The sequence below is a fragment of the Hyalella azteca genome, unplaced genomic scaffold (genome assembly GCF_000764305.2).
Source record: "Hyalella azteca isolate HAZT.00-mixed unplaced genomic scaffold, Hazt_2.0.2 contig2705, whole genome shotgun sequence".
NCBI classification, from domain to species: Eukaryota; Metazoa; Arthropoda; class Malacostraca; order Amphipoda; family Hyalellidae; genus Hyalella; species Hyalella azteca.
In genome coordinates, this window is record NW_025932970.1 from 81,395 (window position 1) to 203,768 (window position 122,374).

The window sequence follows — 122,374 nt, forward strand, 5'->3', positions numbered from 1 at the left end:
GTCTTTCTGTACAAACGCTGGACTCTACCAACCAAGTCTAAACCTTAATTTTTGATTATATCTTTAATATTCGTTGACATTTCAACATTATTAGATTTCGGGAAAGTATTTGTCGTTGGAAGTATCGAATTCCTTGTATTTAGTTAACACACCCGTGTTTTAAGCACGATCTAACTAATCTTAAAAATTTTCTTCGAGCATCAGTCGCACTTTCATACCTTTTAAATGTGTAGTCACTCGAGAAAATTATCTTCAATAAAGCAGATCGGCCAATAATAATACCAGCGTTGTCTCTTAATTAACTACCGTAGGCACGATGTCAGCGCTCGCTAGCGACCTCGCGGTTGTCGGCTCTGCCTTTCACTCGCCAGAACGCTTGTCTGTCCATTCATTTTCCCCAGCCTGGCTACTGCAACCCGTGGCCTGCTTACCATTTCCTCGATTCCCCTGAGACTGTCACCTGCTCTTGTCTATTTCTGCGCGATGTTTGTTTTTGAACTAATGATTCAGGATAGTACGAAACTTTATCTAATGAAAGTTTAGTATTCCTTCAAAGCCTGTTAATTTGTGAAAAAAACTAGAGATGTGAGTTAATTATTGTATTCAATCTGCTCTATGCGTTATGAGCGAAAGTATCGTGCTACATTCTTGATTTCAAAGCTCATAAATTTTAGGAAAGACTTGCATTATAATCTTCACAAAACAGTATTTTTGTCGTACATCAGTATTGGTTGGAGACACGAAAATGAGTAATATAGTCGTAAATGTGCATCAGCAGAACGCAGTACACTGCGTGTGTTAAGGTCTACATGCACATGTGTACGTGTGCATGTGTCTACATGTACATTATAATGTACACGCAGCACAGGTGTCAGGCGTGTCACACTCACAGCTGTTGTTGCTGCCAGACGAGTCTTGGTAATGTTTCAGACTATATTTTTGCTTTTCATGGACTTGAAGTCTTTATTAGTACCTACAGCTTTATATGATTTTTTTTCTGTCGATTATATTTTAATTTTTTTCACAAGTGTTTCGGTTTTGAATTATGTGTCACCTGTACCTGTTCTCTTTAAAATTTAATTCTCATTGATGTGATATGTTACATTTCAGAACTTTATTCCAAGTGATGGGATCTAGTCACTCGTACAGTATCTTGTGGTAGAGTCGAATAAACAATCTTCTAATTTCATTTGACTTTGTCAGAACTGAATATATTTAATAAAAATCCTAAAAACTTTTTTTAATATCTTTAGTCACAAAAAGAAACATCATTCGAAGAAAGTTCATAAGTCTACTTGAACTTCCATAAACAAGCCCGGGATAAATTAAATTGAAGTATAAGAAGGCGCATTGATTATCTTCGTTCTTAGTCATGCCTGTGAATGCAGTGTCTGCAGCTGCAGCTTCTACTGTAGCCCCCATCGTCCGACGCTCCACTCCTGCTGTGAGTATGAAAAATATATCGTGTTATACAAATATCGTGAACAAGATATCGTGTTATATAAATATCGTGAAAAATATCGTGTTTTATAAATATCGTGAAAAATATATCGTGTTATATAAATATCATGAACAATATATCGTGTTATCTTGCCACCCCTGGTGGAGTTTGGTCTCCCAGTCGTATATATTTGTAAGTTTGTAACTGTTGCTTTTTTTACCGCTTGCACTCTAAGGCATTGATTTGCTGGATCATGCGTTTATATAGATAGAAAATTGGAATAGGGAAGGATAGTGAATAGAGGACATTAAGTTTTTTATACAAAAATGTAAACGGGGATGCCGTGATACCATGGGTTCCGATTTTAACTTGGTGGGGTAGAATTCGAAAATTGACCCTAAAACATATATATCTATCACAAACTCAGTCATTTTTATCATCATCGTCGAGTTTCTCCGCAGTGTCATAATGTCATCAAGACCATATTATCCTGAGGGCTAAATCGTTTGCATCCTACCATCATATTCTTCTTTACAGTCATCATTATAAAGTCCCTCTTTTATCACCATCGCCTCTGCATCATCACAAAAGCAATCATTTTGACGTCCATCATAACAACCAATTAATGGTAGACAAATTATAATCCTTATCTTTAGTCTTTAATTAAAATCTACACGTCTCTATACGATATTATCTTGGACGAATGTTCGCTTCTTACATCGTCTTAAAGTAAATACATCCGAGAATATAAAGGACGGTTCAAAGTGTATTCGAAACGTTCCATAGGACAGATTATTACTTAGGAAACATTCAGACAATGAGAAGTAAATTAGCATCACTACGAAATAGTGTACAAATAATTAGTTGTGGCCCTGTTGTCGTAAATATAGTTTTTCGTACGTCATATAGCGACCTAATTGACTCGCCCTTGAAAGAGGTGAATATTATACCGGACGTTCTTCGCGGAATTGCGCGCCTGCAACATATATATACACCGTCGTCATCACTGCCATTTTCATCATCATAACACCACAATCATCACCGCCATCATCGTCAATGTCGTCACCACTTGTCACATCCTCCCGCCACCACAGCTTGCGGTGCTAGGTTTCTCCGGCCTTGACCGTGAGTTTGGCTTCATGTGTCTGAAGCCATGGCATGCAGCTGATGCTCAGCGACATCAAATGAAAGATGTTTGTTGAAAAAAGTGTTTTTTTTTGTATTACTATTTAGCATTATAATTTGCACTGTGAAAAACCCTACGTTTATTGTCGAAAACTTGTGACTCGGATGTTTTTTCATTTCGATGCTATGACACGTTGTTCTCTTTCTTAGCCAAGAGTAATGAAAAAGAGACGAGGTTGTAAACCAGAATTTGATTCTCATGAATCCAAGAATTCCCTGGTGTACCGCAAGTCAAGAGGCAATATTGAACGAAGTCGTGCACTTCGAATAATTCTAATTCAAATAAATGGCGATATAAATTGTAGAATTTCTTTGTTCTGTACATAAGTATTTCAAATAACCTAATTCAATGATTTTTTTGGGATGCATCATGATTATATATATATATCATATATATTAACAAAAGTGATAATCCGATTAACGAATCGTGCTTGTATTATAGTATTATACATAGAGCATGTGCAGTTGAATCCAGGTTTGAGAGCTTCATTAATCTAGTTTCAATGCTTATTTCTTGAACTAATTAAGCAATAGTTAATGAATAAATTAAGGGTTGACACAATTTCTCATCAGCAAAATAACAGCTTATACGTACTGAATCTGTGTGCACTATACATTAATATATTAAGACACACTTATATACACTGCCTTGTGCAAGAGGTAACCCAAATCGACGAACTACTTCTTTTCATCCTAACTTTTGAATAGTTTGTCGTCCTAGTGATCAATTTTTCATCTTATTGACCAATTTGGCGTCTTATTGATCAGTTTGCTGTCGTCGTATCTGTCAATTTGTTGTCCTATTTACCAGTTTGTCTTCAAATTGATCAGCCTGTTGTTCTCCTCAGCACTGTCAGACAATGCGAAGGACGCCTTTGCTAAGCGTGACTGTGCATCTTTTCACGGTTCATGTTTGGTCATTCTCTCATGAATGCATAATGCGGCAGGCTATTCTCAGCTCTCCTATCGATCCCTGCCTTTTTTTTTTTTTTTTTTGCTGTGAAAAAACACAAAGCCCCTCTTGTTGATTTTTTCTGGTTTGAATGTTTCAGTTTTGTTTTATTATTTTGAATTTTTTTTACAAATCTATTTCGCGATAGTTGTTTTCGTAAATATAAATTTTCATGGGGCCGCAAAAATATATACAACGCAAAACATAAATTTCCATGTGGCTGTAAGAATATATAGAACACAAAACATAAATTTTCATGTGGTCGTATACGCTAAACATGAATTTAACCCTAAACATGAATACGTAAACAACGCTAAACATAAATTTTCGTGTGGCCGTAAAAGCATATCATCTCATTCACACCTTCGTCCTAAATATTGATCTGTCGCTTGAGTGTTACAAGCCTGTGAAGAGACCACGAGCTCTCATTCTGCTCTGTTCTAACCTTTCTTTCTTTGCATTTCCTTTGAAAGTTTTGAAATTTCATATAAGATAGGATTTTGGTTTTCATTTTTGTTAATTCATTGCGTTACATGAAGTATTGCTTTAAATTTATATCGTTATCTGTAAAAAGTTGTTAAACATGCTACTTAATATATTGAATAATACTAATAACAATATTTTTATTGTCGTGTGAGTAGCGAATTCATATATGTTAGGCTCCTACGACGATTTCTTTAGTAATTTTTTGGAATTCAAACAACTTTTCAAATTTTGTTCATATATCAACTTGTATATCTGGTAATAGTATGTTAGGTTTCACGCTCTGCTTAAAAAATCGTTTCTCGTTGTTTTAGAACTGTCATCTTTCCAGATTTTTTGAAAAATTTTCATTAAAATTGAATTTTATCCGAGTTATTGGAATAGTTAATGATGAAAAATAAGACATTCAAGTATTTACTGAACCGAGAACTATAGTTAGCTAAGGTTACGTGTAGGAGCATATAGCTATACTATCATATACACAGGAATTTAAATGCAAAGACGATACCACACAAATTCACCATATCTTTAGAAGAGAAAACGTATCATATACACATATTTTTTCTTGGGTCATGTACTCGTGTTCTCTTGCTTCCACTTGAGGGAGTGAGACGTATCCTGTCGACTCCTCTCGAACCTAATGGGCTTACGCTAGTAAATTATGTGCAATATTGTTGAGCATAGTAACATTTAACGTCTAAAGTTGTTTGTTTCATTCTAAACCGTTAGCTAGTGTGGTGATTGACGTTAATGTAAAAGGTCATCAGCATTTCAGCGTGAGATCCATGCTCGTTAGCATTCGATGGACATGAGAAAATTTGAAATTATTTTCAAGCTATTGTTTATTCATTTGTCTCAAAACTGTAACTATAAACGTCACAATCCTTCGGTCCACTTAGAAGTAACTGAGGGTTTCAAATAAGGTTAACGAGCAAGCCTGTGCTCATCGCCAGAAAACTAATTACTGCGAATCACTTTAGTTTTTTTTCCTGCTGTTGGCTTTTTTTCTTCATCGCGAAGAGAAGATAATTTTACTAGCACGTGATCAATACATAAAGTGTTTCACAAAGTACAGGCATATTAGGTACTAAAGCCTTCAAGTTTCAAGGCTAATGATGTCCAAGCAGAATGTATAAGTACAATATGAGCGAGAATATATGAAATGTTGAAGTTGTCGCTTGACCAAGTTCCATAAATAAACCGAATCAATTCATGTAAGGTGAAAAACGTGGTTTTGTGCGGTCGTATCACAGTCTGCCCCAGAATTTTCATCACGCAACAGTGAATTATCCAGAAGAGAAGGATATATCGGGCAGTGTTATCAGAAGCGTGGCAGATTGCCTTTTGTATTGAAAAAATATGACGAGCAATATTGAGCACTGCAGTTTCATTTAGATTGTAAGACGAGCATTTTAATAATACCTAGACACTAGCAATATTAAATTGTTCTGATGCACACTTTGATCAGGACCTACCTTCCGTATAATTATTAGAAGCTTTCATACGAAAAAAGCTGATGTTGATTGCTCCGTATATCTGCACGCTAGGTGTTGAATTACTCTTGATTCTTCTTTTCCTGTCCTTGGCATAGTACGTCTAATGTCTCCACATGAAGCTACGCGTAGAAGATTATAACACTTGAATATCATAACTTACTGATAACTGAAGGTAATCGCACTATTATTCACTGAATGGCGGTATTTAGTTTAAAATATTAATCCACAACTGATGGACCAAAATTATTTACACGTACCCAATTTATCGCAGCTTAAATAACTTTAACTGTTATTATGACTGCATTTTCATTCTGCTCTTCGTTCGAATTGTTAGGAAAGATTATCTGGAAGACTATATTGTTAAAAATGTTTGTACCTCAGCGCATTCATATCAGCGTTTTGTCATATTACGTGCTTCGATGTTCAGCGTAATTGACGTTATCTATTTACATTCGTGGTTAGACAAAGTCCCGCTCTTCATAGGCGTTCATTACTGATGCTCGATTATTGAAACGATGGTGAATACCGTGTATTTATATAGGGTTTAATTTCACTGCTCATGAGTTTGACTGTGCAGTTAGAAGATTGGTTGAGAAATTACGTAATTTACGTCAGAATACTCCCGAATCTTTCAAATATCTCCAACCTAACGCCGTTATTTCGAAATATGATAGGTGGAACGGAGAGTTTTTGAGACGAAACTAGACGTTGATATTTAACCGCTAGCCTGACCCGGCGTGCTCGGCACCGGCTGATTAAAGACGTGCTACGAAGACGCAGCTCTGTTGTGTCTGGCCCGGTTAAGGTTCTAGAACAATGTTAGCGAATTATACAAAGACCGAGCGCTCTGTGTAGATCGTAAGTTCTGTGTACATTGTAAGCTCTGTGAACATCGTAAGCTATGCGGAGATCGTAAGTTCTATAAAAATCACAAGATCTATTATATCATGATATATATGAAGATCTAAGTTATATGCAGATTCTATATTCAAGGTGATCTATGTTCAATATGATGATCAAAGTTCCATGATGATCGTATGTTTATGGAGACTTTATTTTTAAGTTCCATGGTGGATATAAGTCCCATAATATGATCGTAAACTCTAGTAATCGACGTTTCACTTTAAAAATCGCTATGCATGGTTGCAGGTGCAAGAACTGTTCCGTCACGGCACTCTGTACCAACCGTCGCCACCGTCAGTAGTGGCTGAGCACCTCAGGAGTCATCCTTCGGCCCCTAAGAGCGCCGCGGCATCGCGGTTCAGCGGTTACTACAAACCGGACGGGGTCTCGGTACCGGCGTCCGGTATAGTCACCAACCCGTCCGGCCGGCAGCCCCTCACAGACATGCACTCAACTGATAAGTATGTCACGTGAAAAATATAAATTTTCGTGATTTAAGCTGAGCACTTTGTATAATAAATAATATAATTAGAAAAAATTAATGATGTCGAAAGACTAATCCAACTCTAATTAACTTCTGTATTTTGTTAATTAGATCTGCGCAGGAGAGGCGTTTCTCTTAATCAGGCAACTGCGCAAGCTTGCATGAAAGTATTTTTGACTCATTGCATTTCTTTGTCCTATAGTGTAGCTATCTGCGAATGAAGAGTTTAAAAAAAGTAGTTGTAGATTGATTCAAAATCTTGATAATGATTTCTTAATCATTATCACGATTTAAATGTAATAATGTGGCCGTAAATGTAATAAGAATGAGCATGCCCATTCCACTCGTCTGACTCGACCTAATCCGTCTGAACACTGATATTTTGTTCTAAAAATGGCATTTAATTAGACTAATATGAAATATAAAACACCCCAGCACACTGATGCATTTACTGCAAATGGAGTCTATCGTGCACAATTCTCTAATTAATCGTATTCGGTTTCGTAAATCTAGTAACAAACAGGAATAATTTCTGAAATTTAAGTTTTTCTAATCAACTTCCCACTGAAGTAGAAAGAAATATCAGCAACGCAGACATTGCCTTCAGCAACTCAAATTAGTGAAATTAATTTATTGCGGTGTAAATTAAAACTTCTAATTTTTTACATAGTTATGTAGTTATTATCAGTGGTGTTTAAGGTACGGCAGTTGTACAGTAATGTATTCGTGTCAATGTTTTGCTTGCTTATCCCACCTAATCTGGATCAGTTATGTTGCTTTTTAATTCTTCCCTTTTATATCACGTGCTTTGCACATGGCCGAATAGAGCGCGGTCCTCGACACTTAATCTCACTGCGGTCAACCAGAAAGTGATACGGTGCACATTTTTCAGGATTGGATTTCTCGCGACCCGTTCATATAATTTTCATTTTTGTTGTGACTTTTCTTATCACAATTGATAAACGAGTGAAATATCGGAGAAATGGTTTCCTACTGTTCAAATTGGCTTATTATTTTTAAAATGATATCCCTACCAATCTACCAATATATAGAATACTTGTATACCTGATCTTTATTTTTTAAAGCAGTTCAAATGTCACTAGTTTTCGAATTATCGAAACTCATCGTGAATTTGAAACTCATCATGAAGATTGTTTGCGTAGCTGTAGTCCATTCATTTTCCGATGTTATTTACTTGATTAAAATTACATATGTTACTATCACCAGTAAACTTAAATAAATCTGAATATTTTTTCCTAAACTTGACTGAAAATTTCTTACATGTTCAGCATGGAAGAGGAGATCGCTCGTCGCAACCGCCGGCTCACCATCTTGTTCACGTGGTTAGGGGCTAAAGAAAAATACGCTAATAAATACATAGACTTGTGGACGCGCCGGGGCAACGCTGTACTGCACGTCACTTGCTCTATCAAGGATATGCTCATGCCCAAGACTGGTGCTGAGGTGAGTTAATTCCTTATTACTACTTACTAGTGTTATTCGTGCGTCGCTTTGTTAAAATCGGTAATTTAGTTAGCCAATCGTCATTCGTATGATGCTTTTAAAGAAGCATTGATTGTGTTGTCACAAATGTAATTTTACTTAGAAGCAGAACTCAATTTTTGTCACCAACCAAACTCTATGCTATTTTGGCATATGGTAATAACAATCTAAATGGGGTTCCGTAAATTTTATTGGTACCCCAAAAGAATTTTTCGCTATTTTCTAACTACAAATATATTGCAAAAATGTTACTTAGAGAAATAGAACGAGAAATACGTTGACTTTAAGCTAAGCAATAACGATTCATTGCATCCAACGCTCCAGAAAGTTATTTTACATTTGTTTGCAAATGATTTCAGGGTGAAGAATTTTTGCTCGTCAGTACTGATGAGATATTTGTTATATTATATATGAGCAGAATAATATATTGTTTTGTTATCGCTGTTAGATGCTCTTAGCCACAACGGAGATCAGAAATGACCAATTTGCAACCTTTGCTATCGAAGTCTTGTAGCCCGATATTCTAACTAATTCACTTTAAACTGATATTCTAACGAATAATTAACAAGGCAACAGTGAGTAAAGCTGGGATTATTGGCAGGTGACAGCAGCTCGCGTCAAGGAGCACATTTGTTCGCTGGGTGAGAGGAGCAGGGTTGTGGTGCACGGTCTCAGTGTGGGGGGATACATCACCCAACACGTCCTCAAAGACAACGATGTCGGCGTCACCAGCAAACTCTCGCATCAAATCTACGACTCCTTTAGTAAGTGCTTTGTGTTATTGTTACTATATCATGAATAAGAATTGACTGCAAATCATCTTGAAATGTCTGAAAATTTTTCATCAGTGACATCTTGTGAGAATAAATCGTCCGTGAGATTCGCGATCAAAGTTCCAAAAATTTACGCGCTGTTGTTCTGCCAGCTATATTCTGAGGAATTCAATCATGAATATAGGCAGAAATAGTCTGCGTTGCGATGTTTACATTCATTTTAAAAAATAATGTGACGCTAGTAAAGTCTTTCATGTACCTTTCGTTTACAGCAAACGTAGAGGGTTTACCTCAGGGTGTGGAGAACGCTGTACCTCCGCGCTTCAGCCAAATTGCCAAGAAGATAGGGCAGTGAGTATTGTACATTTTTATTCTATTGCCCTTTTGCTATTTTCCTTTCAGTGTACTTCGATATTGGAACTGATTAAGATGAGTTTCAAAAAACGGCACCAGCATCTTACCACTGTAACTTTTTTCTAATTCTTGGATCAACTCTGTCCACATTTGATCACTAAATTGGCCCTTGATCAACTTAAATATTTTGAATTTATGTTGCGTTTTTTATCGTTACCGCAAGTTGGGTACAGTGGAACTAAATTTCTTGTAAATCCTTAGTATATTGCGATTTGAAGTGATATTCAATGTCCAGACTCTACCAGCGCTACGCCGATATGAGCAGCTTCAACGAGTCGAGGAACTTCATTCTACAGGGCGAGGCGAACACTCCAGTCTTCTTCATGCACAGGTATTTGCTGGTGAACTAGTTTTGGTTTATTATTATTTTCTTAAAGCAGCAAGCAAATTCTGTCATATTAACATGAACATTCATAAATTGAATGTGGTTCACCGTCAATCATGGTATTTTAATTTGAAAATCAGTTCCAATGATGCGATGCTGGCCCAACAAGTTGCAATAACTTTGCAACTGCCAACGCAATGCTGGCCCCAATGAGCAATGGCTTTCCAACGGTCACGATTTTTGTATTTGATTACCCAGACGGATCCCTTTTCTGAGAGCCTTAACTGTATGTGTCCATTTGATAAACAATGCCTTGCTAACGGTCATGATATTTACATAGGTAACAATACCATCACTCATACGCCATCGCTTATCAATGCCGTGCCTATGGTTATGATATCCGAATTTTAATACCGTTAACTTAATGAAAAATAAATACCGTTTCCATTGACGCGCGCGGTCATAGCATGCCAGCGTCGTTGATTGCCTGGTCGACCGTGAGGCTCACATCATTATATTAGCAATATCTTGCCAACGGTGATGGTTTTTGCATTGTAATATCATTTGTAATGACTGCGTTGTTGACAGTTTGGCGGACCGAGTGGCTCAGTACGAAGTGACGCAGCCGTTGATCGCGGCGCTGCAGGCCAAGACGTCCGTGGACGTGTTCCTTGTGCCGGCAGAGGAACAGATTCCCCACGTGGCCCTCCTGAGGTGCATGGGGCCGCCTGCCTACATGGAGCTTATCGAAACTTTTCTGCGTGAGTTGATGCATGCGTTGAAAATTCATTTTATTCTAGATTTTTATTAGGAAATTTCACAGTTTTTTATATAAGTAAAGTTATACAGTGGGGGGAAATAAATATTCGTACACTTGAAAAATCGTATTTTAATGTATGTAAGTACACAAACTTAACAGGAAAAGTGATTTAAATTATGTATAGAGACGCATAGTATTAAATACTATGCGTCTCTATACATAATTTAAATCACTTTTCCTGTTAAGTTTGTGTACTTACATACATTAAAATACGATTTTTCAAGTGTACGAATATTTATTTCCCCCCACTGTATATTGACCATGATATACGAGTACATTGACAGTTTCTTAATAATCTCGTATGGCTTGGGTTTTTACATTTGATTTCATTAAGACAACAATAGCACTTTGTCTCGAATTTTTAATTTTTGTGCGAATCAGCCAGTTAACTGTAATCTTTCTTAATTGAACAAATGCTTAGCAAAATTAGTTATAATAAGCTTTTCTTTAGATCTGCAGATGTAGAGACTGCGTAAGCTGTTACAATCACCATTAATTATTTCCCTTCTTTTTCCAGACCACCACCCGGACCCTGTCTACTGAAGATTTTGTCTGATCTAAGAGTCTAAGTCGTATTCGTTTTGTCTGTTAATTATTGTTCAAAGTATAAGAAATTATTTAGTGTAATATTATTTTAGATGATGTGTCTACAGTCTACATTGTAGCCAGCACCCTTTGTCACCCATCGGTCGTAGAGGTAGAGAATTGGAGTCGCAGAGATGTTGCTAGAGTGCGCGCAGCGAGAGATCTTGGCTTTTGTGTTAGGGTTTCTGAGCTAAATTACAATTTAGTTGCGGGACTGTCAAAAACTACTTTAGTCATGAACTCTCGCTTAAATTAAAATTTAATTGCGGGACAGTCGAAAAGTACTTTAGTCATGAATTCTCGCTTGAATTGAAATTTAATTGCGGGACAGTCGAAAACTACTTTAGTGATGAATTCTCGCTTGAATTAAAATTCAATTGCCGCCGGACAGTATAAAAATACTTTAGTGATGAATTCTCGCTTGAAAACAAAACGACCTTAAGTCGAATGAGAAAGTCGTCAAGACATGATTAAATTTGCATATTTTGACTGACGACTGATATTATTTTACGTATAATTCATATGAGAATCGTGTTATGTTGATTATCGTAATACGTTTCAAGTAGATCCGAACGAGACTGTATGAAGGTAAAAGGTTTGTTAAAGACTTGTCGTCATCGAGTGGCGGATGGCTTTATTTGGGTGACCGGATGACGATACAAGATCAAGTTTTTCATGATCTTGACGAGTGATCTAGTTTCTTGAGGGTCTATACTCTATGATGTAACTCCAATTATGGACGAAGTTACTGCACGACTCCTGGTTACAACTTGAGTCTATGCAGACGATTGGATAAAATTATAATTTTTAATTCTTGTTAATTTCTTTGGTGCGTTTATAAAATGTATTATTTGCAATGAAATTACTGTGAAGTCTGCAAGTGGAATTATTTGCTAGAGATTGTTTATGTGTCACAGGTACTCGGATATTCATGGCATTTATGGAGTGCGGTCTAAATTCCAGCGTTTCTTTATACTTCTTCCGTATGACCATTGCCACCATTGTTCCTTCAGTTGTTTTCAACGGCTCATATTAACAATGGACGTTGTGTTTGCATAAATGAATGGCAGAGTAGACATGTATGCGCGCATCAGGCCAAATCTTCTGGCGCTTTGTGGACCAGCGAGTGATACCGTGCGTGACTGTCGACATAGCTGGCTGATCTCACAATAATACTATTTTCTTGGAAATATTAAAGCTACTGCGAAATCTTATTTCCTGTGACTTGACTCACCAACTGATGTTCGAGCATTGCTAACATTTTCCAATTCCCAACGTATATTACTTCAAAATTGCTTCAAATACTATAGGTTTACGTATTTTTCGCGATTTTAGTTTACCGTTATATATGGCCTACATTCAACTGCCTTGAATTTCAAATTGCGCACAACGGATCATTCTACGTCGGCAATATGTACATTACTCGTGAAATTCGTGCGGGATAATCACAGCGTGATGAATCAGTAACTTAACGTTTCTAACGCCTCGATTATTCCTACTGCTTTGTTTTAAAGCGTACGACGTGAAGTGATAGGAAGTGTATCAATTTAGATTAGACTAAACATGAAGGGCTGTTTTCTCAGATCATAAAATACGTGTCTTATTTTCCATTATATAGACAAATAAATGTAGTTGATCAGAAGTTTTTTTCCGTTATCCGCTGTGCTAAGATATATACACAACTAAGAATATTAAAAGCCTTGTAATGAATAATAACCCCTGTAAAAAATCTGAACTGCTTCAAGAAACTAGTTTATAAATTCCCATGTAATGAAGAAGGTTGTAGACTTTTTCAAAATATGAACTACATTGTTCTTACAAGCACGACCTTAAGCCGCCGACTCGCATGCAATTTACAATCTGGAGGACCTAAGAACCACATGCGGGAGGCTCACAATGAGACCATCACCCGAGTGTCATTGGAGGCCTGCACCAGCATAGTTATGCGGTGCCCTGACCTATTGAGACTGGCGATAGCTGAGGCTCTCATTATCAACAGCGAGTGTCTAGCTTTCAACCTCTGAACTACACGATTCGTCAGGATGCTGAAATTATTTTCAATGTAATTTTAAGCTTGGATTCCAAATTGTATCCACAAAATCTCTGATTTGTACTACTGTCATTTCCATAGTTTAATGTCAAATGTTGCAAAATCTTCACATGCTCGATAATGAAACTTATGTATTCGAAACTTCGCATTCCATTAAAATGTCATTTGGTAACCTACTTTTTGATCTCCCGACCCTAGCAAGAAATTTTGTTCGACTCGTTGAAAAAATTAATAGTTTATTAATGAAGACTATGCTCAGGCCTTTAATAAATCTCGCATAAATGTGTACGCCTTCGTCGGCCAATCTTTACACAAGTTGACTTTCTTCGTCCTGATGGAAATGGCTGACATTGCGGAACTGGCACGTGAAGTTTAATACGTTTAATTCACATTGAAGTTATTTTATACAGTAGTTCGGGTATCACATAGCTATAACCGCACGACGCAAGCGACAGATGGGGTGGATCTGGCGGACGCTCAGAACGAGAGAAGCGGAACCAATGATCACACTCTTCAGAGCCCTTGTAATACCTATCCTTGAATACTGCTGCCAGCTCTGGAGCCAGTTCAATTGCGGCAATTGGAAGGAATCCAACGAACCTTCACTTCCCGGATCAGAGGGATGGAGAAGTTGAACTACTGTGAGAGGTTGAAGCGACTGGGTCTGTACTCACTGCAGAGGAGACGGGGGAGGTATGTCATTCTGTACACATGAAAAATGATAACCGGAATGGCACAAAACTTCGAGAGCGAGACCTTCAGGATTGAGGCATATCATAACGAGAGAAATGGGAGACTGTGCAAGATCCCCCCACTATACGCTACAGATCTGCGGTCAGATTTCAATCCCTGCGGGAAGGATCACTTCCCGTGGCATGGCCAAGGCTGTTGAACGTCCTACCAAAGGATTAAGAGAGGGGGAGTTCACCTTGGAGACCTTCAAGAGACAACTGTACGTGTTCCTGGGCACAATCCTTGGTCGACCTCCGCTGCAACACTACCAGCGGCGAGAAGCAAGCAACAGCATCGTGCATCAGGTGGCCCAAATGAGGGATGCGCGATAGTCAGAGGTTGCGATCCATCGTGGCCTGGGACTGCTACGTCCGAAACAAATGCTAAGGATAAGTTAATGAGATCGAAATAACCAATTGCGTCTCCGTTAATTTTTCTGTGCGACTAATTTTCACTGCAATCCAAGAGGAGCAAAACTGCTATTCAATCTTCCTCCTGCCGTTCTCCTCAATCCTGAGAAATAAAGTCGACCATCATAACGCAACATATATAATAATTATTAAAAAGATAGCGATGTCGGAGAATGTGATAATTTATTTACAACATATTGCCGATTACAATGAATCTGGGTACATATATTCAATGAAGATAATATGATAAACAGATTTTCAGAGGCTTATTATTCAAATTTGACAAATTTATAAGAACAAAACTTAGTTACTACTTGATAACTGACAACCAAAGAAAATGGCTAGTGGATATACCTGGATTGCTAATAATTACCTGGATGAAAGCCGGCGTGCCTCTGCCGTACATGCGAAGGTCTTGCACCAGCAAACATGCTTCCGTTTACTCTTGTGATCGCTGCGACCGGTAATTATTATATATACTATGTTACATCGATAACTTCTTTGTTTATATTCCATCCGGGACGTCGAGGATGAGCGGTGAAAATATGGTATAGCAGCGATGAAAATTACTTCATTGACTTTGTTTTCTCAATTACGTAATTTTCGATCAGAGTAATTAAAACCTAAATTAGGGATAAAACCTTAAAACACGACAAAGCTACAGGCATGGAAATTACTGCCAGCAGGTAACTAAATTTTGATCACTAATATTTTGAACGGATTTGGTCTGCTGTTTGGCTCAAACGCTGCTACGTCGTTTTTTAGTTTATTGTAGCTAGGAAGCGTGCAAAAAAAAATAATTTCTGACGTGAGCAGCTAAGACAGGCTCCCCGTCGCTGGTCTAGGAGGCGTAAACTTGTTTGGGCGAATGAAGTGAAAATGAATTAGAGAATCGTTAATAATTCAGTGTATAAACACATATATAGATACTAGCAAAAATTTCTCGAAGTCACGTGATCATTTAACGCGACCTGACCACGTATACAAAAACCTATACAATATAAATTATTTAAAAAAAAGTAACACTGTTCAGACTAAAGGTCAAGTCAGAGCACACTTTCAAGATCTCGACAACTATTTAAGGGGCAGGCGCCGAACGGAAGCCGGCCGGAAAAATAGTATCTTAGGAGGCAGGAAAAGTTGAAGATGTGAAGCAACAATATCACCATCGTTATTCCACGATGAACTATTTTTAATGACAAGTAACCAATTGACTACTCGTAATGAACAAAATATAGAATGCAGTATTTGGCTAGACTATATGAATGGCAATGTTTGAGTAAAGGAATCACAGCTCTTAAGGTATCAGGACATCACAGAATCTGTATGAAAGTGAACAAAAATACTCAAGAGTTATAATCTGATCTAACAACACTGTAAAACGTTAACTTCAGATTATCTCTATATGAAACCACAGAACATTTTCTTCCCACAGGCAACAAAAAACAATAAAGGCATAAAGGAATATTGTATCTACCACACGTACATTAAAAATTTGCTCAGGCCCCGGACATGTAAGATAATGCGCATAAAATAAGTTACGAGGAACGGACATCGCAAATCAAGATGTTGCCATCAAGATGCGCTCTAGAATCCAAAGCCTCGAGTAAAATACATCCGACTGAGACATTATGACCTTATATTTCCAAGTACTGAAATGTAAAATTTCAGACTGATTTCATTTATATCACGCTGTCCATCGATGGGTAAATGCAGTGCTTGATATTGCACTTTCATAAAGCAGCCAGAAAATTATGAATCAAACTGTGTAAGGTAAAGAGATTGTTAAATTAAAAAATGCATTGGCAATGTTCATTGAATTTACTTCAACACAATACACCATTTACTGGCTTATATAAATGATTGTTATTATCCTCTTCCCTTCCATTATTTCTTCAGTCACAACTTGTACCCTTAGACTGGTAAAAACCTTCATTATATATAGGAATGCTATAGTATTAGCTAACATAGTATTACAATAAACGAAAAAAGTAATCACAATTTTAGTTTAAAAATTACATCATGCCTGTTAGTGAGCACAGTACCTCTGATTGCTTTATAATTGTGGAATAAAACAAACTTCTCAACATTAGCTTGTGTTCAGGATGAACACTTCTCAGAATACTAGCATGAACACTCATAAAAGGACTGCAACAATAAGTAAGATTGAAGCGGACAGCTCAAATTCTGAACTTGACCAGTTAGTGGTGCTAACTTTCGACTTATAAATGAAACAGTGATTTTGTAAGAGATTAAATTCAGTTACTCATTTAACTCAACGTGAAGTTGTAAATAACTTATTGTTAATGCACCTGTGGCGATTATCGAGTTAAAAATGTAATAAAAAGCCAAGAAAACCGTTTGAGTTTCACGATGATTTAACGTTTGTTATAGGCGTGACACGATTTACAATAAAAGATCAAAGAGTTTGTATGCAAAAAATAAATGTTAGTAAAATCCGTGACATAGTTTGTACTAGATGAATATAAAAATTAAATAGCTTCACACCAACTTACTAACCCTAAACCGACAAAGTGGAATTTTCAGTTTTCAAGATGATGCGTCTTTCATTATCTTGAAAATAATTGTCAGCCGAGCAGACAATTTGGTTAGCCAGTGTGAATTTTAGAGGTCGATCTTGCAGTAAAATATTTTCTCTCTATGATCAAATCAAGTTTTAATTATAAGAGTTGGGACTTTTTTAGCGCGTTCGAAACCGCAACAAGCTGTGAATGTTCTGCTATCTTAAGAATCGGCGACAGACCTACGGCCTACTAAACGCTGAAACCGTTATTATATTATATATATATATAGTCTTATAGTTGCGACTGTCCATGCTCATGGCAGCAGCCCTCAGTTCAGTAGATACCATTACTTATACCGATACTTTCCATACTCTTCTTTGCCATATAATGTTATATTGTCATATTATGTTAAATATCATATTGACATTATGTAATCTATGCATTTGTTTTCTTCCATGTCTCTGTCTAGCGTTTTTTCTGAGTTCAACCTTTCAATAGAAGGTTTTCCGTTCTTCTAACGAACCATTTTGATGGCGTTCAATCTTGGAAATATCATTTAAAGGATGCATGTATTTCAATAACAATAAGCGTCAAACATGTCAAACTTCCTCATGCGAAGATGGTCTGTCCTCAAGCGAGTGCCAATCACGTAATTACAAATGAATAATACTCATGCCGCCCCCCGATACCAACACCAATAAAAATAATTCTAATAATAACTATATTTACAATAATTCCAACTTAATCGGAAGTACACATCAGTAATATCACGAACTGGATGAAACTGAAATCAGTCAGAAAGTAATTTAGACAGAAGTATAGTTGAAAATTATTCTGCAGGTGAAATATAGCTGTGCTCGTATACATCAGTAATATCGCGAACTGGATGAAACTGAAATCAGTCAGTAATTTACATGAAAGTAAATCAGTCAGAAAGTAATTTAGACGTCAGAAAGTAATTTAGACAGAAGTATAGTTAAAAATTGTCCTGCAGGTGAAATATAGCTGTGCTCGGGGCTACCGCCTACAAGGGGCTGTAGAGACCACGTGCACGCAGGCGGGCGTATGGAGCTCTTCTGCCCCGCGCTGTGAACGCATCCAGTGTGAACCTCCCAACCCTCCTCCCAACGGCTACATTGTTCCCTCACCACAAGGTAAGCAAATATCGTTAAACAAAATCAAATTTACTAAAAATAAATATAACTCAATTTGTTTCTCATTTTTAAATGAAACAAGTGACGTTATTCTAAACTTGCTGCAAGCGCCAACATTGTCATCTAAAGTCCCTGCGTAATGTCCGCGCCGAGGGTATCAGCCAGGACTCGTCTGCGGGAGCGCACTTCGTCCCAGTCGACGTAGCAACCGTCGACGTGCCTGTGAACGTCGTCAGAGTCTGGGAAGCCCATACGTCCATGCGTCACGCGCAGGTTGTCCAAAGTCAGCACCGTGCCTGCAAACGTTTGTTCCAATACATTATCCTTTCCTCTGTGGCATAAAATATTCTTATAGACCAAAAGCTTCTTCTTTAAATTTCTAACAAAAGCTGAATTTGATTCGTGAAATTTGTCATACAAAGTGTGAAACACACTAGGCTAAAAATTCCTGACAAGGCGTCAGAGGTGCAAGTGTCTTCGCATATTAAAATACCAAATAAGAATGCGTTTAACGGACACAAGTTTAATAAACCCCGACTGACCAGGAGGCATCTTGAAGGTCCTACAGAAGCGGGGGTCGTAGAGGAGATCATGGAAGGCCTTGAGAGCAGCATACCAGGCGTGTACGTCCTCCACAGGGCAGGCGCTGAAGTAGGAGTCGCGCTGCGGCTGACTGAAGTTGATACGCCAGATGGTCTCGCCATCAGACTCCAAGCTGAGGAAAAAGATTCCACACATCAATGCAAGCAGAAAATATAGTACCGATTAAATGTACGTCTTTTCAGTGATTCTTGTCAGTGTGTCAAAATCATGCCTAAAGACCAGCGTTATTTATAACAACTAGGATATTTTAATGATTCTAAACATACATCATTCTTTAGGGCAAAGAACAAAAATCGATTTTCTGTATCATTAATAAATTTATGCATAAGGACGTCAGGTACGTTTATTTCTCGTTGCTACCGTTCTAATAATGTATACTGACCATTAACGAATTAGGTCGTAAGTCAATAGGAAACAGGTCTTCTTTGTTTCTAATTTCGCCCACTAATTACTGAATTCACTAATCAATCTTCAAACCATAAGGTTTAAATCAAGACTTCATTTCAGTCAAAACTGACCAGATGACGGGCATTTTCAGTGCCTTGAAGTACTGCCTGCCGTCTTCGTTGGCGTGGTCGACCCAGTCTACCGGCACTGACGACAACAGACGGAAGTGCTGCGGATGTTCTTCCCTCAACGTGTGCGCGACTTCTAGCGCATCGCTCACTTGTGATTCACCACCAACGCCTTCGTGCTGCCGTACGAAGTGTATGAACTGAACCTGGGGTAGAAATAATGATTATGTCGTAAAATTTGAAGGAACTAACGATAGTTTTTCACTAAATTCTACGCAAATTCCAATATAGGTCTCTATTTTATAGAAGTAAAGTAAAATACAAATTAAAGAACGACCTCAGAAAATAAATCCCAGGATATTTTTAACAAAATCACAGGAAGTGTCGGGTTTTCTACGTTTAATTAATATATTACGTAAACAAATTTGAAGGCAGGGTTATGGTGTTGCAAACTTAACTTGTGATTAAATAGCAAACGAAAAAGGAAGACACCAAGCCAAGGCTCAAAGAGTCAAGTTCAATTGAACATGAGAGTAAGAATTAGCAAGTTTTAAGAACATATTGATAATATGTGACAAAATCAACGTTGTGTTTCAACGGGATTTTTAATTGTGTTACTCACCCCGGGTTTATAGAAGTAATAAGGAAGGTCGAGATGAAGTGCCAGAGTTTTGTTGGAATAAGCCACGTTGCTGGGATCAGGCTTTACGATAACTGAGAAGTCTTCCCTGTAAACACGATAAGACGAGAGAACTAAAAAAATTTGAATTTGAGGAGGCCAAAGAATTTAAGGAAGAAACACTAAAAGCATGTCAACTCAAATTAATATTTTTGGTATAAATGAAATTGATCGTCGATTTCTTTCTTGCATGAGTTTTGAACTTGTTTTTTATTGTCAAAAGGCGAAACCACATTAGCAAATGTTATGAACGAAAACTGTGATGAAAATATAGATATTGTAAGTGTTGCTTTGATATTTCAAAGTATTTGCGTCCAATTCTAACCAGTTACGCAAGAAATTCCATCTACTTTAATTTTGATGTATTCATTGCCTGGATGAAACATCTTTACAACTAAATCTGAAAAAAAATTCCCGCATTTGGGGGATTTATTTTCTATTTCAAAAAATTGTCTAATACTGAAAAAATAAGTGGCTTACTAAAGCTGCAGCTCCTAAACTTCCATGTACTCTAGTGTAAAACTATTTTCACATAAATACGTTTTAAGGAAGTATATAATTGTATTCGTTTCAAGCGGCATAACAAAGAAACACAGTCAATATTGATAATTTATTTTGAACACCATCCATTCAGTTAAATTCAAGTACTAAACTTTAGGCTAAGAAATGTGATAATGATTACTGATAATGACTTGTAACCTACGACTATTTAGTAAAATTTAATTATTAAACTTTGTGCTGAACTCCCTCACCCATAGTGTGTCCTTTTGACGAATGCGACGCGTTCAGCCAGCTCCCTGATCCGCCCCTGCTGCTGGGGGGCGCTCTTCATCACCACCAGCCCGTAGGTCTCCAGCAGCAGCAGCCACTGCAGCAGCGATGCGTCGCTCTGCATTACCTCTTCCCAGTTCGCTTCCGGCAGCTGCGGTGGCCAAAACTTGCGCGGTATTCTGTGCAAACCAAAGCATGTTTATAATATAAAGTTTCATAACAGTGAACTATTCCAAAACAGTGAACTATTCACACAGTGAATAGTTCACGGTGAACTATTCACGGGCCAAAAGATAATTCTAGCAAACAAACTTGATTCAGATTGGTTGATAAATAATCTCTGGAACGAACATCGTACGGGAAAACCGTCGTGATGTAATTCCCAGAACCCGAACGCACAAGGTACACACCTGCATTTCAATTGCATGCCAGTAAATGTAGAGAAAATTAATTATAAAAACCAGCAAAAATATTCCGAAACAATTTTCAACTAACACAGAAAAAACTATCCACTTCCAAAACACTACATTAACGGCGATCCAAACCATCTGAATATTAAAATCAGCATTTATATAAATAACGCGATCTATTCTATATACAGGATCCTTAAAAAAACTCCCTGATTTCAATAAGCTTTTGCAAAATCATACGACACCTACAGAAAAATTATTTTTATTTGTGAATAGCTTATTTGATGCCATTTTATATCACATAGTACACTTTACTTGGTTTTGAAAATTATTTTCGATAAATGATGTCCCTCATTGTTAAGACATTCACGAAGTCTTTCACTGAAGTTGCCCATAGTGGCCGACATGAGAGTGTTCCTGATGCGAAAACGATTAGACTGTGGGTGTCCAACTTTAAAGAAACAGGGTCAGCACTAAAAGGCAGGAAGTGGCAGCCACGTCAAGCCATTCCAAGGGAAGTTACACGAAGAACTATGGCAACTTCAGGGAAAAACTACGTGAATGTCTTAACAAAGGGGGACATCATTTATCGAACATAATTTTCAAAACCAAGTAAAGTGTACTAAGTGATGTAAAATGGCATCAAATAAGCTATTCACAAATAAAAATAATTTTTCTGTATGAGTCGTATGATTTTTGCAAAAGCCTATTGAAATCCGGGAGTTTTTTTTTGAAGGACCCTGTACTATCAGTCGGTCCAAACTATTGGAAAATTAAAGTCAGCATTTTTATAAATAACGAGATCTATTATATATACTATCAGTTGGTCCAAACCATGTGAAAATTAAAGTCAGCATTTTTATAAATAACGCGATCTATTATATATATTATCAGTTGGTCCAAACCATGTGAAAATTAAATTCAGCATTTTTATAAATAATGCTATTCATTATACGGTATATATTATTAGTCGGTAAACCAAATGAAAATTAAATTCAGAATTTTTATAAATAACGCGATTTATTACATATACTATCAGTCGGTCTAAACCACATGAAAATTAAATTAAGCATTTTTATAAATAACGCGATCTATTATATATACTATCAGTCGATCCATATCACTGGTAAACTAAATACAGAATTTTAATAAATAACGCGATCTATTATATATATATTATCAGCCGGTGACGCAGAACGCCTCACTTGTGCACCAGATCGCGCGCGCGCCGCTGCTCCGCCTGGAAAGCTCTCACGTGCAGCCACGGCGCCTCGTGGCGGGAACTGTGTCCGTCTGTCCAGTGTATCGAGAGCGTGAACCCGTCCTCTGTTAACTAGGGTTAAACAAAACTAATTAACTGTTAAATATTGATACATATTTAACTGAAAATAAAAAATGGGGAAGCATGCATGAAATGGATATTCAGGTCACGAATATTGACGTTCTTTCATTCGAGGTTTAGAGGAAAGCTTGAGCATGATAAAATCCTACACGTGTTCCAAGACACTGCTCCTGAGACAAGCTATAAAAAATGATACCGAGAGATGGAGATATTTGATAATAAAATCTTCATGAAACCAACATATCAAGAAAAATTAAAGATGGCTAACGGGATGCATCGGTAACAAGTAATTTCTGTCTAAATACAAATTACGGAAACAACAACTACTAGTTTTTGTGGGCCTTTATAATAATTTAATAATACTAATAATAGCGGTCTCAGCGTTCAGTAGGCCGGTCGCCGATTCTTAACATCGCAGAACATTCACAGCATTTTGCAGTCTCTAACACGCAACTCACTGCTACAATTCTGCTATGCTTAACAGCCCGGCCTCCTTGCCGATTCTGACCAGAAACTGGCGCACAGAGCTGGGATCGAACCCGCGCCTCTCTGCGCCAATCTTGGTACTCTGAACTTGAATCACTGGGCCACCCTGCCATAATCCGATGAACTGACGATGAATAATTTAAAATCCGATGAACTTTAACATGTCTCAGCAAGCGACCACCAAATTATAAGAAAAGTATTCTCCAGAAGTCATTAATAAAAATTCGTATAGTTCATTATTAAAGTGATTAACGATCACCTCGAAACTTTTGGGTGCAACATTGAGGTCAAGATCTTGAAGAAAGGACGTTCTGCTAAGAGACACGGGGTGGAAGCACTGGTCGCACTGGCAGTTGTCCCGCAACCACAGCCAGGGGTAGATGCTGCGTCCTCCTTCTGCCCACTCCACCTGAGTTGGTTTGTTTACTTGCAATTTAGCTAATTTGCCTAAAGATTGATATTTTATTTAAGTTTCATGAAGCTATCAATGCATGACTGTGTCGTTAGATTCCTAGTAAAACTGCTCGAAAGTGATGTGATAACAGTAGCGAAATGTATGAAATTTTTAAAACAAAATGTTTAGTACTTTTTATTTGATTTTTTAGCTTAAATGCTTTTTTTTATTTTCATTATTTTTTATGAATGATGGGACGTCCGATGAATGATTTTAGTTATTAATAAACGATGATTTATATGAATTTTAATAATGGAAGACCCCTTTCTGACCTCTAGCATCTTTTGCTCGGGAAGGCTGGAGACGCGTGCAAGTTTCACTTCGTGGGAGAACTTAGCCCGAAGATCGGAGCATCGTCGTACGGGCGTCGTGACGTGGTGACTTATTAAAGAGCAACACGTCACATGTTCCGACGCTGCGGCACTGAGACGTGTGAGGGGGTGAGGCTCCGACGTGACACTACTGAGACGAACTACTGGCAGGACGTGGCTGGCTAACCTTGAAAAGGAACGTTATATAAATAATTTTAGAATTATATACAATTGAACACTCGCAATAAAGTATGATCAATATTTTTAAAAATGATTAAGTACGAATAAATGAGATCTAGGACAAGAAGGACGAACTTACACTAATACTTGATTAAATTTGAGAGCAAGCGCAAATAAAGATAATTGAAAAAAAATTTAATATAGAATTCATAAAAGCACTTGAATACTGCATTTCATTTTGAAAATTCGGTTGCAGAAGGTTGAAACTCACCTTGGATGATGAAGTGGAACGATGGGCAGATGTTGTGCTTGCGTGAGCGCACTGCGCAGATGAACAGCGATGCGGTGCATGACTAACAACTATCAATATCTCCGTTTCAAGATGCGATATGGAATCCTTCATAAATTTGTGAGATAATCGGATTCAATTAACAAAAAGACCACAAAATTTAGGAAAGGATCATTAAAAAATTGAAATAATTAAGTGCAGAGATTTAAGTAATTGCTGAATGATAATATTTTTACGAACAACTGAAAACTTTAAATGAAAAGTGTTATCGTTCATTTTTCGATCGCGTGTGAAGTGAATTCAGTGACCAAAAAAGACTTCACGACCGGATGGTGACAGACTATACACACTGATAGGCGCTCAGATCGCAATTTGATTATTATTCATATTCAGTTAATACTTTCAACAACTATGCCAACCTAATCGCTTTCAAGTCCTAAGAATTGTGGCAGGCAAAGTAAGCCTCTCAGACTAGTAGTAGGTACTAGTCGTACAAAAAAATGACTGTTTCACTTATTAATGAGTTAATAGCTGAAATAGCTGAAGTTCCATGGTAAGTGATTAGCATTAAATAACACTTCAAGAGTATCAGAAAAATGTTTCGTCGAAAGACAACTTTAAAACCTAAAATCTTCCATCTATACAATAGGCCTACATTGTATACAAATTTGATGAGATCAAAATCGAAGTGTCCGAGACCTAGAAATCTTTCAAAGGTCGTTCCATGGCAATTCAATGAACAAAATGAAGTTTGGCTTTAACTCGATAGGTACTGTTGCTGTGAAAATACAATTTTTATTGCTTGCAGTAGTCTTTGAGATTGCCTTCTCTTATCTTCCTTGTTATCTATGCAAGAAGTAATGCAGATTTGACGATCAAAAGCACATACAACCTCACTCATTCATCGGTAAACGTCCACTGGACGGCCTGGACCCACGGTGACCCACTGCTGACTTATCGTAGACGCTTGATTCGTCATCAACTATCGCGGCTACGCTGCTGGTGGATTATTTTGAATGCGATCGAAAGATATTAAAACTATCGTTTCAACTCAAATTCATTACTTCCAGGTGTCTTTTTTTATCCTTATATTCTAGAATGAATTCACATGTCATCTCATTAGTTCGAATCTTTCAGCGAAATGGACTATTCGCATGCGGGAAATTATTGATATATCTCCAAAATCTCCAGTTCCAAATATCCTTTTTCCAGCTTACTCAAGTGTGGATTGAGCGCCTTAAATACAAAAACGTTTGCTCGAGTGTAAAAAAGTTACTATAAAAAACCTCCTGAGAACTAATTAATTGATGGAAATGAAATTATATTGCGCTTTAACAAATGAACAAATGAAAAAAAGTAAATGTCCGGAGATGTGAGGCGGCTGACGGTAAAGATGCGCTGGAAGTTTGTGAGGTCCGAAGTCCAGTAAAACCTGTTCTAGAGCTCGACTTCTCGTGCCTAAAATAATCTTCTATGTACGTCCTTATATACTTGCTCTAACTGCGCATCATAATTATTGATAATGAAATTATGTATAATAAATATTTCGCACCAGTCTTAGCACGTTGTTTAGACCGTATTTGATAAATGTTTATGATTTTATGATCACAATTATTACAATGCATGTGAATTAAAATTTAACAATGTTAGTAGTTTCATGGTAGAGATAAATGCGAGGTATTCAGACTGGAATTTGTATAATGCTTGTTATAAAGAAAAATAATTTTATTTATAATAAGCATAAGATAATTTTTTCATACAGTACCTATGCAATTCAAGATTTTGATTCGATGCCTTCAGGCTTATAATTTGAATATTAGGTAATTTAATCATAAAGGATATGAATATTCAGATATTGAGAATTCGATATCGGTGAAATGTATGTTAAATATTTGAAATTACTTCACCCAGTTGAAGTTAGTGCTCTTATGACGTGCAATCCCTTCATGCGTCCAAATTACTTATTTTTTGGGTGTTAGCGACATTAGATCAAACGCGCACCTATTTGGAAGAGTAATTTGTTGGTACGAATATATTGGACAGGACCATCGGAAGAAAATTATAGCCTTAGCTGTGTCAGAATAGAATAGAAGTGTCGGCACTGAAGAATGACCTGTTGCCGATTCTTGAACTTTCCGTGACTGTTATGATTATTCGTAAAAAGTGTAATCATGAATGTCATTCATAGACCTTACTTGATCTGCAAGCGTTAGAAATGATGGCAACTCTAAAATGCGTCATTATTATTCGGGTTACACCTCTTATTTTATTGTGTATATAATTCATCTTGAGTCTTCAGTGTAATGTTCCAATTGTCAATAGCCATTAATTTTGTGTTGAGAATATTACGGGCACTCAGTCATGACTCTGCAGTAAAATAGATCTAAATAACTCGTTTTCCATTTCTAATTTGATTTTTGTAGTTTTAAATTACAACGCAAGCACATATTCTGTCGCATACATACATATGAAAATTTTAATTTAATTAATAAGAACTTGTAGAAAAAATCTACAATTAGATGGGGTAGATTTGACGTGATTTTACAACAGCGAGCATATTCCTTTGAGCTTAGGCAGTTCATTCAAGCTTTAATTCTATCACATTGCATTTGGATTTATTGAGGAAACTGAAACAGAATTGTACTCTTTTCTTTTCTAAGGAAAACTTTTACTGGAATGAGCTTTGTCACAACAATGAACACAGGACGTTATATATATTTATATATAATTATAGATACAGAAGATGGTGGTGTTTTAAAGGAGATGCAATTTCACCGTACAAAGATGGGGAAGTTTATAGATGCATGGCTCAAGTTAGGAACACAACAAAAATCTGGGATGACCGAAACATTTAGTCTTCGTAAAACAAGAATATTAAAAATTATCATCAATTTAACATGAGGACCACATTCATGCATATACAACATGCAAAATTCATTTAGGAAACATGCTCCACACTTTGTAATTTAGTGTCACAGCATATTTAAATAGCTTGAATCCGAATGAAAAACTATCCATGACCTCGGTTGAATATATCAGTAGTTAAGTTGATCTAAACGCTTCATAAACGTGACGGATTCTTCTACTTAAACAGATGTACAATTTGAAAGTATAAAAACTAGGAGCTAAACTTAAAACAAATATTCATAGATGGCAATAGCTTAGTTCTTAATGCGATAACTATCGTAACACAAACTCCAGATTTAGTCGAAAGTGTGAAACATCTTAACTCATTATATGATTGTCAATATCGTGAACATGTCACCGCATGGTTGGGGTTCTTAGACCGGCGTAAAAAAATTATTAACTGTTCAATAGTTTTATACGATAAAGCCTCAATTCGTCTAAAACGAAACTAAAAATAATATATCAGTGGGTTTGCTGTGCGTTTGTATGGAAGCTCGAACATCAACAATATCATCACGAAAACATGTTGATTGATGGCTGTGTTTAGGGAATGACATTTGATAATCTTCACAATAAACATAATGTAGTATAATTATAAAGAGAGAAATGCATAAGGAGCAAAGCGCACGGAATTCAAATACATAGAGTTTTCATGCATGTTCTGAACACACCTATGTATAAATATATAATGCAGTTATACACAATAGAGATCAGGTTTACATTTACGTATAGAACATTAAAAAGTAGTCAACAGGTCAAACAATGTACATTGATCTACAAATCTTTACATAAGAACACGCTAGAAATGGAATAATTCTGCAACACACACACACATAAATTCACACAAGATATACAATAATCTACACTTTGCCTAAAAACAAACTATGGGTTAATTTGGTTCAGGATAATCAAGTTTCTAAGTCGGACGAAAATATTTTCCTTTATTGGGTAGACTCTGCCTCGTCGCAGCGTCAACCCCATTGTCAAATTGATAGTGTTTAACCTTAATCAAACATAGGGACCCTCTTTCAAACTTCTAAATAGCTAGCAATTTTACCAAAATTCATTAATCAGTGTTAGGTATAGAAATAGATGTGCATTATGAGAGAAGGAGAGAAATGAATTTACTTGAAATGCTTAAAAATGCATTAGGTTTCAGTATACACCATCGTACTCATTTAATTGTATTTTTAATGAGAAGTATGCCACAAATTAAAGATGCATAATGCATACTAGATAGCTCGTGAATCGTTCGTCATCAAAGAAAATTTCACCGCTGTTGAATTGATCAGAAAGCTAATCAAAGATTGGCAAGAATCTTTCCCGAATGGCATGAGCTGTAATGCTATATATCGGCAGTGCAGATTATTAGGTTACGAAACCGAATTTATGCACACCGTTGCCGACAATACTTTTAATTAATTAAGTACAAAACTTCCTATTCTGTTACAATGGCGTTCCCTAGCGCGCTTTTGCAGAACTTCCACAATAAAATTATATCTTAGCTAAACTGAAAGTTTTTGCATTTAAGTAGCCGATCTTATAACAAAAAGTTTGATTCAAGTTTATGTGTGAATAATGATCGCAAATTATCACGTAAGTAGGAGCAAAAGTTATAGGCAACTATCAAATAACTAACGAGTAAGTAAATCAAGCACAAATATTTTGCCTTGAGTATTGACCATCGTTTGAAAATAAATAAATCGACAAAATAACGTTCATTTTTTATGAGGGCATTCTTTCTCTAATGAACATTAGTCACCTGACTAAAATAACTCACTGAGTAGGTTCATGCACATTTTATTAATAAATTGAAAGTTTAGTACACCAATGGGAATGTTCAAGGGTTCATCAGAGCTAGGAAGGTTATCGATCATACACATCGAAAATTCTAAGCAAAGAACACATGGTCATAAATACATGGATGTATAAACAGCTACAACATCGCTTATCTATGTGTACGTATCGTAGATTCTTAGAACATCAACGTTAGGAAAAACATTAAATAAATCTGTCCAGGTAATAAGAATAATTTTTATTGTATAAGAATGAAGATGGCATCAAAAGCTTAAATTACACACAAATTATCTCAATAGGGCGAAAGAATATCTCCTCATCTAATAAGAAGCATAAGTAGGTGACATTTGTCGGCTCATTCTACACAGCTTTGACTCTATGACACATCTCAGTGTACAAGCCTCTAAATTCTCATGGTTAGTCACCGTACAAGTATATAGTTGAACAATCTACAAAACAATTCTAACTACTCGGAAGATTAGGCCATTCATAGTAAGCGTAAGGACAATCCTCAAGTTTATTCCTGCAGCATGTAAAAGAAATTATCATCTTGAAAATACGTCACTTGAAACCGACTCTGTGATGCCATCAATTCACATTTCCGAGACCCGCAGCGATCACAATAAAATCTCTAAAAACTTGCTCAGGTCTGTGACTTTGAACAGATTCATTCGCAAATTTATCAATACAGGATTTTTAGAAAACTGAAAATATCTTCATTGATATCGCTTCAGACTCATGAACGAAACTTCTCTACGCTGCGATATATAACATCTCTATACACTAGAGTGATTTTTAGACTGTCAGCATTCTTACCAGAAAGAGAATTTTTGAACACGAAGAATACTTTCAGACTAAAGAAAAAAAGCTCGGCTTTAAGCATCGTAATTAGATTTTCGGATGACCAAATTTTATGGAAAGAGTTCGAATTTGGAATTATAAGTCAGACGAGACCTTTTTGCCGATTTTTAGCATCAATCGAGAGTTTAATGCAAAAAAGGCTTACTTATCAAGCATATTTTGCCGCTTGTCATAGCGACGGCATTCAAAAATTCCAGAATCAAACGTGGTAATGCAAATCCGATTCACATCAAGACCAACCAGCACGGAAATTTTCATGCTTGCATGGTAACCATGGTAATCGACAAGTTTTAATTACATTAATAGATACAGGCAACACTGAGCTAACTATACGCTAAATTCAAAGCCATGTAAGAAAGGATCAGATAATTTTTTTTATGTAGCAAAGTTAGTCCGAAGTACAGCGAAAATTTACGAAGGTTTGATATATGACTAATTTTCGGTGTTGAACACCAAGCACCGCAAAGTTCATAAAGCAGAATTTTTTACTTGCAGTCATCATTTTTTTTTGTGCAAGTTTTCTTTAATTTAAACTGGAAATTGATGCGGATGAAGATTACATAATCCGATTATATAAATCCGGGCGTTACAAATTTAACATCACTATTTTCACCAGTTAGCAATTGGGTTCATTTTACTTAATCGTATCAGAATAGAGATAAACATAATTGTGAGCGATATTTCACCTCGTTCAATAACATTTACTAATACTTCATTTGAAAATCAAGCTAGCAATAACGACTCAATGCATTATTTTAAGAAAATTATTGAGTACTTCGCAGCATTCAACACACTAATAAGAACGCATCGAATGACTTGTCAAGTTTTTTCCTAAGTTAACAGGAATTTGCAATTAACTTTCCGTACTCTTATTGAAATGAAACCTTTAAGATGCTGCCTCACATGAGCTACATCAGATCAGACGTACATCAGTTGTTTATGAAGTCGCAACGTACAGCGGTGTTCTGTTTAAAATGTTTGGCAAATGTTCACATCAACTAAAGAATTATTTAAAAACAGTTGAACTCATCAGTAATTTGGCATTAAGATGACACTTCTTAGTTAAAAAAACTTATAATTTCCACTTAACGATTTATTTTTTTCCTGGTCTGCAGAAATTCATTCATGGAATGAATAATTTTAAAATAAATTCTCCAAAGGCGAAACTATAATTCTGCCATAAACAAAAATTTCATTTGTTGAAACTGTGCGTTGATAGCAGACACAATCAACGATCGTTCTTTTGGTAGACCTGTCGTCCTAATAAACCTACACCGTCAGCACCACCATGCAATATTTAATGTAGAAATAATGCATTAGTTTTAATTTTCTAAAAAATATTCTTAAGGTATTTATTACACTGGTACTTTTTTAGGAAGACGAAGCTTTGGTATCTCAAGAGCACCGCAATAACTAACGCAATTGTGAAGAATGAGTCTCAAAGTAGAGCAAAAATATGAGAATAAATTTAAGAAAAGAACAAGATTTAATTTTTTATATAAGATTTAATCGCTCGTGACTATGTTTCAAATATCGGTGAAAAGAAGGTCCAAACATGAAACAAATATTGTGCACAAATAAGAATATGGTCAAATGGATGAAAAATTCTGAATGAAGTATTTTTAAAGCTAATTTAAACAGCAAAACAAGTGACAGGTTAACTTCTCATGCGTACTCCAGTAAATATCCATTCAAATTTAAAGAAAAATAATTTTAGAGAGATAATAATTCATCTCTGCTAAGAGATTGAGCTCATTTGCCATTATAAAACGAAAAACTGCAATGATTTAGAGCTAAGACGGCAGTTCAGCACGAATACAAGTTCAGCACAATTTAATATAACAACTTGAATGTAATAGAACTATCAGTCTATCAGTGACATTTATTATAGTACAGTAACGACTAAAATAGTTTAAAAGATTTCCTTACAACTTCGGAAACGTTTTTTCAACAGGTTGTGAAATTGATTATCTTCCTGAATAAATTTTTACTCAAAAGAGTATATATTAGGGGAGAACTTTTGTTTTAGTTAAGACAGTGAAATTTTTCAACTATTCTCGTTAGTGGAGAGGAGAAAGATGAAATTGATTTTCCTAGGGACATGAATGTAAATTAAGTTATGATCGTAAATGGAGAGGGAAAGATGATATGATTAATGCTAAGAAATTGTAAATTAAGTTATGATCGTAAATGGCACGGGAAAGATGAAACATGATAAGAGTAATGCAGGAAAGTTGAGAATAAAGTTATGAAAAAGGTTCTGATTTACTTTTAATGGCAATGATGGCAGCACCTTTCCGCCGTACAAAAATATTGTACTCAGTTTCGATTAACAAGAAAGTCATACGCGCGATGATTATTATTTGCAATAAAATAGGATGTTTTGGTGTTTAAAAGTTCATAGAATTAAACTCTGAACATAACAACGTATAAATTGCATATAATTACTACAAATTATCAGACACACGCACACAAAAATATACAAGCTCAGAGGCGTTGCTCAAGATGACAACCAACGTTTGCGTAACGTAACATTTGTACATTCAAATCATACGTTAAGTTGGATTCACGACGAACTTGAATGAAGAAAGATTTTCATTTGGTACGAGGAACCAAACAGTCTTTGTCCAAGAAGACAGTTTGTAGTTTTATAATTTTTAAACTTATATAATCTGAATAATCAGCTCATCATAATCATTTAATCACTGACTCATTGAAAGTCTTCGGTTTTTATTATGTTTATTGTACCTTATTCTCAATGGGATTTTTTTCTGTGATTAGATTCAATTAGATTGCTCTTTAGAAAACTCTTTATGAATTCGTGTTTACAAATTAAAACTAAAAATATTAACTTCGTTAGATAAAAACGACAATAGTTGAAGCCAATTACAGCATCAAGAACATTAGGTTAACTTTGTTAACACTCATTGTAAATATCTACGTGATCGAGGTGTTCGTAACCGAATTGACCGAGCAGGGAAACATACAGTTTTAAATAATACATGAAGTAAATGAACAAGATTGATAACAACATCAATGATAGTTATAACAATACAACAATCAAGGCGATGTTACTGAATATCATCAGTTATCAAGAAAAGCTTTAAGGATATAAAATTCGGTTAACGAATATAAAAAATTCACGCATTAAAGCGGCAACAATTAAAAATATAAAAACTTGGTGAAATATTTTTTAATTCGACTATTGAGCTTAAATCAGAACACATTAGTAAGAAACCTCTGTGATGTGTTAGTAAGAAACCTCTCACAAAGGACAAAATAATTAGCATTGGTCTGTTCCCTTCAAATATGATCAAATCGTTAAGATATAATGAAGCCAGTCTTATGTCTTATTCTATGTTATATAATTTGGAACAAAATACAAGGTCACCTTATATAGAGTACACCTCAAAACGGCGCACGGCTTTGACACAAAACTACTACTCAGGTGTGATCGATCATTCATGTTCAATAGATTCAACCCAAGTTGTAGCATATTTACCAAGTTTTTAGGGACTATAATGAACCTGATACTGGGAAGAGAGCCTCAATAAACGGCGGTATTCGACGCCTCTTTACGGTCACCGAAAAATTTTTGTCGGAAAAATTGGGAGAATATTTATGTAATTTTGTTAGCCAAAAATACGAGGACTTCGGAAAAATCGCCGTGCCTTCTGAGACAAATTATAATTAATAATCACAATTTGGTACAGAAGCAACTAGAAGCCGAAGGAAATAATCCCTGAGAGCGTTTGCAAAACAAGAAGAGTTTACGATGTGCTCAAATAATATTACATAATAATGTGTTTTGAATTCCATAAAACATGACAATAATGTATGCCTTCAAAATTATTTAAACAATTACGTTGGTCGAATCATATATCTGATCTGAACAATCGCATCAGTTCGAATGAGATAGAAAAAATTGCAATAGAATTGAATTTTGCTGAAGTAAAATTTCACCAATTATGAGATAGACACCATATGTGATGTATATATATGAAAGAGAGGCAACCACTATTAAAATGTAAACAATGTAAGGCTAGAGTATGGTGAGACGATGCACAGAAGCTGAGAGATGCACGCAGTTTACCAAGCCACCGCGTTTCTGCAACCAAACCAAACCACACGTCAGAAAAAAAAATTTTGGTCAATATAAAATATTTTACAAGGAAAGAGGAAAATTTTTGGTTAAAACACCGATTAAATCAGGTACTTTTGGAACTTTTGGAATCCATTTATCAATAATTTTTCAAAACACACACAACTTAGAAAATCCATCATGATGACAAGCAAAGAAGATATTTCAGAGCCACACTGAAAAAGCCGACTGCAAATTTTAATTTTGAAGCAAAAATATAGCATGAAAAAGTTGAAGAAGTTATGTATCTACTCAACCAAATGAATACTTTATTTCAGCATCATCATGAAATTAATCATGAGAAAATATGGAGAAATTACTTCTAAGTTATTATTCGTAATTGTCATGGATAGCTCAATTTTAGAATGGAAAAGCAAACGCTAATAATATTCACCAAGAATAGTATAAAGAAATTACTCTATTGGCAATTTATGCACCAATTTTTACCCTTCATGAATTCTCTTTCAAGAGTTAACATAATGTTTAAGTTGTGACTGAATATGTGAATTTAAGAACAAAGGATCAAGACCAGCGTTACGCAGTCTTTTTTATAGTGGAGTAGAACTTGAGGTTCTGCATAGTGGTAGCCTAGCATCAACTAATTAACATTAGCCGCTAATATGCGGTATTAGTTGCTCTTTAAATCACTTGATGCGCTTATTGTAAGTGGATTAATCAAGTGTACTGTTAGAAAGAAATACGTCACTGGGACCAGGAGAGCTGACACAGGCGACAGATGAATAACATTATCGCGTGTTTAACAGCAAATATTTTTGTGAAGTAAAAAAAACTAAAAATTGTCCATCGCCCTCAAAGAGCTCGTGTAGCACAGAGTAGACCTTCGCTTAATTTCACCTTTACTGATCTTGGCTCAGACAAATTAGGTCAATAAATATTTTTTCCTCAATTTTTAATTCTCAAAAAAGGGTTGCAAGAGTAACTTATCTAAAGTGAGAGCCCAGATAAAAACTAGAATTTAATATGCTTTAGTTAATGAAATGATGAAGCTAGAATTTTAAATTCAGGCGTTGAGCCCACGTGATATTTGTGCCAATTTTTGCGGACCGCAAAACCGTATAACAACGCGTACGCTTTAAATGCGTTGCGCGTATGAATGGTGTGCTACATAAATGGCAAATAATGAGCACGCGAATATTTTTCTTTATCTATCCAGCTACAAGGAAAAATGGAAGAAGGGCATGCACATGAATATTCAGCTGTATTAGTCTATTAGCTGACATACTCTCAAGGCACATCTGACATCAGACAAATAATTGTTCGCTGGCATACGCATCAGCAATGACAAAACTGAATTTAAAGAAAGTAGAGAAACTTGTAAAGATTTGGTGATGTCAATAATAATACACTGAGATCATCATGAAAATATTAAAAATAGAAGGATGAACAAATGTGATATCCCTACAAGAGATATGAGCTCCAGGAAATCATCATAAAATTAATTGGTTTATCCCTCATGATTTTAATATATAACATGAATAAATGAAGCTAGATAGAAACGAGTATCAAAATAACAAACAAATTTTAATGAAATCCGTCATGAACAATAACTATGGAAGATATTACCTTCCAATGTAACCAATTATAAAAAACATGATGATATATAAAAGAAGCGAAACAATTTGGTTATATATAAAAAATTTGAAAAACAAGCGTTTAAATCCCATGTACGAAAGAAACCAGAAAACAAAACCACAAGTTATTAATATAATACGATTACCTCTTTTCAAATATAACCAATTACATTTCAAGTCTAAAAAAAACACTAAATTTACTGTAACTAATTATTTATTAAATTTAACCAACTTTTTATGAGAAAGAATGAATAATACCCGAAGCGTAGGTGTTACAAAACCGCACACAAATATACCGAGATAAAAAATAAAGACAGGGAGCGAAATAAGTGAGACCCGGAGCAAAATGTTACGTACATAAATACGGCAAATAAAATTCACGGTGAACAAGGTACGGAAAAAATTAAAGCGTATGAATTTTGAAAAGGAATTATAAGAATCTGATCATATCTAATTATAGATAAATGCAAAACGAGCATCTCAAGCTTTGACAGAAGACAAGACAAGGATTGATGTCAAACAGACGATTTGGCTACATGTATACAATAAGGATTCATTATACTCGTATATATTCACCGTGTACGCGGGAAAGCTTGCGTTCCGCAGGAGTTGGTAACATGGGCAGGCAGGAAGAAGTGGGACCGGGTTAGGGCATTGCGAAAAATAAATCGTTTCAAGGATCGTTACAAAAAAAAAATTGTTACGCAAATTTCCGAAAATTTAAATAATTAGTCTAAACTCAAAAGTAAGATTGTCCTAGTTGCCAGAAAAGACAGATATTCGTTGTAAATACGAAACAAAAATATAGAAGGTTGAAAAATCAGAATTCACATAATGTTGGCCACGGGCCATTAAAACTGATACGAAACTGAAAACGAATGCTAAGATACGATAAGAAGTGTAACAACGGTTCGACTTCTTCCAGACGAGTCTCGTAAAATTCGTATAATATAGAAAAATCAGTCAAAAATTATAAGGATGCAGTCACAAAAAAATATTAGTATAAAATTTATACAATAAAAATGAAGAAGTAATAAATATAAGACAAGCAAATAGATAAATTTCCGTGAGCTAATGAAACAGAGCTAAGAAACAGCGTGATACAGATATTTGAGTGGTCAATATTTAAAATTAGCGAGGAATTCGTAACTGCAGGATTAAGGACAATTAGTGAGCAATAGAACAACTTGCTTGCATAGAACAGACTGTGCATAACAAGAGGAGGAGTAACCTTTGCTGAGGGTGAGAGTAGCGGGTGTGTGCAGATTTTTTGGGATCGGCAGTGCAGAGGGGGAAGTGAATTCCAGAGAGGGTGAGAGTAGCGGGTGTGTGCAGATTACGGGAGATCGGCAGTGTAGAGGGAGAAGTGACCTCCAGAGAGGGTGAGAGGAGTGTAGCGGGTGTGTGGAGATTGAAAGGTTGTAACTATATACTGGAGGAGAGTAACCTTTGAAGAAGGTCAGTTCATAGAGTGTGCAGAGTGAGAAGAAGCAGCAGTGCAGAGTGTGCGCAGAGATGGTGCACTGTAGATACCAGGGCACAACAACAGCAGAGGTGTGGTTCGCTATGCCATTTTTACGCTAAGGAACGTCGACGCTGCACAAAAGTACGTATCACAGCGAACATCGCTACGTGACTGGCCCAGTTCTTCTTCACACATTCTAAGTCATGTTAGGTAAAAAACCATGTTACAAGAGGTCTAGAATGTAAACTAGCCAACGACAAATTAGCGTAAGGTCATTATTAGTCAAGTTAAAATAGTCCCGAAAGTTGAAAAGGTAAAAATAAAACTAAATAGTCAGGCAGAGCAAATAGATGCGCCGAGGTACAAATGAACTAACGCTTGAATTAAAATAAACGACGCGTAATTTTTTGCTGGATTATTGGAATTAATGCACGCAAGAGCAAAAAATTATATCCCGTTATCTTACAAAAGTCGCACAATTTTTAAAAAAGGACAAAAGGCTTCATTCAGAAGTTTCATCAACAGCACTCATCAAAGAGCCTTCACCAAGAGAGAATTGCACAAAAATTATAAGAAAAACTTTTCGCTCAAGAGCGTTGTTTATCCAATATATAGAGAATTTGTAATTTATTTCAATTGAAGTTTCGATCCGTTGAGATAAATTTTCAGTCACTTCATGTTGAGATAAATTTCCAGTCGCGTCATATTAATGACATGAGCATTGAGCAGCTTCATTGAACAACATTCGTAGTGTGTCCCGTAACATAGATACACATACAAGGTAAATCTAAATCACGAGAACTGAAGACATTCTCTAAAATTGTTAACGAAAAATATTAGTGGGCGGGAATGTACGAAGGCTTCCTTTAATGCAGCCATAACAACATGAAAGTCTTTAAAAACACTCACGTGGAGCTATACACAGGTACTTTAAAACTATAACAAAGGCTTCTACAGACAACATATGGAAAGTTTAATATTGAATCTGAGGTTGTAGATATTTCTGCGACTAATATGCTAAAAAAAATTCCGGTTTCTGAACAATTTTCACCATACTACCGCGTTGACATGTATTCTTGGGGTATTTAAGGGAACGAGTAATGGATAAGTTTTCCATGAATATAAATTTAAAGTACGAATTGATTGTAGGTATTCGAGTGCTGCGATTAGATTTTTCTATAATTTTGCAGAACCAGTTTTTTTTGTTCTTCTAGCATCTAGCTTATGTCAGGTGGAAGAAACTGTCTATCTGGCGGAACAATTTTAAAGTCACTAGACGACTTTCTATCTGGAATATCAATACCATTTTTATACGGTAGACTTCATATATTTTCCATCAAGTATGAAATAAACAAGTAAAGTTATGCGTCGCAAGCCTTTAAAATTTCGAAACATATACCCACTTCGAGCGGGTTCAACATTTTCACTTCATTGCCCATTGGGGGAAAGAAATTGCATATTCACAACTTTGACACGATAATTCCAACTTCAATCCAAATTACTTGACGATACGATAATTTCAACTTGAATTCACCATTATCGCCACCAAAATACTTTCAACTTCAATTTTAATTTTTAACAAGAAATTCCTATTTCTTGTCTGCACGACAATTAGAAATTTTAATTACATTTTCAGCAAAAAAAAAAGCAACATATAATTTATTTCTTTGCATCGTAACTTAAAATTCAACTCACATTTTTTGCTGTTATAACAGTTCGAGCTTCAATTCACATTTTTAACAACAAATTAACATTTCATGCTGGCATGAAAATCTCACCTTCAATTCATATTTCTTTCGCGCGCGTCAGTTAATACTTTATATCACATTTTGCAAGGGCACGGTAATACATAATTTAAATTATGTGGCTTTGAAAAAAATGTCCATAAAACGAAAACAATTAAAAATATGACAAAAATGATTGAAGGAAATTCAATTCTAATTTATAAATTCAATACGCGGAAAAATACTGATAAAAATCGTAATTGATTGCTAAGTTGTCCCTTTTTGCTAAGATTAATTGATTCGATTTGAATATATTCTTAAGATTTTGCGTTGTTAAAGAGTGATAATCTTTAGCGTAAGTATTTACATTTTTATAATCATTTTTAATGAAGAAATAAACATGTTGCTTAAAAAGTAATTGACGTTTAACATCAGTCACGATGAGATATGACGACACATTAATTTATAAGAGTGCGAGAAAAAATAAGTTTGGTAAACATTACTTAATTCGAATTAAATGATTTAAATCCGACTTAAGAAAATGATGAATTTGCAAACTGAACAGATGAATTGAATGCACCTTAAAATGAGTCACAAAATAACTATAATTAAGGAAGCAAACTGAATGGGTAAGGTCATGTGACATTTATAAATACTCTTTAAAAAAATTATTTGCGATAAAAATACACGCCTAACTTTGAATTCGTATCAATTATCTGATACAAATATTTAAAGTTAAAAAGTTTAATGTTGGATGAAGTTCAACCATGAACAACAAAAGTTTTCGCTTGACTGGACAAAATTTAAGAGTTATCATCATCACAGAACGACGTTTAAATCACTATGAAAAAGGCGTCAATTTCCTTTTTACGGACTGTAAAGTTTTCTTGGGGCTGCTGCTGGGCTTATACGTACAGTTTGCGACGTCCTCGCTCAGAGAATAGCTCTCGACCGAGCTCAGTTTCTCGTCATACTCTTCCTGGATCGCGCGTCGTGCCTATGGGAGTGAAGGGAAGAGCCTATATAGAAATCTGAGTTTATACAGAAAATAGAGCCTATACAGAAAATAGAGCCTATACAGAAAACAGAGCCTATACAGAAAACAGAGCTTATACAGAAAACAGGGCCTATACAGAAAACATAGCTTATACAGAAAATAGGGCTTATACAGAAAATAGGGCTTACACAGAAAACAGGGCCTATACAGAAAATAGAGCCTGTACAGAAAACAGAGCCTATACAGAAAACAGAGCCTATACAGAAAACAGAGCCTATACAGAAAACAGAGCTTATACAGAAAACAGGGCCTATAGAGAAAACATAGCTTATACAGAAAATAGGGCTTATACAGAAAATAGGGCTTATACAGAAACAGGGCCTATACAGAAAGCAGGGCTTACACAGAAAACAGGGCCTATGCAGAAAACAGGGCTTACACAGAAAACAGGGCCTATACAGAAAACAGGGCTTATGCAGAAAACAGGGCCTATACATAAAACAGAGCCTGCACAGAAAACAGGGCCTATATAAAAAACAGGGCCTATACAGAAAATAGAGCCTATACAGGAAACAGAGCCTATACAGAAAACAGATCCTATACAGGAAGCCGAGTTTATACAGAAAATAGAGCCTATACAGAAAACAGAGCCTATACAGGAAACAGAGCCTATACAGAAAACAGAGCCTATACAGAAAACAGATCCTATACAGGAAGCCGAGTTTATACAGAAAATAGAGCCTATACAGAAAACAGAGCCTATACAGGAAACAGAGCCTATACAGAAAACAGAGCCTATACAGAAAACAGATCCTATACAGAAAACAGAGCCTATACAGAAAATATAGCCTAATATAAGCCTATGAGAGTAACAGTAAACAGAGACTGTCAAACTCAAACGGAACACACGATGTTTATTTACGGTATGAATGATTTTGAAGTTGCAATACACTTAAAAATGTAATAGAGATTACAGAGTTCTTAAATGGGAATTGAGGTAACCGCTTTAACTAGATACATATTTCAAACATAAAATAAACAGCTTTGATAATTAGCTTTCCGGTATCTAATGTTATCACTAATCAAATATTACCATTATCAATTGTTTATCCCACAATAATTAATAATTAACTAACATATCAGCAGTGAAAAAACCCTGCTCACTATTTGACAAGATAACCGTGAGATACTAATGAGTGACTACCTCATTAACCAATTACCATTAAGATGAGTAACACCACACATGAAATGTCTCACCTTCTCTCTCTCCTCCTCAAACTTTCTCCTGACTTCTTCTTGCTTCTTCTCGAGCTGTTCTCTCTTCTTCTCGTAAATCTCCGTGAGACGCTGCCGCTCCTGAGTGCCTCTGTCTACCAGAGCCTTGCGCATCTCGCGCTTCATTCTGTTCATCAACATCATCGTAACATTGCTATTACTTAGACATGTTACTTATTTACTACTATATCTTATTATCTTTATAGCGCTCTTATTAAATTATTATTATCAACATCGTCGTAACATTGCTATTACTTCGACAGGTTACTTATTTACTATTATACCTCATTATCTTTCTAGCGCTCCTATAACTATGAATTATCTTCAGATTTCCCATCAAACATCGCGATTACAAACATTGCTTTTACTTCAACTTATTACGCGTTTCCAAAAATTACTTATAATATATTTAACCCTGTTATTAATATCAAATCAGAACCTATTTATCGCACCTCTCGAGCTCGAGCTTGTCGGTGGTGTGCTTGGTAAGAACCTTCCTCTCCTCCCTGAGGTACTCCTCCTGCCTCTTCTTGAGGTCCTCGACGCCGCGGTCGTGTAAGTTCTGAAGGTTCTTGAGCTGTGCGGCCTGCGACAGCTTCAACAGCTTCTCCAGCACCATGTACAGCTGTCATACAGTCGGGAAAACTGTCAGCATGGTCGGCATCATGAGAAAACTGTTAGCACGGCCAGCATCATGTTCCGTAGTGTATTTATATTACAACAATTGTATTACAAAGTAAGTTCAATTTGGTCTGAAGTGTGCGCTCATTGCTACAGTGCAACATTGCAATTGACCAGAATTCTGATTAATTATTAGTCATTTTAATCACTAGCAATTAATTAGTCATTTACCTATTGTTTCAGAGTAACAATGCAACGCTACAATCAAAACGTATTTGCTGTTCCGTTCCGCAGTGACAGCTTAATGTGACAATTAACCTTCAATTTGCATACAAGATTCATTTATTTACAGGAATTCAATTCACGTCTTACAATTTTCCGGCAGACTATCACATGACAATTGCACTTAAGATTAATCTTAATTAATATATTTAATTAATGCTGGAGCAGACAGACCGACTCGTGGTGTTTCTCCTGCAGTTTGCGCTCAAGTTCGAGCTGCTGGCGCAGCAGAGCGTGCAGGGCGGCCTGGTAGCTCTGCGTCACCTCGTGCAGGCGGTGTTGGTGCTCACTGCTTAGCCGCGTCGGGGGACTGCTCTCGTCTCTACGGGTAATGAGAAATGCTATGAACCCTTTAGTGTCGTCTCTACGGTTAATGAGAAGGACGCTTAACGCTTTAGTGTCGTCTTTACGGTTAATAATAAGGACGCTTAACGCTTTAGTGTCGTCTCTACGGGTAATGAGAAGGACTCTTAACGCTTTAGTGTCGTCTTTACGGTTAATAAGGACGCTTAACTCTTTAGTGTCGTCTCTACGGGTAATGAGAAGGACGCTTAACGCTTTAGTGTCGTCTTTTCGGTTAATAAGAAGAGCTCTTAACCCATTAGTGTCGTCTCTACGGCTAATAAGAACTCCTAACCCTTTGGTGTCGTCTCTACGGCTAATAAGAAGAACTCTTAACCCTATAGTGTCGTCTCTACGGTTAATGAGAAGGACGCTTAACGCTTTAGTGTTTGCTGTTAATGTATCAAGCTCATTCGTCAAATGGACAAATATTTTGCCGTTGGTTCCAGGCTATGCTATGACCAAGTGGACGTATAAGTCGCCTCGCAAACTTTAATGTGGCGTTTCGCGCTCGCAATAAAATTAGTCGTTGGGGTAATTACTTAATTTCGCGCTGCAAAATCAGCAGGGGAGTAAGATTTTTAGACGTCAATAATTGCAGTGGTCAAAATAAAAATGATAATTTTTTTCTATTTCGTTGGAGATAAATTTTAAGTGAGTCGTTATAAATTACTAAATGCTAATTACATCGAATAAATATCCATCACATAAACTGAACAAGTAAGTAACAAGGCTAGAAATTCGCAAATTAGGAGTAATCACGATTGCTATATATACTTGCAATGTTACCTACTTGCTTAGCACTCAAGTACTTACATGCTTTTAGTCGATGACATTTTCTTCTCTAGCTTCGAATGTTGCTTCACGAGTTCTTTTTTCTTCTTATCAACGCCGCTAGCCAGTCCTTGTCTCTCTTTCTTGTGTTTCTTATGAATTTCTGAGAGCTCCTTGTCAGTCTTGAGCTTCTTCTCTCTGAAGGTCTTATGAGTACTCAACTTCTCGATGTCCTCGGCCTCTATGACGACAGACTCGAGCGCCGAGCCCGGGAACTCAAGAGAGGATTTTTCTTCACTGCATTTAGTGGTTAATGTGGACTTGTGCGAAACCGAGTTTTGTCTTCGTGGAAGTCCACCACAATCAGGACCTAGACTTGCCGGGATTCCTCCCGGAGCTACTAAAACGTCACCGTTACTACCACCAACGTCAACACCAATACCACTTTTTTCTCCACTTACGTCGCCCGCCGTCACGCCACCACCGCTCGTCACACCAGATGCTTCTCTAAAGCTCGTCACGACGGGTGTGTTTGGTGCACAATTGGCCTCATCGTCGAAATCGTCGTCTTGGAAGACAGAGAGTTGCTGGGCACGCTTCTCGAGCTCGCTCTGATACTTAATAGGGTTCACGAGAGCCTCAGCGAAGTCGCTAAGACCATCGGGCACATAGTCCCGTACTTTAATATACACGAAGAGGGAAGGAAGACCTAGAGGCTGACCAGCCTCATTGCGCAGCACGATGTGCCTGTAGCCTGGTCTTAGGCCCACCAAAGACAAAACCCTGTGACCTAGGAGAGGCTTGCTGCCGGTATCTTCGTACGCTGCGATGCGCAGGGTAGCCAACTCCGGCAAAACGACCTACACGCGTTAAACAAGAGAACGATTGTTGATTACGCTATGAAAACTGAATCGAGAATGCACCTAAAACTGACCATTAGTTGTAGGAACATCCTATATTTAAATCGTAAAGTTACCTGTGGTCCACATATGCGATGCATTCAAGTTCGATCTAACTGTAGACCAAAATGCTTTATCTACGCTTTTTATGTCACTATATTTTTTAAGAAACGATCCTAAATTGCAGTTATTCGATGATCCAGAAATGATCGTGAGCGATTGATCTTGGATCTCCTCCTCCAACACGACGATAGTTAAAAAGGTCCAGGTGGCCATGTTAACAATTTTGCAACGTAGGTATTGGTAGGTAACTATTATAATGACGATCAATTCAATATTGTTTTAGGATTACACATTCAACTACAATCTCTCTTAAAAGACTACGAAAGAATCTTCACCTCACCTTTTTGAAGACGAAGGAATCTTCACCTCACCTTTTTGAAGACGAAGGAATCTTCACCTCGCCTTTTTGAAGACGAAGGAATCTTCACCTCACCTTTTTGAAGACGAAAGAACCTTCACCTCACCTTTTTGAAGACGCAGGAATCTTCACCTCGCCTTTTTGAAGACGAAGAAATCTTCACCTCACCTTTTTGAAGACGAAGGAATCTTCATCTCACCTTTTTAAAGACGAAGGGGTCTTCGTCCCACACAGGGTTGATGCAGTTGTTGGGGACGGTCTTGGTCTTGAAGCGTTTACGGACAGTGTCGGCAGGCAGGCCGTACATCTCAACTTCAACGTAACAGCTCGACCGCTTGTCGCTCAGAAACTGACCCGATATAACCTGCCCAGCGTCCGTTATACATCACAATAATTATATCTTTATTCGACCATTGATCTTGAAGGCTATGTCGATCACGTGTTATGTTATATATTATCCAGACTGTAATAGGTAACTAGAGAAAAAATAAGATGAATATTTCAATTCGAACATCCATTATCTGTTTCCAATGTAGGTATGGATTTTGATTACAGCTGATAAGTGTTTGATTTCGTTAAGCCAGGTAAATTGTTCCCATTTATTCTTAAATAACGGTAATTAGAAGACTGCCAGGTCTTTCATTACCTAGCACTAGAGCAGAGCACAACAAAGCAGCACAAATAGCGGTGTAAAATAATGACTGAATTGCCACCTATAGGAGTCGAGTGATGGGCATGTTTCACAAATAATTGCTGCTCAGCAATCTAAGAAAACGATCTGAGCAAACAAATTAATAAGGATGTGTTAAGCAGGTGCATGAATGAAACAGAAACCGTTCATATCTATTGTTGAAATTCCCTGGTGGAAATCATTCCATAATTCATTGAGATGCTGTACAAACCTTGACAGAAACGGTCCCCGCTATGATGCCGTCTACGGTGCTTTCGGCGAAAGGATCAAATCGTCGGTCAGGACGAATCATGAAGTCAGGTTTTAAGAGATAACCCGACCTGTTGTTGAACTCGAACAGTCCGATGTTAAGTTGCATAGATAAATCTGGGGAATAAACAAACACCACCGGTTTAGAACGGTAATCCAAAATGGTGTTCAAGTCAAAAAGAGAAATTACGGACGGGTTAATTGTCAAGTAGAAATTGGTAATGCTGTAAAAGCGTTTTATAATACTGATGCTCTTATCTATCAGAGTTTGATAGTTACGAATAACCAACTGATAACATCGCCGTTCCTAACTTTACCCCACCCTTAACTAATATCACATTCCTTATCATCGTAAAACTGAAATATTTATTAATATAAGTATTTACGTATTACGTAATAAGAATGTAGGTGTTAAATAAGTAAATATCAATGAGAACTCCGAGGAAATGGCTGTAAGTGATGGCTGTAAGTACGTAAATGACTGTAAGTAATGACTGTAAGTAAGTAAATGACTGTAAGTAATGGCTGTAAGTAAGTAAATGGCGGTAAGTAATGGCTCTAAGAAAGTAAATGGCTGTAAGTAAGCAAATGGCTCTAAATAATGGCTGTAAGTAAGTAATGGCTCTAACTCCCGCTCTAAGTAATGGCTGTAAGTAAGTAAATGGCTGTAAGTAATGGTTGTAAGTAAGTATATAGCTGTAAGTAACTACGTATTAAATAAGTAAATACGGAAGAGAACTGACCGAGAGTCTGGTAGTTGAGAGCGACCAGTTGGCACCCCGCGTTCCAGAACTGATGAGGCAGGAAGTTCGAGGAGTCTACGCGAGTGCCTCTGGGATACACGCGCGCCAACTGCCGCTTGTTGTAGTTAACGAACTCTACGGGGTTCTCCTTCAGCAGGTTCAGGGTCTGGGTCTCCACGAACGAAGACATCTCGTAACTTCGGTTACGCTCTGAAAATTGGGGCTTTTTCACTGGGTGTCACTAGAACAATGACCGATGTAAACTCTGGAAATAGTGACTTTCAGTGGGTGGCACTAGAATAATGACCGATGTAAACTCTGGAAATAGTGACTTTCAGTGGGTAAATAGTGACTTTCAGTGGGTGGCACTAGAATAATGACCGATGTAAACTCTGGAAATAGTGACTTTCAGTGGGTGGCACTAGAATAATGACCGATCTAAACTCTGGAAATGGCGACTTTTCAGTGGGTGACACTAGAACAATGACCGATGTAAACTCTGGAAATAGTGACTTTCAGTGGGTGGCACTAGAACAATGACCGATCTAAACTCGAGAAATGGTGACCTCATCACTGGGTGACACTAGAACAATGATCGATCTAAACTTTGGAAATGATGACTTTTTCTGTAGGTTAGCATCACTCGTTCTATTAAATAGAACAGTGATATTATTAAACAAATTGGTTCGATTGATGATATTCCGATTAAACTAACATTAGCGTTATTAAGATAGCAAAATAATAATAATAAAGCATGACTCACTCTCGGCCACCTCAAAGGAGTGGAAGTGCACAGGTTGGATGTAGTTCACGAGCTCGGATATCTCAGCGCCCGCCTCCACCTCCTCGCTCGCCGTGTCCTGAGATCAAGTGAATTACATATATTCTTACAGAGCATTATAATTCGCAATAAATAAAATAATTAGTAACTAAGATACTACTCTTACTCTCAGAATTATGAATCACGAGGACTCACTCGGCTGGCTTATATATTTACTGCCGTTAAAAAGCTTGCATTTTGTTTCAATGCTAATTTTACAACTTATCCTATAGAAAAATAACAATAATTTCAGTTCTATTTTGTTTTGTGATGAATGACAACATCGTGTTGTGGTGAACGGGAGCCATCATCGCCACCAGCACTGAAGATATCATCGTCCCCATCATCGGCATGGCCTCACCTTGGTCTGCGCGCGTCTGTCCTCAGGGGAGGCGCCAGGCTCGTCGTCATCGTCGCTGCTGGAGCTCTCCAGCGCCTCCGCCTCCACTGCTCAGAGACACGTCGTTGTAACGGGGACGTGTGACGTGTGTGACGTGTGTTGCGTGTACGTGTGGCGAGCGGGGACGTGTGGTGTGTGTGTGGCGTGTGTTGCGTATGGGTGGCGTGTGTGACGTGTGTGGGGCGAGCGGGGACGTGTGTGACGTGTGTTGCGTGTGTGGCGGGTGAGAAAGTTAGCTCGGTGACATTTAGATATGATACACTTACATGCAGAATAAGACAAACACTTCAATAAACCAGAATTCTTAACATTTCTAAAGCATGTAATAAATTAAGGAAAAAGTAATAATGTAACGCTAGGCTATGTGCAGAGGTACGGGTATGCGGGGGCTGAATAAATTTCATCATTGCAAGATTTTATTATTATAGTCATTCATCATGAATTGATACAATATTATTGTGATGATGTTGTAGCAATTATATTTATAAAATATTAACCCATATTAACCTACAAGATTTATAATGATGAAATGATATGGTGAATGATGAAATGTTTCCCATGATCAGGAGTCACGTATCATGCTTGTGTACGGGAAGGTATATAATAGTTGTTGTGAACGCAACATTTGCTTTAGAATAGTAGTTTAATTCCGTGGTCTTGCTGAACATTTTCTCTCATTAGTCACCTGTCGGCTGCGCAGTACAGACCAAACTTTATTCAGGAACGAATTTTGGTGAGCTTAGTTCTCTTGTTTGAATATTTCTTTGCCGTTTAGAAAGCCTTGGTTATTTACTGTAATGTTTAATATTTGCGAATATTGTTTATATATTCAATGACCTTTTGTTTGTTTTAGTTTGAATTTTTGTATTTGTACTGGTTTATTTCCAGAAACCGTGTCATCTGGGATTATGAAGAAAAAGAAAGAAACCTGATGCACGCGTATTCAATTAATCCTGCCTTAGATAAAAGTTGCGCTGAAAAGCACTAAATAGTCCGCAACAATAGTGATGGTGATATTGTGCAATGCTGGCCACTAACATGCGTTGCCACTAATGGGATACAGAATTCGAATCTCATTTGTTTGTATTTACAGTATTTGAATTTAAAGTGATAGAAGTGCAAGTATATTTACAGTTTTAGCTTGTACAGTATTTCAAATTTACAGCGCTTCATAAGATCCAATTACAACTCACATAGCAAGGGAAATAAATTGAAAATAACGACAACGCAAATAACGAAATTGAAAATAACGACAACACTACAATTAAGGTTGATACATTCAAGAACCGACATTTGTTGCGGTCGGTATAAACCATTCATTTTCTAAAAATTATGCAGCTGATCCTCAAATGAAATGTGACTCGAAACATCATATAATTTAGTTTTTGCACTAATTTAATACATGCACTGTCTCCATGCGTGATTCTACTTTACTGAGAATTCTGTTTTAAGACTCCACTTTATTACAATTATTATCGTTATTTACATATACTCTATAGCCGTGCAAACTTCATCTCTTATGACGCTTAATTTAAAGTGCTTTCTCAATCTACATTGCCACGGCATTTTCTAAGCCATATTTATTTTTGACAGGGTTTTATTTAAGGAACATAACTTTGTCTATTATAACGATGCATTAAATATGTCTCCCCATTGTATCGAGCAAATTAATTTAAATTATCTGCATTTAAAACGCTCCTTAATTAAATAAACCTTAATAATATGTCGCTACTTCAGTACATACAACTAACTAATAAATATTTATCTGATTACGCTTTAGTACATGTGGCGTCTCTATTTATCTTATTAGACACACTACATTCATCCATGATGAAATTTTTTAGCCTATGCCAAATTTTTTAGCAAAAAAAACACAATTTCGCAGTAAGCCAATGAATTACTTCAACATAGTTTTGCCTACTCTTCAGGATAATTTAAAACATACCTCAATAATCAATATGTCTGATTTTTATCTTTCTATTATTTTTTCTCGTTTCGATTACTTCATGAAAAAGTAATGACTTAAAACACGAGTTAAGAAATGTAATTAAAGTTCACCAACGCTCCTCAGAGAGAAACTTTGTAAACTTAACGTCAAAATTTTCAATAATCCACACAGAAATCTCTGACCTAAAAACAATTTATAGCGCATTTTCTCGTTTATGGATAAAAATGCGCTATTTATAGTTATATTTTTTTCATTTTCTCTGCAACTAAACCATATTTTTTTCATGGCACTGAAAATTCCTCAATTCCTCAGTAAGTATTTATTCCATCTCTTTTTCGCTTAAATTAGAGCTGATAGATAAAACCCATAATTTATGCCCAAATATAAAAGGAAGCTGCTAAGAAAGCACCGACACTTTACACAGTCACTATTTATGTTACGAATCAAAAAGTTTACTACACTAGCACACAAAAGACTTCCTCCGTAACTACTACGTAATTCAAGTCTCACCCAAAGTCCTGACATTGAGATGTGGAAAGGCTGGAGATCGGAGGACAATATAGTATATCAGTCAAGTATATTCTTAACGTTCAAGTACATCTGCACATTGAAGTACAATCCGAACATTCGTGCACACTCTAAACATATTCCTGACACATCGCAGGGAACATGACGACTGCCGTCCATTAGTGCAGGAATGGAAATGATCAGTGAGAAAGACAATTTAGTGATAAAAATTCCACCTATAATATAATTTCAGCTATATTTCAGTTATATGTAATTATGTATATGAATATGTATCTGAAAAAATATATAACTGAAATTATACAATAATTTCAGTTATAAACATATATATTTGAGATACGAGTTTCTCAATAAAATGTGAATTGTAAAAATGATAGGAAAGCTGGTAAATGTTTTCTTGTGTTGTAAGTTTGGGAAAGCGAAGCAAGCAAGACAGAATTGCTTAGGTTTAGCGGAGTTTGTGAGATGCAGAAAATTTCGAAAAATTTACGAAAATGCAGATAGGAAAAAATTTAGCTCCAGTCATCTTGACAGTTTGTTTCTTAAAAATATAAATAATGACAAAGAAATTTTGCTTACAAAATCAGCAGCAGCATTACAGCTCTTAAAAAAACAACTCCAGACAAAGAGTAGCTCTCTAATGAACAGGAATAGAAATGACAAACCAAATCCAATACTGAAATAAAAACATGCTATGTAAATAATATAGATTATATAAATTAACTCAAAGAAATACAAGGACAAAAAGACAGCATTCAGATAGAATTACGAACAAAAGAAGAAAATGAAATAAAAGAATATCGAGCCTGAATTTCAAGCGGAGGCTTCAGTTGAAGTCACTCCTGAGCAAATATTTATTTGGAAGAGAAGATGGCGAAAACATACGCCTTTTTTCTATCACAAAAAAATCTAACATTCACGAAAGATTTCACAATTTGTTCGGCTCAGCGTATAAATATGTCAGCAAGAGCAAGGTGAGTGTCAGGATTCTTAAGGAGCTCAATTTTTTTTACGTTTATCGGCCACCATATTCACTCTTTGATGTAATAACTAAATGATTTGATCCCAAAAACATAGCGTGAAATAGAAAATCTTATCAGCACGGCTACATTATCTTTCCCTAGCAAATATATTTACATAGTATATCGCCTTCCCTATTGATATTTACTAACCAAAAATCGCCAAACTAATTGATGCAATAAGCCTGTAACGCACATATAGTTTAATTACTGGTCAAAGACACTAGGGTTAAGCCCCGCCCTCACCACTAGGGTTAAGCCCCGCCCTCACCACTAGGATTAAGCTCCGCCCTCATCATTAGGGGCAAAGCCCAGTCAAGTCCCGCCCTCACCACTAAGGTTAAGCCCCGCCCTCACCACTAGAGTTAACCTCCGCCCTCACACTAAGGTTAAGCCCCGCCCTTACCACTAATGTAAAGCCCCGCCCTCACCAGTAAGGTTTAGCCCCACCCTTACCACTAAGGTTAAGCCCCGCCCTCACCACTAGGGTTAAGCCCCGCCCTCACCACTAGGGTTAAGCCCCGCCCTTACCACTAAGGTCAGCCCCACCCTCACCACTAGGATTAAGCCCCGCCCTCACCACTAGGGTCGTCGTGGTCGCCCTCAGAGCTGTCACGCGACGTTGCCTTCTGCAGGGGCGGACGCGGTGCCTCGCCGTTGCCAGGGGCGCTGCGAGCTGGGGTGCCCCCGGCAGATGTAGCGTCGCCGCTATCGCTCTACGTAACGACATCGCGTTATATTCCAGTACGTTACAGAGGTCATTACATGTTACAACAGACATGAATTTACAACGAATTATTGTTAACAGTTAACAGAGAATTTGCCCTTAAAGTGAAAAACTGAAATAACCCCGCATTATTTCAGTTATGAAACCCAGGCTCGGGTCGCGTGTGGCTCTACAAAGAAATTCGTAATAATATTTATGATTCTGCAGAGAACAGAAACCATTTGGTATGCTTGGATAGTCCATTGTTGGTTGACTGTTGAACATTGCGATATTTCAAACAACAGTCAATATTGAATTGATTTGAATATCATTTGAGGATACGTGGAACATTGTAAATCTATAAAAAATGTAGAGTCTAATTTAAAGCTGATTTTCGTAAAAAACATGGCTGTACGTTAACCATTGTTTGGCATAGGATATAAAATATGAAAGAGGAAATTAAAAAATCATAATTGTTCATTAAAGCTAAATGTAAGTTAGTGTTACCGTCGAACAATTTTGGCAAACAATGTTAGGCATTGGTGAATGTTGTGAATATAAAACATTCAATATTGTTTGCATGATTCTACATTATCAGAAAAAGATACATGTGTTATGATGTACAGTATATTTCACGTACAGGGTCAGGCAACTTATCAGTATTACAGTTGTACTCTGTTCACTGTACAGAATATATCACGTACATAACACTGTACACATATATATGTATAATATATATAATATATATATAAAACACTGTACACAGTACAATTGTATACTGTAACATCTCACGTACAGCACAAGGCAAGTTATCAGTATTACAGTTGTACACTGTACAGTATATCTCACGTACAGGGTACAGCTCGACATGGAACTGCGTCTCGCCCACACCGACGCCGACGCCGATGGCAGCACCGATGCCGGCGCCCACGTTACCGCCGCCCCTGGCGTCCTTCTTCTTGTGGGTGCGATGCTTCTTCTTGTTCTTGATGAGGATCTTGCGCTTGAGGTGACATGGTGGGGGCAGGTGTGTTCCGGGGGACAGCTGCATGCGGGGCGATAATGGGTCAATAACGGGGGAATAATGGGTGAATGATGGGTGGATAATGGGTGAGTAATGGGTGGATGATGGGTGAGTAATGGGTGAATGATGAGTGAATAATGGGTGAATGATGGGTGAATGATGAGTGAGTAATGGATGAATGATGGGTGGATGATGGGTGAGTAATGGGTGAATGATGGGTGGATGATGGGTGGATGAATGATGGGTGGATGATGGGTGGATGATGGGTGAGTAATGGGTGAATGATGGGTGGATGATGGGTGGATGAATGATGGGTGGATGATGGGTGGATGATGGGTGAGTAATGGGTGAATGATGGGTGAATGATGGGTGAGTAATGGGTGAATGATGGTGGATGATGGGTGAATGATGGGTGAATGATGGTGGATGATGGGTTAATAACGGGTGGATGATGGGTGGATGATGGGTGAATGATGGGTGAATGATGGTGGATGATGGGTGAATAATGGGTGACTGATGGTGGATGATGGTGGATGATGGTGGATGATGGGTGAATAATGTGAATAATGGGTGAATGACGGATGAATAACAGGAGAATAACGGATGAATAGAGATCAAAAGCTTCCTGTTTTGACTATCAAAATGAAGAAAAAAAAGCTTCAGAAATAGAGCTCAAAGGGTTCAACCGCAGACGACACCAGGTTCTTGCAGACGAGAGTATCGCAAATCAAGATAAGGTAATTTATATTACTTCAAGATTTGGAAATAAATCATTAGTTTAACTAAGACTAACTGCATCGAATGAAAAGACAAATTACTGCATAATAATCGTATACAATTTCAAAACTTGATTTCATTAGTTTGAACATAATTAGACGTAAATAGAATTAATCCATCATGCATTATCGGCCGCCTGTTCTCCCAAAGATGAAATTCAACGAGACCTTCAAGGTGATAGGATTATAGGAACTAAGGTGGCTCCCATCCCCAATTTTGGGATTGAACGGCATCAATCGACCACTTATGTGATGGTCAGAAAGCTAAACTAGTGCAGTTTGCTGATGAACAACGTCTTAGTCAACAGGAGCACATGTCGAATAGGTGATAAAATATACTTGACTTGTTCTTCACGAAAAATGAAGAAATGGTTGCTTAAGCCCGGGTTGAATAAAAGTGGTGCATTTGGACTTTGCGAAGGCTTCCGGTAAAATTGGCCATGACTCTTTCTTCGAAAAATTAGAACTACTGAGGATCGGAGGATATTTATTGGCATGGATCCACAACTTTCAAACCGACAGACTACAGTTAAGGTGTCGTTGCTAAAGCGAACCGACTGAGAATAGTGGAGTAACACAGGCAACGGTGCTTAGTAAGATTCTCTTTCTCCTCCACATTGCCGATATGGACATTGAAGTTAGCTACGCCGCGTCATTGTTATCTAGACATAAAGGTACTGACAACGATTTTGGAATAAGCGGAGAGGTAGCAAGAAGACTCGTCTGTAATATATGACTGGATCCAAGGCTAGTCTGACTGGAGCCAATACTGGTCTGCAATATATGACCGAACCCAAGTGAAAAAAACATGTAATTTATCGGTAGGACGGTAGGAGGTTCTGAGATATAGAGCTAACAGAGTGAAGATGAGTACTATAGTCAAGTTAAGTGATCACATAGCCTCAATACTGCGTAAAGCAAGCGACGGATTGGGTAAGCGCGACGGCGAACCTTCATTTCTACGATTAGCGGGATGGAGTAGCTGAACTACTATGGTAGGCTGGAGCGCCTGAGTCTGTACTCACTGCAGAGGAGGCGAGAATGGTATGTCTTTCTGCGCATATTATAAAATATAACCGGACTGGCCCTTACTTCGAAAGTGAGACTTTCATGATTGACATACCATACCATGTCATGAGGCATACCATAACGAAAGAAGGGGGAGGAGGTGAATACCCCTACCCACCCACCGGGTACGCCTCTAGTGGCCCTACCCACCCACCGGGTACGCCTCTAGTGGCCCTACCCACCCACCGGGTACGCCTCTAGTGGCCCTACCCACCCACCGGGTACGCCTCTAGGGGCCCTACACACCCACCGGGTACGCCTCTAGGGGCCCTACCCACCCACCGGGTACGCCTCTAGGGGCCCTACCCACCCACCGGGTACGCCTCTAGGGGCCCTACCCACCCACCGGGTACGCCTCTAAGGGCGTGTCGAGCAGCATGTCGCCGAAGAAGTCCCTGCAGTACTGCGCGATCTTGGCCTGCTGCCGCGGGTTGCAGTGGTTCTCGAACGACAAGATGACAGGCCAGTCCGACGTCTTGAAGGCAGATTCCGCTATGGCTTCCAGCACTTCCTGCAAACAGTGATGAACAATTAATATTTAAACAATAATATTTCGATGCTGAGATGAAGATAGATTCATAGCGTAATTGCGTGTGAACCTCTAGGATAGGTTATGTAGACTAGAATCTGAAAGATTTGGGACAATTCGCCAAAACTTTTTGACAGACTCTGATGTCTGACAGACTGATGTCTTTTTGACAGACTCTGTTATGGTGTTTAATTCCCACATGAACATCTTGTGAACTTGTGATTAAATGAAGATGTAAGTGATCGGGAATGCAGATAATTGTAATGAGGATGATCACTAAATGTATGAAATTGAAATTAATGGGAGACAGGCCAATAAGCATGTACAGTTCTTCTTGCACAAGCAACATGCACCGTGGCCCAAACCAAACGCAAGTACTACATATCTTGGCACTTATCTCAAGATAATCACATACTTCAGAAATAGACCCAAGTTTCACGTATCTCGGTATTTATTTGGCACGAGCACCACGTACCTTAGCACTTATCTCAGGCACAAGCATCACGTACCTTAGCACTTATCTCAGGCACCAGCACCACGTACCTTAGCACTTATCTCAGGCACGAGCGTATAGCCGTGCACCACAATAGGCTCGTCTATCCTGCCGTTCCAGAAGTCGAGTTCGACGCAGCGGCAGCCTGCTAGCAGACACTGCCTGTACATCTCCACTGACGACCTGCCAGTCAGCTGGTGACCTGCAATGACAGGTGCTCTTAACCTTCAGTCATCGAATAAGATCTGCATAAGCGATCTGCCAGTCAGCTGGTGACCTGCAATGACAGGTGCTCTTAACCTTCAGTCATCGAATAAGATCTGCATATACGACCTGATAGCCATGTCAGGTACCTATGAGGTAGGCTATGTGAGGTTGAATAAAGTAGGTAATAAGAAACATGTATTATGCGTAGAAGTTAAGAATGTTAAGAATGCGGATAGAAGCGATGTAGCCAGTGTGTAAGACGTGGTTGTTTCGAGACCGTGGGAACGAATTAGTTTACATCGAGCGTTGGCGAGCTCAGCGCGAGGGAAATTACAGTCTAGGAATGCGGCGTCACTTCGAGGGATAGGTTTACAGTGTGGGCGAGACCAGCGTATATAAGAAACCTAAAATTGGCGCCAAGGGTTGGCGCGAAACGTCGAGTCATTCATATCACCGCGTTCCCGATATAAAAACTTCAAAAAATTATCAAGCATCGGCCACGACTTCGCCATAGATGCACGGTCAACATCATTGCTACGGCTGTGCCTTAACCGTGAGACAACGTGATGGACAACATGACATCCAACGATATAAACGCCGTCATCAGAAGATTCAAGTTTTCGAGCTCTGAGCAAGAATAATCATCGGTACGGTCATCAGCACCGTACGGTCACAGTTCTCATCAGAAGAAACGATACGGTCACAACCATCAACCGCAGTAAACCTAAAAGAAACCTACGGCCAGACTGACCGTGAGACATCTAGTCTGTCAGCGAGACACGACGGTTAGGAAGAAAAGTTACGCGGCTACAGCTGAGGTACGGCCATTCGGAATACGGCTGCAAACGTGCGCGCAAGTTACGGTCGTTAACAACTGTCGTCTACTCAAGGGAACTGCAACGGATTAAGGTTTCCTGGTAAAAAGAGTGATTTTAGTGATGTAAACTGATAGGTTCTCAATTTTTATTGTATCACTTTATATTTTTTATGTTCTAAAGATTTTTTTGTTAACGCAGGATGTTAACTTGAATTTCGCAATTTAATATAAAATGTAGCAGTGCTACATTACAACTTTTTCTCTGTACTATTTTTGCCGTAACCTATTCATACGAGGACCTATATTCACGTGCTTGTAAGCCACTTCGGACCAATCTGACGAAATTAAAGCGATTGCCGATATTAAAAGTATAATAATAGAAAAGTCCCAAAACTACTTAACATAAAAGCTTTATTTCGTAATCAAGGTACCTATGAGGTAGACCATGTGAGGTACCTATGAGGTAGGTGTTATGTGAGGTACCTATGAGGTAGGCCATGTGAGGTACCTATGAGGCAGGCCATGTGAGGTACCTATGAGGTAGGCCATGTGAGGTACCTATGAGGTAGGTGTTATGTGAGGAGTTGATGAAGTAATGAGAGAGCGGCTTGTCCATGTCGTGGCAGAGGTCGAGCTTGTCCCTGGCGATGATGATGTTGTCGTCGCTCAGGATGTAGTTCAGGAAGCCCTCGCAGCTCAGCACATCTGAAAAATAAGAAATTTTTTAAAAATAAAAAATACAAAATTCAATTAAAGGAATTACAGTAATATTGCACAGGCGTCAGCGCAGATAAAACCATAAAAACTTGAATTCGGCCACTGTAAAGAGCTCGACTATCGAATGATTCAGAAAACAGTGAGAACTACACAGAGAAAGTTCATTAAACTAAACATAAACATAAAAGCTCTGAATTTTGCACAGGGGAGCTTAGCACACCGCACGGTAATCCCAGTATTATGCACAGTGACGCCCAGTACATCGCGCAGTAAATCCCATTTTTATGTGCAGTGGCGTCCAGTACATCGCGCAGTAATCCCAGTATTGAGCGCAGTGGCGCCCAGTACATCGCGCAGTAAACCCCATTTTTATGCACAGCGGCGCCCAGTACATCGCGCAGTAATCCCAGTATTATGCGCAGTGGCGTCCAGAACATCGCGCAGTAATCCCAGTATTGAGCGCAGTGGCGCCCAGTACATCGCGCAGTAAATCCCATTTTTATGCACAGCGGCGCCCAGTACATCGCGCAGTAATCCCAGTATTAGGCGCAGTAAGCCTGAACCCAAACGAGTTATCGAGTAGCGCCGGCAGTTGCGTTGCTCTCTTCAGTTGTGCGCTTCTCTTTAGCTTTGCTTCCCACCAGACATCTGACGCAGATGCAACGTTTGTTCGTTAAATCAAAGGATAATTCAACGTTTATTTGTTAAATAATGGTTACTTAAACCAAATTAAATTTTGTTTCAACGCCATGTGCCTTGTGCATGGGTTTAAGTGGCGTCAGCACCTGCAGTAGCAACGGCTGCTGCTCCAGCAAAGGCGTAACATGTCCGTAGATTTGTAGGGACTGAAGGAACATTGAATTGCGGTGACCTGGGTAGCCACAGTGCGCAAATAGAACAGCTCCACTTTTGGCAAGAGGAGATAAAACCTACATTTATTGCGGCATCCTTTTAACTCGGCGCCATAACGTGGAAACTTTCACAGGAAATGAGCCGAAATAAGGACTGTGAAATCGAGCAGACATAAAAAGAAATTGGGGTTCCCGTAGAGATGAGAGCAAATTCGGTCGTAAAATTGTCCAAACGATAAATAAATAGAAGATTATAGAGGATACGAGTGTTAAAGGCACTTCAATATAGCGTAAACGGACAATGAATTGTACGAATGCAAGAATGTTAAAGTCATTACACGAAAAATCCCATTAATGAAGTAGCCAAAGTTCTGTACAATTAAATCATGAAAAATCTCATTACATCAACATAATTCCCTTACAAATAAACTAAAAATAAAAATAACAAATAAAATACTGCACAACTAAATTATTGCAAAGCTAATTTCTATCAAACTTCAAGCAATCTTTGTCCTAAAACAAATGTTCACAGCTTCAATTCAGCACTAATAAATCATAGCAAAGTTCACTCCTGGCAATGTTCTCCTTAAAACAAATGTTCACAGCTTCAATTCAGAACAAATAAATAATAGCAAAGTTCACTCCTGGCAATATTCTCCTTAAAACAAATGTTCACAGATTCAATTCAGAACAAATAAATAATAGCAAAGCTCACTCCTGGCAATGTTCTCCCTAAAACAAATGTTCACAGCTTCAATTCAGCACTAATAAATCATAGTAAAGCTCACATTTATCAAACTCTCAGCATAGTTCTCCTTAAAACAAATGTTTATACAGCTTCAATTCAGCACTAATAAAAGATAATAAAGCTCACTCCTGGCGATGTTCTCCTTGGCAGGCTCGTACTGCAGGATGACCTGACGGGCCCGCGCCGCGTCGGCGTAGGGGTAGAGGATCTCGTTGAGGCGAGGGTCGCGCTGGTAGTCGTTCAGGAACGCTACGAGCTCCTTAGCCTCCATGGCCTTAGCGGGCTTACGGTGACTCTGGCTTGTACTGAATATCAGTGAATACAAGAGAAATTAGTATTATTACGGTGGCTCTGGCTTGTGCTGAATATGAGTGAATACAAGAGAAATTGGTATTATTACGGTGACTCTGGCTTGTACTGAATATCAGTGAATACAAGAGAAATTAGTATTATTACGGTGGCTCTGACTTGTGCTGANGTATAAGAGACAGGCTCTGGCTTGTGCTGAATATGAGTGAATACAAGAGAAATTGGTATTATTACGGTGACTCTGGCTTGTGCTGAATATGAGTGAATACAAGAAAAATTGGTATTATTACGGTGACTCTGGCTTGTGCTGAATATGAGTGAATACAAGAAAAAAAGGGTACGAGTTTGAGTGAATCCGAGAGAAAAATTGGTATTAGTTATGAAAAAACTGAATTACCACTATTAAGGAAGTGATAACGGAAAATTACTTGTTGATTTGTAAAATATGATTAATTATTGCTGCATGTTGGCAATGGGGATAATAACAGTAATACAATCATATGGAAGGAACAAGACATGAAAAATAATGAAAATGAACTAATTGCAAAAGATGCTTTATGAGATTTGATTGGAGAAAATTTAAAATGGAGTGGCGTATTGCTTTATAATCCGCAATTTACACTATAAAAATTTTTTGCTCTGGAAGTGAAAAAGGATTCAGTGAGTTCAAAATTATACTTAGTTTTGGAAATCGAAAACTTTATTACTCTTGTTGCGTTCGGCCAACAATTTCAACAACAACAAATTTTCTAAAATGCAGAGCCACAAGCAAATTAAAGCCAGTAAGAATAAAAATATTTCAATATAAGACGATATAAATATCTAAATAAGAGCGAGGCTTCTAGCATCTTTACTTACAGTTGACAGAAAATTTTTTCAACTTCGACACGCGACGTGAGTTTCCTGTAGAACTCGAGGAACACTTCGAACGTAAACTGGCTCACGTCCACCGACTTGTTCTGGCAGCAACAAGAAAAAGTTTTGTTAAGAAAATGAATTCTAAACATTTTATTGGTGATCACCGATATCACTGGGAATTAATTGCAGTCACTGAGATTTGAGGATACTTTAAACGTATTTCCTGCGATGATATTAGCTAAAATAATAAACTAAAGTAATGATAATTGTATAAGAACCTTTAAAACCTTAGTTTTAAGAAGGAATCTCATCTAACGTCAGGATTTAAATTTTAAATAAGGAAGCATTCATTTAAATTTTTTTTTCTAAATTTTAAGACAAGAACACATCATACAAGCCATACATCCAACACAGACATCATACAAGACATCCAACACAAACATCATACAAGACATCGAACACAGACATAATACAACAGATCCAACACAGACATCATACAACAGATCCAACACACACATCATACAAGACACAGAACACAACTCGCCAGTCCCGCGTTTTAGAACATGCATTTAATATCAAGAGGCACGTTCTGTGAGGTGAGGTGCTGTCCTATGCAGCGCTAACTTCTGTTGCAGGACAACTTAATAGCATTGAAATGAATTCATGGTAAACTTTATCCACGTCTATGCTGCTGCAGCCCAACTTCTTATCGTTGGAAATACACTCAAGGTAAACTTAATCCTTACCTTTACTGCTGCATACCAACTGGATAGCAATGAAAATACACTCAATATAATCTTTATCAACATCAATTCAGCTCCAGGACAACTTGATAACGATGGATATACACCTGTCTGTCTTTCATATCAATCGTGGGTGTTATGATGTAGCGTAGTGGACAAACTGTGGATGTTTCATGATTGTGCGCTATTATTGTTCGTATTACGGTTATGCTGGGGTTAAATCGTGACAAACCTTGCCGGTGGGGAGACCTGACTGTTCCAGCGCGTGTTCCACTCTCTTCTTGTCGTCTGCATGGCGAGCGAACACTCGCACGATACTGAATACAGAAACACATAAATTATAATTATCCCATTCACACATCATACACACATCATACAAGTCCGTTGAGAAAGACACAGCACAGCTGAAAATTGAAAATTGGTAAAATTTAGGTGCATCATCTACATTAAAAATGTTGGTTATATGATGTCATTAAAAGCTAAATAGTAAGTTTCTTTAGATTGAGTGGTGACAAGAGCGTGACTGATGTTCAGAGCCATGAAAAGGCCGGTTGCGTCTATTATCTGTTTAAGTTAAAACCTGGATTGTTTTCACTCAGTGTAGGACCAGCGAGATATGAACGGCTGGCCAGTAATTACGGAACTTTTCGCTAACTTGACTGCGCAGCTCTGAACAAACGCGTGACCAGCGTCCCAAAGGCGAGGATTTTGGCAGCGCTTTGCACAAAAAATGCAATCCTTCGAAATACAGAAGTGAAAAATTATCTCTGATATTATAGCTGGGAACGGCGGAGTCAAAATTGAATCAAAATTATCAAATTAAAGTTTATTCAAGCAATACGAAAGTGATGAGTCAGAAAAAAATGGATCATAGATCATCGCTTGTGGAGCGCTGGATCAACTGTAAAACTTAAAATCTACTGTTAATGATAATATCAAAATTCTCTAATAACATAAGAGGGGAAAACTTCAAGATTAAGAGTTCCAAATCAGCTAAAAATAATAAATAAATAAATTCTAAGAGTATCGCAAGAACACAAAACACAAACTAACGTCAATGCCACTTCAGTCGCCACTCATCAGAAACTGAACATACCTATAGCCACTCGTCAATAAAAACCACATAATACTGGTCAGAACCATGATTTGTAGGGTTCCATAACCACATGATGACTACAAAGCTGTTTTAGTCACGCTAGAAAGATGCACTTCAGTTTTGTTTAGAAAATATTTTTTTATATTTGAGACTGGCGAATTGATCGAGTGCTGCTGGCGAGGTTAACGACATTAACTGCAGCTGAAATTAATCACATATTATTGACTATAGGAAGTAATGACGAGCGAGATAAGTGTTATACCAACGTAACAATATACTAACTTTTTAACAGGGATCATGCCGTTCTTGTCCTTGCTTATGACGAGTTTGGTGTGTGCCTTGCGTAGGTTGTTAGCGGGGGACGAGTTCAGCGCCAGCAGATTGTAGGCCATCGACATGATCGCATCCGCCCACAGCTGCCGGATAAACGGTACATACTTGAATATATAACTCAGTACTCACTGCAGTGAGTGACAGAGAGCGCGTTTTCTCGTCGACGAAAACGTGAGGTCACGGACGGACAGACAGACGGACGGACAGACGGACGGACAGACGGACGGACAGACGGACGGACAGACGGACGGACAGACGGATAATTAAGGCGAGCACAATAGTGAATTTTTTCATAAATGAGAAAATGCGCTAAAAATATAACTCAGTACTCACTGCAGTGAGTGACAGAGAGCGCGTTTTCTCGTCGACGAAAACGTGAAGTCAAGGACGGACAGACAGACGGACGGACGGACGGACAGACGGACATGGCGAGCAACATAGTAAATTTTTTCATAAATGAGAAAATGCGCTAAAAACGGGGTCGCTGATAAACGGTACACACTTTACGGGGTCGCTGATTTTAATTGGGGAATTGGTGAGAAAACTTAGTAATTTTTAATTTCAATTGAGAAATTAAGACTTTTTACTTTGAGAAAATTTGTTACTTTTTTAGTTGAGAAAATTTGCTACTTTTTCAATTGGTAAAGTTGGTTACTAATTTTTTTTAATTGAGAAAGTTGTTTGCATTCCAAATTTTAATAGAGAGATCAGTATAATTTTCAATATCAATTGGGGAATAAGTTATTTTCTCAATTGAGAAAAGTGGTTACTTAGTTTTTAATTGAAGATTTCGTTACTTTTCTTATTCAAATGAGAAATTGGTTTGAATTTTTTATTTCAATTGAAAAATTTAAGTTAACCTTGAATTTCAATTGATGCTTCAGGCTATTTATTTATTGAAATTGAAAAAAATATGTTACTTCTTCACTTATATTGAGAATTAAGTTATTATTACTTTACACGAAGATACAAAAAAACTATATTTTGATAGTGCAGAATCATTTGAGAATATTTTTCTGAAACAGAGAAGCCGCGTAAAAATTGTCCCAGCGTTGCAGACGAAAGCTAAATAATATAATGTAGAATTCTTGACACAAATATCAAGAAAATTTATACACTTACAAACCCAGCAGGATAATTATCATATTTATCATAATAATTATCTGCACGAAAACAAACTTCAATCCAGCGAATTTGATAAGAAACGCAATTCCGGCTCAGACTTAATTCAAGGAAGCATGCAATGCAATATGAACAAAGATATGAAAGATATGAATATGTTCCACAACATTGGCTTCGCGTACTTCAATCACGTTCAACCCAATTATAAAGAAAAAAGTTCAATCACCATGCAATGCTCGAAAAGTTCCTGTTAAAGCTTACCCACTTAGCCACAGAAGCTTTTTAAACACGAAAGTATTAATAACTGAAAATGCTTGGCAGCACAAACCAAACTATTCAAAGGAAAGGTAAAATCGACGCGCAATTAATGTTTCATTTCCGCTTTCTCAAAAGCACGTAATTCTCTCTTAAGAAAAATTGCCATCTTGCTCAATGAGACGAGGACGCCGCAAAGTCATGTAAAAACTATTCTTCTTCCAAGAAAAACCCTCAGGCTTGCCACACTGCTGCTAGGGCACTGCATAGTTCTCTAAAAACCCTTTCGCTGCTGCTATATATACAGGATGCTGCATGGTTCTATAAAAAAACCCATTCCCTTCCAAGAAAAAAACCACCGGTTTGCCACGCTGCTGTCAGAACGCCGCATGATATTTTCCAGAAATATTTCCCTTGCAAGCCAGAACCCGCTGGACAGCCGCCCCTTAAGGCAGAGGCATCACACAGCCCCGACAACGGGGAGGCAAATGCAATGAAGTTAATGAAGGCTGCGACTTGCATCCCCAAAATAGCGCAGATTGCAGCGGCTCTCGCGGTCTGTATGGAGAAGCTTTGTTCTCTGGGGACGCGGCTAGCCTCATACCGGCGTAATATCACTTCTTAAGGGCGATATTGCGCGCTGTGTCAAGAATTACATGTCATGGCAGTAGCCATCTTTACGGAGTAGTTCTTAACGCGCATCTAACGGAGCTAATGTGTTGACGAGCCCTGAACTGTGCGCAGAGGGAGGAAAAAACAGAAATAATACAAGAAAGCTAATAAATATATCCATAACGTTGTAATTACTATATGCATATAACAGAGTTCTGTCGGGAGTACACTATTTTTTTGTATAGCATGGGACACCCAAGAGACCAGTTATCTGCCGCCCCGCGTGTTGTTTTTAGAAAACCCCAAGCCAAATGAAGCTTAACGGTTCTGTTATTATGCGTGCTTCTTCTATTCATCTTTTTGTTTTATGTTACTCAGATGCATTTCAATTGCATTTACCACGACCCACAGATATTTTCTGTTTTTGCATGGTAGTTTTGTTTCGTATCTTGAGTAACATCATATAACAGGTCCATTTCTTATTATCAAGTAGTATACTAAGTAATATACTCATCATTAAGTAATTAGAGATGTTTTGAGTTATTAGCAAAAATTAAAGAGTATGCCTGCCAGGCATATTTGAGCAGGATAATACAAAAAATACATGAAAATATTTCACACAAAACGAATATACTAACATGAAATCATAGACCTTCGTTTTACAGGACCTGGTTTTGGTATGCAAGTGTACAGAATTGTTTGTGTGCTAAAAGTTTAACTTAGTAGATGTCAGAGAAACATTTGATATCATAATTAAATATCTAATTATTCAAAACTCATGAACTAAGCCAAACAAGGAAAAAGAATTACCTACAAATTTACTTCAGAATTGCCGTACTACTCTCAGCAAATTCTGCGAACACGCGCCGGTTTTAATGCTCAATGCGCTGTTTTTGGCATACAAAGTCATGTCATGAAAACGTTAAAAATTTCATTTCATTTCTGATATTTTTGGTATAGGTTGGCCCTTATAATTTGTTTTTGCGTGAAAATATCGCCTCGTTAGAAGGAAACCATTGACGCTAGCTAACGAGGGAGCTATGTCCGACCATTAAATAAAACAACATAAAATAAATTACATAACCTTCCCATTTTGGGAGGCTCGACCATAACCTGGTGTCGGTATTGAACAGCTATGTTGGACTGACATAACCGTTCAATGTTGAAAGTTTTATCAAAATACATTCGTTAATAACGATAAATCTTGAGGAATTGGTATAAATTACATAAATAGTCACGCAATTGACTCAAATGAATGTTTTACATGTAAAGTTTAATCTCGCAATTAATATTCACATTAAGCATAAACTTGTTGAACTACGACAACCGAATTTTGAGTCAGTGATTTCGTTCCATGTGATCTATAATGAACAAATAAAAAACCAAATAACACAGAAATGTGCTCTAATTTTCCAAGAAGTGTTCCATGCTCGATTTTATGTATGCTGAAAATAGTTCCAGCTATGTTTACTATTCTATACGTCCATCCTGGAGTGTTACCTATTCCGAATGTATTTGAGCCTTGTTTAAATTCAGCGGAGCGATCCAACCCCCTGAAAGCGGAGCGTCATTTTTAGACAAGCTATTAAGACCAGCGCGACTTTCCGTTAAAGAATCGGTATAGCTTTAGAATATGAAGCCACGCTTCCAAAATAACTGCTTTCCCAGTATCCGAATTCCAGTTTTTCTGTTACTTGTTTCCAAATTATTGTTTTTTCTTACGCCTAAGCATCGAGTTCTCACAGTCTATGAACGTTGAATAGAGAGGACGATACTAAGTTATAGCGTTCATTATCGGGCTAATTAAAACGCCTTCAATACGGCCAGCCAGGCGTTCCAGTTTTAAATCATAGATGAAAATTGAGTGGCCAGCTAAAAGCCAGTCGCTGCTGGTTATTTATTATTTTTTTGAATAGCGCTAGAAATCGAGCAATCAAGCAAACTTTGAAAAAATGAGTCGAGATGAAAAGTCTGAAATGAGGTCCGGTAGTATATGCTTGTTGATAACCAAATTTTATTCATCCAATACCAACACACTAATTTCACTAATAATTTTTGATAGGATTGGAAGTCAACTAGCGGCCATGTCACTCACACATCGGTATTGTGATGATTTCTGGCACAAAGGAAGAAATGAGGTCCAATCGTTCGGCGATATCGATTGACGAAATGCAAATTCTTGCCCGACATAAAAGGCGTAGGAAAACATGATCGAAAGTGCCTGAACAGTTAGATCTTGCCCTTATTGAAATGTTATAGAAGCAATTTAATTAAGTGAGCAAGCGAGCTTAGTTTAGGACAGTGGTTCCCAAAGTGGGCGATATCGCCCCCTAGGGGCGGTGGAAAGATTTTGGGGGGCGGTGAGGAAGAAGAGGGCGGTAGGGGGGCGATAGGGGGCAGTATTCCGAAGTCAATGTCAGAAGTTCGAACGTTTGTTTGACGATTTGTACACAACACGTGCAGCACATCATGACTCCCAGCGATGGTTTTTTTTTAACCCAGATCTGTTATTTAACCTCTCCTGGGTTTACGTCTAGGACAAATTAACGGCCGGACTCGCGGCCGGACTCGCGGCCGGTCTCACGGCAAATTTCCAAATTCAATGATCAAGGAATATCTCTCAAATTAATGAACTTAACTAGATGAAACTTGGTACACGTATTTATTAGGACCTAACGATAATGTTTTGCTCGTGAAAATTGTTTGAATTTTGCCATCGTTTGTATTTGCCATAGTTATATGGCAATACGGGCCGAAATTCACAGTGATCAAGCAATTTCTTCCAAACTACTGAACAGATTCGAACTACTGAACAGATTTACAGTTCTATAACTACCAAACGGTGATGTTTAGCTCGCGAAAATTCTTTCGATTGTGCCTGCGTTCGCGAGTTTTTTTTTATTTCACCTTCATTCGTGATTTAAACAGCAATAAGTGCTACAATTCGCAGTAATCAAGAAATTTTTTTCAACTATTGAACAGATTTGAACGAAACTTAGTAATTAAATACCTAACCTAAGCAACGGCGATGTTTACAATTTTTTCGTTTTGCCTTCGTTTGCGAGTTATACGGCTATACGTATACGGCTCTTGGTTAAACCGGCCGGTAGAAAAGCTGGTCGTTCCTACTATATCTGTATAACTCGCGAACGAAAGCAAAATAGAAAAATTGTCACGAGCTAAACATCACCGTTGGGAGGTTATGTATTTATATACAGAGTTTCGTTGAAATCTGTTCTGTAGTTTAGAAGAAATTTCTTGATCGCCGCGAATTTAAGTGACAAATTACCCGGCGATACGGGCCGAATATACGGAAGTGTAAAATCAAGAATGACGGTGACATGAAAAAAAAAAATTTTTCAAACGAAAGTAAAATCGAAAAAAAATTATAAGCTTAAGAATCACCGTTTGGTAGTTAGGAATGTTTATTCTAAATTTCGTTCAAATCTGTTCAATAGTTTGGAAGAAATTCTTTGATTTAGGCCTGTTTCGCAATGTACGCGTAACTCACGAATGAATGAGAAATTTAAAAAAATTACGAGCTAAACATCACCATTAGGTTATGATGAATACGTGTTCCAAGTTTCATAGACCTGCGTTAATTAGTTTGGGATATATTACTTGATAATTGAATTTGGAGATTGGTCGTGAGACCGGCCACGAGTCCGGCCGTAAATTCGCCCGCGACGTCCTAGGTTTCTAGAGCCGAAACAGTTAAAACAGCTGAAAAACATATTGGTTCACTAAACGGGGTTCTATTTGTGAAATACACATTTGTGTTAAACCTTTATCTTTTAAAATTGCAGCGAACTAAATTTCAAGAAAGAGGCGTATATGTCTGTGGGGGGCGCTAGAAATTCACTAGGGAGCCAAAGGGGGGCGCCAGCCTGAAAAAGTTTGGGAACCACTGGTTTAGGAGGATGTCACTAATTAGTTAACTCACACATGAATTTTTGTAAATTTATCGTTGTAAAAATACGAGATATGATTGTTACTATCAAATGAATGACTATCACCCTCCTCTGAGAATGTATTCAGAATAAAAAGCAATAAAATGTGTACCTGAGAGCATTTTTTTGCAGGGGCTGGACGTTTACAGTAAAATACACTGAACGGTTCAGACATTCTACGTTGTCTGTAACAAACTAATTCGATGAAAATAGTATAAATAATTCACAAGAGCTACAATTTCAACGCTGAATGAAACGATACAGAAAACGCGCTGCATGGAAGTCGATTAATTCAAAGGACTGCGGCAGTTCAGATCTTGTATAACTTAACTTCGTCTTCAAACAATAAAAAGGTAGAAACTTAACAAAAAAAAGTCCGACTGAAAATGCACTAAGCTAAACTAGCCTTGACAGTGTCAGGTTTCTGCCCCACGAAGTTGTAGAAGGAAAGATCAACGAAGCTGTTGCCGTACACGACGCACAGAGACTTGCTCTCCAGAGACGTTAGGTTGCCGAAGCAAGCTTGCACTCGCGAGTCCTGATCAAAGACATCATTTGTTAAATGTTATATATAATTGCAAGTTAGAGTAAATATAAAAATTGATGATATCATTTGTTAAATGTAATATATAATTGCAAGTTAGAGTAAATATAAAAATTGATGATATCATTTGTTAAATGTAATATATAATTGCAAGTTGGAGTAAATATCAAACTTAACGCTACATCATTTGTTAAATGTTATATCTAATTTCATGGTAGAGTAAATATCAAATTTGATGCTATATCATTTGTTAAATGTAATATATAATTGCAAGTTAGAGTAAATATCAAATTTGATGCTATATCACTTGTTAAATGTTATATATAATTGCAAGTTAGAGCAAACATCAAACATGAAGCTACATAATTTTTTAAATCTTATATATAATTCCAAGTTAGTGTAAATATCAAACATGAAGATACATCACTAATTAAATAGAACATTGCATAAGTAAGAGATAGTTGGGAGATAATAAGGCAAGCCTTACGTTATGGACACTGTTATAGTAGAATATCATATAAATAGGACATTATTAAGAGCAATGTAGGCATTCTGAAATCATAGGTCTCGCTAAATGTAAGCCAAAATTAATTTTATATATAATAAATGTTTTAAGATGCAGGGTTGCGAGCGCCTACAATTTAATTGAATTGAAATAATTAAAACGTTACTTGATGCTTTAGTTTTGCACGGCTCGTACAAAACACATTTTTTTAATTCAAGTTTTACGATAGCTGTAAAACTTTCTGATACCTGGCTAACGAAACTATATTTTTTCAGATTGGTGCCACACCGATTTACATAGAAACTGGCGAGGTAAATGCAGTTAAAAATAACTGGCGACTTTATCGTCATTGATGTCTGAGTATAAATATTCAATTTTTACTTGTAAAGGAAACATACAGTTATAATAGCAACACTAAAGTTAATTGTAATACATTAACAATAATCATTTAATTATTTATTAATATTAGTTATTATTATATTATTATTTAATTATTATTATACTAATTATATTATTTATTAATATTAATTATTTATAATTTAAATTCATTAATTAATAAATAATTTGCATTGTTGATGTAATAAATAGGAAGATACCTTAGGCACGCGGGCGTATCTGCCTGTACGTGTATCTCTGATACACATGATGTCAAGAATCTCCGTCTCCTGCAACGAAGAGATGAACATTCATTAGTCTAGTCTTAGGTGCAAATAAATACAACAAATTCAATCACATTAATACGTGACAAAGACATTTAATGTTCAATTTAAGAATAGATAATCAAACTAATTGAAATTCAGCGAGAGGGATCCAACATAATAAAAGTGGAGCGTCAGTTTTAGACAAGCTTATAAGACCAGCGTGACTTTCTGTTACGAAATCGGCATAGCTTTAGATTATGAAGCCACAAATAAATATAACTCAGTACTCAATGCAGTGAGTGACAGAGAGCGCATTTTCTCGTCGACGAAAAAGTGAAGTCACGGACGGACAGACGGACGGACGGACGGACGGACGGACATGGCGAGCACAATAGTGCATTTTTTCCATAAATGCGCTAAAAATGTTCTTCCAGTATTCGAATTCCGGGTTTTTTGTTTTTGATTCATTGTTTCTTAACGCCTCAGGACCGAGTTCACGAAAGCAAGTGTCCATGAACGTGAAATGGAGAGAACGATACTAAGTTAGTTTGAACAAACTCTTTTGATATAACCACGTCTTACTAAATACAGAGGAAAACGTCTTTCTATTGACAATACAAGTAAATCAATAAAATTAAATTTCGAATCCCTGAAAAAAAACCCTAAACCCGGCAATAGCGAATGCACGTTAATAAATACACGGTATTTACAACTAACATTTAAGTACCACTCAAACTGAAATAATTTCATAGAGACTACCCACATCAAGATTTCAAGATTTATTTTTATTTATATATTATCCAAAACAGGCTTGAACGAAAAAGTCCTTGAATACTTTGCATAATCCAACAATTTCGACGCGGATAACAAAAATTCCGACACATAAATGTCATTTTTTACTGGGATGCTGCTGAGTGCCTCACAGACAAGAAACGGACGGCGCGACACAATTTTGAACTAAAAACACTTCTGATGCGATAACAGGAACGCGTTAAATCCATATCAAAACTAAAATATGTTAGAGCTTGCATTATTCGGTAATATGTAACAGTTGCGTAATCACAGTATTTAAGTTGTAATTAGTTAAAGTAGGGAAGAATAACTAGCAGGTTTCCTGGAATACCTTACAGTGCCAGAGATAAGAACCAAGATGGAGTTGAAAATGGATCCAGGAATGCACAAGTGCCCAAGTTTCAGCAATATTAAGCAGAACAAATAAGTGATTTATTCTAACTTATATATCACGCTTAGAAGTTAGCTTCCGTCAAAGCACAACAATTACAAAAAGAGTTTCGATATATTGACTTACGCGAAAGTTTACACCACGACAAAATATATTTTTCAGTAAAGATTAATAGATTTAATGATTTACTGAATTTTATTCTGATACAGATGTATATTCCATACAGATGACACACACATTACCAGCATACGATAGTTGATGGGGTTAGAGGTATGTTAAATATAAAATATAACTAAAAACAATTACATCTGGGTAATATCTTGTCTCATATAATAAAAATACCAATTTATCACTAATATAAATTTGTTCCCCATGAAGAACAATAATTGCACAGTAGCAGGTTGAGATATACTGTAAAAGGTACCAGACCAATATTGTTCTATACAATATGCAAATTATTTGCATTATAAATTTAAAATGTTAAATCTGGAATTTCCACTGAATATCACAGTTTCACTTTCATCGATACTAAATCTCCATTCACAAAATTTTGCATTCGTCTTGAATATTTCAGCATACAGCATCAATTTGCTAGGGCAGCAAGCGTGGCTGTTTCTTCTTTAAATTGAACAACTCTTTAAAAAATTGATCATAGATAATGTAACAGAAATAGTAGAACAATTATTCTTTTTTTTCAAACTTGGATATTCGCTGAATGGTTGCAGTATAATGCTCCTGACGACGACACGCGCGCGTCTGGATTACTGCTGCTAAATTGACGTCCGGTGTCACTTCCTGAGCGACAATTCCTGTCATGAATACGACGTCGGATTTCCAAAAAATGTTCGATGATGACGACAGGAGTCTAAGCAGTCAATTCTTCAAATAGAGTGGATTTTTTTAATGGTAACATGCCGGTTCCAGATATTTTCACTTTGATTCCACAATCCACAAAATTGTTTCCAACATAAACGAAAATTATTTCGATATCAAAAATATTCAGACTACGTTAAAAATGCTGGGACTTCTCCCAGGCATAAAATAAGCAAGACTCAAATGAAATTAATCATTCCCTTGCATAAGTTTTAATGCTGAAGCTCACGTCAATATGTTACCTAGGAAGATCTATCGGCCGACAACATATATTCAGTTTTCTATATAAAGGAAAACGCGTTGAAAAAGAGCACAGCTAATAGAAGAACCAATTATCCGGATGACATGAAGCAATAACAAACCCAGGTTTGAGAAATGACAAATTAGCAGCGCAACCAGAGCGTAGCTACTGATCAAATAAATACATGATACAGTCACAACACATTTATACAAGGACAAGTAGTATAACAACAACAACATTAAATAGAGAGGGGGCGATAAAGAGAGCAAGTTGAAAATAGAGAGCAATTAAGAGAGCAAATAAAAAAATGAGAGCAATTAAATGAGCAAATTGAAAAAAATATAACCCAGTACTCACTGCAGTGAGTGACAGAGAGCGCATTTTCTCGTCGACGAAAACGTGAAGTCACGTTCGGACAGACAGACAGACGGACAGACGGACGGACGGACATGGCGAGCACAATAGGGAATTTTTTCAATAAATGAGATAAATAAAATAAAATATTTTACAAGTATTAAACCTATTTTATACAGCATGCCAAAACATTGCTGAAGTCACAATTTTGTTCGACCGAAGCACAAAGTGCCTCGAAATTCCATCCAACACGATATTTACATTGAATAAAATGACAATAATCTTCAATGAATTGAAAGTTCTTACAATACATATTAAAATAGATGCTAGGTAAACCTTGTGTCACTTTCATCAAGGCTATACAGAACTTTACAATGTCACATTTTATGTTTCCTTCGTTCTTAGCTATGAAAAATTTGTCGCTCTGAAGTGACCTACAATCGAACTTCATTTTCATAAAATTCAAGCCGAATTTGTAACAATTAATATTTTTCTTGCTTCACACAAATTTTCTTTTGACAAATTAGTTAATTTCAATTTTATATCCGTACTTATATGCAATTAAATTTATCAATGTCTAGAGAATTTAATAAAAAAAATTATCATTAATTAATGAAAAATATTAAAAAGGCATGAAAAATGTATGACTGAGTACGAACAGCAGAGGAAAATGTTTGATTGAGGATGAAAGAAGCAGCAGAGAAGTAAAAGAAGGTAGAGTAGGTATATGCCTCCCTGTCCTAAGGAATAGGCCTCCCTGTCCTAAAAAATAGGCCTACCTGTCCTAAGAAATAGGCCTCCCTGTCCTAAGGGATAGGCCTCCCTGTCCTAAAAAATAGGCCTACCTGTCCTAAGAAATAGGCCTCCCTGTCCTAAGGGATAGGCCTCCCTGTCCTAAAAAATAGGCCTACCTGTCCTAAGAAATAGGCCTCCCTGTCCTAAGGGATAGGCCTCCCTGCCCTGTCCTAAATATTAAGCGTACCTGAGACTCAGAGTCGTGGTTCCAGTAGAGGAAGTAGCCGTGGGGATCGATCTTCAGAGTAACTGTGCACGTGCCGTCCTGATGGAACAGAAAAAACAGAACTTTAATTTTTAAAATTTAAAAAAATTATATAAAAAAACATGAAGTTCGTTCACTTGCATAGTTTCATACATCTAAAAGCGCCAAAAACGCATCATAGCGCTTTCATACAGCTGATACGCAAAGCAGAAAGCAATAGAATTATCATTGAATAGTTTCACAACACTCAACCTTCGTATGCTACTCCTATTTCGCCAACATGGTTTGATCGATGTATTTAAACACTACTAAATTCATTACGGCGCTGCATTCTAATAACCTCGCAGGGAGGCCACATGTATTGCGTAAACTGCAATTAAACGATGGAAATAATTGCCTACAAGCTCTCCATATTTTTTATTTACTCACACAAATAAGCGACATATTAAATAGTATACCTATACAAAAAATATGTTGCAGGTTCGAGTCTAGAAAAAAAGAGCCACGACCACAAAATTTCCCGTCGGTGGCATATCGAAAGACGCTCAGGATGAAGTATCGTATTCTGAGGCGCAAAAGAAAGAAGCTTCGTATTGCAAAGCGCGACTCAATATCCGAGGTGCCGACCTCAGATGAAGCGACCCAAAGAAACGCTTTATCGAGAAAAGATGGAGATGACCAGCGAGGTCTATGAGCCCAGGCATCTCAGGACTAGTCTTGCATATTCATTGAGCTGTGAGGCCAGCAACTGAACTCACTGACGGTTTTTTAATTGAATTTTCATCGCTCAAGTGGACGGAACCTTTCTCGTAGTCAAAGATTAAATTTGATTGTGGTTTGATCTGGTCGTCATTCACTTGTTTGATGGCTGTTATTGACTTATTGTGTAATATTAGACAATTAGAGTATCAGGATTAAACGATTTGTCAATAAAAACATATTTAGGTGAAAGGACGAGTGTACAATATGCATGCTGATCATAAGTATGTGTTTAAGTTAACAATAGAGATGAAGCACAGTGCTGCGTTTAAATAGAAAAACAGTACTGAACATAAACAGTAGAGACATAAAACAGTACTGAACTGAAGAGCTTAGTGGGCAAGAATATTGCTTAAAACACAAGGATGAGGACAATATATTACGACGGGATTATAATTCTACAACAGTATTTAACGTATCTATTTCGACAGGTCACGTATTTTAAATGACACGACTAATTTTAGCAATATTGCCATGGCCCAGATAAATGACAATGTGTCGAAAAAAACATACGAGGCCATTCTAGGCAGGCACCATGATAAGTGGCAGTTCTTAACAGCCGCCCACTGTGCAAAGTTTGAGCAGGTCTGAAGAGGCTCCGGCGATGAGATGTCGTCAAACAGAGACCACGCTCGGCCAAAATGAGCGCTGGCTTTGCTACCCCAACAAAATTTAGAGTCGCCTCAGCTTCTGGTAATCCAAATCAGAAGCTGCCGCGACTGTAAATTTTCACTGGGTACCTTTGGCAAATTCTTTAGCAGACCGGGGGCCCTTGGCCGGGCTGGAGAGGCTGGCGAGCAAGCTTGAGATCAACGGATAGAGCGAGGTCAGCAGGATAGAGCGAGGTTAGCGGGATAGAGCGAGGTTAGCAGGATAGAGCGAGGTCAGCAGGATAGAGCGAGGTTAGCAGGATAGAGCGAGGTCAGCAGGATAGAGCGAGGTCAGCAGGATAGAGCGAGGTTAGCAGGATAGAGCGAGATCAGCGGATAGAGCGAGGTTAGCAGATAGAGCGAGGTCAGCGGATAGAGCGAGATCAGTAGGATAGAGCGAGGTGACAGACATAGTGTGCAGCTCTAAATCAGGAGAAACTAAAAGTAACAGCTGAAGTGATAACAGTAGCACGAATTAAAAGCGACGTGATGTGAAAAAGATCGAAAAGTTTCGCGATGTGAAAAGTTTCAAAATCCAAAATGAAATTTGCAGGGAACAAAGATAATTCAAAGTATTAAAAGGAGTGATAAGGGCGTCATAGAAACAAATACCTATCACGTGAACTAATGTAGATGATGTGATTGTTTATGATGATCTAAATAAAACGTAACTGGCGTTCTCTTTATTCTTGTAAACAGCCTAGTTTTAAAGGTTTATTGATGAATACCTTGAATTAATAAAATCAATTGAAAGTGAGAAAAGTGAGATGTGGCTCACACGAAACAATATGTATTGGAAAAAAATTTTTAGGCATTACGAACGATGTTCTCTACACTAGCGTTAGATGAACGCGGCGCAGCGTAAAAATTTCCTTTGAGGGATACGACGTCTACGTAGAGCGAGGGTCGTCTACGTAGAGCGAGGGTCGTCTACGTAGAGCGAGGGTCGTCTACGTAGAGCGAGGGTCGTCTACGTAGAGCGAGGGCCGTCTACGTAGAGCAAAGGCCGTCTACGTAGAGCAAGGGTCGTCTACGTAGAGAGAGGGCTGTCTACTTAGAGTGAGGGCCGTCTACGTAGAGCGAGGGCTGTCTACTTGGAGTGAGGGCCGTCTACGTAGAGCGAGGGCCGTCTACGTAGAGCGAGGGCTGTCTACTTGGAGTGAGGGCTGTCTACGTAGAGCGAGGGCCGTCTACGTAGAGCGAGGGTCGTCTACGTAGAGTGACGGCCGTCTACGTAGAGCAAGGGTCGTCTACGTAGAGAGAGGGCTGTCTACTTAGAATGAGGGCTGTCTACTTAGAGCGAGGGTCGTCTACGTAGAGCGAAGGCCGTCTACGTAGAGCGAGGGCCGTCTACGTAGAGCGAAGGCCATCTACGTAGAGCGAGGGCCGTCTACGTAGAGCGAGGGCCGTCTACATAGAGCGAGAGCCGTTTGCATAGAGCAAGGGCTGTCTACATAGAGCGAGGGCCGTTTGCGTAGAGCAAGGGCCGTCTACGTAGAGCGAGGGCCGTCTGCGTAGAGCGAGGACCGTCTACATAGAGCGACGGCCGTCTACGTAGAGCGAGGGCTGTCTTCTTAGAGCGAAGGCCGTCTACGTAGAGCGAGGGCTGTCTACGTAGAGCGAGGACCGTCTACGTAGATCTACTTGGAGTGAGGGCTGTCTACGTAGAGCGAGGGCTGTCTACTTGGAGTGAGGGCTGTCTACGTAGAGCGAGGGCTGTCTACGTAGAGCGAGGGCCGTCTACGTAGAGCGAGGGACGTCTACGTAGAGCGAGGGCCGTTTACGTAGAGCGAGGGTCGTCTACGTAGAGTGAGGGCCGTCTACGTAGAGCGAGGGCTGTCTACGTAGAGCGAGGGCTGTCTACGTAGAGCGAGGGCCGTCTACGTAGAGCGAGGGCCGTCTACGTGGAGCGAGGGCCGTCTACGTGGAGCGAGGGCCGTCTACGTAGAGCGAGGGCCGTCTACGTAGAGCGAGGGCCGTCTACGTAGAACGAGGGCCGTCTACATAGAGTGAGGGCCGTCCACGTAGAGTTAGGGCTGTCTACGTAGAGCAAAGGCCGTCTACGTAGAGTGAGGGCTGTCTACGTAGAGCGAGGGCCAACTGCTTGCGTAAACAACAGGTATTGGCGTGAATGTGTTGTTCAGAAGACCTCATATAAGGGGAGCTATAGCAGGCATGTATGCGTGGGTAACGTTCACTAGCCGTGACTGATCTGTGAGACACATTGAGAAGAAACAAGACGTTCAATAATATAAAATCCACAGTAAATATAGTCAAATTAATGGCACTAAACAACGAGTTTTGTTCAGCGGTGAATAATGTCGGTGCAAACAGAAGCAGAAGTATACAAGGATCCAGCTGGGATAAAAATCAAATGCAAACAATGCAAGGACATTCCGGAATATGAGCACCAACAGCTTAGCAGCTATAACTGTTATTGTTGTCTCGCAGCCATTTTCTAAATGTGTCTCACAGAATACAGTTGTGAGACACATTTATAAGTGGCAAGACGAGACTACAGGTATGACTGCAAGCTATGGCCACAATAAGGAAACAAGGGTCTTTGCCTCTGGGAGACTACATTGAACAATGCAGCTGCCATGTACACTTTTTTGGAGGGAAGACATGAATGAAAAGTTATCGCAAAAATTCGGTACAATAAAATTTTCTTTATGCCGTTCGTTAGCCCGTGACTCCAGATAACCAAGTCATTGCTTTTCCTAAGTTAATATTGAACATGAATATTATTAATTTTCAAACCTCACATGTGCTATTCATCCAGATAAATAATTGATTATAATTGGCAAAGGATGGAGAGGTATTTCATGTACATGATAAGGCGATCATGGATCTGTAGAGAAATAAAAGGTATAATAAATGCCTAGAGTGAAACCGACGTTGAATGTATATAAGACAAATGCGTGCAGTTTCACACCATATTAATGGACATACCCGAACTCTGGTACCTTTCTTTTATAAACAAAAGGAGAAATATGAGGATGTAGTCAGAAAATAGAGCACATGTGTCCTCGTATGTCATGTCATGTTGAATGCACTTGTAGCCAGAAGTTGCACCTGCACAATAAATTTGAAACTTACGACCATCGTGCAATAAAACATTGTGAGAGAATCTACCTCCATCACAGGACACGTGCAGGCTTGCGATTAGAGTAACATTTATCACCGACTTTACGACAATGACAAATTTTACGTCTGTCACTGGCCTGGAAAAAATTGCGGCACATCATTGTGATAGTCATTAAAGTTATGGTCGTCGTAAAGTTCCGGACATGTGTCGAACTTTTACTGCCCGTCTGACTTACGGTGCCCGTCTGACTTACGGTACCCGTCTGACTTATGGTAGGTACCCGTCTGACTTATGGTGCCCGTCTGACTTACGGCGCCCGTCTGACTTACGGTGCCCGTCTGACTTACGGTGCTTGTCTGACTTACGGTGCCCGTCTGACTTACGGTGCCCGTCTGACTTACGGTGCCCGTCTGACTTACGGTGCCCGTCTGACTTACGGTGCTCGTCTGACTTACGGTGCTCGTCTGACTTACGGTGCTCGTCTGACTTACGGTGCTCGTCTGACTTATGGTGCCCGTCTGACTTACGGTACTCGTCTGACTTACGGCGCCCGTCTGACTTACGGTACCCGTCTAAGTCACGGCGCCCGCCTCCCTACGCCGCAGCAGCGCCCGCTACTTACTTTGATTGCCAGGGAGGCTATACTGGGCAGACTCTAACTTATGTTCTTTGCTTCACTCGAATTACAAGCGGCTTCTTAATAGCTATCGATACAAATCATTAGCTGTTCTGCAGGAAACTTTTGACGCATTACTTTCAGTTTCATAAAGCTCTTGGGCAAGAAGTTCGTAAACGTACTAACTATAATCATAAATTTGTCGTCGTCAGGTGCGTATTTTTCTTATCTAAAAACAATTGTCTCACTCTTTTTGAAATTGTGACAAAGTTCAAGAACTTAGATTGTCATAGTGTAGTCTTAAAAAAATAATAACAATGTTGTCACTCACGCCTCACTTTAAATTATCTCGATTTAAATTCAAGACGAAGGTTCCTGGATTTTTTAAACGCCGTAAATCACCAGACGAACGTTGCCCGTAGGTTTAATTTAAATTCCTCACTATTCTTTCACCATGAAAGCGAAATTCTCCAACTCTGGATTTTTCCTTGCTTGCTTGAAAGGAGAATTATCCGACAAAAAGACAAGAAAACTTTCCAAACTTTTGCTTTAATTAATTTGCGCACAATGGATTTGGCAGCGTTGTCTTTGGAAGAAATTAACGTGCACAGACTAAGGCACTTTGTAGGTTTGTTACTCATGAAGAAATGCATTGTCATTCATAAGAAAAATATTCCCCTGTACCTGAAAAGCTCGCCGCACTCGGACAGTCTAAGTTAGAATATAATTTTTCTTGGAAACTGTTCACTAACGATGGGATTGGAACCTTCACTCGTGAGAATACTTATAGGAACTTTCGGCGAGCGCTAGTCGGAGCTGCAACTTTGTAAAGGGATGTAAAATCTTCGCTAATTTCCCGTAGTATCGAATTAAAAGCTTTCAAAGAAGACTCCAAGTGTGGCTTTTTAAGAGGCTGGTAACATAACTGAAAGTTTTATCCTCGAGAATGATATTGATGTCGATCAATTGGATTTTTATAATATTGGTCTCGCGAGTTTGAACGTAATTGAAAAATGTTTTATATGATAAAAAATCATTTGAGTATTTGAGTAATCAAATCAACGGAATTTATTGAACTTAGGCAGATAAATGTACGAATTATTGATTATTAAGTGAGTAGATTTATCTCCATACAGTTTAAAAAAATTATGTTCTGATCGTTATTTATGTATATCAGCTCGATTATAAAACTCATTCGACAAAATTTTTAGAAGATTTCTTCTGAAGCTTGCATTTCTGCTCATTTGCCGGAACTTTCGACTGTTCGCTATCAGGTTTAATTGAGCTCACGGGAGCTAACGGCTGCACCAAAGTTCAACTAAGCACAGATGATTACAACTTAGGTAAGAAGTTTACAGCAGCGATGCATTCAAGTTGCGATATGATTAGAAACTTGTGCATAGATCTATCTTCTTATAATCATGCACGACTTAAACTTCGAACACAACACCTCATTAACGACATGTCTGTGTGTTAATTTGCCATTAAAGCCGTGCCAGGAATACCTCTTCTCATTAACGCCGTGTCTGGGTGTTAATATGCCATTAAAGCCATACCATGATCACCACTCCTCATTAAGGTGCAATACCGGCGTGTGAAGTTTGTGATGAAGATTTTGACTCTAAAGACCACAAGCCACTTTGCTTGACTTGTGGTCATACCTATTGTTTCTCCTGCAAATCATTTAACGCCGTGTCTGGATGTTAACATGCCATTAAAGCCATGCCATGATCACCACTCCTCATTAACGCTTTATCTGGATGTTAATAAATACACAATTAAACTTATGACATGACCGACTTCCGGGGTTGGTGTCGCGGCCAGGGTCGGGGACGGTGTCGGGGGCCGGGGCCGGAGTCGAGGGCTGTATTAACAAGGCGGGACCAAAATAGCGGGAATCTTTAAAGCTGAGCACCACACGCCGGCCGTGCGGACAACATGGCTCAGCCTCACTCAACATTTTAAACGTGTTGCTTCGTCAAGCTTTTAAGCGTAACGTGTTACTGAGAAATATAATATTATTTTGAGTGCTGATGGTAATCCTGCGCAGTAACTTCCAGGACATGACGTGCTGCTGGTACGATTCTATTGCTATCAAGTAATTTCTCTAAGGCATAATTGATCAGCTTATAGGTTCCTAAATATGATCCAAGCAATTAACCCTTTCGCAGCCGACGGGATTTCTTGGTCCCTAGCCACTAGGTACGAATAACATTGAACACGGTAAATGTATCCGAGACGAAAGGTTTAGGCTTGTTGGCTAAACTCTCTCTAACAGTTTTATAAATGGTCGAGCTGTTATTTATCATATGCGTGTATAATTTTTTATGATCTTTTACATTTCCAAATTACGTATCACTAAGATGCTTGCTGTGATCACGTGTTCAGTTACGTAAGTCTCGACTGCACGGTTGCAAACGAATCATGCAGCTCGAACCGAGCGCATGTTTGTAGAGCTTGAAACTCCAAATTGTTGAAATAGTCTTTTCAACGTGATTAACTGAACTAACATGTTACAATGCATACAAAATCGAAATATTCGAGCATATATTCTATGCAGGTGGGAATTGTAGTTAATCTCATTTATACGCAAACTAGTGTCCGCGTACGTTCATCAAATAAAAAAGATTGACGATCATAGTAATAAAATAAAATAAGATTGTAAAAATAAATAAGTAAAAATAAATAAATAAAGATTGATGATCAAAAGATAAAGATAGGCGAAACAGAGGCAATAACAGCTGGTCGCCGGTGATGCCTGCTCTGGAAGAAGCACACTTGTAGTTGGTTGAAGGACATACAATACTTCAATAAAGTAAAAACACTTCATCAGCGACATCAGAATCATTCGTGCGAGTTAAGGCGATTGATGTATCATTGCTTGTAGTCGAAACATAAGGTCGAAACTGCCTCAAATTTTGAATGAGAAGTTCAGCAGTGCTGCGCTACAGTTCATCAGCACCTGCAGAGCAGCAGTGCTGCGCTACAGTTCATCAGCACCTGCAGAGCAGCAGTGCTGCGTTACAGTTCATCAGCACCTCCAGAGCAGCAGTGCTGCGCTACAGTTCATCAGCACCTGCAGAGCAGCAGTGCTGCGCTACAGTTCATCAGCACGCGTTTCAAAATTTCGGCAGCACGAGCGACGTTTTGCAGCTCATGATAAGTTTTAAAGCAACGACGTAATGCTGTAGAATGTTTACAGTGCCAAGAAGCACTGTAATAATAGAAATAATGATGTTATTGCAGCCTATGCCATCTGATCGAGATTAGTTTCCGGCGCATCGTTAACAAGACTTCCGTGTTTTCCAGTCTTCACGATTACACGTTTATCAATAACAAGTAAAACAAATTATACAACTTTTCAAAAATCTCACATCAGAATGCATTGAAATGATTCAATAAACGCTATAATTTATTCTCTACGTTACACGTTACCAACGAAGAACAAGGTGTATATGAGATATATATATACAGCAGCAATTAATTACGATTTCTGCACGGCATGTTCCGGCGTGTTGACACGCGGCCGTATTAACGAATAGCGGCCGCAGCTCGTCAAACATATTACCGCTCGTCCATGTCTCATCACAGCCTTCAGCATAGCCATCACAGTGTGGAAACTGCCAGCAAACTGCAGACCACGACGACATCACAGTGTTGGAACTGCCAGCAAACTGCAGACCACGACGACATCACAGTGTGGGAACTGGCAGCAAACTGCAGACCACGACGACATCACAGTGTGGGAACTGCCAGCAAACTGCAGACCACGACGTCATCACAGCGAGAAAATAAGGCAGAGAACAGTAAGACTATAACGGCCACAGTGTAATAAGTTGTTAAGGAGATATCTGAGTAAGAGGCAGTTTACGAGGAATGGAAATAACTAAAACTAATGCCACATTATCAATAGATATCACATTATCAAAAATTTTTTTAAAAGACGTAGAGGCCTAAGCACACGTTTCGGTCGATTCTCGTCTGTGATTGGTGGGTTTAGCTTGAAAACCCTTCAGTGATTGGCTAACGCAGTTAAAAATTCATAATGAATGATTAGAAAACATTTTTAAGCGCATTTTCTCATTTATGAAAAAATGCACTATTGTGCTCGCCATGTCCGTCCGTCCGTCTGTCCGTCCGTCCGTCTGTCCGTCCGTCCGTCTGTCCGTCTGTCTGTCCGTCCGTGACTCCACGTTTTCGTCGACGAGAAAATGCGCTCTCTAGCTGTCACTCACTGCAGTGAGTACTGAGTTATATTTTTTAATTCAATGTACGTGGCGCTTTTTCTCGACCTATCGTGGTAACACCTTTTCTTAAATAAATAAACTATTTTTGATGGTACGTCTTTGATCGACAGGTGGCTATCTTCTGCCAGCGAAGAATCTTGGTTTAATACGAGGCAGCGAGCTGACGATCATGCCGGCGACAAAAGGCCGGCTCTGCTAGAAGGGAAACTGCGGCAAAATGTAATAAAAGACGCCTCATTAGGGGAGGCCGCGGAAATATAAAATAATGAGCATCCCCCAGGGGAAAATTGCACTAAAATACAACAAAGGGCAGCATCTTAAAGTAAAATATAACAAAGGACATCCTCTCATAGTAAAATAAACAACGGGCAGTCACTTAAAGTAAATGACTGGCAATTGAAGAATGGTATTACTGGTATTACTAATACAGGCAATCGCTACAAAGCGTAATTCACTTTATCTCTTTCGCAATCAGCAATGATATTTTCAAGCAGATATTTGTCACTAGGATACGTGCAACGCGCATAAATTTGCCCAATAAGAATCACACAGCATGATGTTGCCTAGAAAATTCATTAAATAAAAATTAGTAAGTTTCGCGCAGCATAATACAGAAATTTAATATTATTAGCTTGACATTTTTAGTTAGAAATATGTGTGTAACAAATATCTGCCCTTAAGATTAACGCAACATTTATTTGCCAATAAAAAAATGCGGATAAAGCTTTTCTTAGGTCGTCATTAAATATCGCTGAGTTGCAGGTAATGAAGCAGGAGTTTTGGAGGGACGACGTCAGCTGTGCGATAAGAGACGGAGGACCGGCGATAACAACGATAGTGCAACTTCGAACTTCATTTGTGGTCGCAAGGTCACCAAAAATTAGGCTTTCACTACTATAATTTGTGGTGGCAAGGTCACCACAAATGATGTCTTCACCAACACACGTGAGAACCTTGCTAATCCTGCCTGCTCAAAGCCCTGCTAATCAACCATTACCAGCCTGCTCAAAGCCCTGCTAATCAACCATTACCAGCCTGCTCAAAGCCCTGCTAATCAACCATTACCAGCCTGCTCAAAGCCCTGCTAATCAACCATTACCAGCCTGCTCAAAGCCCTGCTAATCAACCATTACCAGCCTGCTCAAAGTCTTGTCCAAATAAGTTATAAAAATGAAAACAATTCTCAACTCACAGCGGAAATCCGGCACTATGCCGAGACGAGACGTCCCAGACAAAATATGACCTTTAAAATCTACCGTAGTTTACCTATTCTTGTCGTTATATAACGCCTCGTTTAACATCCATCGTCTCCTATCGTCTTATATTAATCTAAGCACAATAATTTTCCCAATTTATTCCTTGATTTTCTGGTATTTTTATTCTGTTTCTATACTTTCTCATGGGAAACTTTTCGTCGCGTCTCTTTGTCTGATTTCATTGATAGAAAAAGATTCCGTGATAGAGTATTCCAGCATACACAAAAATGTACACGGTGTTCTGTAATCGATGACCACTTGACTTAATTATACCATTGAAGTCAATAAAATTTGATGCCCAGCGTTGATGGTTTGTTAGAAAAACAAAGTTGTTCGTACATTTGTTTACCTGAATTTCCTCATCTCTACAATATTCCATCGACAATCTTAAAAATCCATGTAGGTTTGAAACTCTATTTGAATCAAGTTATAACCCAAAAAGTGGATCAATTTAATATACCTTACATTTGAAAAGATTTCATCGGCCGAAAATATATTAAAAGGCGCCAACTTCGATTATTTTGATTTCGCAACAATTTTCAACAGGGAAAATGAGCAAATCACCAAAAATCTGCGGATTTTAAAACCTAAATTTGATTATCGTCCCAATTGAATTTATCAAAGCACGGGCGAACAAACCGGAGTAAGTCATACCTCAAAAAGTCATTCCAGCATTATTATTCATTATTAACTTTAAGTGTAAGCAATTATCAGTGAAGGTGCGCACGACAAGCTATACTTATGGGCCCGTACAATCAACAACAGTTAAGTGTTCGTAACTCAGTCAGCCAATCGCTGACGGCTTTTCAAGATAAATCCACCAATCACAGACGAGAAATCAGCCGCTTTGGGCATACAGGTCGCTGCGTGTAATTAATGAATATAGAAATTAAGTCTCTGGCAAAAGCTTTAGTTGCATGCAATCGCTGCAGAGGAATTTCGAAATGGAATTTCGTTTAGAAATACAGCAGGTAAAGCGGTAGCCTAATTACTCGTGCGTCTGAGGAACAAGGTTCAAGGGGAGGAAAAGTGAAGAAAAAGAGATAGTAGAGGGAAAGGGGAGAGAAAGGGAAGGAAGGAGAGAGGAAAATAAGGAAGAGGAGAGGAAGATGAAAGGAAGAAAAGAGGAAGGGGAGAATAAGATGAGAGGAAGGAGAGAGGAAGGGGAGAGGGAGGGGAGAGAAAGGGGAGAAGAAGATGAGAGGAAGGAGAGAGAGCAAGGGCAGGAAGGAGCGAGAAAGAGCAGGAAAGGGGGAAGAGGAGAGGTCATAAAAAATGTAGTTGCCATGAAAAAATAAATAAACCAGAGCAACGGTATACCCAGAAAATGGGTCTCCTCTGCAACCGATAACTTTTCGAATAATAACTTATCAGCGTTCAATTTCAGTAGTTTGAGGAAAGTTAAAACAGTTACGAATTGCATTTGAAATAATTTACGAGCGATGTTCTGCACATTACAATGAGGGAAGACCAGATGGTATCAGGAAGTTTGAACTGAGCTGATGGATCGGACAGAATATGATGATATGTAGCTTTAACGATGATTTAATGAATGAATGATTTAACGATGATTTAATTCATGAATAATGAATTTTTTGAATGATTTAACGATGTAAATACTTTATCTGTGTAGGGTTGTACATAGCTAAAGTTGTATATCATTGGAAATACGTGAGCTTGAATACAATGGTTCGTGTCGAACATAAACTAGATTGATACCGATTTGTATATCTATATTGGATGCATAGTTTGTTTTTAGTTTTTTTTTGTCACTCAAATAAACAAAGGCGACCGCAATCGTGAATAAAGTCAGATTCAATTGCATCTGTGTGGGTATAAACTCAACGGCAGCGAAAGTGAGAGAAGTTTAATGAATCACAGTTCAATTTTTTCAATTTAAAAAATCTAATTCAATAATTTAAACAACGAATCAACAGCTGACGATTAAATGCAGAAAAAATTAGCTTAGTATTTCAAAGAAACGTCGAGATTGACAAGAACATTTATTCATGTTGGAGACAAAGCAGAAAACATGACAAGCACGAGAAATGACCACGTATATGGGCCCTAGGCTGGAGATCAGGGTTTTATCTTCAGATCTCATGCCCTACTTATCTCGTGCCCTGGGCCTTATATATGGGCCCAAGGCACGTGATAGGGGTCTTATGGGCCCAAGGCACGTGCCTTGGGTTTTATGGGCCCAAGGCATAGGACCTGACCACTTACATGCACCCAAACCGGGGCCGGGACACGAGGCACAATTTCTCATGGCTGGGACACGATATTTTCTCGAACCTTTAACGCAGCAAAAGACACGAATTCAGAGATCATAAAATTCTATTATAATCTAGCCAAGCGTATTAATAGGATGCGGAATTTCTCAATTGCATCATAAGATAATTACCAGGGGTTATCTCAATTTAGCAGACTCAGAAAGATATTCAGACTTGTAGTTATATGCCATGTTTTCAATCCCTAATGCAGTATTCCTTTATGAAGTAAGGCGAGGGGGTATTATTTTAGATGAAGGTATTTATATACTTTAGAACCTAGTATTCCCTCAAGTAAATCCGAAAATAACAAAAGCAACTTTCAGAAGTTATAGCTTTCAACTTCTGCAACCAAGTCGAAACGATGCTGGCCAAATTTTAAAACCCAAAACAATGATTCTTACATTTTTTTAACCAAAAAAACAAAATTCAAATTCTTCTCTGCCATATTTTTCGATCAGAACAAAAAAAAAATGAAAAGTTTCGACTATGACAGTCGATGTCAAGGACAGTTTGTCGGCCCTCTGCGCCGACGTTCAGGACTCGAACGCTTGGAACGCGGCCGGCATTCCAGTGTTGCAGAGCTAATCCAATTTTACAGATCCGGTAACTTGTTGTCACAAAATCGTAAAGGTTTTAACAGGGAAACTTCATCGGTCACTTCATTTTCATGCACGGCAGATGAGAACGGCAACCAACTGATGCACTCTATTTCGTTTCTATTGTTTCGTTATTCAGTTATTGGCAGCCATTTCGTTTCTATTGTTTTCAAAACCACCCCATCGCTGCCATCATTTAAGGTGAACCGGTTGTTCAGATAATTTCTGAAGATACGAAAAAGGCTATTGATATTAGAAGAATTAATGATAATTTAAAAATCCTTTTTTTGTGTAATATTTTCCTGAATGTGTAATGAGCATTTCCAAATTAAATTATTGACAATTTCAAAAGTTTTTTGCTTATTTTTTCATGAATTCTAATGATCATTTCCAAGTAATGAGCTAATTTTAAAACCCCCGGCACGGAGCGAGGCTGTGAGGAGGCAGCGTTGCAATCAGCTAAGAACGAAGTTAGCGAAGTTTAGTTCAAACTTGATCATAAATAAGACAATACCTAAATACCTAATACCTAATACAATACCTAATACCTAAATACCTAATACCTAATACAATACCTAATAAGACTTGATGATAAATAAGACAATAAGGCATTGCGCCTAGTTTGCGTTGCTCGGGAATGATAATTCCTAAAATTTTATGAGCAAAATCCTTTCTTAATAAAACTTTCCCTGCTGCCTAAAAAATGTTTATACAAAATAATTAAAGAGAAAAGAACCAGTTTGCATTCTGATTTCAAATAGAATTCTAATGTTCATCAAGCGTTAGGGAAAAATCAAAGTATATATAATTTCTGATAAAATTTCTACATATTTAATTGCAAATACAGTGCCAGGCTCTAAAAATAACTTGCTGAAATATTTTTATTGGATATGCATACTGTATTGTATTGAGAATTGCGTAAAGTTATTATTGTTGTTTCCACTCAAGATGGAAAAGAGAAGGAGTGATAAACGCAAAGAGCCTTGACAGACTCGTAATCGAATTTTGCGAGACATTAGGTTCGACCGTAAAATTATTTTCATCGCGGAAATTCAATTAATAATTTCAACCAATCAATATAAGTCTCGATGACATTTATTTCTTAAGTAAACGGAAATTGTGTTTGTGCTAGTAAATATTATATTGATTAACAAAGCTTGTGTCAATTTCACTAGCACCTAAGTCGTTTATTCGATATATGAGGATGTAGGGATAATCAATAAAGGCAAAAATGAAAATCTTTCCAATTAGTTGGGTAATAAGTGAGAGTGATTAATAGGAATAGGAAGTGACTAATTGGATTAATAGTAGTCCTGCCATTCGTGTTCTTGTATATACTTGCCAATCCATTCAGCACACAGCATATCTATAAATTTAAACTTTGAATAGTATATTATTAGTTATTACTTTAAGCAGGTTTCATTGAAGACCATAAAATTCGTTTTATTGACAATTTTCTTATTAGTTTTTCTCAATAGATCGAACAACATTTTTCGTTGGCACTGGTAAATCGAAAATCAGAGTAGTACGAAAATCAGATATTAATTATTAATACATATAAGGAATATTGAGGTCTTGACATACATATACGGAATACATATGCATATACTTGATAATACATACACGGAATACATATACATATACTTGATAATACATATACGTAATATTGAGGTTTTCATATACATACACGGAATACATATGCATATACTTGATAATACATATACGTAATATTGAGGTTTTCATATACATACACGGAATACATATACATATACCTGATAATACATATACGGATTATCGAGACCTTATTGAATATCTTGAAGAAGAGTCAGGCTGCCGTAACAGAGGAAGCGTCTCAGATAAAACGAACGATACTCGCAGCACGAGAACCTGCAGCATATTCCGATATGCTGCACCAGAACCTGCAGCATATTCCGATACAGCAAAACTGCGCTCCATTCGCGGCGTCGAGGAAAGAAGCCGCGAAGCTATTTCCTGGCCGTACTTATCAGAGGTACAGGCATGTTGCTGCTCATAGGCATGTTGCTGCTCATAGGCATGTTGCTGCTCATAAGCATGTTGCTGCTCATAGGCATGTTGCTGCTCATAGGCATGTTGCTGCTCATAGGCATGTTGCTGCTCATAAGCATGTTGCTGCTCATAGGCATGTTGCCGCACGTTTTTGTTGCCTTCTGCGTACTGATGTTGCTGTTAAGACATTAATCATTACTAGCTTAACTAATATCTTCATAAAGTTGACTTTCTCCCATAAACGTAACGTATACAACATTTGAGCAAAAGATCAATAAATTTAACATTCTTAAAACGCTACTGACAATCAATCATGTTCATTAACAGCCGCGTTGATATCCACGCCAAATAAAATTAGCCCGAAATTAGCTAATTAATAAAATTAGCTTTGCCCGAAAATTGTTAATTCTAACCCTCATTGAAGGAATGCGTAATTGAAATTATTGGCGTAAGAAGGTATGCAAGGCAGGCTGCGTACAGCCAGTACGCAACGAGACATGGCCATTTTTTGGCCATTTTTTACGCCATGACAATGGCCATTTTTTACGACGCACTTACGGCTGGAAAATACAATATAGCTCAAGCCGGCGATTAAAATGTATCGTTAAAACGCGCAGGATTGTAAATATATACTGCACTCAACAATTTTTTTGCCACTAAATTAATATTTTTTCGATTACTGTAGATTAAGCCTTTGAAATTACTGTGAAAGAGTAATTTCCACGCCATGAATGTTGATGATATGTGCTACTTCATTAATTCAGCGGCCTGATTAATGGCTGGGTCTTTAGTCCAACTAGTAGCACAGTTACTGCACGTTGCACTGATACACCGTTATTCCGGGCCAAACCGTTATTCCAACATAAGCAGTCTACGATGCTATAGCTTAAACAAAATAAATATGCAAAGTTTTATTAGTATTACCATTCGCTCTCAATAAGCAGTCTACGACGCTACAGCTTTTAAACATGATTAATATACAAAGTTTTATTCGTATTACTATTCGCTCTCGATAAGCAGTCTACGACGCTACAGCTTAAACAGAATTAATATACAAAGTGTTATTCATATTGCTATATATCATTATCTATATACTCGATATCATTCGATCTCAATGCCATTCGATAATAACAAACTCAGTCTATTTTGACAAGACGTAGGTAATAAAATTGCTCTATAAGTCATTAACTCACAATTCATTCGTTAACCGCGTTTTACATAACAAAAATCCTTCTGAAAAACATCGGTCGGAAAATCAGCGATTGGTGGATTGCAGATATGCGGCCACCGATACACCGGACATAACTGTATCAATAATAAGCGAACTCTTTCTGAAACTCTCAATCATTTTTCTTAAATTGATATTTGATATTTTCATGAATCCGGCACGACTGAGGAGCAAAAAATTAATTGAAGAAGAGAGATGTTTTCAACGCAAAAATTTCGAGATGGTCGAAGAATTTCATCATTAACGTTATAAAAACACGGCATATTATTAAGATTTACGCTGAAAAGCTAGTAATATTCACGGTGCATGTGATGTAGCTATTCCTCTCAAGTCTCATAGGAGGCTACGCGACCACACAAAAGAAAATTCAATTTAAAGTTTCGCTTACTAAGCTCGGTTTGAATGTTCAAGTGGAATTAACGCGTTAAGGGCAAATCTTAACAGGCGGACAGTGTGTAATGTAAATAAATTATATCCAGTCCTAAAAATTTTTAATTCTTCCCTAAGAGATTATGTCTTTTTTAATGTAAAATATTACAATGAGCTAGGTGAACCGAGATTAATAAGCGGAACTTTACTAATCTCAGTACAGTAGGTCAAAGGTCAAGTATAAATCTAACAAATGAGGTCGGCGTGGATTAGAGAGTCTGCGTGCCCGTACTTAGGACGGAGCTGATCGATACTTCGATCTGCTGATATTCTACAGCGATGTTTATGCATGAAAATCATGCGTTAAATATTGATGATGTGTATGTTTATACAGGCAATATAACTCAAATGGTCAGGCGTGAATACTCAAGAAACATGAAACTTTATAGAAGAACGCGAGTCCCGTTTTGCATCGTGCAAAAAGTTTGGTGTTTGTCGATACGAACTATTAAAGTAACACAAATTCTGCGACGATTCAAGAACCCGAGAAGTCAGTAGATGCGTCAATAAAAAAAAGTATTATAGTAAATGTGTGGCAGCAACGATCGCAATTTAAACAGTCCTGAAAAACGTCAATATCTTTATGGCAGGCGACATAGAATTGATGCACCTACAGCTGGCAATCTTTGAACAAGGCGAAATGTTAGAGAATATTTACGGCCCTTGCTATTTGATATCAGTATTTGGCAGTAGATTATTTAATTAAGAACGGAAATGCTGCGAACCATTATAAATCGGATGCGTTAGGTGCAATCGTAAATGCTGTGAATATCTAATAACAGCTCGTCACATTAATCGAATGAATGAATATTTCAGTTAAATATTACACTGTGAATACAGAGGCCGTCGTCTAAAATGCTGTTTATAAATAATTGGTAAATTTTAATTACATGTTGAGAAGTGTTGATAGTTGGAAAATATTTGCATGCGTAGAGAAAATAAGACTATTAAAAAAAATGGATGGGTGTCGATTTATGTACCCATCACGGACGCTTAATGAACTGGGCAAAGTTGAAGACATTTTGATGTCATTAAATTCGAGAAACACTTTAAAGAGTCGAGCTCGTGATGATAAATTATTGATTGTTGAGGGTAGCGGCGCATGTTGAGGGTAGTGGCGCGTGTTGAGGGTAGTGGCGCGTGTTGAGGGTAGCGGCGCATGTTGAGGGTAGTGGCGCGTGTTGAGGGTAGCGGCGCGTGTTGAGGGTAGCGGCGCATGTTGAGGGTAGTGGCGCGTGTTGAGGGTAGCGGCGCGTGTTGAGGGTAGTGGCGCGTGTTGAGGGTAGCGACGCGTGTTGAGGGTAGCAGCGCGTGTTGAGGGTAGCGACGCGTGTTGAAGGGGAGAAGAATAAGAGGTAAGAGAAAGAAGGGAAGGTGATACCGACAGGTGAGAATTTTTAGTAATGAATAGTGCGGAAATATTCATAAGATAATATGAGGGGAAAATGAAGGCAGCTGGCGTAGAAGTTCCGACCAACTGCGGCAATTCATAGCAATATCCCCGAATTGCCGCATTGATTGCCACTTTGCGAGCTGCCGATCGTAGAATTTTTATGAACCACAAGAAATTTTTACCAACCTTCATTGAGTACAAGAATTGCTTATTCAACTGCTCAAGTTACTCACAGATGGCCGGTTCTTGTACATGCTTTACTCTTCTCATGGTCCGTCATCTCATACATGTATATACTCAATGTATCTCATACATGTATATACTCAATGTATGCTCTTCTCATACATGTATACACTCAATAATGTATAACTTACATGTAAATACTCAATGTATCTCATACATGTATATAGTCAATGTATACTCTTCTCATACATGTATATACTCAATAATGTATAACTTACATGTAAATACTCAATGTATCTCATACATGTATATAGTCAATGTTTAACCTCACACAAATGAATGGGTCTTGAAATGAATGGGTATTGTTCATTTCAATCAATGGGTATTGTTCACAAATGAATGGGTCACACAAATGAATGCGTATTGTTCAAATAGTGACACACTTTCCAACACACAGCCCGAGCAGAGAATAAAAAAACGCAGCCCTGGTACACCAAAGAGACTGACCAAACTGGATCAAGATGACCTACAATGAGGCAAAAATGCACCAGCATTTGGACAAGACTCGCTCATTGCCCTGAGTGTAGACTGCATGAGTAAGCGTGTTATCAACGCACGCTCAGGCTGATGCGGTGCACGATCTTTTGGTTCAGCATTTAAATATTCATGTTCAAGTCACGATAACAAATAATTGGTAATGTATGATTAAAAATATTACTATATTCTTTTTATGTTTGCTTCAAATAATTCCGACAAAATAGCAAAATGTTGAATGTCATCAGAGCGCGCACTTTTCCGCTAAGATTTATTCAGTAATATGTACGTTCATATACAAACTCTTGCATAGCTCACATTTGCTTAATAATAATCGGACCCCATATCATAATTGTGACCTATCATAGATATAGGAAATAGTACGAGCCCGTACATAAATACCAAGGAAAGTATAGAAATAAACTATATAAAAAGTAGATTTTATAAAAACTAAAATATATATAATAGGTATATAAAAATAGACAATATAAAAAGTAAACTAGACATAAATAAAGTAGACTATACTGTTTCGGCCGCTAGAAGTCACCATGCAGCCTCAAGTCACTATTGCATGTCACAAAAGTGGTAATCTAGCGACTGATAAGAGCTCAAGATACCGCACTAATGAGGCGAGATAAGAACAGCTTCAAAGTAGCGAGTGCCGAATGCAGGTGCATATATCTCGTGTATATAAATTAACTTCGATATATACGAGTATGACGTAATGTGTACGTACAGCTTTTGCAAAATAGTTTATGTATTTTATGAAGCGAAGTGGGGCTCTGTGAAGTAATTTGTTAAACTGAACGTGATGGGTAAAATATTGATTTTCCTATAATAAAAATTCTCGAAACAAATGCTAAAGCAATAACAGTAAACAATTAAACTCAATGGTTGTTTCTAAATAATAGCTCCGTGTGTCAAGCAGAGCCTTAAATCATAGTTACGTCAATTGACCACCTACACATCTGTTTTAGACTGGTAGCATTTGCCTACACATCTGTTTGAGACTGGTAGCATTTGCCTACACATCTGTTTTAGACTGGTAGCATTTGCCTACACATCTGTTTTAGACTGGTAGCATTTGCCTACACATCTGTTTAAGACCTGTCTCTTATACACATCTAGATGTGTATAAGAGACAGGTTTAAGACTGGTAGCATTTGCCTACACATCTGTTTAAGACTGGTAGCATTTGCCTACACATCTGTTTTAGACTGGTAGCATTTGCCTACACATCTGTTTAAGACTGGTAGCATTTGCCTACACATCTGTTTAAGACTGGTAGCATTTGCCTACACATCTGTTTTAGACTGGTAGCATTTGCCTACACATCTGTATTACACTGCACGTGTGTAGACCGACACGCACTATAATATACAGCTGCACTACACAGCGATACGAGCTTCCTCAGGCTTCATACATCCTGCGGGCGCATAATCTCCGCCACACAGACACAGGCTGCAGAAAAAAACAACAGCTGCTGCTTTAGTGAAGAATCGTGAGGATAAATTCTATGCAACTAAGTCGGGAGAAAATTTACGTTGAAATTTTTCGTGTAGGTGCGAACAACGTACGTTTGAGACCCTGATTTTTCTGACAGTATTTATATTGTGTACACAGTACACTTTTGGTAAGTATTGCACCTCAGTAATGCCTGCGATCGCGGACAGCGCTTACATTCCATGCGGTTGAAGAGCACGCTTATATTCTTATAATATTAAGGTATAATAATAAAATAAAATACCAAGTTATAATAATAATATATATACTGAGGTGTAATAATAAGATAAAATACAAAGGTATAATAATAAAGTATGATACTATAAGGTATAATACTGAAGTATTACACCTTAGTACAGCACAACCATCGTTTATAATGATCAACGTCGATGTACTCATAAATCATGAAGATTTCGTGAGTTTCACTTCACTCGTCAAACTTTTTGCAGACACATTACTTTTTAACATTAAAAAACAAAAGCATTACAAAAGCAAAAAATAATTAGTAGTGCTATTCATATTGCTATGAGTGCTGCTCAAGTTTTGATGAGCGTTACTAATCTGAACATTACCTTTAATAATTAATTATATTACGTTTAAATAAAAAATGTGCGTTACTCCCGTTGTTATCAGTATTTCTTATGTTTCATGACCGCTGCTACTAGTACCGTTATTAGTGAACCTCCTGTTATTGGTGTTACACATGACCTGGTCACAGTAACACCAGCGAGGAACGGTCTTATGAAGGCTGACATTGCCAGTCAATTGTATACGTTAGTCCATCCAACATTTATATATAACACGCGTATTATCGAGACATATTATATATAATCTATCTATTTTCATATTAAAACACGCCTCTTATGGAGAAAAATTACTTATAATCTATCTATTTTAATGTAGAATTAGCAAAAGAATCCACTGTAAGAGATTAGTATAAAGGATATATAGATCTTATTACTTAGACATTCTCATTTAAACATGAATGAAATTATACGGAATTTTGTTCATCATATTATTCGTGATGCGCGATCAATTCTTGATCGAACATATGCCCGCATCAGGTGCAGCAAGAGCAGGTGTAAGCACCTGCTGCAGGTGTAAGCACCTGCTGCGAGGTAAGCACCTGCAGCAGGTGTAAGCACCTGCTGCAGGTGTAAGCACCTGCTGCAGGTGTAAGCACCTGCTGCAGGGTATCAACGATCAGGCTTCATGCTGACGTAAGATGGATTGAGAATAGCATTAAAAACACTTATGTTTAACTCACATAATTTATCTTTACATTTATCGGTGTGTTACAAATAAAATTTATTTCAACTAAATCTCATCTGAATGATATGATAAACGCTACACATGAATTCAAATCAAAATCAATATAATATCAATATATTATTCGTAATTGTACACAACGTACAATTACGTCTCCTACGTGCAAATTTCGTGCCATAAACAAAATTATGTTCACGTACCACAAATATTGCAGATCACAATCGGTTTGCCGCATTAACATCGCGAGAAATAAAATGGTCTCCGTTATTAACTACAACTGTTGGGCGTTTTATTCCAGACATTCGGTGACTATCTAGTAGTTCTTTTATAAGGAATAATAATATTTATAAACGGAACAATATTTATTATTATATATTATTATTTATTATAAATATTTATATTATATATTTTATATTTATATGGAACAATAATATAATAAGAAAGAATAGTATTTTTATACTACAGGATTCTTTTTTAAATAGAAACATGCTCAAAATTTTGAACAATTTACCTCCTATTATCAAATTCTTGGCATTTTCTTCAAATTTGGGTGATACTTGCAAATAATTTATAAACATGAATTTATGTGGCAATTTTACGTAGGTATTTATTAAATGCCACTAATTATTATAAGACCTGCGAATGAGATTTAAGATATCTCTGTTTCTCTCAGCGGTCTCTATGAACTGCAAAGCAAGGTTCTCAGTTCTTCAGTTAATTTGGGAGACAAATTCCAGGCAGCTGCGAGGAAATAATAAAGACGAGGAAATAAAGACGAGGAAATAATAAAGACGGGGAAATAAAGACGGGGAAATAAAGACGGGTTTATCACGTCAGGAAAACTGTCGCGTTGCAGGGTCCACATTTCTGGAAATCCCTCGATCCAAAAATCGCGCAGCTCAAGCGAACCGAGATATTCCCGATGAATTCGAGGTACTGCGTATTATAGTCACGATTGATAATTAATTGACACGTGGAGGGTATAAGCAAGAATAAATGTGATTAATGCACAAAACAAATCTCAATTACCCCTGAAACGTATTTCACTAAAGAAAACTAAAAAAAAATCTCTAAAACTACGACGCTTGCAAAGATTTTCTCAAAAATTTGTCACGAGCGTCGTGCCGATAAGAGAACGTCGTCAACAACGTGTACGAATTGTCGCTCAAATCTTGCCGACCATAAAAATAAATACTTAGACAACAGTTAAAGTTAGGAATGAATTAGACGCCAATATTCATCCCGAGATTTGTGATACGAGAGAAACGACTGGCCAAGGTTATTTTATGTGACTGGAAATTTTCAACATTGCAGTTATCTGAGAGCAACAGATGTTCCGCTGTGATGTACATGCAGCGTACAGGTGTTCTGTAGTGATAAAACGTTCAGCAGCTCTAAGTCATCTACATTATACAGCTGTTATGCAATGATCTACGAACAGCCGTACTGTAGTGATCTAAAACGATAAGATATCGCGTAGTAATGTACAACGATAGAAATGTACATAGGATCACATTTGATCCTATGTACATTTGTCCTTCGTACATGTCTTCAGCGATCTACAACAATAAGACATTCTCTAGTAATCTATAACGATCTGATATTCTGCAGCAGTAATGTCCAATTAATGATAAGACATTCTGCAGCAGTAATGTACAACCGTATGACATTCTGCACTCTGCAGTAATGTACAGCGATAAGACATTCTGCAGCAGTAATGTACAGCGATAAGACATTCTGCAGCAGTAATGTACAACAGTAATGTACAACGATATGACATTCTGCAGTAGTAATGTACAACGATCAGTTGTTCTAGAACATTTGCACCAGGGCCTATACTTTCAAAAAAAGTTAAGAGATCATAAGTTCATCAGCCAATCATTGACGGCCTTTCAAGCCAAATCCACCAATCATAGACAAGAAAATAGAGCGTAAGCACATACGTTCACTTAGCGAGTTTTGAAAGTATGGCCCCAGGACTGTGCGCGCTACAGCTGTTGCGCAGTGCAGCGCCGGGGGAGAGGTGGGAACATTGAAGCTGAAGTCATCAATTGCTGTACGCGCGTTATCGCTGCTGCAGAGTATCACGAGGAAGGAAGTATCGTCATAAAAAGGACGATATAAAGCCGTTATCATCGCTATCAGTTAACGGTTGCGATGAAACAGTTTACTGAAATAAAATCGTCACAGAAGATGCACAACGAAAAAGGTCGCTAATAATTCCGATTCTACTAGGACGATTCACGAAAATTTTCTCCCTAAAATCACTTTAATATACCTTAATTATGAATTCTCTAAATTGATCAGGTAATGAGAGAGATTATAGTATAAAGTTAATGAGGTATATAAAGGCACACAATACACTGGGTTTCTTCTCGCCGTAGAAAACTTATTTATCTTATTTTTAGCGCATTTTCTCATTTATGGAAAAAAATGCGCTATTGTGCTCGCCATGTCCGTCCGTCCGTCTGTCCGTCCGTGACTTCACGTTTTCGTCGACGAGAAAATGCGCTCTCTGTCACTCACTGCAGTGAGAACGGAGTTATATTTTTTATGTTTTTATCTTATTTTCGCTTACAGAACTGGGCGAATAATTGCCGTGGACTACGAATCACATCAATGTTCTTCATCACGATTATTAGCTCATTCTGGGAGCGAGCAACACCTAGTAGCTCTGACCTCAAGGGCTGTTTCAAACTTGGAACCAAATTGCCTATATAAAAAATTGTGTCAGAGTTTAATGAGTATTGAAAAATTGTCATGCAATAGAGAAAACATTTTTATTATGATTTTGAGATACGAAGGAGGAAAAAACGAAACTCGCATATATAATGATTATCGATACACTTACGTAGTACGTAATAACAGCACAGAAATGTATAACACGTTCGAAAATCTTCATGTTATATAATATTTTAATGAAAAAAAAGTTGCATCAATAAGATGCAAAACTCCCGTTGAAAAATCAATATGCAAGTTACGAGAAGATTAACGACATTTCAAGAGCCTAAACAATTTATGTGAATCTTCACAATACGATAACTGAACAATACGACTCGGGTATAAACAATGCTATAAAAATAGTGATTAATAGAAGCAAGTGGCCGGAATTGTGGCTGAGAATAGTGCAGAGACTTGACTGCCGCGACGCGGCCGTCTTAAAGCCGACCTTACCGGCCCTGCGCCGGCTCTTAAAGCTGATGGTGGTGATGATGGTAATGCAGGGGATGGTGGTGGTGATGATGATGATGGTGATGCAGGGGATGGTGATGGTGATGATTGTGATGCAGAGGCTGGTGCTGATGATGATGATGGTGATGCAGGGGCTGCTGCTACCGATGATGGTGATGCAGGGGCTGGTGCTGCCGATGATGGTGATGCAGGGGCTGGTGCTGATGATGATGATGGTGATGCAGGGGCTGCTGCTACCGATGATGGTGATAGGGGCTGGTGCTGCCGATGATGGTGATGCAGGGGCTGGTGGTGGTGATGGTGATGCAGGTGCTGATGATGATGGTGATGCAGGGGATGGTGATGATGGTGATGGTGATGCAGGGGCTGGTGCTGATGATGATGGTGATGCAGAGGCTGGTGCTGCCGATGATGGTGATGCAGGGGCTGGTGATGGTGATGCAGGGGCTGCTGCTACCGATGATGGTGATGCAGGGGCTGGTGATGATGGTGATGCAGGGGCTGCTGCTGCCGATGATGGTGATGCAGGGGCTGCTGCTGCCGATGATGGTGATGCAGGGGCTGCTGCTGCCGGTGATGGTGATGCAGGGATGATGATGATGATGGTGATGCAGGGATGATGATGATGGTGATGCAGGGGCTGGTGATGGTGCAGTGGATGTTGCAGCAGTCAGCATAGAAACAGACCCTGTCGCGTCAGACGTACACTTTATGTACGCTTATAACTTAGCACAGCTCTTAGGTGAGAACAAAATGCAGTTACTTGTTCAGACAATGACTGCAATAGTGATTCTATTTCTATTATTACAATGACTGCAAAATTTGGTAACCAGATAAAATATAACAACAAACACTTGCCCCATACATGCCTACTTCATTTAAGGGGACCGACCTAGCTAAAATTTGAAAATTTTGAGTTTTTCTGTTTCTTATCACATCTTAAAGGTTGTTTTCTTGCGCATCGAACGATATAAGTATCGTCCCTGTGCGTCGAAAAATGACTTTGTGACAGCTCCTCAAAGGGAGGTGGGTTTTAGGTCCCTTAACAAAACTCTACGAGGATAAATAACGCGCTGGTCACTCCACAAAGGAAGGCCTGGCATTAAGCAGCCAATCATGGCAGAAAAATTCATAGGAGCAAAATGTTCTTATTTTTACATTTTACGTATGTATGTGAAGTTTCATGATGATCGGATAATAACTGTAGAAGTTTCTCCGGAGCTAGGTCGGTCCCCTTAATGGAGCGCTTCATTATTTATGATGATAATGAAAGTCGTTGCAATTTGTTAGCTTATTCCTAAGTGAGCAAAGTCGACGGCTTCAGCATTAATCATGAAGTCATTAATCGATGCTTAATACTCAATCAAAATAATAGGTTTACATTGCTGTCTAACTTGATACACTTCTAACGCAGAAGCCCTGTGAATAAATAATAACATATTCGTATATGTACACTTCAACAAATTACTCAAGTGAGGTCTGATACAGCGCAAACTTACATCATTACCGGACGTAAGTTCTGATACTTCTGTTCTACATAATTACATAATTATGTAGAACATAATAATTAATTACATAATTCTTTTCTATATAATTACTTGACACGATTAAAGCAATAATTATGTAATTTCTTGGCATATATACTCGCAGAAACACATGTGCACATGACAAAGAGACCTGAATTAATGAAAAACAGAGACGATGGTGCGCGGAATAGGTAGAAAAATTAGCGAAGGAAGGAAAGCAAAGAACGGAAAGGAAAGACAGATGGAAAGTTCAAACAACGCGGGATGGAATCGACGTTTGTCTGCGGCCGGAGCAGCACGTGACAAACACCAAACAAATAAAAAATGCAGAAGAATAAGCTTTTTTTCGCGAAAACAATTCCTTGGCAAACATTGTAAACACGCCGCGTATAACTCCCGGCAAACTGTAGAGCTGCAAGTTGTGGCCAGCTAGGGAACTAGGGAAGGAGGACGAAAACTAGGGAAGGAGCAAAAGCACTAGGGAAGGAGGACAAGCACTAGGGAAGGAGGACAAAAACTAGAGAAGGAGGACGAAAACTAGGGAAGGAGGACAAGAACTAGGCAAGGAGGAAGAAAACTAGGGAAGGAGGACGAAAACTAGGGAAGGAGCACAAGCACTAGGGAAGGAGGACGAAAACTAGGGAAGGAGGACAAGCACTAGGGAAGGAGGACGAAAACTAGGGAAGGAGCACAAGCACTAGGGAAGGAGGACGAAAACTAGGGAAGGAGCACAAGCACTAGGGAAGGAGGACGAAAACTAGGGAAGGAGCACAAGCACTAGGGAAGGAGGACGAAAACTAGGGAAGGAGCACAAGCACTAGGGAAGGAGGACGAAAACTAGGGAAGGAGGACAAGCACTAGGGAAGGAGGACGAAAACTAGGGAAGGAGCACAAGCACTAGGGAAGGAGGACGAAAACTAGGGAAGGAGGACAAGCACTAGGGAAGGAGGACGAAAACTAGGGAAGGAGGACAAGCACGAGGGTAACTACGATGACAAGCACGAGGGTAACTACGATGACAAGCACGAGGGTAACTACCATGACAAGCACATGTACCACAAATGTGAGGTCATTGAACATAACTTATGCTCTCGCTTTGTATGCAAAAGAATGCGCCGCTAAACGAAACATTCAGGCGTCCGGACCAGAAAGGCTGACAATCAAAGTACTCGTTCAATTAATTCAGATATTAGGAACGATAATGCCTAGACACTTCGTACATTTATGCTCTCCGTGCGGCCAACGCTACACAGAATTATAAATAACTCTCATTCAATCGAAGTTAATTTTGCGTAGGAAATGTCACTCAAGTTCGCACGCACGCACGCGCCGCTAAATTTTGTTGATATTATTATTATTACTATTATAATATTATATTATATTATTATTAATATAATATTATGTTAATATTATATTAGCAATAATATATCAAGCATTGCAGGAGACGCTCTTGGTCGTCATCGCAACCTAGAATGTCGAGCGCTGATATGCCGCATGGCCGCCACTAAAAGAAGTGACCGAGGCTTTGTCCAAGCAACGATGCACTTTTTACCCTGTGTGGGCCACTCTCAACCAGTTTGCCTCCCAGAAAAAACGGCTTATCAGTGATACGCGTCGAAAGTGTGTCACTATTAGGACAAGATGAGTAGATAACCCACTCATTTTTGTTAGTGATGGCCGTTTATCGAACTGATAAGGACGGATTAGACGAGACCTGCAACGCCGGTGACCGAGTACGACTAAATTTATCTTATGCAGTGAACGATTACGACGATGATGAAGAGAAAAAGTAATTAGTAAAACTTTCACACAATAATGGACGTCATTGCTTTTGAGATCAACTGTGGCATTAATTTTTAGAGAAATTAGTTCTCGTTGTCGACCTTCAGGTTTAGTTTGAACGACTGCTAATTTCTTTAGATGTAGTCTTATACTAAGAAAATAATTTACATTATATTAAAAATTAATGTATAAACTAATGAGATTGTTGCCTTCGGGCAATTACCTTTGTTAGTTTTCAAATAAGCTAGGAAAGTAAAATAAACATTTCGGAGAGAAATCAATTATGAAATTACTGACATTCATGAATAGAATTGCCGGCACGTCAAGAACTTGTGATGGTGAGATGAGAATTCTGTATAGTGCAGAAGATAGTGCAGAAGATAGCGTGCAAGAGGGTGCGGAAGATAGTGCAGAAGATAGCACTATACGTAATTCAGTAAACGTAATTTAGAATTCAGCACCTGCATCTGTATCTATTTATACGTAATTCAGAAAGAAGATAGCACTAAACTATTTAATAGGTAAGGTCATAAGGTAAGGTAAGATAGTGCAGGAGATAGTGCTAAACGCTTTCATTTCTAGCGCAATTTTTTGCCTTTAAAACGAAATAATAAAGCGCGTCAATATTTCGTTGTTATGCAAGATGAGGTGACGGTTAGAGCAGCTTCTGAGAGCATCCTTTGATGCATATGCAGGAGGAAGACCTATATGGAGAATACCGGAACAACGACGCGTCAGACCGGAACAACGACGCGTCAGACCGGAACAACGGCGCGTCAGACCGGAACAACGACGCGTCAGACCGGAACAACGACGCGTCAGACCGGAACAACGACGCGTCAGACCGGAACAACGACGCGTCAGACCGGAAAAACGACGCGTCAGACCGGAACATCGACGCGTCAGACCGGAAAAACGACGCGTCAGACCGGAACAACGACGCGTCAGACCGGAACAACGACGCGTCAACAACGACGCGTCAGACCGGATCAACGACGCGTCTGACCGGAAAACGACGGAACTACCAGTCAGAACGGGATCATGACGCGCCAGACCGATGTCACGATAGACCGGACCGAAGCAACGATTCAATAAGTCGGGACCATGGAGGGCTTGACCGGGACCGTGAAGCACATCACACCTCCGGCACCAGACGAGTCCTAAGCGATGACGTCAGATCCGTGCAGCGATGACGTCATGCAGGGAGCTGCAGTCAATTATTTTAGAGCACAACAGAGAGCCACGCACATAACACCAGCAGCATCTGCACATACAACACCAGCACCATCTGCACATACAACACCAGCAGCATCTGCACATACAACACCAGCACCATCTGCACATACAACACCAGCAGCATCTGCACATACAACACCTGCAGCATCTGCACATAACACCTGCAGCATCTGCACATATGCAGCCGCGGCATATAATATAACAAAATCGTTAAGTGATTTAAGTTATTGCAAAATAAACACAAAAAAATTGTTTCCATGGACGTTGGGTTGACATCTCAAAACTTGACAAAAGAAATTGAAATCGGGCTTTCCTTCAATGTTGTTAGGACAAAAGCAGCGAGATTTGCAGTGGCGGCTCGTCGCTCTAAACCAAGAAGACAACAACACAGAGATTGTCTTAGAGCTGCCAAGAATCTTTCTCTCTGCTTTGTAGAAACATTCGTGATACTTTCTTTCACGGCCGTATGCTCTCAAACATGTCTTTGTGTGCGTATTTCTTCAGTGTAATCCGCGGCCGTATGCTCCCAAACTTGTCTTTGTGTGCGTATTTCTTTAGTATAATACGCTACTGCATGCTCCCAAACATGTCTTTGTGTGCGTATTTCTTCAGTATAATACACGGCCGTATGCTCCCAAACTTGTCTTTGTGTGCGTATTTCTTCAGTATAATACGCGGCCGTATGCTCCCAAACTTGTCTTTGTGTGCGTATTTCTTCAGTATAATACGCGGCCGTATGCTCCCAACTTGTCTTTGTGTGCGTATTTCTTCGGTATAATCAAGATCGAATAACAAAATTTCAATTTTGAGAATATCCCGCTAGGTCAAAATACTTTAAACATAAAATCATTCACAAATAAACTTGGGGATGTGGTTTATGTTGCCAACTCAATCCAGTCTTAGCACATTTTATCAAATGCGTTGCAACCAAGCCAATGCAGTTGAGTCGAGTCGTTCTCGACCTACATATAGTCATCCTTTTCGTAGTAACGCAACGACTGGCAAGTATTCTACCGGAGTCCCAGCTTTTGTTCATGAAGTTTGTGTCGTCCACAAACAGGGCTCAAGAAGTTGCATCAAGAGAACCAAACTTCGTGGGTGTTTGGTTAACAGAAAGTAAATAAGACAGCGATTCTAAGGCGTCAGGTAAAGAGCCAAGTGCTATTCGTGTGTCTCACGCAGCTATAAACTGCAGAACTGCAGGAAAATGTAACATTCGTAAACGATGCCCGGGAAATTCTTCCACGAATTTTTTTATTGAGGCGTCGTTTTAGCCAAACAATACGTCTTTAGCTTCTGCCATCGCAGTACAGCGGAGTGTTACACGCTAGATATGCAGTGTACTCACTGGTGTCATGAGTGTACTCAGTGTACTCATACATGACACGTGTGTATCCTTAGTATGTGTATCCTTGGCATGTGTATCCTTAGCATGTGTATCCTAAGTATGTGTATCCTCAGTATGTGTATCCTTAGTATGTGTATCCTTAGTATGTGTATCCTTAGTATGTGTATCCTTAGTATGTGTATCCTTAGTATGTGTATTATTATTATTATTATTATTATTCCACGAAGAGATTGTCGTGGCGTCTCGTTCAGATCGAACTTCGAGGGCACTTTACATCCCTGTAACGTGCCCTCGTGTGTATCCTTGGTATGTGTACCCTTAGTATGCGTTTAGGACACAGCAGTGCCACTCAACGCTGGATCGCCTCAGTATTCCAACGCCCTCAGCTGCGGCAGGCAAGTCGTCCTCATAACCAAGGCGCCAGTCTGTAATTACCGCGAACGTGCAACTGCCCTCAGTTGTACCAGCTGAAGATACACTGTACAGTACACTGCGTATGCGTCATTACAGTAGGACGGTGCGACACAATGCAGTTTACACAGCGTTTAGTTCCTTGCAGGGTGTGGGACAGGTGCAGGATGTTAATGACATCAACGAAGTAGGAACCACAGGCACGCTGGTGACAAGGAAGGTTGGCACCACAGGTGCGCTGGTGACAAAATTGAACAACAGAATACATCCCTGCGATCCTTCTGCTGTTTTTAGACGACCTTGACGTACTAGAAACATTATTTAAATAATTGAACAGGAGACAAAACAGTTCTTGCCACCGCCTCCTGCATGAGGATCGTTAACAGCGACCTTGATCGTTAACAGCGATCTTGATCGTTAACAGCGGCCTTGATCGTTAACAGCGACCTTGATCGTTAACAGCGGCCTTGATCGTTAACAGCGACCTTGATCGTTAACAGCGACCTTGATCGTTAACAGCGANATCATCATAGCCCCTAACCCTTACGATCATCATAGCCCCTAACCCTTCAGATCAACATAGCCCTGCAATCGTAGTTGCTCTAACAATCGTCATAACATCAAGGATAAACTTAATCCTCACGGCCAAAGTAGACTTGATAGTGAAAGAAGCACTGAAGTTCATCATAATTACGGTAATTACATAGATAATTATTTTCTGACAAACGCTGATTGTGCAGAGTCAGGGCTTGTAAAATTCCCTGCAAAGTCCGGCAGCTTTTTACAAACGCAAACAGGACAAAAACAGAATACGCTTCCCACTTGAATTCTGGACAAGAAAGAAAATAAACTGACCAATCCATGACATCGAAAATGGAAGTTATAATATAAGATAAGTACAAGATCACACATCAGTAGCTTAGTAGCCATTTGTGTCTACTAAGTAGTGCCTTTTTTGCACGCACATATTCGCATTCTTATGGTCTTAGTAAAAAAACTAAACAACTCGTGGAGACACGGGGAAAACCTGGTCAGATTATACACAATTTACGCGGAATTCATTGACGTCAACCGCAATTGAAATACCGAGCAGAGTATAAAATGTGATAATAATAATATAGCGGTTTCAGCGTTTATTAGGCCGTAGGCTTGTCGCTGATTCTTAACATTCTTAACATCGCAGAACAATGTTAATGCATCGCAATTGTTGCATCGCAGCTTGCATCGATACCGCAATTGTTGCATCGAGACCGCAATGCATCGCAGCTTGTTGCGGTCTCGTACACGCAACTCACTGCCCCAGTACTGCTATGCCTAACCGCCCGGATTCCTCCCCGATTCTGCCCAGATGGCGCACTGAGCTGGGATCGAACCCGCAGCTCTCTGCTCCGGTCTTGGTACTAACTTTAACACTCTAACCACTTTAACCCTGACCTTAAGTTATAGAGATGGCAATTAGAAGAACCGGCCAAGGCTCAGTTACATCGACTCGCTATCATCACACAATGTTTAGCGTTAGTAAACATGAATTACTTTGATGATATATTGTATATAATGTAAATGACCGATGCATTGTATAGACTATCATTTTCGGCTCTGATGGCAATATATTGCGTTACGAGATTACTTTACGTTATAATACTTAATTATAAGCTAAAGGAAGCTTATAATATACTTAATATATACTTAATACATTAGACAAATACTTAATATACTTAATACATTAGACAAATGAAAATTTTTTGCTTTTACCTACAATGTTTCGAACACTTAATTACAATTAGTCCTGCGGATAAAAATTACTATAGTACGAAGAAAACACAGCGTATACGGCCGTTTTTAGCGTATATTCTAGTGTAGATCCCTGCTTTTTTTCACGTAATATTTTTCAAATTAAATCACAATTTCTACCGTAAAATCTTGTTAAGATCAAAGTTTATTGCGTACCGTCTAATATGGATCACAAATTCTAGAGTAAACTATATCTTAGATCACAGTTTCTGGCTTAAAATATATTAAAGATCATTCTTGCTTAAAGGATGACCGTCAATATATAGAAACTAATCCACATTTTTTGCGTAAAAATAACTTTGCAGATAATGTACCTATAATTTTACAAAGGAATGAGAAGTAGAAATTACTAGCATTAATCTGAAAAGAAGAAATATACAGAGGTAATTTCGATAAATGATACACAAGAAATGCGTTTGTATATATAAAAGGAAGCCAGAAGTTTAATAATTTCCACACATTCAAAACATTTCAGTTCATGGAGAGCGGTTATTGAGTGTGATTATCAGAGTCCTCATGAACGAAATCTCGTAGTGAGTTATTAATTATCGGTTTTAAATGAATTGTAAACAAATTTCTCTGCTTCACCACAATTTGCAGGTAAATGTGGCAGAGCCTTGTAGAATTAGAGATGAATATTGCCAGAAGACAATTTTTGTACGGGTGGTCAAAATTGTTAACACTAGAGTTAGCTGTAGCGAAGTTTATGCTTGTATGATGATTTATTTTTACCCTATAATAATAAAAAGACGTCTAAAATTCATGGTAAATTTAACGGTGAATTATATATTTTAAATGTCGTTTAAATTTATGCATTTTTTAAAACTTTAGCACCAACTTAATGAAGTCAGCTATCACTCGCTCGAGATGCAAAACAATGTAGACAAAACCGCAAAGAAAAAATATTTCAGTAATATTCATGTACTGTTCTCTTCCTGTCATCATCGAAAATTAATTACTTTCATTTAATCTTACAGCATAAGATTAAAACGTAGATGTCTGAGTAGCCTACCTAATTCGTGCCACTGGCTTATTGCTTCTTCATTGTTAGTAACGATAAAAAAAAGACAAAAAAAGGTGGTTTAAAGAGATGATATTTTGTATGAGCAATGAAAATTTGTAGTTAATACGGATGAAGCATCAAAACACAAACTATTTCAATCTTGCAGCAAAATTAAGTGTATGGGCATACTGCCACACGACCGTACATCACTGAGCGCGCACCAGCATGGGTCAGCGTGAAATGAGTTCATCGTTGCTTCTTACCTCGTCCCATTTGACGAAGGTTTCCCCATCCTGTAGAGCTTGGGGCACGTGAATCGGCTTGAGCTGTAGCTTATGCACTCCGGGCTTTGCCCCTGCCATACTTATGAGGCAGGAGCAGCAGCCAAACGAACACTGCTTCACTAAATTTTAATATCAATGAGCACTGATAGTTGAGAAGGGGACGATCGGGCGGCACTGAGCAGCATATACACCATACACCTCACACCATCATGGCACCAGCCTTACTGCTGAGGCAAGGCAATGGCAAAGTTGCACTCGCCTAGTGTGAAGCTGCCTGACTGCCAGAGTGGCTGATTACTCCTGCGACTGGCGGAGTGGCTGACTTAGGACTTGCTCAACTGGCTGATTACTGCTCAGCTCAGCATGCAGACGGTGGTAATACTTCTTGTTCAGCTGGCTGATGACTCAAGGAGCTACTTAGTGAGTTGTCTTGTGAGCGTCAGTTCTGAAAAGATCTGGTCAAAAATCCAGTTCTTTGATATCCTGTGAACAAGTCACGATATGTACACTGGCTTATTTTCTTCAGTACCGACACAACTACAAAACCATAGGTATTGCTGAGTGGCACCAGTATTTGTCCTGACATTTCGATTTTGAGCTTCAAAGGCAACCAAGAAATATCCTCGAATCATCGGTGATTCATTGTCAACAGCATGGAACTTTCAATATTATTATTTAATAAAATAGTCTCAAGGTTTCCGAAGACGAGACTACCTACCAATAATGGAGTGTAATCAAATAAAATTATAGCAATTGGAATAACTAATCAAGGCAATCACACCCAATCACTTGTAGCAATGATACGAGAATCGGTATATGAGAATGCATTGTTTGACAAACAATCACATAATATAATAATAATATAGCGGTTTCAGCGTTTATTAGGCCGTAGGCCTGTCGCCGATTCTTAACATCGCAGAACATTCACAGCATTTCGCGGTCTTGAACTCGCAACGCACTGCTACAATTCTGCTATGCTTAACCGCCCGGCCTCCTTGCCGATTCTGACCAGAAACTGGCGCACAGAGCTGGGATCGAACCCACGCCTCTCTGCTCCAATCTTGGTACTCTGAACTGTAACCACTGTATATTTACTGTAACCACATGATATTTAATTATTCGTTTAACTGTTTTACTAGTTTTTTTATTGTGCTAAACCTCACATGAAAAAATGGTAATCTCTTTTTCTCGTACCATATAATCGAATTTTTTCAAATATGGCACTTCCTCAATTGAAATTATTTCGAAAAGGTTCCTCCCTAACCAACGGCTCTATTCTTTGTTCAATTCTTTATACTAAAAGCATCAATCTTATAACGACCGCAGCAGCAACACACACACGAAGCCTAAACTAATAGAAAAAAAAATAATAATATAAAATTCATGTATATTTCTCTACCGGTGAGTTATATTCAGGCTTCACATCAATACACGAATTTTACTACTCTGTCTCCACGGATCATGGAGATAATCTATCAATTCATTATTCTCAGTCCAATTGAGTTTAATCAGCCCTACATTAATTGCTACGAGTCAATTCTATTAAGTGATATAAACCAGAAGATCTCGCAGGTGGATCACAGCCCAAGTACTATAGACGTCAGAAGTTATCCGAGATGAAGTTAACGGATGTATAGACGCTGCCACCCTGGTTGCCTACGCCGAGACAGAACCACAGGCAACATTAAATTGTGTAGCGTGCTATTGCTGTAAGTCACGTTGCTGAAAAGTGGTGATCCTGATAGGTACGATGATGCTGATAGGAGTGATGAAGATGTTGAAAAACTAATAAGAAAATTGTCAATTAAACAGATTCACTTGTTTTCAATGAAATCTGCTTACATGTATATATTTGCATCATTCAGCACGGAGCAGCACATTGCGAGCAATGGACGCACAGAAGCGCTTGTGCCGACGTCGCTTTCTAATTTAACAACGCCTGATGATCGAGTCCCTCAGCAATTGACAAGCAACAGCATCTTGCATCAGCTGGCCCAAAGGAGGGCAAATAGACGGAACACGTCCAACGTTACATCCGGGACTCGAGGGCGGGGTGACCTGCCTGACGACGACTCGGAGACGGAGGACGACGAAGGCGGCGCATCAGCGTGACCGTGGACTAGCAAGTCCTAAACTCATCACAAGGTCATAACGTAAGTCCCGAAATCGTCGGTCTAGAAATTGCGGCCTCGGGGTTCTCCATTCGAAGTTCTTACGTACATTTTGAAAATGTGGCCTAATTTCAAGTTGTATTTTGATCGTAAGTTATAGAATATTTAACGAATGCACATTAGGAGATCTCATAATTAACGGGCTTAGCATAAAATTACAATTTGTTGAATCGTATTTCGTAAGCAAAAAGTAACACCGTCGATGGAACATTTTATAAGATTGCCAATGTACGGAATTCACTGCACAGCACAATGCAGTTGAAACGCAATGAAAGCTGATGTCACCTCACATAGCTTCAGCGACAAGATCTAGATTTCAAAATTCAATAAGAGGCGGAGGAGACCAAGTGGAGGCAGTAAATGGAATGTCCAGTAGGAAACCTAAAAATTCTCTTAGGGGTTACCGGGTAACTCTTCTAATCAGACTTACAATTTTATTTTAACTTAACTTAAGCAGGTTCTGGTACGCACAGCTGCAGTAGCATCACTGGTAACAGCGCTTGCACTTGCATAAGCGATACTCGATGATTATTCGGCGCTTATTAATTCCAAAGCCAATGCAAAGTAATTAACGATTGAACCGGCACGAAAAATAGGATAGAGACAGGAGAGTTCTTAAAAAAGATTTTATTCTTGTACAAAAACCTAAGGGCTACATTCAGGCATGCGCACATCATGCATTCTCAGTCTGAAGTGTGCGAATTAACAGCAATAGAACATATTCAATTTATAGTAGTTTAATACAAACACTTGTTTTCACCTTCTCGCTTGGGAAATTACGAGGGAATTTAAGTGTGCTGCATCGAAAATCCTTTCAGCGTACAGAATCTTCATTACACTCATTAAACTTCGTGAGTTTAAATTAACATTTTAAAGAGGCTAAGCGTCACGGAGATAGTGAACACATCCTCGGAGGGCTGCTGAAGCGAGTGTGAACACAGTGTGGGTATGTAGTAACATTCAACATGACCCCATGTTTAAGAACTTTCCCGCTTCACCATAATCAACCGTTCAAAAACATTTCTGCTGTAACGCGTGAAGGCAGACTCTTGCACTGCCATGAGAACAGGGCAGCAAGGTTAGGTCATACAACGCTGTACAAGTCAAGTCCCACCAAGTATAATTGTGCATTCGATTTAAAATGAGCTAACTAAAATCTTTTCTTGCAGACGGTTGCTGAGCTCTTGTTTAATTCAACACTCAGAACACTGAGGCTAGAGGCAAGATATTGTATTATAAAGAGCCTCACTAATGAAATAAACGAATTGCATAAAAATTGGAACGCGACAGAACTTGTAAACTAATTATTGTTGAACTTAACACACAAAAGAGAACTTTGGAGCAAGCGATACATCAAGCACGTCTGAGAACAGCGAACAAGGGAATACCTGGACAAGGCATCAGGGCAAGCAAGGAATGTCTTCACACGGTATTTATATTAAACATATTTATACCAAGAGTCTCAGTCACACGGAGCACAATACCAAGCACTCTCGTACACAGGCAGGCACGCTACAATATACTTACAGATTTGCAGGATAGACCAAGATACCGTCTTAAAATTAGGCGTGAAGTCTGATTGCTCAGTGATACCAACGACGAATTTTCTGAACAGAGTCGATATTGAAGATAAAAATTTGCTGCATATCAAGAATATCGCGCGCAGCTGACACACGAGCACAGGATATAATTTTTTACTTGATTTTGCGCATTTTAACGTAAGAGTATCGAAGGCAAAAATGTTTTCTGAATTACATTTATAGCAATCATAACAGTCGAAATTATGTTGCTATTACTTGTAGTTTGGTACATGCTTCCTAAAATTAACATTTAATCTTCAACAAATCCTCAATATAAACCAGGAGCTGGAAATGGAGAAAAAGGATGAAGTTATCTGGCAAGAAGATTAAAAACTGTCGTTAAAAAATGAACAGTTGTCTCGAAAGAAATAAAAAATTGAATTCAAGAGTAAGTTCGTTCCAGGCAGGACGCATAAGAGCACCTCTATATACTCGAAGTCTAAAAAGTGCTGGAATTTTAAGCAACGTAAATCAAATTTGATCAGAACACCTTGGCACTGAAGATATACTAAACGGCAACGTTTTCAGACTCGGCAGCACCCTTTACTTATATCAATGACAGTCAGAGCCTGAACATGAACCCTCTACAAAAATGAGACGTGAATCCCATTTAGTGACCTGCACGACACTGCATCAAGAAAAGTACAGATCATAATTAGTGGGGGCAAAGACCTCAGAATATACTGAGTGTGGATCAAAGTATGCAGCACATGGGATGATGTAATGGCCGAGGCGTACATATTTTTGTTCATATAAATAATTTTTTTTCTGGGAAGCGAAGGCGCACCAAACAATGTACAAGAGAACACCAAAACAATGATTCATTCGCCTCAGAATGACAAGTTCACAATTATATGCGACAGTGAAGTCCATTAAAAATCTTAGCTTTCAGAGCAATACTACGCATGAAGACTGAAGGAAATTTCATATAAGAACATTGAAAATCATGAATTGCGAACGTTACTGTTCAGACAATAACTTTGATGATATGGAAAAATATTCAAAAGCAAGAAAAAAAAAACAAACCATTTGGACAAGGTTACATTTAATTTTTCAAGTGACGTTCTCAGCCATCGCATAAAAATTATTTCAAATGCGACGTGATTGCAATTAAGATGAGGGGGAAAAACTTGCAGCACAGCACTTAAATTACTTAGTTCCACTGGAGATATTGACCAATAATATTGATATAACCTTCAGCCCGTACAGTTGAGAATATTCACACCTATGCATTAACCGCATACTCTAATTTGGATGGATGATACATGGTTTCTTGGGGCATGGGTGCCTCCAAACGATTTTATTATAGAGTGCATTTTATTTTACAGCAGCTTTGACGCACTCGACTTATAGAACATTGAAGCAAGACAGCGTCAAGACGAACAGACTTAGCGCTACATACGTTTGAGCATAACTAAAATGAGTAGCCGAGCCTTGCATAAATAAAAGAAGATAATTACAAACCAATATTATTATTCTCTTTTGTATAATCAGGAAGAAAGCTCCGCATGAGAACGCAGAGAAGAGACGAGGGGCGTGACGTGACTGATGACGTCGCATTACACTCTGGAACACAACGAGCCGTTAGGGGGTGACAGGTGAGTGTGGAGGGTGAACGGGGGGGTGAGTGTGGAGGGTGAACAAAGGGGTGAGTGGAGGGCGAACAGAGGGGTGAGTGGAGGGTGAACAGAGGGGTGAGTGTGAAGGGTGAACAGAGGGGTGAGTGGAGGGTGAACAGAGGGGTGAGTGTGGAGGGTGAACAGAGGGGTGAGTGTGGAAGGTGAACAGAGGGGTGAGAGGAGGGTGAACAGAGGGGTGAGTGTGGAGGGTGAACAGAGGGGTGAGTGTGGAAGTGAGTGGAGGGTGAACAGAGCAGTGAGTGGAGGGTGAACAGAGCGGTGATTGGATGGTGAACAGAGAGGTGAGTAGATGTGACTGGATGGTGAACAGAAAGGCGAGGGGAGCGTGATCGGATGGTAACAGATGGGTGAGCATGTAGTAGACAGAAGAGCTGTAAGGGGGTGGTGTACAGTAGTCTGAATGCAGATTAAGTCCCTTTATTGATTCCACGAGAAGTTTGTTAACCTTCAATTCTATGTAGCACCATTTGAGGACCATTTACACACAATATTAATACCAGTAAATGTATGAACACATACCTAATAATTGTAGAAGTTCAGTTTGCAAGAAAACCCTCTAATGAAAATTCCAAATACATAATAACTGACACATTTTCACAATTACTACATTCTTTAGCCTCTACCATCAATCGTAAGCAAAAAAAGCTTGAATTACAAATTTTAATAAATGATATTAGGAGCAGTCACCATGGAATGGCAATAAAAAAAATTTGGTGCTCAAATCTTGACAAGAGAATAACTTCACTCAGAATAAGAGAACATATAATTATGAAAAAGAGCAAAAACATAGGTTTCCTCCAGTTCAACGTATAATAATAATAAACGAGAACAAAAACCTAGATTTCGTCCAGTTCATTACAAGACAGTGACACAAGAGACCTCACCACAGGTTTCTTCAACGATCTTGGCGGTCATTCTGGTTGACTTCCGCTAATCCCTTAACTTTGAGCCTCTCGGCCGTCTTAAGGAAAGCCGGCAACTCAGCTTGTGCCACGTTCACCTCTCCAGCATACCTGCAGAATTATTAGTACTTATTAATATAAATTACTGTTCTAGATCACTGTTACACAGGCTCATATGAATCTGCTATTATTTTTCAAAAATCTGAAGTCTTATAGGTATTACTATCAGAGGCAAAAAACGTTTACATTCAATTTGTTATCCATATCATATATACATGTACATGGATGGAGGTTACGACATATACATGTACAAGGATGGAGGTTACGACATATACATGTACATGGATGGAGGTTACGACATATACATGTACAAGGATGGAGGTTACGACATATACATGTACATGGATGGAGGTTACAACATATACATATACAAGGATGGAGGTTATGACTTATATACATGTACAAGGATGGAGGTTATGACTTATACATGTACAAGGATGAAGGTTACGACTTATATACATGTACAAGGATGGAGGTTATGACTTATATACATGTAAAAGGATGGATGTACCAAACTTACATGTACTCAAGGATGGACGTGAGATGATTGAAAGGCACATCTTTGAGGATGATGATTGGATGTTTGCTGGGATTTTCCTGCAAAATAGTCAACTGAAAAATTAAGAAATGTTGAAAACTGATCAAGCAGACCAGTTCAACATTAAGGATTTTGTTAAGAGCTCTGCACAACCATGCATTATAATCCTAATTTGCTAAATTCACAACCTTACTTTTTGAGAGTAAACACAAATAATTCAATTCAACAACATTTGGCAATACTCTTGTAATGACTTCTGTGTCACAATATGTCCCTGCTAGCATCTCATGAATATGCTGCAACATCATGAACATTTTAAGGAATAAAATATTTTTATGGGAAGTTCCTCGTAAAACTTACACTTTCATTGTATATATACATACAAAAATTGCACAGCTCAATTTAAATTAATCAGTTATGGATGTGATTACCAACCTCCAATAAAGCCTTGAAATAAGGAGAGCAAGCTGACAAGACCATTTTGTGAGCTTTGCAGGTCTGCCCATCGCAGGCAAGCGTGACGTCTGTGAAGCTTTTCTCCTCCCGCAGATGCCTGAATGAGGATACCATATTGCTCTGGAACTCATTCCACCTCAAACAAAACTGTTGATCATCACTCATGGCTGCAACTATTTTTATACACTAGTTCTCAACTGAAAAAAAATTAGAGTATTAGCAATCTTAAATGGTTTTCCCTAACTGTGACAAATCAAGTGTTCTAGTATATTATATTTATAGATAATCTAATGCAAATGCTCTGAGGCAATTACAAAATTGCCTCAGAGATCTGTATTGTATCAACATAGTAACATACTATAAGCATTAGCTTATAGAATCAAAAAATTTCACACAGCCACAAATGGCAAGTCATTTACTTGTATTCATGAAACATGACCATTTGTAATCAAGAATATTCTGTTTGTTTTCTTATCTGCAGAATATGCATCAGCAAGCATTTAATATGATTGTAGTCTTCACAATATGTACATATAGAATATGATTCATCCATCTCCCAACTCATTCACTGTCATACTATTTTTGAATGACAGCTTAATAACTTTCAAGATCCCTTTTCTGATTTCAATTATTTTGATTTGATTAATGTCATCAGTATATATTTCAAATGAATGTATAAAATGTTTTGATAGGCATCAGTTGCAACATTCAATTTTCAATAATGCCCATGAGCCTGTATGGACTATGGATTAGACTTGAGAAGTGTATATAATTATAAGTGACTGCAGTTATTAATACTTATTAAACGAATCCAAGAGACGAGAAAGGAGCAATGAATTGGCATATTTGCTGACAAGTGACAGGTATGATATTTTAAGGGGAGCGTCATGGTAAAAAAAAAACTTTTATTTACAGATGGATCATTTTGAAATTATGTACACATGTGTAAAAAAGACATTTTGTTCAAAGTAAATCTAAGACTTTTCGTTCAAGTAAATTTTTTGCAAAAAAGTAAAAATAAAAAAAAACATGAAATTCATTAGATATTGGCAAAAAAAGGGGTATACTGTAGAAATCTATCTCCCAGGATTTTCAAGCTACAACATAAACACAAATATCATTCAATATGTAAAGACCATAAATATCTAGCGATTTGTTATAGCGTTTTTCAAAATTTCTTATTTTTGTGAGTGGGGTGAATTTTGTCTGCATTTTCAATCTATAACGAAATTACAAAAAAGCTATGACTATTCTAAAGGTACTTTCTTTTCAAATCGAATGGTATATCTTCCACTGCTCTAGCTTGAAACTCATAGGAGGAGGTAGGTTTTTAAGATTTAAATTTAACTTTTCAGGAGAGCCAAAAAACTGAAATTTCTGATCATTGAAGGTATAGGTTTTACTTGCGCTTTGACGGCTGTCATGAACAAAAATGAACATACAAATATGGCTTTGGGCTCTTTAGATGCGCAATTTCTGGACCTGTAAAATGATACTAATGACCGGGAAAAGCCAAAATTTTCCTTTTTTTACTAAGTTGCTCTCCCTAAAGAAATCACATAATTTCTACTTTCCTAATCTACCTCCTCAATATTTTATTCAATATCTTCCAATGACCTACCAGTTAATTTCTATTTTCCTGATTTACTTCAATATTTAATTCAATATATTTCACTGATCTACCAGTTAATTTTTACGTTCCAGATCTGCTTCAATATTTTCTTCAATATACCGGTATTTCAATGATAATGCTGGTATCTAGTAAGGAAAATGTTGACCATCAAATGGGGTACCTAATAAGGGATGGTTTTGAGAATTTTTTATTAACAACTTCTTACCATGAATGTTTCGTAAACAAGTTTGGACTCATTTTAAAGCCCTTTGCAAATGTTATTGTATGGCTATCTCCCAAAAATTTTATATGCCATATGTAAGGTGCTAGACGCAAAATAAAAGTGTCTGGAATTACCCTTGGAACGGGGTAATACAGAACACTTGAAATAAAACTCAATTTTAAAACATTTGAAGCACAACAACATCAACATCAAACAACATTTGAAGTACTTATCCATTACTAACAGTACTCTGAAGTCCTACACTTCCTTTGTAGATGATGTAGATGTAAAATAAATGACATTTTCCGTAGTTTTTACTTGATAACGGCTAGTCTTTTAGATTCACCAGGACGGCTGATTTACTCCAGCACTACTCACCACACGCTCCAATACCAGCGGGCTGGCAGCAGTGGCAGCACACTTAGTCCTGCTACAGGCGCTGCGGCTGCCGGCCCGCTTGTATTGGAATGCCCACTCGTCCCGGATTTATTGTTGTGGGATGAACCACTGCTGCTGGCCCGCTCGTATTGAAGCGTGCATCTGTCCTGCTCCTATTAGATCAAGCATGCTTCTGTTTTTGGCCACTATGCTCCTCAATTATAGGTACATTGTCATTTAGAAGCAGGGTTAGCAATGATTAAATAAAAATGATTAAATCATGTGATTAAATCACTTGATTTTTTATAAAAAAATCATGATTTTTTTTATTTTTTTTTATTTTTTTTTGATTTTTTCATATATTTAAAAATAGTGAGTGGCAGTCTTTAATTTATATTGAGGTATTGTTATTCATGGTTTAGTATAAATGTACTATGAGTGAGAAATTGATATATAAACTTGTTGCCTTTAGTGTGTATTAGGTTCCAATAAATGGAATTTTTTTGGCACAGAGGCATCAAGAGTGCAATACATTGTACGTAGCTAGCAGCTTAGCTAATTCTTATAAGGCTATAAGTAGTCTTAACTATTTGACTATTTGTTATATATTGATTACAATATACAATTTAAATGTGTTAGCTTTCTTATACAGGGTGGGGCAGAACTGATTGAACAGTTTTGAGGCAAAATAAAAGAGTAATGGAGGTACATAAAGAAGAAAGTTCATTTTCCTCATGATTAGCATAACATACCATTTAAAATACTTATGTTTTGAAAACAATATCAGGAAGATGGTGTCTGTTAGCTGCATCACACTGTTGGAGTCGTTCTCGGAAGTTTCCTACAGCACGTTCACACATATGGTGAGGTATGGCCATAATCTCTGCTGCAATAATATGTTCCCTTAGCTGTGGTAGGGTGTGAGGGTGACTTCTGAACACCCTTTCTTTTAGATGTCCCCAAAGAAAAAAATCGCAAATACTCAAATCAGGTGACCTTGCAGGCCACTGTAAATCACCCCTCAGAGACACCAGACCTATGGGAAACATGCATTTCAAAACATTGAGTGACATTCGAGCTGTGTGAGCTGTAGCCCAATCCTGCTGGAACCACACGTCTCTCAATGCTTCATTTTCAACAATGTTTTCCATCATGGGATGCAAGAAATTTTGCAACATTGCAGCATAGCAATTGGAATTCACTGTCATGGTTACTCCCTCCTCTGAGAATGACTCCAACAGTGTGTTGCAGCTAACAGCCCCCATCTTCCAGATATTGTTTTCAAAACATGAGTATTTTAAATGGTACGTTATGCTAACCTCTAGGAAAATAAACTTTCTTCTTTAGGTACCTCCATTACTCTTTTATTTTACCTCAAAACTTCTCAATTGGTTCTGCTCCACCCTGTATATTAAGAGGTTGAGATTGTATTGACCTTTTAGGCAATTAGAAAGATTTTCCACCCTAATACGAGTATTCTAATTAAAATATTTAATTTCAATCTTTAAATATGTGAATTTAAAACTAGAAACAAAACAACTACAATTATAAGACTATATATAAAATAATTAAATGCAGTGAATGGATAAAATATTTGAATTGTGCACATGTTTATTTCAAACAGTGTTAGCTTTTCTCATAACTCAAGTCTCGTTTCAAGAGGTATGAGGTTTGTTTGGTTATCGTTCAGTTTATGTTTAGTATTGGTTTATTGGTCTGAATTAAATGGGAACAGTGCAGTCAGTCTCTCAGTCACTACTAGTTGGTGTGTATAGAAGGTAGAGTCTGGTAGATTTATAGGACATAAAACTAGTAGATTTATTGATAGTGCTGTGCACTGTGCAATCAGCTACTTATCTGTTATGTGACTCTTCAATGTCTAGGAGATCTGCATTCCTGAAGTGTTTTTGTATATTGAAGCCAGTTAAATGGTCAATATTTAGCTCATTACCTTGCTCCATACAAACTTTACAAAGCTAATGAATAGACTTATCAATAATTGTTTACCCAAAAATCCCTAAGTGGTAAGCACCACCTTGGCCTGTTGGCCATTATTGAAGGCAATAAGTGCCCTTTTTAGCCATTCATTATGATCCATATACTGTTATCGTTAGTAGGCTAATTGCAACATAAAAAATAACACCTCAAAAAAAGACAAAAAAGCTGAAAAAATCAAAAAAATAAAAAAAATAAAAAAAATCATGAAAAAATAAAAAAAAAATCATCGATTTTTGATTTTTTTGATTTATTTAAAAAAAATAAAAAAAATCGCCAACCCTGTTTAGAAGGCATTTAAAATGCCACCCTACTGAGGGTGAGGGCTCTGATGTGACCGCAACTATGTTATTTCAAACTTAATGTTTTGGGTTGACTCATTATCATGACGTTATGCAGGATATTTTGGTGGGAGCGTTGTAGGACTGCAGAAGTTTAAAATTTCATGTAATGACACATTTGCCATGTGCAAACGGTGATTTTTTCAATCAAACAAAAATACATGACATTAAAGCCACCGGATTTCATAGTTCATACCTACCAAATTTGTATGATATTAGAGCAGGCAGCAGCAATATTTCAGATTTCAGAAGAAAGAAGGACTTTCCCCCATTTAGGCTGGTATCCATGATACTTCTTATTTGACTCAACAAGGAAGGTCAATGAAAGACATCTTGCCAGCCTGTCAGGTGGCAGCCTGGCAGGTCACCGTAGGTGCCACTATGCATGGATGATAGAAAACAGGTATTGTTATTTGTTATTCATAGTAATTGGGGACAAATTCATCTGTACAGGCTGTACCAGTACCACCATTTCTACAGCCCTTACACTTACAGACTGTTACACTGGCCTACTGCAGCATAGTGGGAAACCAGAGCTTTTTTAGAATCAGTTCATTTTTAATTTCCTCATTTACTCAAGATTTAAACCAATTTCTTAAGTATGATAATGCTGGTATCCAGGATACTTTACTGGTCTACTTATAAGACTCAAAAGTAAACTTGAGGGAGAGTCTAAAAAACTCTCTGCTAGTCTGCTTTGCCACTATGTACTGCGGACTGCCCACCGCTCTTTCCTAATTTTTTCATGGGAAATTAAAAAAAGCAGCACAGTTTAGCCCCCAATTCACAAAAATTACTAATAAAACCATCTTTTCCAAAATTCCTATATTACATTATTAGGTAGAACTTTCAAAATTAAATTTTATACATGAAAATATTGTTTTACCTATTATTTTATAGACATTTACAAATTGTCCATAAAGATTAAAGATGTTGTTTTTAATTTTTTTAAGAGTAGAGTTTCAGTTAGCCTAGTTAGCTACTAGCCTACTAGCTACTAGAAAAGGGCCATACCTAAATTAAGTAAAATTGACTGAATTTGAAAGAATGGGCTGTGGGCATTAAAATTTAAAGTCTCAACCAAATCCAATTCATGGCTAGTTTTTGCAACATTTTTTTAGAATGGATCATTTATTATATACCTATAAACTGCAGGAGACTTTTGAGAAATGCCACCATTGCCAAATCCTATTCCAGATCAGTAATTAAAAGTCTAAGCTCCAGATTTTGAAAACTTTTTGAAAATATTGTTAAAGTGGAGACTGGATAGTAATAGTAGATAGTACCTTCCTTATTTAGCCTACCTTATGACAGTAAAAATAATAAAAATTAGTGGCAAAGCAGAGAGTTTTTTAGACTCTCCCTCAAGTTCATTTTTGAGTCCTATAAGTAGACAAGTAAAGCATAGTGGCAAAGCAGAGAGTTTTTTAGACTCTCCCTCAAGTTCATTTTTGAGTCCTATAAGTAGACCAGTAAAGTATCCGGGATACCAGCATTATCATACTTAAGAAATTGGTTTAAATCTTGAGTAAATGAGGAAATTCAAAATGAACTGATTCTAAAAAAGCTCTGGTTTGCCACTAGGCTACCTACCTATTTCAGGTTTTGCTTCTCGTAGCTATTTTAATTTTATCAAGTCAAAAATGCGTAGCTAGGCTATAGCCTAACAGTTAATGAAAAAAAAAGTGTTAACATAGTAGACTGTAGACATATTAGCCTAGTAGGTATAAATTTGGAATTATGAACTGCGGCATATGGACAATATAGCTAATCGTCGCAGGTTCATTTTCAGTTAGCCGTCAAGTCACGGAAATGTGCTACGTAAATCAGTAAATGCAACATTCATTCAATTGTACCAAGTTCACAACCGAACTATACCTAGGTACTCTTTCGGCTTTCCTACGAATGCTAAATACTTCAAGATTCAACTAATAGACATTGATGCTTAATAAAATCTGAAAAGTGTGAAAATTGAATGGGAAATACCGAAATCCATATTAGTTTTCATTTTTCAACCCGAACTATTACATTGCATTATGAACCTCTGGCAACTAACCAGACACCACACTCGACGTAAACGAATCCAACACTCTCTTGTGAAGGGCACGACGGCTAAGTGATCATGAGGTTGATGCGAGAATTCATGAGTATCTCCTGACATCCGAAACTTTCATTTTTCTTCACGCTCTAACGTACAATTTCTGATCTCGAGAACTAACTAGTTCTATATCATATCATTCATTTGCAGGTACTGTCAAATTTATAATAAATCGGAAAATAGGTATTTCAATTTGCCACATTGTTCTAGATACAGTAATTATTAAGAAAAAATGAGCCGAAGTAAATGTCACTGAAGAAGTTACTTGGTTACTTGGTTAAGATACGGCGCAGCACCGACGAAGGTATTAGCGCCCCCTCTCCGCCTCATTTTTAAATCGAGTCCAGTAGTTGGGTCTTGCGCAGAAATTGTATTATCATTTCAGGGTCAAATGGTGGCGAGAAAAGAGTGCTCAGAGAGAAAGGGAGGTTC

At 38.1% G+C, this 122,374-nt stretch overlaps 4 protein-coding genes across 5 annotated transcripts; 1 reads left to right on the forward strand and 3 right to left on the reverse strand.

The window, feature by feature from the left end:
• The first annotated feature begins 1,115 nt into the window (after positions 1-1,115).
• Positions 1,116-13,226, forward strand: LOC108679781. The gene is made up of 8 exons (XM_018168505.2): positions 1,116-1,444; positions 6,707-6,921; positions 8,234-8,408; positions 9,049-9,211; positions 9,493-9,571; positions 9,870-9,965; positions 10,548-10,720; positions 11,297-13,226. Exons 1-8 carry the CDS (start codon positions 1,373-1,375, stop codon positions 11,320-11,322), a joined length of 999 nt encoding a protein of 332 aa, XP_018023994.1. The 5' UTR covers positions 1,116-1,372; the 3' UTR covers positions 11,323-13,226.
• Positions 13,227-18,331: 5,105 nt separating this feature from the next.
• LOC108679774 (gamma-butyrobetaine dioxygenase) lies at positions 18,332-24,518 on the reverse strand. The gene is made up of 9 exons (XM_018168499.2): positions 24,258-24,518; positions 23,768-23,993; positions 23,301-23,450; positions 22,419-22,546; positions 20,785-20,982; positions 19,976-20,081; positions 19,357-19,559; positions 18,778-18,950; positions 18,332-18,531 (listed from the first exon to the last, which is right to left on the reverse strand). Exons 1-9 carry the CDS (start codon positions 24,335-24,337, stop codon positions 18,359-18,361), a joined length of 1,437 nt encoding a protein of 478 aa, XP_018023988.1. The 5' UTR covers positions 24,338-24,518; the 3' UTR covers positions 18,332-18,358.
• A 12,048-nt stretch (positions 24,519-36,566) lies between these two features.
• LOC108679776 (1-phosphatidylinositol 4,5-bisphosphate phosphodiesterase classes I and II-like) lies at positions 36,567-108,154 on the reverse strand. Its single transcript, XM_047885656.1, has 24 exons — positions 107,928-108,154; positions 73,306-73,383; positions 69,628-69,696; positions 68,389-68,520; positions 61,993-62,126; positions 60,847-60,931; positions 59,872-59,972; positions 58,831-59,009; positions 56,947-57,093; positions 55,415-55,566; positions 54,689-54,853; positions 52,328-52,519; positions 51,349-51,484; positions 47,238-47,323; positions 46,820-46,916; positions 46,057-46,266; positions 45,276-45,430; positions 44,573-44,737; positions 43,096-43,913; positions 42,112-42,259; positions 41,487-41,659; positions 41,017-41,161; positions 39,678-39,759; positions 36,567-37,169 (listed from the first exon to the last, which is right to left on the reverse strand). The coding sequence occupies exons 1-24, from the start codon at positions 108,024-108,026 to the stop codon at positions 37,138-37,140; spliced, it is 3,780 nt and encodes a 1,259-aa protein (XP_047741612.1). The 5' UTR covers positions 108,027-108,154; the 3' UTR covers positions 36,567-37,137.
• A 4,589-nt stretch (positions 108,155-112,743) lies between these two features.
• Positions 112,744-115,519, reverse strand: LOC108679777 (longitudinals lacking protein-like). Of its 2 annotated transcripts, none has more exons than XM_018168502.2 (4): positions 115,275-115,519; positions 114,822-114,898; positions 114,224-114,352; positions 112,744-113,265 (listed from the first exon to the last, which is right to left on the reverse strand). In XM_018168502.2, the coding sequence occupies exons 1-3, from the start codon at positions 115,458-115,460 to the stop codon at positions 114,235-114,237; spliced, it is 381 nt and encodes a 126-aa protein (XP_018023991.1). In that variant the 5' UTR covers positions 115,461-115,519; the 3' UTR covers positions 112,744-113,265; positions 114,224-114,234. The 2 variants fall into 2 exon arrangements, with proteins under 2 accessions (XP_018023991.1, XP_047741613.1); XM_047885657.1 differs by having other exon boundaries at positions 114,822-114,913.
• Between the last annotated feature and the right edge of the window lie 6,855 nt (positions 115,520-122,374).

What these genes read in the sequence shown, in the direction of transcription:
- LOC108679777 (XM_047885657.1), bottom strand. Translation starts at nt 115,460, where the DNA reads ATGAGTGATGATCAACAGTTTTGTTTGAGGTGGAATGAGTTCCAGAGC. An exon ending in ATTTCAAGGCTTTATTGGAG is followed by an intron (nt 114,914 to 115,274) that starts GTTGGTAATCAC and finishes TTAATTTTTCAG; the next exon opens with TTGACTATTTTGCAGGAAAA. An exon ending in ACGTCCATCCTTGAGTACAT is followed by an intron (nt 114,353 to 114,821) that starts GTAAGTTTGGTA and finishes ATAATTCTGCAG; the next exon opens with GTATGCTGGAGAGGTGAACG.
- LOC108679774 (XM_018168499.2), bottom strand. Translation starts at nt 24,337, where the DNA reads ATGCACCGCATCGCTGTTCATCTGCGCAGTGCGCTCACGCAAGCACAA. An exon ending in TTGCACCCAAAAGTTTCGAG is followed by an intron (nt 22,547 to 23,300) that starts GTGATCGTTAAT and finishes GTTTAACCCTAG; the next exon opens with TTAACAGAGGACGGGTTCAC. An exon ending in ATTACTTCTATAAACCCGGG is followed by an intron (nt 19,560 to 19,975) that starts GTGAGTAACACA and finishes TTTCTACCCCAG; the next exon opens with GTTCAGTTCATACACTTCGT.
- LOC108679781 (XM_018168505.2), top strand. Translation starts at nt 1,373, where the DNA reads ATGCCTGTGAATGCAGTGTCTGCAGCTGCAGCTTCTACTGTAGCCCCC. An exon ending in TCAAATCTACGACTCCTTTA is followed by an intron (nt 9,212 to 9,492) that starts GTAAGTGCTTTG and finishes TTTCGTTTACAG; the next exon opens with CAAACGTAGAGGGTTTACCT. An exon ending in ATTGCCAAGAAGATAGGGCA is followed by an intron (nt 9,572 to 9,869) that starts GTGAGTATTGTA and finishes TTCAATGTCCAG; the next exon opens with ACTCTACCAGCGCTACGCCG.
- LOC108679776 (XM_047885656.1), bottom strand. Translation starts at nt 108,026, where the DNA reads ATGGCAGGGGCAAAGCCCGGAGTGCATAAGCTACAGCTCAAGCCGATT. An exon ending in AGGAGAAACACCACGAGTCG is followed by an intron (nt 41,660 to 42,111) that starts GTCTGTCTGCTC and finishes ACTGTATGACAG; the next exon opens with CTGTACATGGTGCTGGAGAA. An exon ending in GAGCGAGGACGTCGCAAACT is followed by an intron (nt 37,170 to 39,677) that starts GTACGTATAAGC and finishes ACTTTTGTGCAG; the next exon opens with CGTCGACGTTCCTTAGCGTA.